Source organism: Chelon labrosus (genome assembly GCF_963514085.1).
Source record: "Chelon labrosus genome assembly, chromosome: 19".
NCBI lineage: Eukaryota > Metazoa > Chordata > Actinopteri > Mugiliformes > Mugilidae > Chelon > Chelon labrosus.
Window position 1 is genome coordinate 20,069,522 of NC_140352.1, and position 142,092 is coordinate 20,211,613.

The 142,092-nt window shown below is 41.7% G+C and overlaps 11 protein-coding genes across 14 annotated transcripts; 5 read left to right on the forward strand and 6 right to left on the reverse strand.

Moving 5' to 3' along the window:
- Positions 1-1,888: 1,888 nt before the first annotated feature.
- On the forward strand, positions 1,889-4,430 carry prr35 (proline rich 35). The gene is made up of 2 exons (XM_084567941.1): positions 1,889-3,365; positions 3,529-4,430. The coding sequence occupies exons 1-2, from the start codon at positions 1,969-1,971 to the stop codon at positions 4,343-4,345; spliced, it is 2,214 nt and encodes a 737-aa protein (XP_084424067.1). The 5' UTR covers positions 1,889-1,968; the 3' UTR covers positions 4,346-4,430.
- A 3,154-nt stretch (positions 4,431-7,584) lies between these two features.
- LOC311504876 (uncharacterized protein) lies at positions 7,585-11,178 on the forward strand (the record flags this gene model as incomplete). The annotated part of the gene is made up of 6 exons (XM_084568211.1): positions 7,585-8,518; positions 8,634-9,196; positions 9,270-9,417; positions 9,508-9,878; positions 10,264-10,357; positions 10,435-11,178. Exons 1-6 carry the CDS (start codon positions 7,697-7,699, stop codon positions 11,176-11,178), a joined length of 2,742 nt encoding a protein of 913 aa, XP_084424337.1. The 5' UTR covers positions 7,585-7,696.
- Positions 11,179-12,064: 886 nt separating this feature from the next.
- Positions 12,065-56,616, reverse strand: LOC311504185 (myosin phosphatase Rho interacting protein). Of its 3 annotated transcripts, XM_084567188.1 has the most exons (26): positions 55,231-56,616; positions 52,935-53,012; positions 51,075-51,140; positions 35,475-35,626; positions 34,127-34,211; positions 31,449-31,502; positions 30,433-30,658; positions 29,579-30,128; positions 28,218-28,365; positions 27,983-28,099; positions 26,372-26,428; positions 26,210-26,278; positions 26,018-26,107; positions 24,557-24,666; positions 24,360-24,398; positions 22,150-22,930; positions 21,424-21,540; positions 16,844-20,584; positions 15,949-16,096; positions 15,755-15,860; positions 15,362-15,521; positions 15,172-15,279; positions 15,002-15,088; positions 14,748-14,910; positions 14,466-14,551; positions 12,065-13,458 (listed from the first exon to the last, which is right to left on the reverse strand). In XM_084567188.1, the coding sequence occupies exons 1-26, from the start codon at positions 55,348-55,350 to the stop codon at positions 13,387-13,389; spliced, it is 7,530 nt and encodes a 2,509-aa protein (XP_084423314.1). In that variant the 5' UTR covers positions 55,351-56,616; the 3' UTR covers positions 12,065-13,386. The 3 variants fall into 3 exon arrangements, with proteins under 3 accessions (XP_084423314.1, XP_084423315.1, XP_084423316.1); XM_084567189.1 differs by lacking the exon at positions 16,844-20,584 and having other exon boundaries at positions 12,146-13,458; XM_084567190.1 differs by lacking the exons at positions 16,844-20,584; positions 31,449-31,502 and having other exon boundaries at positions 12,146-13,458.
- A 2,467-nt stretch (positions 56,617-59,083) lies between these two features.
- On the reverse strand, positions 59,084-80,700 carry LOC311504045 (actin-binding LIM protein 1-like). The gene is made up of 19 exons (XM_084566997.1): positions 80,117-80,700; positions 76,210-76,347; positions 68,823-69,006; positions 68,626-68,735; positions 67,860-67,986; positions 67,445-67,538; positions 66,741-66,828; positions 66,586-66,644; positions 65,058-65,135; positions 64,129-64,293; positions 63,280-63,309; positions 63,027-63,150; positions 61,432-61,482; positions 60,880-60,944; positions 60,603-60,648; positions 60,469-60,476; positions 60,142-60,216; positions 59,570-59,650; positions 59,084-59,310 (listed from the first exon to the last, which is right to left on the reverse strand). Exons 1-19 carry the CDS (start codon positions 80,421-80,423, stop codon positions 59,197-59,199), a joined length of 1,944 nt encoding a protein of 647 aa, XP_084423123.1. The 5' UTR covers positions 80,424-80,700; the 3' UTR covers positions 59,084-59,196.
- Positions 80,701-81,718: 1,018 nt separating this feature from the next.
- On the reverse strand, positions 81,719-86,813 carry mfsd1l (major facilitator superfamily domain containing 1-like). Its single transcript, XM_084568268.1, has 13 exons — positions 86,440-86,813; positions 85,648-85,748; positions 85,366-85,475; positions 85,215-85,270; positions 84,898-85,041; positions 84,647-84,805; positions 84,453-84,568; positions 84,237-84,337; positions 84,011-84,122; positions 83,767-83,904; positions 83,374-83,513; positions 83,145-83,256; positions 81,719-83,055 (listed from the first exon to the last, which is right to left on the reverse strand). The coding sequence occupies exons 1-13, from the start codon at positions 86,459-86,461 to the stop codon at positions 82,909-82,911; spliced, it is 1,458 nt and encodes a 485-aa protein (XP_084424394.1). The 5' UTR covers positions 86,462-86,813; the 3' UTR covers positions 81,719-82,908.
- A 338-nt stretch (positions 86,814-87,151) lies between these two features.
- On the forward strand, positions 87,152-90,649 carry eme2 (essential meiotic structure-specific endonuclease subunit 2). The gene is made up of 8 exons (XM_084568337.1): positions 87,152-88,040; positions 88,539-88,660; positions 88,814-88,909; positions 89,024-89,148; positions 89,296-89,347; positions 89,459-89,574; positions 89,709-89,898; positions 89,987-90,649. The coding sequence occupies exons 1-8, from the start codon at positions 87,584-87,586 to the stop codon at positions 90,140-90,142; spliced, it is 1,314 nt and encodes a 437-aa protein (XP_084424463.1). The 5' UTR covers positions 87,152-87,583; the 3' UTR covers positions 90,143-90,649.
- Positions 90,650-90,971: 322 nt separating this feature from the next.
- On the reverse strand, positions 90,972-95,503 carry spsb3b (splA/ryanodine receptor domain and SOCS box containing 3b; the record flags this gene model as incomplete). Its single annotated transcript, XM_084566830.1, has 7 exons — positions 95,321-95,503; positions 93,690-93,825; positions 92,784-92,964; positions 91,983-92,170; positions 91,795-91,897; positions 91,581-91,706; positions 90,972-91,501 (listed from the first exon to the last, which is right to left on the reverse strand). The coding sequence occupies exons 1-7, from the start codon at positions 95,377-95,379 to the stop codon at positions 90,972-90,974; spliced, it is 1,323 nt and encodes a 440-aa protein (XP_084422956.1). The 5' UTR covers positions 95,380-95,503.
- A 666-nt stretch (positions 95,504-96,169) lies between these two features.
- On the forward strand, positions 96,170-99,954 carry nubp2 (nucleotide binding protein 2 (MinD homolog, E. coli)). The gene is made up of 7 exons (XM_084567589.1): positions 96,170-96,241; positions 96,725-96,840; positions 96,924-97,122; positions 97,879-98,033; positions 98,554-98,664; positions 98,773-98,842; positions 99,268-99,954. The coding sequence occupies exons 1-7, from the start codon at positions 96,226-96,228 to the stop codon at positions 99,405-99,407; spliced, it is 807 nt and encodes a 268-aa protein (XP_084423715.1). The 5' UTR covers positions 96,170-96,225; the 3' UTR covers positions 99,408-99,954.
- Positions 99,955-100,932: 978 nt separating this feature from the next.
- atp6v0cb (ATPase H+ transporting V0 subunit cb) lies at positions 100,933-108,177 on the reverse strand. Its single transcript, XM_084567590.1, has 3 exons — positions 107,889-108,177; positions 102,882-103,065; positions 100,933-101,253 (listed from the first exon to the last, which is right to left on the reverse strand). The coding sequence occupies exons 1-3, from the start codon at positions 107,959-107,961 to the stop codon at positions 101,049-101,051; spliced, it is 462 nt and encodes a 153-aa protein (XP_084423716.1). The 5' UTR covers positions 107,962-108,177; the 3' UTR covers positions 100,933-101,048.
- A 3,264-nt stretch (positions 108,178-111,441) lies between these two features.
- Positions 111,442-120,579, reverse strand: tbc1d24 (TBC1 domain family, member 24). Of its 2 annotated transcripts, XM_084568068.1 has the most exons (7): positions 120,462-120,579; positions 116,850-117,957; positions 115,990-116,148; positions 115,838-115,901; positions 114,403-114,498; positions 112,944-113,190; positions 111,442-112,672 (listed from the first exon to the last, which is right to left on the reverse strand). In XM_084568068.1, the coding sequence occupies exons 2-7, from the start codon at positions 117,830-117,832 to the stop codon at positions 112,518-112,520; spliced, it is 1,704 nt and encodes a 567-aa protein (XP_084424194.1). In that variant the 5' UTR covers positions 117,833-117,957; positions 120,462-120,579; the 3' UTR covers positions 111,442-112,517. The 2 variants fall into 2 exon arrangements, with proteins under 2 accessions (XP_084424194.1, XP_084424195.1); XM_084568069.1 differs by lacking the exon at positions 120,462-120,579 and having other exon boundaries at positions 116,850-118,818.
- A 3,420-nt stretch (positions 120,580-123,999) lies between these two features.
- LOC311504046 (alpha-1,6-mannosylglycoprotein 6-beta-N-acetylglucosaminyltransferase B-like) lies at positions 124,000-139,701 on the forward strand (the record flags this gene model as incomplete). Its single annotated transcript, XM_084566998.1, has 17 exons — positions 124,000-124,031; positions 126,009-126,124; positions 129,700-129,829; positions 129,930-130,072; positions 132,297-132,361; positions 132,554-132,727; positions 132,835-133,002; positions 133,116-133,285; positions 133,428-133,559; positions 134,545-134,678; positions 136,072-136,214; positions 136,374-136,529; positions 138,286-138,432; positions 138,532-138,648; positions 138,780-138,854; positions 139,162-139,322; positions 139,460-139,701. The coding sequence occupies 17 exons, from the start codon at positions 124,000-124,002 to the stop codon at positions 139,629-139,631; spliced, it is 2,235 nt and encodes a 744-aa protein (XP_084423124.1). The 3' UTR covers positions 139,632-139,701.
- Positions 139,702-142,092: the final 2,391 nt, after the last annotated feature.

Below are 142,092 nucleotides of genomic sequence, written 5' to 3' on the forward strand. Positions count from 1 at the left end.
GCGGTTACTGTAACTTGTCAGAGCTTTTAGTGTGGTGAACCTCCTTAATTGCAACAATAGATGTTCAAGTGGTTAGACTTGTTTGATCATCATCCCTAAAAGCTTAAAACACGGCCGCAGGGTTTGGATATGGGGAGTGTGGGGCGCGGGGGGGGGGGCAAAGTGCACAGCCAGTGGAGAGAGGGGCAGATAGCAGTGGCCAGAAGAGAGGGAAAAAAGAACTGTAAAAATGATTTTTATTGATTTGCTCGTAGCAGCAGCTGTTAGACTCCATTATGAGCTCAAAGCTCAGGTCAGAGCCCCGGGGCTGACAAGTGAGCCAATCAAATGGTCAGCCACTAACAGGGCCAGTTCTGACGGTCCAGTCGGGAGAGCGGTTGGCGACCGCCTGCCATCCTGCGTTAGACTCAGTGTGTCTTTCATCCTCATCCTCCACGGGTTTATAGATGGGGTTGTCCTTTGACTCTCAATATATCACCTGCATTCGCTTCTCTGGACTTTATTTCAAAACTTTGAATCACTCTGTTTAAGAAAAAAAAAAAAAGAAATGAATATGAGTTGGTATTTTTATTTTACCTCTGCTTGGACCCTAAACTTCCATCAGACTTTCATCTCTGAATGACCTGAGGAAACAGGCAAAACAAAAGCCTGAAAGCAGAGTGTTTCAAACTGAGGAGCGCACTCCTCTTTACATCTTCCATCACTGCAGGCTTCACCCAACGGCTTGGCTCACAGTAGAAAAAGATCAAAAAGTCTCAGTAATTTATCAGGTTCAAAAAAATATATATATTTGAATTTATTTTAGGCGAATAGAGCCCGGGATATTAATTAAAGCGGTGTCTAAAACAACTAGGAGGAGCAGAAGTGTGAAGAGTTTTAAGTAAATCAAAAGAAGAAACTCTTTAATACCCACGTAACACTAAACTGCATGTATACAAGCTGACAGTAACATATTTTCCAGATAAAATAAACTAAAATTAATTTAGTTTTTGGGGTAAAATGACAATAAATGCGTGAAACAGAATTTTGCAGGTACAAAGGTTTTTGGCCTCTTTCAAGGACATAATTAGAAAAACAAATGTAAACTTCTGTCACAAAGTGTAAATCCTTAATAAATTGTATTTGAGCCAACTGTTCAACACTTTAAACCCATTAAATGTCACCTGTCGTAGCCCACGCTATCGTTACTTATCAAGTTGGGCCAGAGGTAGTACAATGAGACAGTACAGGAGAACAGTTGAACTTATGCGCCATGTCCTGACCCAGATCCCAGTCCTGGCACTAATGACGCCCTATAGGCATGACGCCAGGCTCTCATTAGGAATCAGGCCTCAAACCCCCAACTACTCTAACTTCCCTACCCTTCGCATGCAATCCTCAGCATTGGCGAGCCGTGCCTATAGCAGGCCTGCGAGGGTCCGTCCCCTAAACCCGAGCAGCCCTGTGACTGTTGCGAGACCCCTGCACAGGTGCACAGGGTCCCCCGTGACGGCCCTTTTTGCCCCCCGGCCGTGGGCCCGGTTAGAGCCCGGTACTGCACTGGAACTAATGAGTAGTGGCAGGTACAGTGAGAACAGAGCAGCGTGGGCCTCCCTGCAGTTAGGTTAGTGGCAAACCTAGGCTTAGGCAGACAACAAATGTGCTCTCGTAATACACATATGTGCATAATGATATGTACGACCCTTCATTCCACACACCACTTCACCTCTGGTATCTAGATTTCTTACAGAATTATGTGATAAATATTGGCAACGGATAAAATACAGAAATTCATAAAAGATTGTCTTCTTTGTTTCACAGGTACGACTGCACTTTTATCAGGAAGATGCTATTTGTCATCCACGTGTACCGACAACATTGAGGAAAAACTTGCATCAAATGAAATGCACCCCGGCTGAAAATATCTAAAAGTCTAGCTTAAATAATCAGAATTTAAATCGCGCAGTCTTGTTTTGAGAATCAAGAGTCATGTCCAAGGATGATGCTTGCAAAGTGACGTCCGCCAGCAAACACAAGGAACGAAAGCCCAAGAAGCCTCACTACATCCCACGACCATGGGGCAAGCCCTACAACTACAAATGCTTCCAGTGCCCCTTCACCTGCATGGAGAAGTCCCACCTGTACAACCACATGAAGTACAGTCTCTGCAAAAACTCCCTGTCGCTGCTCATTGAATCAGACTGGCCGTACAAAAAGGGCAACATCCTGCACCCAGAGCAGCTACGACCCTTCCAGCAAGCGCACGGCCTGCACGCTGCTGGGAAGGACGAGCTGGAACAGGTGATGCGCACTGAGGAGAGGCAGGCTCAACGGAGGTCTGTTGAGGAGGAAGGCGAGGGCAGGGAAACCCAGGGAGCGGAAGATGAGGAAGAAGGAGGAGAGGGAGTAGAGATCACCGGGCCGACCAAAGAAAGCTCCAGTAACAGCAGCAGAGGAGACACTACAGAGTGCGCTGCCAAGAAAACCAAACAGCCGGAGTCAGAGCTTCTGATGGCTGACATGCTCTCCCTTGAAGATCAGCTTTTACGAGCACGCTCGGTAGAGGTCGAGGCCCAGCTGAGACATTATAAACTATCAAAGACGTGTCTAACAGCTCCTGGGATTCTGTCGGAGCAGTGGAGGCTGCTGGCATCCAGCCACACTAAGACAAAGGCGGAAGGTGCTCAGCCTAGAGTGAGCAGCTCAATCCCCTGCTACCCTCCTCCGTCAAACCTGGTGGATTACCAGGACCCCACTGGGCTCAACCTGTCTGTGCTTGGGGTAGGTTACCCCATCAGTCCCAGCCTTTTCTCCTACATGAACTCAGCTATTCCCTCTGCGGCCTCCAGTGTCACAGCCCAGACTCACGCACAGCTCGCCCAGCTCCCCTTCCTGGCATCGGCCGCTCAGCTGATGCACCCGTCCTCCAGCACGCACACAGACAGAGCTCTCATCCCCCCTCGTCTCTACTACCCCTTCCTGTGCGAGCACGCATTCGGGCCGGCCTCCAGTCAGAGCGATGCCGGCAAATCTCTCAAGCCGTCCACAAACAGTCTAGAGGCAAACTCTTTGTCCGGCTACCAGCCTAAAGTCAGTCTGTGGAAAGTGCCTGCTTTGCGGCCAGGAAGCACTGCCTCCCCTGCCGGCTGGGTGTCACCTCAGAGAGACTCTCCGGACCACGGCTACAGGCCGGGGGATAAATTGCAGGCTGCAGCCAAGGAGGGCAAATCTAGCTGGGGTCTCAAGAGGACAGGAGCTGCACTGAGAAATCATGAGTCACCCGTGGAGAAGAAGCCTGCCATGGGCTTCACTTTGGACCTTCTGAAGAATATTCAAAATGCATCAACTCTTAGTGTGGCGGCAGACAAACTTCTCATCCAGAACAGGTAAAGACGACTTAAAATAATTATTGTGAGTAGTAAAAGTAGTAGAGATTTTAGTATCATAATCACTTTTGTCCTCATGTCCATACAACAGGATAGATCAAAGCTGTTTCATTTTGTTGTTTTGTAAAGGTTTGAAAAGCTATAACCTCCTTTCTATTCTTAGTCTACAGGATGCTCAGCTTCAGACACGCTCTGCTGAACTTTGGTACAACGATCGTCTCACCACTCCCAACAGTGAAACATCCTCTCCTTCAACCTTCGGAGGAACCAAAAGCCAAGACTCGACTGCTGCCAGGACGACTGGCGAGGGAGCCTCAGAGTCTGTGGCTGCCCTACTCAGTGACCTCTCCAAGGCACTGCAGGAGTACCAGGAGGCCGAACGCAAAATCTCCCACCTAGAAAAGGAGGACCTTCCCGCCCAGCGTCACCTCTGGGAGCACCTGAACAAAATCCGCAGCGAGCTCTCCCACATTCACCAGGCGCTGGAGCGGACGGCCCGGCAGAGCGACGGGCCTCTTGACCTGTCGGTTAAGAGGGACTCCACGGACTCGGCCGGAGACCAGAGCATGAGAGAGGACGGCAGCCTTAAAGGCAACACGACGGAGACAGAGGAGGAGGACGAGGAGCTGGAAGAGAGACGGGAGGAAGAGGAGGAGGAGAGCGAGAGGAAGGCGCTGAGGGCTTCACTAGAGAGTCGTAAGCAGTCGTTGGACATGCTAATCAAGATGAGTCAGGCGTCGGTGGTAAACACAGACGTTCTCTCTCCAGCCGGTCTCGGCTTGAGGCCTACTCCAGCCGAGGCGTTGTGGCCGAGCAGAACCACTAAGTGCGAGGCAGACTCCAGCGTCCTGCTCTGCCCCGACGGCCGGTCAGTCTTGTTCACCGACATCCCCTCCTCTGCCAAACCCCCAAAGCGGCCCCCGTCCATACAGAGACTGGAAGCTCAGTGTCCCCCAAGTCCGTTGACAGCCACTGACTGAAACAAGCTTCTGTTGTAATATAACTGATCCCAAGCTGACGTTCAGATGAAGCCTTCTCCATTGTTACTGGCATGCCTTTGATTTTCACTGGCTGGAAGAAGACTGTCACTCTTATTCTCAGTTTACTTTCACAAAAAGAGTTTGCACCTTATAAGAAGAAGAGAGAATGAATAGAAATGTGAAAGATAAGGATTTTTTTTTCTTAATATGCACTTAGGACATTGATTGTTACAACAAAGTCCTCGTTAAAATAAGTTTAAAATGTAACATCAGGATAATTTGATCACTTTAGTCCATGAAAATCACGCCGAGAGACAATCCTTTGAATGGATTTGTAAATACTGTAATGAAAATAAATGTAATTAATGTAAAATGTTTGAAAGGGTAATGTTTTTATATGGATGATGTCAATGATGAAAATAAAATGTATTATACACAAATAAATGTTGTAATTATTTTATGAAGGCGGGACAATAAGAGGAAAAAAGTGAACAGCGCAAGCACCAAGACACATATAAAATAATAAAACATAAAAATTTGAATTTGATCAAACTGTCTGAAGGAAAAGTAAGATTATTCTAAGAGTTTTTCAAGCATAAATGAATGCATAGTGAAATATCATGTGGCTTGATCGTATCACCACAGCTTTTACTATTTATCAAAGACATAAAACCTAAAGTGTCAGCACCACCTGATTTTCTTTCACACACGTAGCTGTGCTAAAGGTGAAGCACCTCCTTAAGCCACATCACCTTCAGCAGTTACCTGTGCCTCTGCTGCTAAATTCAGGACCATCTCCCCCCCTTGCAAAGGTCAGGGGCCCCAGGGCCAAGCTCCACATAGACTAAACTCAACACTACCTGTCTGCCCCAAGGACGGGTGCAGAGAGCGCAGGGCTGCCCCTCGTCCTCTGTCCCCTTCACCGCCGTCACACTCCAGACACAGCAGCAAAGGTCACCTGCCAGGACCAGAAGAGCCACCTCAGCCTGAAGAGGTCAAGATGACTGCCTGAACCTTCTCTACCGACTCAAATTCATGTTGATATTAGCTGATAATCTGAACTGGCGTAAAAAAATAAAATAAATAAATGTACAGGCGTTTTCAGTTCATGTTCTTATTTGCGAATGATTTGGATTGAAGTGAAGTTTAGCTTAAGTTCTAGGAAATATTGAACCATCGTAATGAAAATACATGAACCACGTAAAATATGTAATTTATTTTTTATTTTTTATTTATAGTTTATAACTGTAGAAAATCACATAATATAATGCGTAAAGAAATAAAACATATGCATATGTAGTAATATATAATTTGAAAAAATAAACTGTATAGAATAGAATAAAATAATAATATATGCATACATTTAATTAACATGATATTTAAATTTACAACTATATGTATCTATAATAATTCACAGGGGGCTGTATAATAAATAAGGATAAATATAATAATAAAAAATATCATGTAAAATATAAAATTAAAATCGATTTTCTCACTGAAGTAGAGCTATAAAAATTATTCTTGGTGTCATTAACACAGTGTCTATACATATGATTAAAAGAAAAGGTTTAATCTACTGCGTTGTGTGTCTAGTTTCAGATCACACACAGAGTCTTGCAGTATTTCACTCAGAATGTTGTAGTTAAATAATCTAAATGCATATTAGCAAAATGTCTGGTTGTGGGTTTTCTGGTGCATCTGGACATGTACTTGGCTCCGTACTGTAGCCTCAGCAGAGACACAGGCTGATGGCTCCCTCAAGTGGACAGAGCCAGGCGAGCTTTGCCATCAGCGTTGACACAGTGCACACAAGAAAAGAAAAAGAGAGAAAGGAACAGACGCTCTGACTTAGTACTGATGGCTACTTAGACTGTAGCCATCTGAAAGAGAGATAAAGCTGCGCTGACTTTAAACCTCATCACCACATCATGCACAAGTTATACCTAGCAGTGTGAATTTGGTCCTCCCTTCCTTCATTCGTGAAACTTGTGAATTCACAGAAGCAGTTAAATAGGAAGTAGAGTTGTGCAGTAAAGCAGCAAAAGAGGAGCATAAAACAGTAAGTCCTAATTTTGTATTTCCGTGCTTAACCCTGACTCATGTCTGTCTGCTTATTTTTGTGTGCATTGTCTCCCAAGAGTTTTGCACTGTCTGTATGATACTGTTGTCTTTGTACTGTCTCTTGTTCTTGCACTGTTCGTACTGTTTTGTGCTGTTTTGTGTTGTCTGCATAAGTTTGCACATGTGCACTTTATGCACAGTCCCTTGTATTGTACTTAGTCCTATGTCTTCATGTAGCTCCATGGTCCTGGAGGAGCGTCCTTTCATCATGTACTGCTCCTACTATATATGGTTGAAATGACAAAAAAACCTCTCTGACGTTTGACATTGCAGTCAAACATAACACTTATAGACAGCATTTACATGTCTAGATTTAATACATGACCTTAGTGTAATAAGTTACATAAGATGGGTGTGTGCCAATTTCTTGCAATGAGGTGGTAGAGAGGTTAAAGATTGTGGCACGTGGTTCAGTTATGACTGACTTGTAGTGTGGGTGACATTTTCAGTGCAGTAATGTTGTTTAATCAAGTATTTTTTTTACATTTATTGAAAATACATTAATACTGCATTTCAAAAATGAATTAAAAGACAGTTCAAGAAATTGTACGCTGATCAGGCATAACATTAAAACCAGTGACAGGAGAAGTTAATAACACTGACCATCTTGTGACAATCCAATGTTCTGCTGGGAAACTTTTGGACCTGGCATTCATGTGGATGTTACTTAGACATGTAGCACCCACCTAGACCAGACCAGACACCCCCACCCCATAGCAATGACACTCCTTGATGGCAGCAGCCACCCCCAGCAGGATGCAGCCTGACACTGGCCTCCAAATTCGCTAGATTCCAAACTGATCAAGCATCTGTGGGATGATCCACAGAGTCCCCTCCAATCAACCCATAGTGGCCCCCACTAACAACATTCTGCTGCCAGGTACCACAGGACACCCTCAGAAGACCCGTGTCCATTCTCTTATGAGTCACTGTTTTGGAAGCACAAGGGAGACCTACACAATATTAGGAAGGTGGTCATAATGTTATGCCTGATCAGTGTAATTACACAGACAAGTCAGTCATATGTCCATCAAAAAAACTGTAACTGAATGCTTTTATAGCTACATGTTGCTGGATTCATGCAACAGTCTGACCACGTGGATCCCCTGTTAATATTGTGGGTTGTATTACTTCTTTACTTAATCGCTCTAAACTTCCCCATACATGTATGACACATTTTATGTTTAGATTTTTCTGACCCGACTGCTGTGCAGGAGCCCTGGTGCAGAGATGGTGCGAGCTGCCCCACTTCTGCTTCTGCTCCACGCCTCGGCCTGCTGCGGTTTTGGTTTCAGGGGCTGCGCTCAAAACATCCCCAGGACGGACGTCATGTGGTGCTTCAACCAGAACATTGTCAACCTCTCCGCCGTCGTTAGCATGATACCAGAAAATACAACTGAAATCAACCTGTCCAAGAACAAGATTGGTGTCATCCCAGTGTGGTCGTTCAGTCGGTTGACTGGGCTGAAACAGCTAGACCTGAGCCAGAACGTGCTAGTTTCCCTAAAAGGTGGAGAATTTAGAGGTGCAAACCTCCTGGAATTTCTCAACCTCACTTGCAACAACATCTCACACATTACCTCAAATGCATTCGAAGGACTCACCATGCTACAAACACTTCTTCTGACCCACAACGCACTTGCAGGTATCCTACCAGCTATCTTTAATTTCCTCCCTGCGATTCAAGAAGTCAGCCTCTCTCTCAACTCACTCAAGTCTTTCAGCTGTGCAGAGTCTGGAAGCTCCTCCACTCTTAGGCATCTCGATCTTTGGGCAAATAGGATTCAGACGTTGAATGTGAGCTGTTACCCCGCTCTAGAGTACATCAGACTCTCCAACAACACCAAACTGGAGCTGCAGTCTGAGGCTTTTGCTTTCAACCCGAGGCTGACGACTCTGCTTCTTCAGGGGGTTGAAGCAAAACAGCTGTTGGGACTCTCTGCACAGACGAAGAGGAATCTCACTTGGGTGTCATTCTCTCTGTTTGTAGAGAAATCTCCATTGACTATCTGCGGATTGCTGAGAGGAATGGACCATCTTGAAACAGTAGAGGTATGTGTACTCCGTGTGACCTAGCATCTCTTTGCATTTGTAGCTTCAATTGCTTTATTTTGATCTATTTTCAAATGGATTTAAACTGATTTTGTGTGAATTGAATTGAACACAGGTTGACTTGAAAGGATCCAAGTTACCTCAAGGTAACTCCAGTCTACTGGACTGTCCAACTCCACCAACGGTCATCATTTTGGATGCACATTTTGGGAACGTAGCCCAACTGCCGCTGGGTAAAGGGAACACGAGGAGACTCAATCTAATCAACTGTGGCTTGGAGCAAATATCTCACACAACGTTCGAGGGTTACCAAAGACTGACAACACTGCAGCTAAATCAAAACAATGTCGTCATCGAGCCGGACGCATTCAAAGACCTGACTCACCTCACTTTCTTGAGCTTCGACAGGAACAAAATCCGTGACATCGACCCCAACTGGTTCGTCCCACTGAAGAAGCTGATCCGCCTGTCAATCCTAAAAAACCAAATCCCCGAGCTGAAACCAGGGGTGTTCAGCACCCTCACAAACCTTGAGCAGCTCTACCTACAGTTTAATCTGCTAAAGTACATCACCGGGAAGCCTTTCAGTAAGCTGCGGAGGCTAACAAAACTCAATCTCAGCTTAAACATCATTGATTTCATTGAAGAAGGCACTTTCCAGGACCTGACAAGTCTAAGGTATTTCTCCAGTTTTCTCCAAGTGTTCATTCATCTATGTCCATTTTATCTAATATATCCTTTAATCTCTTAGATACCTAGACCTAAGTGGGAACCGCATCAAGAGACTGACACCAGCAATTCTGTCTGGGCTTAGGAGTCTAAAAAGTTTTGTTCTGTACAACAACCGCCTTCATTTTACGTCCGCCGAAAGTCCTTTTATCAACCTTCCTTCTCTGGAGGTAAATGCATTTACTAGAGGAAGTTACACGAATGCTGATCACTAGAAGAATATATCTTTATTTTGTTGTTTATCTTTCATGCTCTTGTAGTTCATTGATATGAATTACCAGGGGCCCGGAGGTCGAGGCATCGGTGACATCGGGCCTCTCTTCTTCCAAGGCCCACATCATCTTAACTCTGTTGCCATCGGACACAGCATCAGGATGGACATACACCCTGACGCCTTTGCCCCCCTAGTTAATCTGACGTACCTGTACATCGCTGGAGTGGTTATGAAAGCGACCAACTTGACCGCGGTGTTGTCCCCTCTGAAAAGGCTGAAGAAGCTGAGCCTTTACCGGGCAGACCTTGATACTCTCCCTACAAGCCTGCTGCCCCCACAGAACATGCTAGAGACTCTCAAAGTGCAGTCAAACCACATCCACACTTTGAACAAAACAATGCTGGATGCTCTACCAAGGTAAACAAGTAAACATCTTGGAACTGTGGGAAATTTGTGCTTAGAGATGATTGACACTTTTGTGGCCTATGTTAGAGGGAGTAGTTATACACCTCTCGTTACATGCACCTATAGTACATGAGACTAAAATTCAATATCCAATATACCGACTATACACTTTACAACCACTGGGCTAATAGTGTTATTTAGGGGAGGACTTCGAAAATTCATTTTAAGCATATCATATTTAATTTCTCGCACAGATTCATGCTTACCTCTCAATAGGGGCTCCTATAAACAGTGACATCTATTCAACATAGTGATGTTTCTTCTTTCTGTGCCCACGTCACCTGTGTTGCTCTGTAGATATTTGGTATAAATTTGAATGTGATGCCTGCGTTTCCAGATTGCGAATATTGGACATCACGGAAAACCCACTGAGCTGCACCTGTGATACCGCCTGGTTCAAGACCTGGGCCATCAACAATGTTCACACACAGGTAAAAAACGCGGCAGACGCTGTGGCCAGAATCCATGTTTTAGATCTGGAAATGATGATGACATTTTTCTTGTTTAGGTGTCCTACCTGTACAATCTGAAGTGTGACAATGACAGGAGATCACCCTACCTGTGGCAGTTTGACGATAAGGCCTGTTCCTATGAACAGGCTTCATTCATTCTCTTCATCACCTGCTCTGTGTTGGACGTGTTGTTTGTATGTGTGTGTGTGACCTGGCACACACAAGGTCCTGCCCTGCGCTACCTGGTGCTCATTGTTAAAGCAAAACTTCGCGGACGTAAGGGGGCAGCGGGGGCTAAATTTAAGTATGATGCATTCATTTCCTACAGCTCTAAGGATGAGGCCTGGGTGATGAGAGAGCTGGTACCTAACCTAGAGAGGCCGGCTGCCGGCGCACCAGGGCTCAGACTGTGCCTCCACCACAGAGACTTCCGCCCCGGCAGTGCTGTTCTTGAGAACATCGAGGCAGCCATTTATAACTCTCGGCACACCATCTGCGTGGTCACATGGCACTATCTGCAGAGTGAGTGGTGCTCTATGGAGTTTCAGCTGGCCAGTCTGAGGCTGCTGTGTGACGGCAGTGATGTCCTGCTGCTGGTGTTCCTGGAGGAGATCCCTGAACACTGCCTGTCTCCATACACACGCCTACGCAAGATTGTCCACAGAAAGACCTACCTGCTGTGGCCCGAGGAACCACAAGAGCAAGATGCTTTCTGGGTCAGACTGATAGACGCTTTGAAAGACAAGGAGGAGGATGTAGGAGCGGGAGGGGAGGGGGAGTTGGCTCAGCTAATTGGCTAAATCAAATGCTAACTGGTGCTTCCTTTAAAGGGGAACTACTGTTTTTTTACAACCTGGACCTTATTTCTGGCATAAAATACGATCGTTTACTCGCCCATATAACTTTGGTGTAATTTGTAGTCGTTCTGGAGATATTTAGATCCGCATATATCCATAAAGTAGGAGTGACTGGGGCACTGCAACGCAGCCTCTAAATAACGCATTATCTGCTGCGAAACTTGTTCATTTCACCAATATTTTGTTATCATACGCTAGTGCTATGGTTCGTCCACAACCTCAGAATCGGAAAAATATTCAGCCATGTTGCAAAAAACTAGCAGTAGCAAATTACAGATAAACAAGCCGACAGTCGCGGGTGCAAATTACACAAAAGTTACATGGGTGAGTAAACGATCGTATTTTATGCCAGAAATAAGATCCAGGTTGAGAAAAACAGTAGTTCCCCTTTAATGCCAATAGTAAGAAAACAGCAAATGTCTTTGGCTTGTGCATTTAGTGTTTGCTTATGGGTGTTGCATTTATTTTGGATTTTAAGTTTCACAGTGGAGCCTTTCAGATTTAAGATTATTTACACATCTTCATTCAAGAAATGAATTTGATCTGGACTGCAACAGATTAGAGAAGATGAATGAGCATTCAGAAACGGAATATTGTTTTCATTACGGTATATGTATTTTTTCTGGTATAACTAGAGATGATTTGCCTTTTAGAATAAAAGCCTTTTTTGTTGGTGTGCAAGTTTTTGTAGGTTTTCATTCATTCCTGGAAAGAAAAGGGTAATCATTTTGTTGCAATCAGCCACAAGACACAGCCACTAGACTCCACTAAACCTTACACACTGGTCCGTTTAAAAGAAACTCAGTACTGACACACAAATTGAATCTAATCAATCAACTTGCTTAAGTATTAGATCTATGTATTATGTCAAGTTCTCCTTGTTTTTAGGGAGTCTCTGCATTCCTTTCAAAAGAAATAAAACTCAAAGATTTCCAAACACTTCATTTATTTGACGTTATACATTCAAATGAAAATAAAAAATATTCATATATATTTCATATAGAGCTAGTGAGCAAGGTACAAGTTTAAAACAAAACACAGAAGACTTCCGTGTGGTATGTATGTACAAGGCGTGGGTTGAATACTATACAGTGTGTATCCATAGCTGCACAGGTTTCATGGATGTTTATATTCTTCACTCAGTTGAGGCACGACTAGATTTCAGTGTGAGGTCAGGGACTGGGCCAAGTGCTTCAAGACTGCTGCTTACAGTAAAACAACTCAATCTAAACAGTAGGACTTGCAAAGCTTTTTAGAGTTAAGGGTTCCACACTAAAGCAAAAAGTAGGAAAATGAGGCAACAGGATCATTCTGCTATTCAAAGTATACTGTACAGTCATGCAAAGTCCTAAATAGTTATTTTATGAGATGATTTTCTCACACCAAAGTCAAAATTGAGCAAACACAAAGTCAGAATTTCAGAAATTTAAAAAAAGGAAAGAAAAAAAAGAATCCAGTATCACCATCGAGTCACGGTTGTTCACTAAATATAACCTAAGTCAGGATGTTTGGTTGCACTGCAATAATTGACTTGAATTCACTACACCAATTTGAGACAAATAAAAAGAAAGCTTCCTCAAGTAGTCAAGTGATAAGTGCAATCTCACCCCTGTTTTCCCCTCTTCACACAGACACACCGTTTTATAAAACTTTCATTCATAAGCGAGTTAAGCGTCACATTGTTTTTCACTATCAATCAAACCAGTTATAGTACAGCAGATGCCCCAACAAATCAATGGCAAACCATATTCTACACGTATCCAGTAGTTATGTACAAGAGAACTGGTGCAACATTAAACACATTAAAAATTCTTAGATATAGACACTGTTACAATAATAAAATACAGCAGATATTATTCATATTGAGAAATATATATATTATTCGTACTGTGTGTATTGCTGTCTTTTTTGGCATCCTGGAGGATCAAGATAAATGCTGTCATGATTCCCCTCAGCTTATTTGACACATCTCCAATTTGGCCAGATTATATGTTAAAGAAACCATACACAGGATTGATTCTCTAGGTCTTTCTTTCAACTCATGAGAAGAAAAAGAAATAAGAAATGAACCAGAGGCATAGAAGTGGAAGGTCCGGGCCTAGATTTCAATAGAAGCTGATGCTGGCACAGCTGTGAAAAAACTCCAGGTGTTCAAATCTTTCTGGAATCTTTTGCCTCAAAAAGCTTCATGCGCTCTTGCACGGTTAGTCCCTCTTTCAGGCTCTGTTAAAGAGAAGACAAAGTAATTTATTGTTAATGGATCATAATGCACATAAAGGCAGACGAGCATTTAACAGACACAGCAAAAAAGTCTTAGTGGGAAACTGGAAATCCCAGCTGTTTTATTTGTTTGAATGACACTGATTCAGGTCATAGTATAACATGTACAAGAAAAGTGAAGCAACATGGTCATGCCACACAAAAGAACTTCCTCTGGTGCATAAAAAATGTGTTAACAGTCGAAACTCTTCAGAATAAGGATCTGAGATCAGTTCAATAATCCACTGATGAGAAACAGTGTACATAGATCCGGGATCAACAAGATATAGTTTCAACTGAGAAGTGGACACGGCAATCAGCTAATGGTTGTGCACTGTGGGACAAAAAGAAGAGTTAGGGGGAGAGGGGAGGGAAGATCATGCAGGGTTAGGTAGGACATGCTTTGGTCTACATCATGCTATACCTACAGCACATCTTGGGGCGGGGGTTGGGGAGGAATCACCCCACAATGGGAGTGTCAGCTATCCCAAGAGACCTGTTCAATGACAGACTGATGGACAAAACAGACAGTTGACAAACTCGAAGGACAACAGGATGTCAGTAAAAACCTTTCTAACTAACTGACTCTGGAACCTGCTTTGGATGTACAGCATACGGCGACACACATTTAACATCTGCACGACAAAAACTTGAAACATCACGTCACAAAAGCAGTGTTGTAATAGAGTTTCTTAAAGGGTTTTGCATACCAAGTCTGTAATAACTTGCCAGAAACCGTAAAGTTTAAAAACATACACAGCCTCATGCTGTGCTAGTCATGATGAAATCTTTTAAGAGTTTGGACCTGGTTTAATTTTATGCATTTTTTTCCATCCAGTTTCCATCTTTCTAAATCATTTTGAGACAATGTGAAGAATATGGACATGAAGGATTTAAAGAACATTTGCGGTGGGTTGTTGCATAGCCAGACTCGATTGGTGTTCGGCTGGGTGTTTGAATGTGACACTCACCTTTGACCTTAAACCTCGTAACTGTCTGGAGGATGATGGTCGTTCCTTTTTCAGGAAATCTGGATTACTTTTTGATTTCATGATATCTAAAATTAAATTGAAGACATGTCATTATCTTGAATTGAATTTTAGCATCACAGTTGCAATTTCTGAGCTCTTAAAAAGACAAATACAGTACACAAACTACGATTACACTTTGTGGCAGACTTTATCATAAGAATCATCTTCAATCAATCAAGCAAATTGTTTAATCCAATTAAATACTATACATGTTCTACTTACCATATCCAGATGTAACAGTGCCATCCACATTCCTCTCCCCTAAAGCTTCTGTGGCAATGAGCAGCTTCTCCTTCAGTTTGCTGATGTCGCAGTCAGCCTTTGCTTTCACAATGCTGAGTTCTGTATAGATGCCCTTATATTTGTCTGTAGCATATTTCTTGTCCTAGTAAAATGATTGGTGATGAATGCACAGCCTCTTGCATGAAGAACTACAGGAACACGCCTTCAATAAACAGCAACTCATAAAGACTTACCCTCAAAGCAGACTGCAGCTCATCTTTCAAAGAGTGGATTTCCTGTTTAAGATACTGGATCTCTGACTCCTTTATACGCAGCAACACCTACAAAATAAAACAATTAGCTTGACGAGCGAATCGTTATGCGAGTGTGTGTTTGTGTGTGTGTGTGTGTTTAAACAACATACCTCCAGTTCATACACATCTTTGCCATGGGTAAGTGGGGACAGAGCTGTTTCACCACTGAAACATGAGCGCATCCGAGTGATCTCTGTGGTCAGTCGGTTATTTAATTCCTGTTGGAGGGATTAAGTTTTAACTTGTGGAAAAATTAAGTTGTTGTATGTAGAGTACATGTGCAGGTCTGTGGGTTCTAACCTGGTTGTGAGCATTTAGCTCCTGGTTCTCTCTCTGACACTGCCTGAGGGCCTGCCTCTCGGCCTCCAGCGCCTGGGCCAGGTGAGCGTTCTCCAGACATTTTTGAGAGTACTGCTCAGACAGCACCTCCAGTTCTCTGTGGATGGACTGCAGCTCCTCTCTAGACAGTTAGAGGATTACAATATCAACTTGAATTCTTGTCTGATGTTTGCCAAATGCATGTGCTTTTCCCAGCATAGAAGAGAGCAGATCCTTAGATAATGGTGATTTTCAAATTTCAGTTCCTCCAGTTTATACACATTTTTTTATATCAAAGGAAAGAGTCTGATAAATATATGGATTATTTTATAGGAAATATCATGTTTCTCAATCACAAAGATGTTGTAAACATACTCATATTCCAAGCGAAGTTCATCAATGTCGGAGTTCAGTCCACTCAGTTGGGAGCGCTGGTTCTTCTCCAGTTCCTCCTTGTGGGCATTCTTCATAGCTTCAATAGCTACGTTCAAGACAAATCACACAAATTGAATGACTGTTCAGTACTGCTTGTAGCATAGCATTAATGAGTGGTCAGATAGTTTATTTACCAGCAATTGTGGCAGCAGTCTCTTCAGCCAATAATCTCTCTCGCTCTTCCAAGAGTTTAGAGATCTCCCTCTGATGCTGCCTCTGGAGGTCTTCTACCACCTTCTGGTGAGTTTCTTCCATTGCGGCAAAGCCACGTTCACACGTAGCCTGGAGGAAGAGAGGGTCAATGATCTGTCATCATCACAATGATTTCAAGTTGCACATACAGATCAAGGACAATATCTATTAATAGTTTACTAGGCTACATGCAAGATCAGATACAGAAGCCATGCAAGTTTTTTATGACCAATAGCCCAGCTATGTTAGTAACAGAGAAAGTTAAAGCAGCAGAATTCTAGACCAGCAAAGCTGCATGTTTTACTGAAAGACTCCTATTCTGACGGACTATTTTATTCTGTAACTGGATGTGAGAAATGGTATGTTTATTGATGCCCAAAATGAAAGGGCAATATTGAAGACAAACATATTTGAGTAAAATTACATCTTTACACTTAAGTGTCAGGAATTACTCAAGTCTGCTTTGTTTACATCCACAGGATCACAGTTTTGTGAGAGAACCACAAAGCACATACCAGCCTGGGTGGTGATGACAAGTCATCAAAGGTATTTTAATGTACCATGGGTTGATAATGAACAGAGAAATCAAATCTAATCGCTTTTAAGACAATTAAATCAAGTATTTTAAAATATTCACCAGCTGGCTATACGCTACTATTACAATCGTACTATTTGTCTTCAGTCTAAACACACTATTTCCCAAAGTCCACTTTATCTGTCAATATTAGAAAAATAAAGCACCAAAGTAAACGTTATTTAACTATTTCACTATTCATCTATAATTCTCTCCTTTAAATAAACGTTTAATTCACTAAAGTAAAATGAAAGAGCAAAAACCTTAAGACTTTCAAAGTCTCTCTGGTATTTCTCTCTCAGGCTGGCCACGTCTCCTTCAAGGTGCTTGTTCTCCAGTTCGTCTCTCATGCTATTCATCTGAGTCTCCAGCTCCTGGATTCGGTCCTTCAGAACCAGCATGGAGTCCACTTCCGACGTGTTTTGTGCATCTTCCCCCTTCCCCTGCTCCTCCTCTTCCATTGGCGTAGAAACCTCGTCACAAAGAGGCAAGTCTGAAATCTCAGGGCTGGTTGTATCCGGTTGGCACTCTTTGGCACGCTGAATGTTTTCCACATACTGAGAATGTAACTTTTCGATCTCCTCTCTGTGGATGTGCTGGAGCTCACAGATTCTCTGTTCAAACTGTTCCTCCAGTTTCCTCACATGACTCTCGTGTTGTTCCTCCATGGAGTCCATGTCCACAAGTAGAACCTCTAGTTTTCTCTGACTGTCAGCTGCTGTCTCCATTAGGGCCAGCTCTGTCGAGGCACGGCCTTGCTCTACTTGGCTTAGCTCTTTTTTATGCCTTTGCTTCAGCTCTTCGGCCTCCTTCTGATAATGTTTCTCCAGGATGGCCACTTGCTCCTGCTGTTGGCAGAGCTGGCTCACCCGTTTGCTGATCTCACTCTTCAGGGTCTGATTTTCTCTCTGAAGAGAAGCCACTGTTTGTGTGAAGTTCAGGCGCTCCTCTTGTAAAGATGACTCGTATTTCTCTTGGATTGCTGCGACATTGTGAGCATGCTGCTGCACGAGAGCATCCATGTCCTGACTGGTCTGTTTACACCAGCCCAAATCTTGTTCATGCAGGGCCCGTAATCTGCATGCCACATACGCCACTTGAGCCTGGATGAGGGCTTCACGCATGCAAATAGAGGTGCTTGTGAAATTACGTGAAGTTTGGTGGCCTAAAAGAACATGGATCATTTTAGACAGTCCAGGGAGGTTTCCACAGTTTTCTATCTCTTGAGCATACTTATGGAGGACTGTTGCTTGTCTTTGAAGCTCAGTAGCAAGGTTATCATGTGCATTCTGCAGTGATTCAACAGAGTCAACACCACAAGAGGGCATTTCACCAGCCAGGTGTCTGTCTACGATTTCCTCAGCCAAGTCTCTAGCTTCTTCCATTTCGATTTGCTCCATGTAGGGAGCCAGTTCAGGTGGGTTAATGTCAGCCAACTTTTGTTTACCTAACCCCAAGTTATTTTTGACCTCTTTTATAACAGTTTTCAAATCCGGCCTTTTGGAAGCTTCGATAATTGCTTTAAGAGCCATTTCCCTTTGATGTAGGTTTTTATGGGCTTCAATCAACTCCCTTTTCAGTATTTTGAATTTCTCTTCATAGCCAAGTTTAAGGTTTTGAATCGAGTAGGCTAGTTCTGCTTTCATGAATGTGTTAAAGACAACTGCAGCATCCACATCTACATCAGCTAATACGCTACCTTCTTTGGATTTAGCAACATCTGTTTCAGCTTTCTCCAGTTCTTTCCAGAATGCACTCTCTAACATCAACTTCCTGGTTAAGACGTCAGCATAAACTACAGCCAAGCAATCTTTGTCACTCCTTTTAATGTGCTCTATGTCTTCCCATATCCCCGAAAGAGCTTCCAGCAGGTCAGACTTTGAAGTTTGGATTAACAACGCCATCTTGTTCAAAACTACTGCCTCAAAAGACAAGGTTTTGGCAAAAAGTTGCATCGCCTCTTTATCTATAGTCTCAGGGGTTTGATTTTGGGGCAACACTGGTGATTGCTCTTCCAACGACTTTTGTCCTTGTCGGATGTACAATGACGCATTGAACAAATCGTTCTCTATCTCTGACAGTGAGCGCAGCTGTGAATCAGCGGTATCATGAAAGCCACTGAGAACAGCCCTTACTTTGTCTCTGCTATTTTCCACACACTCTAAGGCCTTAGTATAGTGCTTAATGGCAGTACTACTCTCACTTCCACCACTAGTCTCTTTTTCTGGGCTAGGCGTCTTTTCTGTCATCTTTAGATCAATTTCGGGGATGTCCTCTGCTGGGGTGGATCGTTGCACCTCTAGATTCTGTGTGAGGTTTCTTAGCTTATCTTCAGTGGCTAGCAGTTTAGTTTCTAGAGCATGTATGATGGAAATAAACTTTTCTGGGTCATTAGTATGTGGGAATGTAATATCAGAGGGGACGTTTCCTTCAGTTACTTGGATGTCTTCATTTTCATCCTGTTTAAGTTTTTGTCCTTTGTCTATAAAAGTACCGCTCAAATGGCTAGTGTCCAGGCAGTCGAAAGTGATGTATTTTTGGCACTGAATACTGGAGAATCGTATCCTTGGTCTTTTAGCTTGTGACTCTTTATCATCTTGGGAGTTCTCCGTCTTGGATGTACTGTCAAGAGAAACCTCTGTGTTTGATGATGATGAGGATGATGTTTTAATGTTTCCCTTCTTGCTCTGTTCTGAGATTTGCTGCCTTTCCAAGCACAGGTCAGCATAGCCCAGCTGTAGAGCATTGAGGTGCTGCTCTAACTCCGCAATACGGTCCTCTGCGACCACAAGCTTGGCTTGCAGATCTTTCTCAGCATTACACGGCCCAACTTTATCTAAGAGGCTTTGACTCATTTGACAAAGAAGGTCCTCCTTAGCTTGCAGCTTCTGTTCAGTTTCCTCCAAGCTGTTGCCAAGTGCAGTCATTTTAACAAGGGCCTCTTTTAGGTCCTCTTCCTTGCGTTCCACCAGCCTCTCATACATCTCCTTGGTCTGTCGGATCTCTTCTTCTTTTTCTCTAAGGAACTGGCTCATTTTCTGAAACTCTTGAGTAGCCCTCTCATATGAGTGCTCCAGGGTGTAGTAATCAGCTTCTTCCGTTTCCAGACGACTGCGAAGCTTGTTCACCTCACGGTCTGCTTCTGCAATCTGGTTGATTAGCTCCTGACAGCGGCAAGTGAGATGGCATTTCTCTTCCTCTAGCCTACGCACACTTTCCCTCAGTGACTCAACCATGTCAGTCTTTTGGGCAAGCTGTTCTTGTAACTTCAGCATTTCATCCCTGCATTCTTTACCTCCTGAAGCCTGCCTCCCTCTCAGCAAGGCTTCCACCTGCTGCTCAGCCTCCAACAGTCTGTTCTCTATTTCTTTCCTAGCAGTTTCAGCCTCAGCTAATCTTCTACACAGATTCTGTCTTTCCCTCTCATGACTTTCTTGCATGCTATGCTGCTCGTTCCTCAGGCGCTCCTCCTTCAAAGCCTGACCCTCTTCAGTAGCAATTAGTCGAGCAGTCACTTCTTGCAACCTCTCCTGCAACCTCTGTATCTCTCTCATGTGGTCTCGTTGGAGGGCCTGCTGGCGCTCTAGTTGCCTAAGGGCCTGGTTTCTCTCCAAGAGGCTGGCTTCGACTTCACGGAGTCTATCTTCACTGTCCTTTAGTTGGGCTCGTAAGGTGGCCTCACTTCTGCCATATTCCTCTTCTTGTTCTTTCGAGCGCTCCTGCTCTAGCTTGAGTTCATTCCGCATTCGGGCCACAGCTTGTTCGCTAGCTAAGATTTCGGCCATTGCAGATGCAAGTTTAGTCTGCAGAGCTTGAATATCAGCTTCATGGCGGTCTACAGCATCCTGGGCTTCAGTGTAGCTTCTCTTTAGCGTCCGGATCTGCTGCTGAGCAAGGTCCTGCTTGCGTTTTTGGGACTCCAATTCGCCCTGTAAATCTTGATTAAGTTTGTGTAAGCGTTGCCATGGCACTTTGTGTGGCGAAGAGGAAGGGGTTGTTGCACTCTTGAAAAAGATTGATGGGACAGTTTCATTAATGACATCACTTTAGTTCCTTACCATATACGGAGAACCACATCTCGGAGGTTACCAGGAAAATAAGTTTTCTCCTTTCGTTTTGTCAATCTCTCTTTATGTAAAAATCTTTCCACAAGCTTCCACTGTGCTTTTTCAGAGGTCACTCGGAAAACCGAAAAGTTTTGGTGACTTCAACCCCACCCAAACAAAACAAACAAAAACTACAATGAGGGACTACACAGTGATTGTAAAAATTAAAACCAGACCAAACGTGATGAAATGTCGCTCTATAACTTAAAAGAACACAATGTAAAAAGAAACACAGAAACAAATCAATTAGTTAAAGCATGCAATTATGAAACACAAAGCATTCAGAAATCAAGCTGGGAAAGGACACACACATGAACAGAAAGAAAAAGCACAGCGCAAGGCTTCTTGATCAAGATTCTTACCTTAAGCATATCAGATCAAATCAGTTATTTTCCCAGGAGATGTGAAACTCCGTCAAAAACAGTTAGTGAAAACACATGCTAAGAACACCACAACCATGCGCATCAGTTTCAGAAAATAAGCACCCACACCTGTTAGTAGAATGTTTTAAAACAGACAGTAGCCACACTTAAATCTATTGAGGACCAGTAGCCTGCATACCAAAAACACAATCTAACCAGTACTATGTAGACGCACCAGATGTTTAACCAGTACATGTATAATGCTAACCTTAATAACATCTAGTTCAAGATATCTGTGTCAAAATGTAAGTAAATATTTGTACATGTTGTCTATTTAAACACCGACTAGACGGTGGGTGAGCGTGAGTGTAGTACCTGCAGCACATAGCCCTCTCTGGCACTTTGTTCTCTCCCTAGTGCATCCTCCAGTTGCTCTTTTAAAAGGTTGTTCTGCTTCTGTAGTTTGTCAAGCTCCCTCTGCTTCTGTCCCAACTGAACAAAGACAGAAAAAAAAATACATGAATGGAACAAGGCGGTCTGCGACCAGTAATGCATTGTATCCAGACTGCAAGTATTTGTACATTTATACATTTTTTTTTCTTCAAGTTCGCTGTTTTCAGTTTGAAATTATAAATTGATGTCTTAAATATAACCAATTTAACACATTTTAAGTTTTAAAGTAATGAATACATGGCTACTAAATGTTTCCTGGGCAGCCATGCTAGATCTTTAGCCTATTCCTAAATGTCCTGCACTTACATAGTCAGTAGCCTGGGGAGGAGTCGCTTTTCTGTTTTTCTTTACATATCATATGTACAGTGCACAATCAACACTGTATCATTTGCATTCTGTCTACCATAGTTGCTGACTACTTAATGATGTCCTTTCCATAGGTCTTAAAGGATCAAAGTGCAGATGTTCCTTTAGTGACTGCATCTACAGTGTTTGTGACTAAAGCTCCTGCTACCTGTGCCTTTACAGTAAAACCGTAATTTTCCTCTTGCTTCTTAAAACAAAATCTGAACCGGGTGACTGCAGGATTTTTATACATGCCACAGAAAATGATAACCTGCTTAACTGTATCATCCTGTGTAAACGCACCTCTTTGTCTAGCAGGGCAGCAAGTTCATGTGCAGACAATCTGTCAGAACTATTAGAGTTTCCTAAAGCTGTGGTGATGGGCACTTGCTTCTCTTCTCTTAATGGTGTTGTCTCCACCTGATGCCATCGCTGTTCAATCTCCTCTTGAACGTCTGAGGGTCTGCTGTCCTTCTTGTCTTCACTTGAAGGACACGTAGCACTGGGGTGGTCTACTTCCATCTTTCCTTGCTCTTGGCTTTCAGTTGTTGATGGTCGTACCGGTGGTGTAGCATTTAGCGTTGAAATTACAGTGACAGTAACAGTATTTGGCATGTGTGTTGCACTGGTTGTGCTGTGTGGAGGGATGCCCCTCCTAACATTCTCCTTTTCGGCTTCCTCTGTCATAGAAGGTGGGTGAGCACCTGATATAGATGAGGTTAGGAGGGAGGAGGTAGAGACAGGAGAGGATGCTAAGGAGGAGGGCGAAGAAGAGGGAGAGCAATAGGAGGAGGTTGTAGAGAAAGATGAGCTGAGGTCAACTGTGTCTGCTCGTTCTTTTGCAGGCTTCTCCGTCTGTTCCATTTTGAACTCAGACCAGTCAAATGTCTTCGAGCGGCCCTCTCGTCGGCGCTCACGAACTCTGCTCTTACGTGGCTCGGAGGAAGCGGCAGAGACGTGGTTGCCAGCTGGCTGTCTGTGGATGTCAGACTTAGGGACCTCAGGACCGGTGCTTGTCTCAGGGGCGGCCTGTGGACACGGCTCCAACACCACATGACCTTTTACCGTCTCATTGGGGACAGATCTGAACAAAGAAAAACATAAGAAATGAAAAGAGGTATACAGGCCGGCAAAATGTTTCTATTTACAGGAACTCAAGCTACAAATAAAGCTTTGCTGGACAAAACAATGAAGCTGCAATTGAGCATTTACAGGGTTTCTGCAGGGTTCAACAAGTTAAACTAAGACCATTAAAGAACTTTTTGATGACAATTAAATTAGTCTAATCTAGAACTGGATGAGCAACATACAACTGATGGATGGATGGATGGATGGATAGATTAATCAATGAAAAATTATCAATTCATTCAAGTCTTTGCTAAAAGTTAAAGTTGTCCAATGTGAGACAATGAGATCAAAGTTTCTGTAAGAACCGGTGGCATTGTATGCTGGACATGTGATGGTGCTGACTGAAAGGCCTGTTCTGTTGCATCCATCCCACTATCATGTCAAGTAAATTTTATCTTAGATCACAGATCACAAATCCCCTTTAGAAGAGGAAAAACATAGATTAGTAATCCTAATAAAAAATAAAACAAAAAAAGAAACAGCAGCAACATCTCCTGACTGCAAAAACTATAAAAAAAGAACTTCTTGAGGAAGTAGAATTATTAGTTGTTACTTTATAAGACCAGCAGACACCCTGATTTAATAACATCAGTGGAATGGATCCAAGTAAAAGCATTGACACAAAAACATTTAAAAGGCACACTATGCGGCTGTAAGCAGCTTGGGTGTTAATAGCCATGATCTGAGCTAAGCCTAATGGCAGACGCCTGCATTTAGCTGTCAATGCAATTTCTAACGTCGCCTATGTGCAGAATGCATTTAAACTGCTCACTGAAGTGCACTGGCACTCGTAGTGTTAAAGGACAGAGTGACCTGAGGGAATAATCCATGTTCACCATGCTGTACAGTACAGAGGTGTCAGGAAGTATGAGGGGAAAATAAGAAGGGACAGAGCTCAAGAATGAGAGAGAGGTGTCTGTAAGGTGTCTCTGCAGAAATACCAAAAATACCTTCGGAGGGAGGAGCCTAAGACGCAAACTGGCAAAGTAAACAATGTGACACGTGATAAGGTGTATGAGTTGCAATTCTCAGCTTTGTAGATAATAATAATACATATTTAGGCAGTTAAAGCATTCTCGGGTGAACTGCTATTTGGAGACGTTTCCAAAAAATTTCACAGTGTTCATTCACGTCTATTCAATCTTCTATCTATTCACTCAAGCCAGTGATCCAGTCGTTACTAGATGATTAACATCAGACGGTGGCACCGAGCAGATTATAATTCACTGATGTGAGTGTCACTACACGGCATAACTGACGGGGGAGACATTACTCAATAATCACATGACACATGGCAGGACGACAAACACGCCGGAGCGGACATTGCTGAGCCATTACATCACTGTTCGAGGAGGGGGAGATATTTAACACACAAGCACTCCAACCTGGGCTTCAGAACGGATAGTTTCAGAGAGATGTTTTTCCTGGAAGCAGGTTGAAAATACCAGTTGAAAGGAAAGAGAAAAAAGGAAAGGGAGGGTGAGGAGGAGACAGGAATTGAGATAAAAAAAAAAAAAAAAAAAGTGAGAAGAGCAGTGGTTATATCTGCCAATGGTTTGTGTTAATCCTTGCTGGGGATTACCGGGTGACGTCGGGGGCGATAGTGGGTCGCACGTTCTTCATGATTGCCTGAATCCAGTTGCGACGGATTCCAGAGGTCATAGCTGACAGGGTGCTTGCTCCCTCTTTACACTGAAAGCATACAGGCATTTAAATGACTGACAGGGTGACACAACATGTTGGTTAAAATAACTTTCTGACAAGGTAAAAAAAAAAAATGGGGTCAAGGAAGGACATCATTATTTACAAAGGTGAAGGCACAGACAATGCAAGACCTGTGGAAAATATTTAGGAACATATTTGCTCCCAAATCTAACACTTAGAAGTTAGAAAGACTAAGTGAATGACATAAAGAGTAGTTTCAATGAAGGATGCTTATATCTGTGAGGGACTTTTCAAATCACAGAAATGACACGTAACTTAATATCTTACAACACTTCTCATATTAATCTATAAAAGCCTCTGCAGATGTAACACATTAATGTATATAATTACACAGTATTACATTCTGATGAGACCTGCTTTCTTGATCCAGCAACTGAAATCTTTTTTCTACACATTGTTCGGCTTTTGAGGACACCGCAGTGAAACCAGGTACTTCATTCTTGGGATTTATAATCGGCTGAACGCGGCAGCAAAGCCAATGACAACAGCTCCATCCAGTCTGACCACGGTGCTCTGAGAGCAGATATAAATACTGGAGTTATTAATTTCTTGACATCAAACCCGTGTTGTTCTCAGCCAAAGAGACAAGGATCCTCCTCACTACTCTATTTCTGACTTCATCAGGAAAATGGCTGCAGGAGCAACTTCACACAAATGTAAACAAAAGAAGAGACCTTGTAGCCATCGCTCTCCTCATACAGGATTAGTGTGGTGAGCTTATATCTATATGCAGCAGGAACAAAAGCTCCACTGAAATCAAATAGGTTACACTGCAAGCAACTATATGTGTCCAGTAAATGTTTTGCCAACAACAAGAGCTAAAAATGTTTGATGGCCAATGGAAATGACAGGAATGATATGAATAAAGTATCTTGTTCACAACAGGATCTATGCAACCTTGGGTTATATATATAATATATGTAAATGTTTTTTTATACATATATGTATGTTACTGAGAATTTGTGGCCAAGGACGTGGCTTCTGAATGTGAGAGGTAAACATATAGTGCAGGATGAAGGTTACACGCATTCACAGAGAGAAGCAGGGACACCTAAGGGCTGGCAACGGCCGAAGCAGATTTAGACCACTATGATGTCAGTCTTTCACACAGAGATGACAAGTCAAGTGACATCCTTCATGACAAGCAAAGAATCATTTCGGAAAGAGAAATGGCAAAACCTGATACCCAAAGTTACACCCCAAGGCTGTTTATAGACTGGCAGGAGACCACATAACTAAACTGTGTAGACAATGAGTCTCATTTTTACTGGTGATTAATGATGCAGGGCAATCGCTGACATGAAGAATCAACACTCACCAGTATTTGGAAACCGTAATTCCGCTGGACTGGAAACTCTTTGACATCATAACATGTGGAAAGGTCAATCTCACCATCCATTTCTGAAGCCTAATAGAGAAAATCAAACAGAGCAGTAACAGTAATCTGTTCTTAATTGTCTTCTTATTCAAATTAACTAATTTAATCCACCCTCTGTACAACAAGCCTTACCTCCTCAGCTATTGAGTCCTTGTAGTACCTCAAATTTTGATCTGTCAGGACAAACCAGTGCTTCTTCCACTAAAAGGGGGCAAAAGAGACCAGTACTGTACAAAGTTCTTCAATTCAGTAGAAGCAGATAATCACTAAATCCTACAATTGAAAACAAATTACCATTCCATCTTCATATAGCTTTGTCATCCATCCTTTTTTGAAGTTCAGCAGATCTGGCTGCAATGAAGAGAGATCCAAGTGTAATAGTATGCACTGCAACTAGTTTAACTCATTAAGAAACAACAATATGAAACAGTAAAAGTATTGAAGAGGGAAAAGATCAAGTATATTCCGTTGAAATATTTCGGACTTATTTGTCAATAAAATTGAAGTCATCATTAGGTGAGTGTTTGTCCCTTATGCAGTCAGAATATAACAGACATCTTGCTACACACTGCTGCATTTACATGTATTTGTTTACATTTTGGTAACCCCTTCAGCAGAAGAAGGTTAAGTACCAATATGTGGCCCCAGCTATACAGACTGACTGGCGGGAGCTGGACTCTCCCTGTGAAACACAAACTGCTGCCCATCGAAACCAAGCTCAAGTCTGTTTATAGACTCTAAAGTAAACCATTTGTCCCAAACCTGGCTTCTCCTCACTCAGCAATACCTTGTTTTTGTTGAGCTTCATCAGGTGTGGTGTCATCGCCTGGCAGAGAGTCATTCTGATGGCTAACTGCCTTCACTTCATATGCTGACAATCTTTCTTTCAGTCTGCCCCGGGGACATACACACGACTGCGGCCGTCTCTCTGCTGGCTATTTATAATCATCGGTAGCGGAGGCGGCAGTGGTGTGTACATGTGTACGTGTGTGTTTGACTGGGTGGGGGGTTAGGCAGCTGCAGCTCCGTCGCAGAGAGACCAACCCCACGCTGACTGACTCAGCCACGCAACACTCTCTGAACTGACCAGAGATCAGACCTCAAGAAGATACAGCCTTAACATGAAGGCTACTTTAAAAGGGGCTCAACAAAATCTGACATGCATGATTTTCCTGGGGCCTGTAGTGCTGCACATCTAGATCGCTTTGGTGCAAGTTGCAGAAGTTCGGAGATATAGGCCATAGAGGGTTCCGTTTTGTCTCAAATGTCAGAGAACTGGGTGGCACGTAGCTTGTCAAAATCACAGCATTAAAAATCATACATTAAAATGTGGTTACATAAAAATCCAGTCTCATTTGTGAACCGTTTTATATCTATCTAAATACATTCATCAACCAAATCACAGCACAGAAGGGTGCATCTACCCACGTCATCACTTTTTGGCACCAGCCATAGCAACCCCCGCTTCCATGTGAGCTGGCCCTACTTCCATCTGGTACAATTCTTCTTCTGCATATTGTGATTCAAATGACTATGTTTGAGCAGCTCTTCCTTATAGTCTGACATTACCAGCTGCAGAAGTTAATTTCATACACAACAAACATTGCTGGCTCACGTAGCATCACAGAGCTAACTAAGGTCTCAGGTCAGCCAAGGAGGAAGTTTTTTACATCCTCCTCACTGTCACATGAAACGTTCTCACAGCATGCTTCTTATTGCACCATATAAAACACCAATGCAGTGAAATGGGTCACCAGTGCAGTGAAATGGTCACCAATGCAGTGAAATGAGTTAAATCTCAACTGCATTGCATCTGTTTTCTCTGCACCATCTTGAAGGAACTAGATGATTTTATAGTCCGCAGATTATCGTCATTTGCACTTCAGAAGTACTGTCAGCACTCACCGTCATTGAGGTTTCTGTGACTCTGCGGTCCAATGACTTGGCTCTTCGTAAGTTGACTAAACTGGAGCTAGACACATCAGGGACTGAACGGTCCTTTCCTGCATCCAGTGACGTATCCTACAAATATAAATCTAGCATTAGAAATGAAATTCATGTGGATTAAACTCTGTAAATTCTTAGAGGAAACATGTTACGTGGTTTAGTTTAGGAAGGATTAATGAAGAGAAGAGCATACATGTTTGTTAGCCAGATAGCGTCTCTCGCTGCGGCCTTGTCTCTGGATTAGCACTGTGTTAGCTGAGGGAGAGGGATCGTTGGAGCTGCTTGTGTCCATGCGCTCAACATACTGACCATCCTCAAACCGGCCGATGATTTGAGACCGCCTAGGAAACACAAAATGACCATTTTTTAATACATACCATATGTTTCACTATGCATTACAGGCTTATCAGACAATGACAAAATATCAAGATAATTCTTTGAAAACATGTACAGCATATCAAAAACATATTAAATATTCTTAAAAATAATGTAATGATGCAGCAGAGTCAGATAAAAAAGCATAAGAACAAGACCAGAGCATGGCATGAAAGCAAATCTGACTCATAATCAATTTCAAGAAGTCTGAGGTAACTGTGCGCAGACTGAATGCTTTGGACATCATTCTCCTCAAAGTCCTTTTCATAGTAAACAATAATCAAGACAAAGAAGAGTTAATACCCCCAAAGAGATACACCAAAGAATAAAGAGCAGTGTTATATGATGAAAGACTTTAGAAGAGAAGGAAAATGACTAGGATGATCGATTAAACACACTCTAGAAGTAAGCAGACATGGCAACACAGTCGGCGTTACCTTAAGACGCTGCACTTGTTAATGTGTATGTATTTGAGAAATGAGTAAAGTAGGAGACACTAAAATGTATGTATAACCAATCACCAGTATGTTCGAGTATGCTTCAGCAAATGAAGTCATTTATCATTAAACAGTGCATGTGTGCGCTCCCAGGCAGTGCAGAGATGAAATGATAGAAAGCAGGAATCAGCGGTGACCAGCAGGGAACAGCATTGGGACAGGGGTGGAAGGGCTGATTGGGCATTAGCTCTGAGAAGCTCTGTTCAGAAGCCCCTGGAAAAGATTGAAACAACAAAAACTAGCAAGGTAGCCAGGGTAAAAGGCATAGACCAGTAGAGAATAACGTAACACATGCACATAAATCGGCCAAATCATTAATGGCAAGCCACTGGTAAGCTTGGGTAGGCACTAGTTGCAAAAGACGCAAAACAGACAGGGCTGTTTCAGACAGCAGCCAGAAGGTGGTGCTAAAAATTACAATGCTGAATGCATAAGCTTCACATAATTACTTGGTATCTCTTACTTGCCATCTACAGGTTTTAAGGCTTTGCCAAGGGGTAACAACCAGTGGCTCATTAATGATTATTAATCATGTTGCCATCAATATCACCTGTGAAACTGCATTATGCTTCCCCTGCTATGTGTTTAGCACTGGTTTGGTCCATCAGAAAGCAAGTGCAAGAAACTTATATCTCTGCAAAATATTTTTTTTCGGCATGCTGAGCATTACAAGTATCCTCACCTGCGCTCCTCCCCAAAGAGCCGAGCCACCTCCTCTCTCCCAGGACTCCTTGTGCGTGCCCTCAGCTCTTGGCGCTTTTTCTCAGAGCGGAAAGCTTCGCGGTAGCTCAGTCTGCGAGCCCGTGGCACATCTGACAGGGATGTGTACTCCCTGCCACCCCGGCCAGCTCTGCCTCCACCACCACTGACGCTACTAGTGCTCCCTCCACCACCACCTCGTCCCTCCCAGGTGGGTGTAACCCCACTAGGCTCAGAGTCCAGCGAGCTCTGGGAGGAGCTGATGGTGGAGTAGCTTGGGGAAACAAGTGCACCTGGAGAGGGGATAGGGTCTTGGGAAAGTTGATTAGGGGAGGTTTGGGGTTCTGATTCAGAGCTGTACCTTGAACTGGGAGGTCCTAAAGAGGAGGATGATGCTGAAGAGGACAGGGGCAGATGTTGGGGAGGCTGTGGGTGATGTTCTGACTGTGGAGAAGGCTCCGACTTGGTCTTCTCCAGGGAAAAGTAACCGCTCTCCACGCGTACCTTCCGTCCAGTGCTCACAGTGCCACCATCTGAAATAAACACACACACCACCACAGATGTGAAACAACCTGTCTATGCATTGCATTATAAATGTTAACGTGATTTGTACTACAAAACTGAATAGTTAGATAGTTAATACTGGGAGTGCCTGAAAGAGCTCATGCTTAAGCCCAAGTCATTGCAGATTTTGTTTCAATGTTTGCTAAAACTATCACATGCCAAACAAATATGCTTTTATGTTAGCTGGGAAGACAGCGTCCTAAAATTGCCTGGATTTCTTTATCATATACACAGGAAGCTGAAGCAGCTGCACATCCTCTTCTTAGCCCTCACCATCTTGAGTAGTGATACTGGAGTCTGGTTGGCTCTGGCTCATCTGGCTGAGACAGGAGGCACTGCGGCTGCAGGGGATGGTGGCCCTGCTCCAGCGGCTCTCTTCCTGCCACAGAGTGGCGCGGCTCATCGGGACACGCTCGGCGCTGGCGATACTGCTGGGCAGGCATGGGATACTGCCTCCACTGCTGCTGCTGGTCACCGTTACCTTAGCAGGGCCAGGCTCCTGTGCAAGGGTTTGGGGTGGAAGGAGTGGATGAATAGAGGAAAGGACATAATGGGAGGTAAGGTCACAGAGAGACTACAAAAAGGAATATGAGAAGGAAAGAGATTAAAGAAAAGTTAAATGATAAATGTAAATGTGAGAACAAATGATGTGCATGTGCTCCATTGTATCCCCATCCAAAGCTATAGTGGGGTCCAATCATGGGCCAATGGAAATACCACTGTATCAGTATACAGTACACTTGTTAATCAGTGGCAAAAGATCTCTCATCTCTGGTTTGTTTTGTTTATGCTTTTTGGATTTTTCAGGGGAATCCAATATATATTATATAACAAAAGGAAATTGCCACTTAAGTTATTGGAAGAGAGAAAGAGGAAGCCTAAAAAGGAGAAACAGGTCGATAGTTTGACTAAGAACAAAGAGTTCATTCATAGCAAACAAGATTAAAACAAAAATAACATGTAGATCATCTTCAAAAGTTGTTCAAAGCTGGGTTGTCACCAGAACATATCAGAAAGTCCCTCCAGTGGTCAGCAGATCATTGAGGTACCAAGAGAGAGCAAGATTTCCAAAGCAAAGCGACCCTCAAACATTCACTTTTTCATCCAGTCTTCTCCAATCACCACAAACATGCTGAATCACTGAGAATGTTTCTGAGAATACATTTTTGTATTCACCCTTCACCGAGACTGATTGGGATAATGAATATAATTTATATTGGTGGGATTGAAAGTCTGGGATTTTTAAAGGTGAAGCAGGACAAAAAAAGTTTGGCCAAAGCTGAACTCACTGGGTGTCCATTCATGTCTTCAGTGGAAAAACACTGGCTTGGAGTGACTCCACCCTGCCAATCACAAAAAGCCTTTGGTGTTAATGTTTGCTGATTATAATCAGTGCTGGATGTATTTGTCTCATAATAACTTTAATATTTCTGTGTCATGTGAAACGGAGCATCATTATATTAAGCTTAAGATATCACACGTTTTATGGCTAACCATAAAAACTCAAAGGTGTTCAGTCACAATATGAGACACACATTGTTTCCTGTCACGTCATTATTTTACACTCAAGATCAGGTGCTTACATTAAAGGGCTCTACCCACAAGGCAAACATGTTACTGTGCTCAGATATGTGGTGCTGACAGAGTAAGGTGTGGAAAACGTGAGCCTCAATTATATGACTTGGCCTTGACACACGCACACAAATCCTAATCCACAGCATCAATGTGGTCCTCCATAAGTAGGATTGTTAAAGGCAGAGATGCAGATAAAATACAATCATAATTGTAAGCCATCTAAATGTTAGCAGAATTCTGTGCTGTGGAAAAAAGTAATGATTTAATTACTGTTCGTGACCTGTAGCCTCTACCAAAAAATAGGATGGGACACAACTCACTTCATCTTCAAATAAATCTTTGTGCCAAATATGGTCGTGGTGGAAACAAATATCAGAAGATATAAATTAATGATTAAATCTGTAGTTACACAGTAAATTAAGAGTAGTCTCTTGGCAGATTGGCACAGCTTATTTTCAAATATCTACTTGCTGGAAACACAAAAGCTCCTGAATCAGAACTAAATGTAGATTGACTTTGTTCTTTCTGGAAATCTGAGCTGAGGAACTTGATGTAATGCGATCAGCGGGTGGTTATATGTCAGACTCTGACAGAAACACTTAAATAGTAGTAGAGAGCGATACTTCTTTTACCTCACAAACAACCTTTGGGAGACTACATACGGCAGCTTGCAGAGAAACACAAACCGAACAACAGCCCAGTTTCATTTTGGCCTCTCATCAAGTTATGTCACGGAATTAATATTAGTTCGCGACAACTGACATGACCTGTTTGTCATTGTGACAGGCAACAGCAATGATCGGTGCCTGAGAAGAGTTTCGAGAGAGTCACTCGCGCAAGTAATTTTTCACATTCACACACTATAAATTTCACTCATGTATGAAAGTGAAACGATCACACTGTGGAGCAATCATGGTTGACATGCACATTTACAGAACAGTGGCTGAGTTCAGTTTCTATTCCTAGCAGCCGCTTCTCTTATCTAAACATGAATGCACAATGGATGAAGACCAAAATGATGGGGTCAGCTGGGACACAGTCAAAGTCATCACTGTTCCTCTCCAAATGAGCCTGTTTGTGTAAGCCCAGAAAGGTCACCGTCTGATTCAGGGCCCCGTCTTTAGAGGAAGCAGACAATGAACTTCAGACTGAATTTTGTGCGCACTCACCACAAATTTGGCCTGGCATCAAAAAGAAGGAAGGGGAGGAGGGGGGGGGGGGGCTCTAAATTCCACAGTGGGTGGTCTGTACAATATTATTTTATGTCATGCCTACATATTGTCTAATCAATGAAACCATTATTATCATAACAGAGTCTTATACAGTCATTTGTTTTATTGCTACCTACCAAGGAGAAGTCTGATTGAGCTTGCCATGCTTTTTATCCCCTATGGGTATTGTGGTTGAAGGTTTTGAACCCACATTTATTTTCTCTTTTTGTTTCTCGACTTTGTGTAAATATACTTATTATTCTCTCTTCTGCTGCCATTAATATTTCAGTTTTATTCTAAATGCTTCATTGTTCTCCAAAGAAAATTTCTCTTTCTGGCCCCCTCTACAAAACAGTAAATGTGAAGGATCGGCTAATAAGCTGCGCTACCAGGATTTACTGGCCAAGTTTGCATTTATGGGCTCACAGACTTAAACATGTTTTCTTCTTTAGACTGCAAGGGCTCAGCGCTGTTAAGTGTGAATCAAGACAATGTTTGTGGGATCCCTCATGGACGTTTTTTTTTTTTTTTTAATCCAGAATGAGACTTTTCTGCAGCCGCTGGACATGACAATGAAATTGTGTGCACCAGCAAATTCTCATGCAAGAGACACATGGTCATAGTAGCTGCCGAATGTTGTCATAGCAGGCGGTTGTCATCATTACCTTTGGCTGTTTGCTCGGGAACATTTTGATAGCTCAGTAATGTTTGCTTCCAACTAACTAAATAGCACTGCTCCATATCAATAAAACCAGATGAACAGAGTTGGAAGCGTGACCCAAGTTTTACTGCTCACCAACAATACCATCCACACGCACATTATAACTTTGTAGCTGCTTTATAACAGCGACAACTGATTAAGTTAGACAAGCATTAGTAATGTTGGGACAGACACATCATTTGACTAAAGGATGCAAATATAGACAGTATAAACTGTGGAACATGTTGCCGGCAGAAAAAAAATACATCTGTCTCCCTCCCTCTAGTAAGAAGTGTAGTTTGAGAGGCACTACATATACTACAATATACTGTGCATCTATATACGAATCCTTGGTTTTAAGTTTTCCAGGATAAGAGTGCAGCCACACACTACAGAAATGAGTAAAAACACAGCCTTCATCCTTGTTCAGTGTGAGAAGATCCAAACACTTCACAGTGGAAAGTGTGAGTAGGTGTAATACCTGATGAGTGGGTGGATCAACCTTGCGTTTTTTCTTCTGATTCTGCTTGTTGGTCCTGGGGTACACAGTCAGAGCCTCCTGCCATCTACAAATAATGAAAAACAGTCAGTGTTTCTGAAACTCTAAATACTGACGATCTTTCATCCGCGGTGGATCAATATGTGACAAAGTTCTTCGTGCCAGAGAACAAAACATGATGTTTGCCTGAAGTAAATTAACATTTTTTTTTCTGCATTGAAAAAGAAAAACACATCAATGCCTAATCTCTTAAGTAGCAAAACAAAAAAAATCTCATTTGCACTTTTTTTTTTTTAATTTTGAGAAGAATTCTCACATATAAATTCACTGATGACTCAAACTAATTATTTAGTAAGTTTAGAAAGAAAAACATGGTCAGTCTATAATAATGAAATGTCACCCTGCTTCTCAGTGTATTCAGTGTAATAGGCCTTGCTTCTACAGCTATTAGAACATTTAAGTCAGTGACTACAGTGCAGAACACGCAAGCATTGTCTTGATATTTTTCTAATCCACCCACTTTGTAAAGAGTGAAAGCCTTTGCTGTGGAGTCTCGCACCATAAACTGTCACAGATGCAAACATGTGACGCAGTTATAAATGAATGACTGCCCACACAGCACCGTTTTCATACTGTAATAATGAATCAAAAGAAATTTAACACAACCAGGATAAAACATACAATCTCTTGTCAGTTAACGACAACCATTCGAGGGCTAAGTTGGTAGTGTGATGGTCAAGAAGCAACACATGGAAGACAGATGAGAGGAGAGTGGGAGGTGATAGAGCAGGTAGCAAAATGAAGAGTGGGTGTTGTGAGTCACACTCCACCAAGAATAGCCATAATATGCAGTGTACAGCCAGGGAGGGAGAGAGCTGTGCAGGAATATGCTGCAAATGTGCAGCATCATAGAAGAGAAGCAAGAGATTAGAGAATTATGAAGATTAAACTTTGTGTATTTAGATCTGTTTTGTGGTTTATAGAAAGTCGTGAACACAGAGAGAGGGCTAGAGGAGCAAGGAGAGGAAACCGATCAAGAATGTGCACTGTCACTGCAGTGTGAATTACAACTCTCTAAAAGGCACAGCCCGAAGGAGACAGCAGGGGGCAGAGCAGTTCTGGCTGCCACAGCAGTTGCACACAACTATTCCTCTTTGTCACCATCATCCCTTCCAACTCAATCCAAAAAACAACACAAACGATACCCCACACCTAAAGTCAATCTTTGTAATATGTATACACAGAGCTAAATGCAAGATTTATATGTGTAAATCTTATGATAACACATCATTATAGTATATATGTTACATAGGAGATCATTATGTCTTACCCGTTGATGATTTCTTTACACTCAGCCCGTATGAAGTGCTCTTTCTCAGGGGTCAGGATGCACAGCGAGTTCTTCTGACCCGTCCTGGACTCACCATCGATGACGTCGGTGCACTGGTTCATGTTGATTGTACCCTGGGGTAGAGTGCTCGGCTGGAGGATCACATCAGAAGACACACACAGAGAAAGTGTTAAGTGGGGAAGTGAACAGACGTGCCTACAAGTCCCCCCCACATGGTCTGCTTTTTTCCTAATCCACCCGGGCATCAGTTGCAGTGCCAAGCTTGGCGCACCAAGCACTGATGTAACAGTCTGTGCAAAAGCAATGTTCTTGTTCGGATTCACTTTGATATATCTCTGACTTTTGATATGTGTTGCAGCATTTAAAATGTACAAGCTCCACTTAAAATAAAGGACTGTTGTAGACATAGTCATTTTAGAGAAGGAAATTAGCAGCTGACAACCTGACAACTATGATGGACTCAGCAGGAACATGTACTTAATGAGTAGCTGACAAGCTATCTATAATCAGCACAGTAATAACAATGTCTTCTGGTAGTTATGACTGAAGTAGACTATTTTTAAAAAAGGGTCTATGTAGGAGCAGATGCATAAAAAGACATTGCATCATTTATCAAATGAACTAGACTGTTTTGCTTAAAAAGGAGTCACATTGCATTCTTTTTGGATACAGTGTGTGTGTGTACATCACAATGTTGACTGTCCCAACCCTATCTCACACCCATGTTGTATAATGTACTACTAGGAAAAGAATGAAAGGACTGCCTGTTCTTTTTATAAACAGTGCGAGTTCATGAGTTCAGTATGCAGTTTTTAGTTTAATCTGTCTGATGCCTAGTTGCAACGTGCAAAGCCTGCTACACACTCTTGACGTGGATGCCAGCTGTCAGGAAAAAAATAACACAACCACAGGACTTCCTGAATAACACTACTTTGTGTACAATGACTTAGGCAGGTTTATGTGAGTACACAGTGGCTTTGAATGCGAGCACGGCTCATTTACGCTGAATGGGGGGGTCAAAGTGAACTTGGAACAGATAAAATAATCTAGTTGTAGTCTGTTGCGTTGCATTGCTCCAAGTGAACCTGCTGTGTTCTTTATACAGCTGTTGTAACATGATGGCTTTCTAACTGCATTAGTAAATAAAACACATGCAGATGCATTCTTACAAAGACCTAAAGAAAGCAAATAATTGCACCACAAACGTTACATGTTCAGAAAACTGACTTTCACCAAGTCTGACCTCCAAATGACTTGCAAAACCCTTGATAATCTAACACAGACTGAGGGATTTCTATTTGTTCAATGAAGTAACCAAGTACTGCATAACTAACCACACTGAAAACAGATAGATGTTTGAACAGCTTTTTTTTTTTTCTTTCATACTTTCACTGCACCAAATATACATATAGAATGATAGGCATCAAAATACCACAGTAGTTCTAAGCTTTAAACACCAAGCCACAGATGATAAATTACAGCCCTCAGCAAATCGGCATATATTAGGAGATAGAGCTGGAAACAAAATTAAAAGGTTAGCTAGTGACCAAATAAATCTGACTCAAGGACCTAATTTGCACAGCAATAACCATAGCCTGTCAGCAACGGAGCAATTTAAGCCCATGAATGCCCTCTAATGTGGACAGAGAAGTCAATAGTTAACAGTTTGTGGCAATCCCACCCTTAGATGAGAGTCCATGTTTACTCCGTCGCTGTTAAGTGACACTTTCGTTCTCATCTCCTCTACACTGAAACAAAGACCAGTGTAGAAATTTGGCACAGCAAACTGGAAGTAGGTTGTTCCAACTAGGCTAAAAGTAAGACAAAAATCTGACACATGCTTCCCTTGTACAGTAGAAAATACAAGCAGCCCACAAGCATTGTTTGATTCAACTTCTTAAATCTGTGGCTTTCAAAATGGACCAATACTGAAGGGCTCTTGACACTAAGGTGAGAGGCCAGGGCAACAGCCGGGCTTGACACACAGAACGACAAATAGACTGTAGGACAGCTGGGCGAGGACCTAGGCCTGCTTCAGACTGGGCAGAGAGACCGGCGTCAGCTTGACCTGAGAGCCCTGTCACTCTCAGGCAGGGAGAGAGGGAGAGTTTAAAGACAGAGAGACGAAAAGGTAGAGGGTGTGAGGAGGAAGATAAAGTCTAGAGCTGGTGGTCAAGGAGCCCACAGCAGTGGAGCAGAAAAAAAAAGGGGTTGTGTGGACTGTGACTTTAGACAGCGCGGCCATCTGTCTGTGTAAACAAATCCAGAGTCCACCGCACATGTGGGCTTGTCCTTGAGCTGGAGTCAGAAGAGGATAAACAGCAAAATATTTCAAATTCTGGGAACAGTTGTACAAGCAGCTTAAGCCCCCAGTTTATAATCACTGCATTTGATTCTGTGGGACAGAAAATAAATCAGAGACTGACAACAGCTTTGATTAAAAACCTATTTTCATAAAGCTGCTCACCTCTGACAGATTTGAGAGCTTATTTGAAGCAGGTGGTGGCAGAGTGGGAGTACGGTATATGTTTTGCACCCTTGAAACGCCAGCAATGTGTCAGCTGAGCACCGATACATGTCCTTACTTTGGGCCACCATGGCCCTAGCCCCCAGACCCAGGCCCCCCAAACCCATACCTCTCTGTCACCTAACCTAGACCCAGTCCACTCTCCCTGGGCTACCGCTCTCCACAATGGGTCCTTTGTGAAGCAGCACCAGTTCACACAATGTGGGATTGTCAGCCGCCGCAGTCCACAGAGCCACTCCTCCCGTTAACCCTCAACAAGGAAATAACTAAGAGACAAGAGGCCCAAACAAGTGTCTTTTGTGATCAGAGCATGGAAATTATGAAGCCAGCATAAACTTATTCTTGTCTCTGAAGTTGTTCAGACAATAGCATGAATACTGTCTCGATGGGAGTCACTGAATAGAGCCTCAGAGGAACACAAATCAGAGCAAGATTTGGTTTCTTTCCATTCTAGTCTGAGATAACTGAATGAGCAGCCACATGTGTTATTTTAACCCCAACCTCACTAACCATGTCTTAATACCGTTTATTGGAATGACGCACAGGAGGTGCAACCGATTATGAACATCGGAAAAAATAGTGAATAGGTTGTATATAAGCAAAGTTTTAATTCCATATTGCATAAAAATGCAGGTATGCTGCATAGTTGAGTCTTCTACTTAGCACACAACATTTGAACAGATGTATAGATTTTGTGTAGCAGCTTCAGGAATCAACACTTTGTTTACAATGGTAATTAGTGAGTTCCATGTATGCATGCATGTCCCTTGGCTTCCTTCACTCTTGGCCACTTTGCAGCTTAGAAAAACATCCCCTTCTTCCTCATGACACAGTGAAAGAAATATTTGCTTATTTTGGCAGCTGGCAAATGATTCGATTTTAGGTTGTGAAGCAAATTCTCTTCCTCTGCCATCAACATTTTTGTGTTTGACAGACGCATTTCTAGTCATGGAAAGTAAGAGTTCAGTTAATGTGGCTCACTTGAGAGCGTGGAATGAAATTGCATTTTACTATGTGACTGAGTCACAAATTGCAGTGTTTTTTTTTTTTTTTTTTTACAATGCATTCACACGTGGTTAGTTTCCCATGAGTAAGAATACACCTAAAATATTGCTCAATAACCAAGTTAGTTGCAAACACCTGTTTGTTAGTTAGAAACATCTGTTATCTCGTATTGGCTGCCAGTTTGTCTGCCAGCCTGTGTGGTGACAAATTTAAATGTTATGATTTCATTTGTCAAGTTACATTACTCTTTTTTTAAAACATGTACCAGCAAGACTCTCTCAGATTGTTTTGAAGTTATTCACTGAACATTTATTTGGCTTTGATCGTTAAAGATGCTGAAGCCAAAAGGAAAGCTGATGAACTGGCACCGCTTCATCCTGACTCATGAACATAGCCTAGAATCTGTTTTCTTCAGGGTCTGTCCTCTGCTCATTACCAATAGCAGCAATAAGGTAATAAATCTTTCCATAGCAACTAAGGATAACAGAGGTAAACACACATTTTCGATACCAGTGAGCATGCCAACAACCAGCTGCAGGGAAATATCCTCAGGTGCCAGATGGATAGAGTCACCTTTGGTTTTGCTGTAAAGACCTATCAAACCGCTGGTCTCTCCTTCCCAAATCCACAATAATCACACAAACATAGATATACATAGCAATCAGTCCAGGAAATGGAGCTGACAGACTCATGGACAAGATTACAATCATCACAGTCCCAGAGTCCTCACGCTCCTATAATTTTACCCCTATATTGAGATGACTTTAAGCCAGTACAATAGCACAGCTTCAGCTTTGACACCATCCCTAACCTCTGTCTGTACTTTAGATAAACATATAGCACTATAAAAATCAGTCTAAGCCATATGGTGGATATCTGACATCCCGCCGCAGGGCCAGGTACAGTCCTGCAAGCATTCTCAGATACACCTCACCCCACTGGTATGTATGCTCGATGGTTACAAAGCAACAGTGCTACAGCGATGGCTAACAAAAAGAGCAATGCTGAGCACTACGCTGAGCGAACACAAGAGGAACAAAAAATCAAAACATAACACATTTCACACATATTTGTACCAGGTATTTCAGAGAGGCTTGTGGGTGGCAGCAGTACTTCTCTTCTTATGGAGAATGGTGAGAGGATGTGGGTGGTTTAATGGTGTGTTAGAAGGCCAGCAGCCGGCAAATGCAGAGGAGGAGGAAGAGGAGGGTGAGTTAGATGATGAAGCCAGTTTTATCTGCTAGTACAGCAAGATTCTTTTCAAACGGAGGATAGGATTGTGTTTGGTCAATCAGGTGTAACTGTACCCCAGATATGTGACCAAGATTGTTGGCTGCCCACTATAAGGAAGAATAATTAAGTATTTTATTCTATGATACAGCATTGGTGTTGATGGTAATGGTATTAATGAAGTGTTAATGCAATACAAGAAAAGGCAGACAGGGCATGAGAAATCTGTCAGCGTATGTCTGGGTGGTGAGTAGATGGGCTGGCTGCAGAAACAGGTGCTACAGTCGAGTTGTGTCATGTTGCCTGGACTGCTCAGAGTCAGACTGTCTAAGAAGAGGTGTGCGTGTCTGTGTGGTTTTGTAGCTTTTTTTCCCTTTCTTTTCTATCCAGCTCCCTGTAATATTTGTCAAAGCTACCACTTCTGTCTCTGCACCTGAAAATGAAACCACTTGTATGTTTACTTGCTCTGCTTATCAGTTCAGTTTATAACCTTCACTCTAGATAGTACAGTCACTGCTAATTTCTGCATGTGTAGCAGTGTATTTGATTCTTTCTGCTATGCAACCAACCACTAAATAAAGTCAATCCGAAAAATTCAGTAAGGACATTAACTGCAATGTAAACGTTTTATTAAATACTCCTTTCAGACAAGCAGAATTAGAAGTAGGAGTATATGCAAATGCATGTCACACCGATACCACAGTGAAATACCACATAAAACACACTGATTTACACCAACGACAAGTACAAGCTGCTACTTTTACAAGTCCTATAATGATTGCTGGAAAGCCTGTGCATTGAACTGAATTTAATTTGCAACACTACTATTAAAAATTGTTGGTATCAGAGTATGTTAATATTCTCATTCACTGACTTCTAAAGCACTAAACCGTAAAGCTCCAGCTCTGATCAGCTTTTGGCTTTCACTGGAAATTAACTGTTCTTATAAAATCACAAGGTGCCTTGAAACAGCAGTGTCTCAACTGCTGCAGCATCCCATACGGCGCTCTGACACAGCAATTTGGAAAGTAGGCCAAGGTGAATAGGCACCCATTCTATGCTTTGTCTCTAATAAAGTTAGGGTTTCGAACAAAAGCAATCCTTATCGGAGTAGGGGCACATAAAAATCTGCAAAACAGTTGAAAAGAAACTAGTTTCAGCACCTCAGTCGACACCATGCGAAGAAATTACATAACACATGTAAAGGAGGCTTCAAATAACCCTTTGATAATAACAGCAAAGTCTGCCAAAGCCTCACTTAGTGAACGCAAATTAGCCCATCAGGCCAAAGGGAAAATGGAGGAGGGATAGGAAAGTGTTCCTTTGAGAACTCTGTTAATACCGCCACAGAGCTGAAGAACAGCTTTCTACAGGCCAAGGTGTGATGGTTGATCAGTTAATCTGACAGCTGATAACTATTCCAAAAGGAAGATTGATCAGGTAACAAAACTTCACAGATAAATTTGTTAAAACATTCCTATATGTGCTCTGTTTTTTTTAAAATGGACCCAACTAGACAAAATGAACTCCCTAAACACTAAAGTACAGTATTTAATTAATGAAACTATGGTAAACCAAAGTGCATCTTAACAATTATGAATTAAACAAAGCCAAAAACGATTTGGACTGCTACTGCCAATATTTGTAAATCCAGGAAAATTTGGGTCTTTTCTAATTAAGGTATGCAGATGAATTTCTATATTTGAGATATTCTGCTTATTAAAATGTATATTAGCTGAGCAAAATAAGTTGCATTGACAAACCGGTTGTTTTTACTTGGTTCTAACTCTTCTGTTTCAGATTTCATTATTTTTGTCTGGTTATGATAAAAAGCAAGCAATTATTTTACTGCAATACTTTGATATGTAATTAAATTAAATAAGTGGTCTGTTTTCAATTTAGTAGTTAAAATTTAAAAAGACAACAGTTAATTTAAGCAGATGGGGATTTTTTTGTTGTTGTTGCTTTTTCGTTAAAGCTGAGGGAAAGCACAGAGGAGAGAGCACTAAGCTGATTAGGGTGCTGAGGCTGGAGGCAGGCCAGGCCATAGCTGCTGGAAAAGGGAATTTTGGGCCAGGTCCTGGGAAAGCTGGAGTGGGTTATTTAAGAGAGAGTGGCTCACCCAACAACAATTAGCAACAAGCCAAAATACTTAAGTTGCAGGTAATGCAACATTTATAAGCAAGGGCAACTCATTAAATGAGGCCCAACAATTTTATAAAAGGATTGACTTGAAGATATTTTCACCTGTGAACCTACAAATCCCTACCATCACATGGATACAGTATGTTTTACCGTCACTACCGCAAAACCCAGCTCCAATGCTGCATTTTCTTTCTAAAGATATCTTGGCTGCAGAGGCCTGACCTTAACAGGTGGCTGGATTGGCTGGTCGTCAAGCCGAGGTAAAAGGTTAAAGGTCATCTAATACAACTGCACCTGTTCCAACCCTGAAAGACACTCAACTGCAGCTGTGTCTAATGTGTCTAGGCTATGATGGGCAACAGCTTGTTAGACATCCAATCTCAGGACTGGTTGCAACTGGACTTCATCCAAATGAGACGTCTGAATGTAATTATGCACATAATCAACTCAGCCATCCCTCTCTACAACCTACAAACTACACAGAGTTACTGTTTAAGGCAGGATTCCAGTTACGTTGAAATTTGTTATAGTAAAGAGCCATGTATCCAAAATGCATCTAGCCTAAATATAACTGGTAGAGCAAATATACTGGGGCAACAGTGGTGTGTGTGTGTGTGGGTGGTTCATGCACAAAAGCTGCATTTTCACTTTCAAAAATGGAAATTCCTCCCAGTGTTCCTACACCACCACCATTTCACATGCAGACACCTTTCCACCTACCCCGCTGTTTTATTAGCTTCTGTCTCAGCTGTCTAACCCCTCACCCTGATACTTTAAATGAAACCTTTTGTCAGTATCTTGGTCCAGTGTTTAGAACAAACTGAGCGAGCAGTCAGGGCCTGTTTGGCTTTATAGACAAGGGCGGGTTTGGTGGGGGGAAGAAGTTACACAATACTGGTGGTTGCGCTCTCCAACACAAATGATTTATTGGCCAGACAGGACCGGAATGGAAGAAGGAGATACAAGAGAGTGGCAGGATGAGTGAGAGGTAAAAAGACGGCAAAGTGAATTGGCCGAAGTAATAGAAAAGTGAAAGTGAGGACCTTGCAAGTGAGAGTGGATACTGGTTCAGCCAAAGCCTTCGGGAGCGAGCCTTTCTCTGGTTAATGAATGGTTGGAAATCATTAAAAAGAACGAGAAAATGTAGGAGGGTACACAGAGAAGGATGGTAAAAAGACATTCTGAAAAAGCCTTTAAAAGGACTTCTCACCATGGCACAGCAGTGGACCACAGTCAAGAATTTAGATCAACCCCACATGGCGATCATATTCACCAAGTTCACCATCAACCGGATTACCACATGAAAAGAAAACTCATACCACATAAGAAATTATTATTCCTTTGCTATAAGCAATAAAGTACTATTTTGGTCAAGGTGCTGATAGACCAAGTACTGTGTGTTAAATGATCCTGTCCACAGGCTTACGCAGCAGTGAACACCAAAATAATTATAGACCTTAGGGCTGAACAGGAGGACTGTCTCCACTAGCTCTACATTATTTGAAGCACAAAGTTTAAGTAACATCTCAGTGAGTGTTTACATTGTTATGGGAAAACATTGGCCTACTTTTTCCAATAATTTGTCAATTCGTATCCAGATAAATATACTTCAATACATTCTGCTTTTAATATGTCTCCTCTGTGTTTTATTAGCCCAGCTATCCTCCTCCACAACTTTTCTGCTTATCCAGTCAAAGAGGGCGATCATACTCAGTCTTTCTCTGTGTTTGAGCGAATATGGGGGGCAACAATGCTTTTTTTACAGACTGTAATTTGAATTTAACAAGAGTAATTTGAAAGCCATTATTTTTAGACTCATTAAGCTCTTTGGCACACATTCACAAACGGGGAAGTGGGGGTAAGGGAGGGGGAGGCCAGAGAGAAAACTTGGAAATGTATCTCTAAGACTTTAGAAGAAGAAAACCTCAATTAATTTTAGTTGTAAATCAGCTGGGATCATGTTTCTTGTTGGTTGTTCATGTGTATCTAATGTTCCTGCTAACGTAATGGCTTTGACTTTTTCTTCGAAAGATAAAGACAGTAAAAAAGACCAATGGTGGCGACATGTACAATAGTGTTTCACACCCAGGCTAACCTCAGGAGTTTTATGTTTAGAGAACATACTTGGTGCTGAGCCAGGCAGTTACCGTACTTCTGACTAAAGAAGTGGACTTATCTTAACAATGAGAAAGTAGAAGAGATAAGATTTTCATCTTAGCCACATCCGGGACAATGTGGTCACTAAGACAGAGGCAAAAACTAAGGAGCACAGATAAGAATACTCTTGGAGACAGCCTAGGAATTTATCAAGTGATAATACATCCTTGCCCAAATTTCATTGAGATATTTCAGTGTGCTCAGTTTAGTCTATACTCTCCTGTAATAGTAAACTTGTGTCCATGTCAACACACAGTTGGAATAGTGGACACATGTATCAGGTCAATCTGCGGACAGTAAGGACTCTGGTGAGTGATCAATGTGATTGGGTGATAAAGTACTTCTGCCTAAGCAGTAACATACGCAGCCTGCGAACCAGCTGGATTCTTTTGAGACTTCATGATCACAACTCACTATTCATAATCCATCTCGTCAGACTTTAAGCTATGAGTTTGTGGTCAAACCACAGTGGCTCAACCAATCAGCGCTCTCTAAGGCAAGCATGTTTTGTGTGTGTTGACAGTCTATAGTGACGCCAGCAAGGACTGACCGTTTATTCAAAAAAAAACACAATGCAGTGTAGCCTTAAAGCACATGGTTTCCTGATAAACACAGCAAGAAATTATCCATTGAGGTGCTAACCTCATAGAGTAGCTAGCAACACTAGCTTTCAAAGCTCCTCAGCCTGCATCTTGAGGAGTGATAGACAAATGGTTTGTCCAATAACTTACCAAGTATTATTTGAAAGTGCGATAATTTTTCCATCACAGCATCCATGGGCAACTTTCCCTTAAAGCAATTTCCCTTGTGGATTAAAGTCTATCTAAGTCTAAGTCTAAGACAGTTGGTGACAAACATTCACTTCTCTAGACGTTATAGACTAGTTTGTTATGTGCCATGCCAGGCCAATCGCTATTTATGGGCTTGAACTGAAATGACTTGGCATGGATAAGATAAGGAGCACCAGAAATAAATGACACTTAGTTAGGAAAGATAATACATATAAAACAATTAAATACAGTATTGTATCTTAAATTACAAGGTTACAAATGATAAACCACTATGTCTTGGTGGCAACACTCCCACTCCAAGCAGCTGGGTGTGCCATATTATTTTTACAACTTGTAGTCTTGTGAAATTACTTGACCACACTCGATCTTGTGCTCATGAGGTGTCCCTCACTGGACAGAGGTTCAGTTAGAGAATTGTCTAAAAAGCACCCCTCAACAAGGATTTTTGAGTATTTTTTTCCCCAGTTTATCCAAATTTAGAGTATTTGGTTCCCCATGCACCACAGTCCCAGTCACTGCCAAACTGATTATGAGTTAATTAGAGCAAGAATTTTGTTTGGTTGACCAAGACATGCAGAAGAATTTCACAGAATCTGCATTCATGGGTGGGGTAGACTACACTTTTAAGTACTACCTGTTGGTTATGACCCTTGTTGCTGAAGCTGTCAGTTTTCTTACTTCCTAGCCTACCTTAATGCTGGAGATACCCTTTTGTTTGTTTGCATTGGGGTTAAGGCTGAGTGAAATTGAAAATGAGGGTTTGTTATATACAGGGATACTACAGCTTTGGTATGTGGGGTTTCTATTGCATTGAATGGCAGTTACATTGTTGTAGACCCTGATTATTACATGCAGAATGACTGTTCCCATGGTTTTGTAGCTCTGTGCAATGGGTACAGTGACCCCACTGTAATCCATGAATGTTTACATTCCAGTAGATCAGTTCCTACTGGAACCATGGGGAAGGAAGGGCAGGGGTTAAAGAAGACTCTCACGCACCATATCTCTACAAAGCCAACACACATCTAACCCCAGACCCACACTTAGCAAACAATCCATAATGATCTTCAATGGGAGGCTCACACAGCCTTATACGCAAAGGCTCTGACCAACAACTCATTTATTTTTTACCCTTTTAATTAAGTATTTCCAATCTGCCTTTTAAATATAAACCATCCATAGTTCCATCCTGTATTGCAACACAAACTCATAAGTACACCAAGTTAAGTCGTCCTTCTTCTCTACTCAGTTTTTCATGGGTTGCTCTGAGTGGATGACTGGAGGCCCCCAGTAAGTAGTCCTAATTTGATGGGGTGGGGTGGTCAACCTCCACTTATTCCCAACACAGAGTGCCTGGAGGCAACAACACAACACAGAGGCCTTGCCCACTCATCTGTCCCCTAGAAAGCTCTCATTCCCAAACCAGTCAAGACAAAAGCACTTCAAAATTGGTTAAAAAAAATAGCCCTCGATTTCACATTTCACAGGTGTAGAGAAGGGAGAGCGTTTACACGTGTTTCAGCATGTCAAAAGGTCTTATAAGTCTGAAGGCAAACACAGGCTAGGGTTGTATATCCTCATGTCTGAAAGATTCAGGAGAAAGGCAGCAGGATTGTGTGTCTCAAGTTAAAAGAATGCACGAATGTGTGGGAAATGGAAGGAAGTTTGTCAAACCTCTCTCAGTTCTTGGACAGTGCTATGGGGCAGAGGTCCACTATTTGAATTCCAGTAAACACAGGAAATTAATTGAGCTAAGATGAAATGAGAATGACTTCAACGGCTGAAACGTCATGAGAACATCATGTTCTCATTGGAAAAACAGGGAATATGGCTGTGATACAGATAGTCAATTGCAGTCAGTGCAGTTTAAATGCAAAGAGTCCAATCCAAGTGTCTCTGAATGGACCTTTTGTGTACAGGAACTCAATAGGTTGCCTCACTTTATTAGCAGGTATACTGTGCTTGTTCAGTCTGGGCTAAAATATATTAACTCAACAGCATGAGAACACAAACTCCACCATCATTTCCCTGAAAAGTCTCCAAGCTAGGAGAGGAAATATTATACACAACCCACCTTCAACATTGATAGATAAATACAAAATCCTTGTGATTCAGTGTGAGCTCAGAAACCACAACAGAGATTGCGGCATTGCAGAGAAGACAATTTAGATCACGATGAGTCGTGTATGTCGGTAAGAATAGTTTAGACTTGGGTCAGAGCATGGTCAATAGGAGCTTGGTGTTGTGTGCTGGTATTTAGGGCTGCACAGTGACTCAGTAATTAGTGTGTGGGTGTTGATCTATTTAACTTCAATTGATGTCATCAAAGTAGCTTCACACCTACATAACTGTGCTCACCATGTAGTGATAATGGATTTGGGGTGTATGCTTGTGATTAAGAGTGATTTATTAGCAGTAATGGATTATTCATAACTATGCTTTCATTGTAAAATCACATATTACAACAAACTATTCTGTTTTTGTAAGCTTAGAATGAGCCCCTTACTATCTATGTAGGGAGTACTTCTTCACTCTAGTCTGCCATGTTGCTCTGGAGACAGAATCTTTCCTTTTTTCTTTACATTGAAATGTCTCCTACATGTCCGATAAGGAATGATTGGGTGCAACCTGCAACCTCACTGCTGATGCAACTAAATCCCACACACTGGTTCATTCACATAATGTTGAGATCTGCCATTTTTCCTTACATACGTCCAAGTCATTACTGGATTTATTAATCTGTATTATTAAAACCACATTCTCTCAACAGTGACAAGTTAACGGAGTTTCGCTGACAACGAATAGTTCAAACCTCAAAACACCTGTTCCTGACAAGGCTTCTCCAGTCGAGCACCATCTTTTCCAAGTGCATTCACTCACTAACATGCTTACTCACACCCACAGAAACATATGCAGCTCAGCATAAACCGTGCCTTTGTTCTGCCTTGCACATTTGTTTTGATGCTGCGTCTGATGTTTTTTGTCTACAGCTACTGTAGATAGGTTTGTTCACCATATGACTAAGCCTAGAGACAATCTCAGCCCACACATTTGTGCTTTGCCTCCAGAGTGTTCTGTCCTATATCGCTACAGTTAGTGTAGAGACAGCTAGAGCTCTCCACAAAATGGACAATCTGCTCCATGCTACACATACCATAGTCAACTGGACAAAGGGACAAAACATGTTGCCATGGCAACACTGCTCTGACATAACTGTGTTCCTCTGGGAAAATCTAGCTTGTACATTCAGCGAATAGAGCAATACTAAACTAGAAGTGGACCTTGTGGACCTTCCATATTTATATTGCTCATAATCAGCAATCTGACTTCGACACAACACATTCCAACTCCATTCTTTGGAGGACTATGCCAAGAACAATCCACTAAAAATGCAGTAACTCATTAGCCTTGCATGGCAGCACATGTTCTATGCAGGCCAGCATTTACAGCTATTCACCCTCTCCATCCTTCCCATCAGTGACTGAACACATTTCACTTTGGCTTACTCTTAGTGCAGCTACATTTTCATCATTTCACCACTTGTTTTATGCACATACCAGCTCTTCAAAGCCACCACCACTCCTAGCATAGGGTGGCAGCAGTGGTGTGTCATGTTGGGTGTTCACCGTAGGTGGGCAACCCCAAATCAATAATTCCCAAGTACTGTGATGTCTCCCAGGTTTTTGCTAAGCCATTCCTTTCCCCCAGAGCCATGCCACATCCTGTAGGTTGGAACCACAGCCCATCTGGGTTTGGTTAAGCCAAGACAGAAGAGCCATAAAACTAGGCTAAGAGGAAAACCGAGGGGCACCTCCTCATCTACAATCCTAACTAGTGCTCTCAGATGGGGGTTCTGATGTGGTCTGGAGGAAATTTATACTAGCAAAAGATGGCAACCTTTAGGTTTGACTTGATGTTATTCACAATACAGCTTTGAACTGGTCTTAATGATGATTGAGGCTACTTAAAGAGTTCTGCTCTGAACACCTAATTGTAATATGAATACTAACTAATTAAAAAAACAATATTAATTCCAGATATATATGCCAATTAACCAAGTTTGTGCAGCTGTTTATTCAACGCAAAACAATTATTCTAATGTGTCTTGTGAGACAAGTGAGGCTCTATATTTAGTGTCACTTGATATTTCCAGCTTCAGACCCTTTCTACCCCCTCTCCTTTTGATCCTTCATTCAGAAAGGAGATGAAAAGATGAAGAGTGACATCCAGAGAGAACGATGAAAGGAAGGAGGACATTCGCCTCGTTCTTTTGTCTCTCACTGTAAACACATCATCCGTCTTTCAGTGCCATCAGCCTCCACCAGCTACTCTCAGTTTTAAGATATTAAGGCCAGTACAGTAGCCTTTTCCTTGTTCAGCACAATTACCCCGATGGTTAACAAAACTCCTGTGCTTGTATTTGTATAATCTTTTCAAATATAGGTAAGCCATTTGACAGGTAGAGTGGGAAAAAAAAAACACTGCACCCCAGCCCCTGCTGCTTTGTGTTTGTTGCGTAAAACCTCTCAGTAGCTCTCTGCCTTACTAGAGAATAGCACATGCAAAATGAAAGGGTCAAAAGCAATAAAGCATGTGCTGTTTCAACTACCTCTGCTTTCACCTCATTTCAAAGCACATCCCACATCCAGAAAAAAGCAGCCGAGGACTGCTTTGGGTCAATCAATATTCAGCTTGCCCACAGGGTGCAGTGCCTCTAAAACAACAAACTATATGGTACTGAAACAAGGGGTCTTCAGAGATATAAAATCAGCAGTGTACATATTAACTTTACAATTACTATGCATATATACACATTTCTGCTGTACACATGACCACTGACACCAAGAGACATCACTCAAAAGGTATTTATCTTCCTGGCATCAGGTCGTTTTTCCAGTTTTTCTTTCTGAAGAGGAAGTCGCCACAGGGTTCTTGCACAATAAGTGTGCACAGTGTTAGCCACTTAAACAAACACACACACCTCGGCACATGACTTCAAGTATCAACACCCGGCGGAGTCACTTCATTCCCTTTGACACTTCTGTGCTGGTTAGCTTAATGTTTAGCAGGTTTACTGGTGTTAACAGCGTGGTGACTGCCTGGTCATTTGGCAGCGAGCTTGTTATACTCTCCAAGTACGCCTCAGAATGAAAACAGTAGCAATAGATAACTGCATTTACAATTTTCCTTGGTTTTATGGAACATCATCATAGAAAAATTATAGTTAAATACTAAAGTAAATGATTAAATAGGGGTCAGTGCCTTTGTTTAACTCAGCAGAAAAGTGCCCCATCCGTTTATCAGTTTTGTCTTGTGATATGTGATCTGTTCCTCTTTTAGTGTTATTTTGCAGTTGGGGCTGTTTGCTGGTAATGCAAACTCCACACTCCAATGAGAGACATGGCAAAATCAAAATGACTTCCTTTGGTATACAATACACTTTCATTTCCAGTAACAGCAGGAGAAATGCCATCTGAAGAAACGATATCTTAAGTTTAGTGGGTGAAAACTAAGACCAGGATACAGCTGAGTAAGTATACACAATACTATGGAATACATGTATGTAAAATGCATTTTTTTAGCTTGCCACCAGCCAATATTAAATGCAGGCCATCTTTGAAATATCTGCTTTTATTTTAGAATGTGTTATTATTTGGATATTTTTACTCAAGCCAACAAAAATCAATCAAATCAGCATCAGACAGGCAGAAAGCTTGAACTCACCATTTCGTCCAGAGCATAGCGAAGTAAGCCATGCTCGTAGAGGATAAAGAACCTTCTCTGCCATTTCTGTAAAAGGCAAAAAAATAAATTCTTGGATTACTGACATGGTCACATGAGCGATATCAGCCTCAATCCCTGCACCAAATCATAATTTTATAAAAGGATAAAGCACAATAAGAACATGTTCAAATATTTATTAGATGTTTGGAAGCTGTTCTTTATTATGTATTTTAGACAGGCCATTTTAATAAATGCATTTTAATGTGTGGAGGGATTTTTCATTTATGAAGCCAAAGATTTGTTTTATTGGATCTGTAAATGTTCTGCTCAAAATCTTGGATTTATGTTCATCTCAGGTTGTAAAGACTTAGCAGTGCACACATACAAACAGACAATACACACGAGCATGCATGCCTTTGGGAGACAGTTGCCACGCAGGGGCAACCAAGATCGTTGACACACTCCCTGCATAAACCACATCACAGGGCTTTCAGGCAAGCTCAGAATGTTATCAACATGCCTGACATGCTTCAGATCGTCTAGTTTTCTGATTGTTTCTATGAGGGAAAAAGTCCTGATCAGAAATTAGAGGTTTTTACATCCCAGCTTAACACAGCAGGTATAATGACAACAAAGACAGTAGGGGTAAACACTTCCACAGGATTACACTTCTGATAGCATTAACCGTGACCAGATCTACAGGATATACATGACGAAGGCAACTGATATCTGACAGTGTCATGCCATTCTGCGCAATGTGAATGGAAACCAGCTATTGACAAGGATGAAGCTTCTCATATTTCTGAAAAGGACCAGTTCAAATTTAACACACAGGGGAGTCCATTTTGGCCCTTGTTTATAATGGTAATTCTGTCCATTTTTGTGCAAATGATATCGTGATATTTTACATTGATCTCCATTTCGGCTCAATAAGCTCTCCATTGTCACTCTCTTATCCTAATGCACCGTTTTGTCTCAGTGTTAAATTTCCTGGGGTCCTATTGCAACTGAGCCTGATCCATGAAATATTGAGAGCGGTTCTGTAACCTAAAAGGGGCACTGGAAGGCCTCAGCGGGGGTGAAGAGATGACAAAGAGGTGACGTTAAAGTAACATAGGAGTCATAACCAACGGTGCTGGTAAAAAAAAAAATAAGACACATGTGACCTACAAGGGACAAAACTGAGCCAAAGCCACAGACCCAGAACCTGTTAAACTAAGAAGCCCTCAAACATGACTCATCCAACAAGTCAGCACTTTTTCCTCTGTTATTTGTTTGTCAGTCTAAACCTTACCAATGTGCTCACCTCAGCACTGTGTAAAAGCCACCAATTATAGCCCCACACAGTGAAAAGCTGACAGTAAGAATACGACGAACGTATCAGTGATGATGTCAAAGCAGCAGCAGACTGCTGATAGTAGATTCAGAGGTGCTTTTCCCGAAACCCATATGGAAGCCATCAGTGTGGCTGTGAGAACTGGGACCTTCCTTCTCCTCCCCCACATTCTCCCTAGTCCTCTTTTTGGGATGCACCACCACAGTATAATCTGGGAGCTGATAAAGGAAGGCTCCCATTACATGACGCTAGGGCGGCGCGAATCATGAAATAAAGTCAATATTAGGCTCATTACTGCCTGACAATGACGCCCTCTCTGATAGAGCACCAAGCCTCCCACAGGAATCTGCTGATTACCTGAAGCAGCTACTGCAGCCACAACAGCAAGACCTCTTGTTTATCTTGGGTGGACAACCAAATTAAAGGTTGGGCTAGTCATGCCATTTTTTTTTCCCACTTACCTCTGAGCGCAACTGATATACTTTAAAAAACCTTTCCCTTTAAACGCTTGTGAAAACACTTACCCGAGATCTGTGTAGGGGATTGTCAAAATTAGTTCCCTCGGGTGCCAGGAGCAACCATCCTCCATAGATAGGTTTTGCCTAGTGAGACGAAAACACAATTACAGTGTTGAAAGCAAACATTAAGATATTGATTAGCTGTTTAATTATGCACATTTTAATTTGCTGCAGATATGACTGCAGGCTACTACTTTGGGCTACATTGTACTGTATAACACTAACACCCACACACACATTTTAGTTAAACTACAGACGGTGCGTATTAGTCACTAGCTGCCATGAGTTGACTGTAGGCTACATTCTCCAGTTGGCTTTATTCCAGAGAACCATGCTGGCCTGGAAAAAAAAAAAAAGGAAAGGCTAACACACATGATTTTCCCTGTGATCCTCTAAGTGGGTGGACTGGTGGGTGGAGGGGGAAGCAAGAGGCAGAATTTAGCAAGAAAAACAGTGGATGAGAAGCAGAAGAGGGTAGTAGCGCAGACCTTGGGAGGATCTTTTGTTTCTAGAGATTTGCAATGCAAACTTGTACGGAGAAATGCAAGTTGGCCGGGCAGCGTTTCTTAAATTGCTCTGGTACATACTTGAAATGTGGCCACGCTAGTAGTCAGCACTTGTCTGCCGAGCCAAAAAAACCCTGCATAACCACTGCAGCGTTGTGTGGCGTACGGGAGAACAGTTTTACTTCATGCTTACACTCAAACTCATTCCTACACCTTAAGAGCTTAACAAATTAAGTGCCTTACATAATTTACTTGCACTCCCCAGTCTGTGAAACAGTAGCCTACAAATCAATTGGAAAAGCTCTGACATTTACAGCCGCCTGACACCTCTGCGCCTCTCTATCAGGGGTTTTGATTACAGTCATAACTTCATCCTATGCAAGGCCAAGTATAATCCACCATAAAATCCTCTTTCGCTTTGATTGCATGAGGCACGCCGCATTTCTCAGCTGAGCGACTCTGTAAACAAAATGACATAACAGGGGTTTTCAGTCATAAGTCCAAATCATAACTTTGGAGTTTCGAAAGACTTTCACGTTCTGGAGGACTGAAGGAAAGTTTGTAATACTGGGATACTTGCTGTATTAATGCCTGTGCAGAAAGTTTTTAAAGGAGACCCACAGGCTGAAAACTGCTGAGAATAATGTCCCATCTCTCCTCACATGACCTGATAGAGGCCCGAATGGCAAGTTCCCCCTTGAGACAGAAAAATAAGCGAGGTGAATCTAGGTAATTTTTTACCCTTCAATGGTTCCGTGGTTAAACGGAGTCATTTGAGTGTGTTCATTTCGCAATGCCCCCCCACCACCAACCTCTTATTCCCTCCGATAATAAAGGACGAATGTAATTCTGCACCGACTGCATGGGCCTTTACGGAGAGCTGAATTAGTGGGGAGGCAAAAGGAATGACAGAATGAGTTCTAGCTGAAAATATGCACAGAATGAGAGTCCCAGGCCTTCTGTAACTACTTGTAGTGGGACTGCTCGACAATGATTTACATGACCGGCCTGTGTCAGGTCCTCAGCCCATGATGAAAAAACGCTAATCTTTGACAGGGTACGGTCATGAAAGGAGGGTGGTCAAAAAGTAGGGAGCGGGTCAAAAAGTCTCAAACTTCTGGAAACACAATACCCATCCCAATATTAAAGCCACCGGTCACCACTGAGAACGATGCGCGTGCCTCGGCCGCAGAGGGAGCATTAAAGTCAGCCACAAAAGGATCATTCATTGAAGTGTCAACCTAAATACAGGTAAACCTTTCCCAATAAACAGCTTACCTACGGGAGCGATCACATACAGGTCAACAGAGTTAAGCACGCTGCCATTCACAAGCTGCACTCCATGCAGTTCACCATGAAATACAATGCACTAATTTCACACTTGCGATATCATTTTGAACTGATCTGCACACAATCTTAGCCCTTTAAGTGTTTACTTTTGTCATTTTTTTTACTTGATCACAAGGGAGTTGACAGCCAAGAGCAACCCTGAAGGAATTATTATTGGGTGAATATCAAAGAAATAAATGAATGATTCAAGCACAGCAGCTGATTGTAGGCTACAGTGCTGCAAGGCATGGGGCAGGGTGGAGGCCTGTATCTGCATGAATTAAGGTCAATATGCGCCCTTGGGCTGGAAACTAATTATGTCCAATTAACCTAACCTTTGCACTTCACGGTCTATTGACACATGTCAAGCCGTCTGAAACGCACACATCAAACGGCCATGCAACAACAAGGCTTATCCTTTTCACAACGCAGCATCTCAAGTACAACTTTGAAGGCGTTTTGCTCACCTGATTCAAGTCTTCGTCGTTCAGCAAATGTGACTCCCTGGGCTTAAAGCAGTTCTGGCATTTACTTTTGTTGAAAATGTTGGCTTGGAATTTCCGACAAGGATTCTCTTTGAATGACATGATTATTTATTTTTTTAAGGCGACAAGTGATGAGAAAAAAATAGTCTTTTTTTTTTTATATGAAAAAAAAAATAAAAAATCAGTTCTCGCAGTGAGATGGTTTGGAGACAACTTGCTGATGCATATGTTCTAAAACAGACCGAAGAAAGATGTCCGCTGGCCAGTGGGTCCGTCGCTCACCTGTCCTAAGTTACCGGAGGCGTTACAGACCTCCTTAAGTCATACCTATGATGGTCATGTTGCGCGCGGGGTCGCCTCCTGCGGCTAACGTTGACCTGCTAACTTTTCTTTTCGCGTGCAAGCTAACTAAAAAAAAAAAAGTTGTCAAAGAATTCGTCGAAACCGCAAACAGCTGCTCGCGTTTTTTGTTTCAGCAATTACGTCCTGCGGCGAGGTGTCGACGTTTCACAGGTGACATTCCGGGCCTGGAGCTCACTGCAAAGGTCCCGTCAGCCTCCATCGGGCGGAACGGTTCTACCGAGGGAGGGAGTCCACTCTGGCCCCTCTCTCTCCGTCTCTCTATCTAACAAGTGATCCCGCAGTCATCGCCGTCAGAATCTAAACAGAGCGTCTAACGTCTCCCTTCAAGGCCGAACAATGTTGTCCAACTTTAAAATCGCCATCGACGTGGCTGTCATGCCGCTGGGTCCATTGCGTCGGGTCCCGTTCGTCGTCGCACCGTTCCCGCTGGCACTGAAACGCAGTCTGCGGTTGATGTTTTCGTGAAAATCCTCGTTCGGGCCGAACACCCAGTCGGTGGAGGGAGAGGGAGGGGCTTAGGAGAGTGGTGCTTTGATTGACAGCTATATTAACCAATCGCATGTGTCGACACGCCCGCAATCGACGCCGTCTCTTTAAGCGTCCAATAGAAAGCCTCTAAAATGCTCTACATTTTTCCTCAAGCTTGGTGGGTTTTAAAGAGCCCATGATAACAAAAACAACTTCCATGGAAAAATGTGATGTTATTAAAATTACCCTGAGGTAATATTATTTTTTCCTCCTTTGAGCTGATACATTGTGGGCTACATTTACTCCTATCATTATTAGATTATTTCTTTATCTGGTAATGTTTGACTTGTATTTGGGATGCTGATCTTCAGAAACCACAAAAATAGGACAAGAAAGTAAGAAACCCCAATCTGTCAACACAATATTAACTTTAAACCTACATGGAAAATAATTGGCTGGATTGGCTTGGTTTGACTTTTAACAGAGAGAGTGTCTGAATGCCAAAGTCTAAAACCACACAAACAAAAATTGAGTCTAGACTACTTAAAGGGCATTTAATCTTTTGCATATCATATGCACTCCTTTGCCACTTGAGAGGATGCTGAAAATATTATTGGAACCCATCATTTAGTCAAGCAACACAGTAAAGCACAATTCTAATTTATTTCACTGTATTCTGATTTAACATGTTCACGATATCTACAAAGGAAGGGACATCGAGGAAGGAACACCCTGGTGGTTATTTTCACTGCTACTATTGCCAGTTTATTGTGTTTTGAAAGACAAAAGTAAAGAGATTTCGCAAATACAATTTGATGTCCGTCTGTTGTTTTTCTTTTAAACATAGGGAGCAATCTTGAAGGGCTCTTTTAATTGTAGGCCCCAGAGCACCATCTATTGGTCTTAAATTTCAGATGGCTGGATCCGGCAGGTACAGATGCATTCACTTGCCAGTTCATCGGGTACACTAGTGAATGCATCCTTATGTAACAGTCAGTCACTAAAGCTTAGCTTCATGAACGTTCTGATATTCAGCATATCAGTTTAAAATAACTGGACGAACTGTTGATTCAAAAGAGTTTTCCTTTTGGAGGTTGTGGTTTGTAGTATTATTGAATTGTATTGTGTTGTACAGACACTTTTCTGTTATTTTGACAACCCCATTGTAGTAAGTGGGCAAGGCTAAATAACTGTTTTGTGTCAATACAGCTTTAAAGCACCACAAACCGCCTCCTACAAAATTATCATCCTGTTGAATTATCACATTCCTGACATTGTTTCAACATAAACTTTATTTATATCAGTCACGAAGGAGGATTTAGTACAGGATTGTTACCTAATGTGTTGGCAAGTTAGAGTTTGCTAGAGCCACAGAAAAATTAGATAGACAGCAGCAGGTGAAGTCAGGGAATTTTGCTCCTCTGCAGACATGTAGCTGAAAAGATTAGGTGTTTGTTTGTGCTTTTGTGTGATGAAAAAGCTGCCATTCCTTGTAACATGCTGGTACTAAATTGGACTCAAATTAGAAAATTACAATTACAACAGTCAGCTTTGATTACCCCACACAGAAATTTTGTGTAAACAATGATGGATTCGGTTTGTTTTTTGCTTGGAGTTTAAATTAAGCTTGGCTTAGTATCTATTGATTTTAACAGGGAGACAGATAGTAAGTAAAATGCTGATATTAAAGACATGCCCACTTTACAATAGGATAGAAACCATGAAGTTATCTGTGAAAATCTGTGCAGAGCAGAGAAAACCAGCACAAGGATCTCTGTCATTATCAGCAGGCTCTTTGAAGTGGCCTTTAAAGTGACATTCTTTTCAGATTCCAAGACTGTGAGAAAACTAGAAATACATGCAGGGGGGGAAGTGTGCTCTATTTGTCCTGTCAATACAAAAATCCATCTATTTACTCAGCTTGTAGGAGGTGTAAGGTTTTATTCGGGGCGCTTGAGGTGGACAGCAAAGTCAAGGTGGCAAATACAGTAACATTTACAACAGCTGAGCATGGGTGAAACATGAAAACATAAATGGGTGTTAAACCTTCTTAATTAGTCCTGCAGCAACACACTGAAGCACATTTCAGTGACAATTTATTGACACGGAAGAAACTTCAATATTATCTCAATCAAAGTCAATTGATTAACAAAGTATTTAATAACGTATTCGGTGATAATGGCACCCGGTCCTGTAGTAGATCATTTAACATCTTGTCCCTCCCAGAACTACGTGTTAATGAAGTGTATGTCCAGGTATCCAAAAACTACACTGTGCACCAAGTATGATGTGGACTATTATCTAGAAAAGCCAGAGTCTTTGTGAGCTACAAAGGCTCACTTATACATTGCTGACAGCGCCAGTGCTGTCAGCAATTCTCTATCATCAGAAGGGAAACAGAAGAATATAGTGATGACTCTGTGGTTTTAGTTATGGTTGTGTAGTGTGTGTTCTGGGTGCATAACCTTACCCCAAATCTCATAGTAAATGAACATAAGCAAGTAATATAAGGTAAAGTGAAAACATACATTTTTGGGTAAGCAACAAAAATCCCTTAGCTACGGTTAAACTGATCAGCGTAAGGCGAGGGAAAGGCTGTCTTCACTGTTACGACATGTCAGCTTCACACAGGATGCAGAGCCTCAAAGAGCACGCTGCTTTCTCCATGCGTTATTTATAGGCCGTGGCTCAGATGGTACAGAAGGTTGTCCACTAATTGTAGGGCTGACATTCAATCCCTGCCCATCGTGTCCTCGGGCAATACACTGGCAGGTGAGAACCTTGCCTGACAGCTTCTGCCATTGGTGTGTGAGCGTGAGTGTGAATGGATGTGAATCAGTACCGCTAAGGCAGAAAAGTGCGATTTGAGTGCAGACCACATGCAATTTGCTTTCCACTAACCTACATAAGAATCACAGCATGTGTCATAAATGTCCTCATCTACCACCAAAGCTAAGGTGATGTTCGTGTTTTCAGGTGTAAGGTTATAATTTTAACCAGCATACAGAGACTAATAAGGAAAGAGTAGTGTCTGTGGAAAGTTATGACCTGTCCTCTACTTCAAATTTGCCGTGTACTGCTTGTTAGCAAAGTGTTCGACCGTGCATCAGGCAGCGTTTAGAAGAGATTGACCTTCTTTTTCATGTCATTGCGTTTCCAAAGCGGGAGTCTGTCAAATTGTTGAATCTCCATGCCAAAGATCTTGAAGAATGAATCCGGGGATAGGTGATGCTGTAAAAGGAGAGTAGCAGAGGATAAAGCTGCAGAGTTAATCGGCTTCACATTGTCTTGCTCTGAGATGAAACTCACGCTGTAGATTTGACTCAAGCTAAATATTGTCCTTGTTTTTAAGGAAACAATTACCTTTTGGTTCAAATTTCAGTATTTGTGCAGTGAACGGTCATTTTTTTCTCATCAGCGTGTACTGGATGATCGTACAATACATAATCAAACACTGTGTCACATTTTATGACTGCTTTTCATTCTATACCTCAAGTCTTGTTCTGTCGACGTCCCTGGGAAGCTTGACTCGCCCTCCGTGAGTCACCGTGAGCATTTCATATGGGTAGACCTTGACAGAACAAAAGCCGGTTGAGAACGTTTTATAATCTTAACAATAGCCCTTACTGATGGAGCACGTTTCTAATCCCATGTCATGAAGTGATTCACACAAGCATCAGAGTCAAAAGAAGCAGATCTTAAGATCTCATGCACCTAAACACAATCTCTTGCAAAAGCTAGCGAACGCAGAGTGCATCTATTGTGAAAGCAAGGCACAGCTAGCATGGATAGATGAAGTCTGCAGTGTACGGCCTGTACCAGGGAGGAAGATAATGAAATCGTCCTTGAAACCTCAGGTGTCAGTGCACAGTTTATATTTGAAATCTATCCTAAGATCCGGTGAAGATTTCTGTCTTTGCTGTTCTTACGTTCAATCTTTTAAGCCTGTATGTCCAGATTATGCAGCCTTTGCTGCGAAAAAATGCTCTGCATCGTTGTAGGTTCTGCAGATAACTAAATAAGGGAATTGAAAAAGAAGACAAATACACAAACAGTACTTGCTTTTGGTTCCAGCAAATTAGGCATAGACACTCCTCTGTCCATTCGTGCAAATGGAGGTGGACTGTCATGGATGAGCTAAAGAAAGAGGCAGACACATGCAATCGGAAGATATCATGGCGGGATTAATGGCTTGGAGATTACTTGGAGATTACAGCAATCAAGTAAAGTATAACATGTGAAAGTCAGTTATGTAATATGTACAATGTATAAGGCTGTATTAAAATAAAGCTCAGAGCAGGCAGCAAGGTCAGATTAATCTTTTGGAAATGCAATCAATCAAACGGGGAAATTGTAGTGAGCTCCATCCATTAAGTTGCTCTCACTTACCTTGAAATCTGAAAGGCAACAGGGTAAACACACACACAAAACATAGTTACTTTTATGGTAGTATCAGTTGGTGAATAATACATAGTAATAATTCAGATCATTTAGGTAAATAATAGGAGTGTTGGCATACTAACCTCTGAATCTGTTGCCGTTGTAGTGTGAGAAATCAGCTGACTGAGGCTTAAAGAGAAGAAAACAAAAGAGAAGTCACCACAAATACTTTCTATATTGTTTTCAGAGCAATCCAATAAAACATAAACCAATTAAACAGTTAAGACCCTTTGATTTAGTTGAACTGAAAATGTGTATTTGCACAAAACTCCTTGAATCACCTAATCAGATTAGTGTTACTTAATAGCCTTATACAATATTTCTAAAGAGAGAATTAGGTATTAGTTACGTTCCTCTTACCGGATTATGTCCATTGTGACCATATCCAGGCAGAGAGGATGTCTGGGATGTGGAGGAATTTGGATCTATGTAAGTGAAACAGCAGACAGATAAGCTTGCCGTGAGACGATTTACAGTCAGACTCAGCTCGCTGCCCAATATAGACTAGACTTACTGAGAGAAAAATACCTTTCCAGGTTCTTATCTTGACCTTTTGACTGATTGTTCTGCAAAATTGATTTTCCAAGTACTATTCTATTTTCAAATTTTACATTCTCCGTAAGAGATTTGTTGCATTTCTATGTTCGCCAACGAGTTAGTGTTTGGATTAAACCAGATTATCCTCAAATCAGTTTGTTTACCACTTATTCCAGTGTGTTGTATTTATGATGATTTCTGTTTTAGTGGTTAACTTGGTGTAAAGTTTGATTGAGAAGAACTAGAATTAAAGTTCTAACAAAGAGAGTCAGTCATCTGTGTTCAGATTAAACCATACAACAACAGATAATACATTAGATTATTACAATTATTATTCGTTTAACTGAAATTTGAACGGTTGCATGAGTACTGTACCTTGCTGTTTATAAATTGGAGGCCTCCTGTACATGTTGAAGCCTTCATCTGCTGATAAAGAAGAATTCAAGGTTAGCAGATGGTTACTTCTAAAAATTTCATACAGTCAAATCAAATACCAGTAATGTTGTTGTGTCTCTCTAGCAGATGGTTGCCAGTCACTCTTTTTCTTTCAGTATTCAAAAGAAAGCTTTCAAATTTGGTAGGATATTTAAACTCTAGTTGTAGTGCTACTAGCATTTAAGAAACGAGACATTTAAAATGTAATTTAATTTCACATAATTTCTCAGACATTCCAAAAAGTCCATATCAATTACGGACTAGATCCCTCTAGTTGCACCACTCTCTCTGCACTTCTGTCTGCATGAATCAAGGCTGCGTGGGTTGTAAGTGGTTTGTGAGAGATATTCAGCTCCCACTAAAGACGTGCCAGAGATTACCGTTCAAAGCTCGTTATATCTCATCCACGCACGATAAAAGGGGCTTTGAAGAAAAGGAGAGTCACAGAGAGTTGCTGCTATAAATAGGGATGTGTGAGTGAAGTTGGTAGGAGGCACAGAAATATTTATTTATCTAATCAATCAAACCACATTTATAAATAGTGGAGTACAGTGTGCAGGATGGGAGAAGAAAGCGTGCCGTCTCTTGCGGTAAATAGGTGCGGCTGACAGGCCCGCTGAACTTTGACCACTAGATGGCTCATGTTTCCACTATTTCAAAGTGCTATGCAGACATTATTCTTCCAGCATGCCACTAACCACACTCCCTTGTAGTTTAGAGTAAAAAATAACAGCTTATATATATTTACCGATCAGCCACAACATTAAAACCAATGACAGGTGAGGGGAATGGCTGCAATGCAATTGTTCCGCTGAGAAATCCTGGCATTCATAGATGTTATTTAGACACGTACCGCCCACATAACATTGTTGCTGACCAGGCACCCCCACCACATTGCAACAACACTCCCTAATGGCAGCAGCCATGCCCAGCAGGATAATGTGGTCTTCCACACCATGAAAACTGCTTAAGAACAACTCAAAAAAAAAACAACAACAACAGTTAACTCGGCTTCCCCAAACTGACCAAGTATCTGTGGGATGCTCTGGAACAAGCCTGATCCACAGAGGCCCCTCCCATCGACCCATAGGACCCAAAGACTCCCCTATCAACGTCCTGGTGCCTGACACCACTGGACACCCTTAGAGGGCCTCTGTCCATTTCTCGATGCACCAGAACTTTGTGGGAGGCTCAAAGGAAACTAAACAATATTAGGCAATAATACTGAGGCTGATACATAGTAAAATAGGTGAAGGCTAAATACGAGCAGAGAAAAGTAGCAGAGCAACGGGGAGTCTTACCTTTCCTGGGAGAAAGAGAGTAACATAAAGGAGAAGTGGGGCAGGTGTATTTGGTGCCAGAAAATAAAGAGGGAGAAGGGATCAGCCCTGGTTATTCCAAGAAGGTGGAGGGAGGAGGAGGAAGAGGAGGAGGAGGAGTTGTGGTGGTAAAAGGTAAGCAGAAGATACATTTTTTTAATAACGTTAAAAGGGAGCTCAGAGAATTGAGACATTTCTTACGCGTGCTCTTCTCACCTGGCCTGTGGAAGTGTCGCGGTGACCTGGACGGAGTGAAGCTGTGACGATTGTAGCCTGCATGAACGCCAAAAGACCCGTGACTGGTAGATTTCGGTATGCTGGTTCTCATTTCAAAACTCTCCTGGAAAGAGAGAGAGAGAAAAAAACGTAAAGCCGATGTAAAATGGAGAACAAAGTAAATACTTAAGATTTGAAGATTTGAACAGTAAATGGTGTGTCACTCTGAACAACAAGCTGAACAACCATTTACCTCTGTGGATTCAGATACGTTTCCTGGTGACTGAATCAAACAGACAGAAAAATAAAAATAATAATCAGTAATGCATTCATTTAGTGTTTACTAGAAGGTAACAAACAGTGACTCCAGGTGAAAATCTCAAAACAGCCTCGTCCCAACGACAATGCAGCTTCTTCACAAGAGGAAGATATCAATCATTAGTCAGTCAGCTAAATTTGAAAAATCCCTAAGCTTGGATATCGCTGTAAAGATGCTCAATCATTCAGGTCATGATATATTTAAAACAAGACTAAAACAAGTAATCCTGAAGTCGTTTCGTCACTCGTCCAAGTGGCTTCTCCCTTCCTTGAAAACCGGTGGGGAGTCGAGATTTTATTTGCGAACACCTGCACTCACCTGAGTTAGAGGATCTTACTCAGATTAACCTGTGCGACATTTTCTTAGTACAGATTTGCTTACCTAATAACGGCCAGAAATGTAAGCCTTGTTTTGGACACTAAATAAAGGAGTTGTGAGGTTTTCACATGAGGACAAACACATGGAAGGTAGGAAACAAAAAGGATTTGATCACAAAGCTACTTTTGTTTCGAGTAGAAGGAATAACCACCTTTGACTTTTATCACTTTGACTCCATGTTACCATAAGCAAGCAAACATCCACTGACTCTAAATTGCAAGTAGAAAGTAAATACCCTATACTTTGGCTATTAAGGATATTTTAATTTAAGATATAAACACTTTCAAAATAATCTGAGCCAAAACACAGTTACATACGAGAACAACCAAACAAGACTTCACTTGGTTTGTTGAGTCAAACCAAGAAAAACAAACATGTCACTGGATATAACTTGGATGGAGTTACCTCTGCAGGGCTTTGTCTGTCCTGTCTGTAGCCTTTTTCGTCCAAAGCAGGAGAGCGGTCGGACTTATAGGATATCATATCAGGGTGCTCTATATCGTATATAGCCTTGACTCTGGGAATTGCTGCTAAGTCTCTGTAATCAATGATCTCATTATCTACTTTTGCCTGGGACCAGGACAGGGAAGAGAGAGGGGAGGAGGCAGTGGTAAGGAGAAGGGCACAGAGGGTGGGAGAAAGAAGGAGCACACAGTTACAGGTTAGGTCAGGAGAAAGGTCCTTATTACATCACTCGAGGGAGGAACAAAACTTTAATCCCACAGCATCACGAATTTGGTCTGAATTTGGCACATGATGTGAATAATTCAGACATTAAAAAAAAAAAAAAGTGAATTGTTTTTGGTTTATTATTGAGGTGTTTTAAAATGGGAGTAAAGTTTTGATCCATTTCACGAACCGGCAGGGTGATCGTGGATGACGCAGGAAGCAAAACACCAAAAGCATTGTTTGTTTTTTGCCATCAAACTCAGTCTGAATGAAACTGATTGAGCAAATAAACTCTTCAATATGTGGTTGCCTCTTTTACTAATGAACTACTGAAGATAATGGGGATTATGCCTCTCTTTGTCATTCAACCACAATTGAATCGCCCAACACAAGCAACATGAAACTAGTTCCAAACAGTCAAGGTAGAGTTGAAATATTCAAAAATAAATAAAGCCAGCATATTTACAGAATAATGTCACTGATTTTGTTATTCTGTTATTTTCCTAGTCGTTCGTCTGTCAAACAGAAAGATCTTGCAAGAGAGACAATTTGTCCATGCGACTGCCCTGTGTAAATGAAGGGATAAATGAAACACCGATCAACCCACATGGGAACTGTGCACACCAGGTGAAGATGCTGGGCAGACGTCGGCATCAGAAACTTACACAGATCGTCCTGCCGGGGCTCCCTGGGGTGCATGAGCCGGGTCTGGAGCAGGAGCTTTCAGATGATGATCTGGTGGCCTGGTGGATTTGAAAAAATAATAATAATAACGGAATTAGTTTGATACTCTCTCAAATCTCTTTACATCTACTCACAACTTAGTGCACACATCTGGACTGGTTTGTACAGTACAGATCTGGCACAAGCATACAGCATGTGTATTACTCTGTGTTGTAACTGAACAACAATTAGTTTAGTGAATAGGACTGAAAAAAACAAGAGCAAGCATGCAACACTGTCAAGTTCCTTTTAAAGGGGAATTATCATTTTTTACAACCTGGACCTTATTTCTGGCATAAAATACGATCGTTTACTCACCCATATAACTTTGGTGTCATTTGGAGTCGTTCGGAAGATATTTAGATCCAGCGGAGCTCCCCGAAATATCCATATAGTGGGAGTGACTGGGGCACCGAAACGCAGCCTCTAAATAACGCATTATCTGCCGTGAAACTCGTTCATTTCACCAATATTTTGTTATGATATGCTAGTGCTATTCCCCATTGAATCCAGAGTTACCTGTTATCTATTCGCGGATGTGCAGCGCTATGTTGTTCTTCGGCCAGCTGTTCCTCTCTCTGCCTCCACATCCTCCTTTCAACAAGCTCCTCATCCGTATACTCTGGCTCAAAACGGTAAGTACGTCCATCATAAACAAAGTCGTCATCCTCAACCTCAGAGTCGGAAAAATATCCAGCCGTGTTGCAAAGAAATAGCAGTAGCATAATACAGGTAAACAAGCCGACCGTTGTGGGAGTGAGCGGCACTCGGAAATGACATCATCCAGGTCAGACGTTATTGGGTCAATCTACAGACCCCGGATGATGATAACAGGTAACTCCGGACTCAACGGGGAATAGCACTAGCTTATCATAACAAAATATTGGTGAAATGAACGAGTTTCGTGGCAGATAATACGTTATTTAGAGGCTGCGTTTCGGTGCCCCAGTCACTCCCACTATATGGATATACACGGCGCTCCGCTGGATCTAAATAAAATCTGAACGACTCCAAATGACACCAGAGTTATATGGGTGAGTAAATTATCTTATTTTATACCAGAAATATGGTCCAGGTTGTAAAAAACGGTAATTCCCCTTTAATTATCTTGGTCTGCAAACCCAAAGCCATTATGTCTTTATTTTTTGATACTTTGAATTGGCACACAGCATCTGATTCGTCAACCCGGTGAGAAAAAAAGGTGTCTATCCTATTATTATAAGTACGGTTAATCTCAAACACTGAAATCCCATTCTGCTCACTCAAAACATCTGTAAGTGCAAACGACATGCCAGGTCGCAATATTAACCTTCAGATCATTTACTGGGAAATAGAAATCAAGACAGGGTGTTTTTGGTCTGCTGACCTAGGACCAAAGTGTAAAGAAAATACAGAAGTTGAAGAAATAAGCACACGATAAATCACACCAACATGGAGATAAAGCGGAACGTTAGGTTAGTGATGTCTTACCCTGTAACTTTCCTCGGTTCGGCTGTTGTCTCTGCATTCTGGGTGCCAAACTGTTGACCCTATATTAGCAGAAAAAAATAAATAAAACTGCATCCTCACTAATAACAGATATACCGCATATTCGCTGAATGGTTACAGTTTAATCCCGAACTGACCTTGCAGATACATTTCTTCTCCCTCTGTGAACATTTTGTCACATCGGCTGCATCTCGCACAGCTGGGGTGATAGTGCTTGTCTCCGGCCTACAGTGCAGCAGATAAAGAGTGAGGCAAAAGTTGTAGACAGACTGCGTATGGACGAGAATTACATGTGCCTGTTTGGAAATTACACCACAGCTTGTGGGCTTCTTTTTTTTAAACTTGAAATTGATTTGTTTAAAAGTTGCACAAGCCACTTTGGACATCTGCACGTCACATGGCGCACAACTATTTGTACAGTTTTTGCAAATATATCTATGATATCTTTCACTATATGAATCTGTGGCAATTTTATCTTTAGCACTGTCAACAGTAGCCATTTTAGCAAACATAATAGTCATTCTGTATGTATGACAATGAGGATGTGCACTCTAGTTAAATTCTTGTACCAATTAGCCTCTACAGTTGTATTTATCATTAACAGTATTCATTCATTCACTCATTCATTGTATAGGCTGCTTTTGTAAATTTAATCCAAGCTGCATGTTTGAAAAATATATGTATCAGCATTAGCAGTAAATTAGCAGTAGTTATTTTTATTTACTGAAATAAAGTAAGTTGATTTACAGTGGTTAAAAATAAATCTGAAAAGCTGTGTCACAAAATGTATTCTAATAACAGGAGAAACCTGATAAAAGCCTCAGACTCAACCCCATCTCACCTCGAGGACTTTTCCTGTTATGAACTTCTGACATGCTTCACATTTGACCCCAAACTGAATCTGGTAGTCTCTCTCACAGTAGGGAACGCCATCCCTGAAAGAAACACATCCGTGTGTTAGTTGTAATCCCGCACTTTGCAGTTATTATCTCTTTATGCTGGACCATTTGATCTGAAATTGAGCCACAGTGACACTGTTTTTTAATTTTTTATATTATTTTTTGGACAACAAAATTTGAGACACATGCAAATGTGGAAAAATTTTAGATCCCATGCATTGCTTATTTTATTTATTGACCATTTTAGATGTTCGTGTATTGTGATTAGTATCATTAGTAAGGCATAAGGCAGACAGTTATTTTTGACATTTCCTGACATTGCTTAAGAATGAAGAGGAAGAAGAGACTTGTATTTACTTGCTGATATATTCTCCAATCAGCACTTTCCTGCAGGTTTTACACTTGAAGCAGCCGAGGTGCCACTGGCCACCCAGGGCCAACAGAGCCTGGCCATTCTTGATGTCTCGACCGCAGCCAGTGCAATCTGATAAAACACACACACACACATTCTGGATATTCTGTACACTGCATGTGTAAACTGAACAAAGTTTGTCTGACATCACACCAGTACAAAATCACTTTCTATACCGTCCTACTAAGAGCTCCTCTTAATCCCGTAGCTTTGCGAGTCTGGATCCTCAATCGATTTACAACATATCCAGTCGCAAGGTGAACAAGGTCAAGCCGAGGTGGAGAGGTGACTTCTAAGTACTGAGCCATTGGCTTGGCAGGGACTCAAGCGAGTGACTGGATATGTAAGGTAAAGTCGACTCATGGTGTTGTAAAACAGTCCAGTGCCTCAGGAAGAGGTTAGACTGGAACTAGTGACACCGTTTATGAAAACGACTATGCAGACATCACAAGTAATCTCCTGTTTGAAATTTGAAGATGATTATGATTGTGTTTCCCTGCATGCAGACAGATGTGGAGCTGACTTTGAATGACTGTGGAGCACAGGGGAGCACTAAATAAAGAGGCAGATGGCATAGGAAGCACAGCTGGCCAATGCTCAGTTCGACGTCTTTTTGGTAGTGCAGGGGATCAAAGCTGTGATCTAGTTCTGATATGAACATTGGATCAAATGTTCTTTCTGGAGGAGTTTATTAAACAAGAATGCACTCACTGCTGGAAGTGCGAATGTCATCGGCAGCAGGAGACACAGGTTCCATACAGCGCTGACAGAGGCATTCTTTTCCATTGAAGGTGACGCGGTCCCCGGCAGGAAAGGGCTGTCTGAAAAGCAAGAGGTACACCACAGGTATTATTTCCTGCGAAACATGCTGACATATCTAAAGCTCATGAAAATGTTTTGACAGTTACTTGCAAAGGGTGCAAACGAAGCAGGCCGGGTGGTAGGTCTTCCCCAGGACCGTGACCACCTCTCCCTCCACAAAGTCCCCACATCGGTTGCAAAGGGTGCCGTGAAGTCGCTGGAAGTCCACCGGGCAGAGGTAGTCCCCGTTCTTCATGAAGAAGCCACTCTGCCCCAAGTCACAGCCACACACTACACAAAGACATGCACAGAGAAACGGATGACACATTGCGTTGTGTTATATATTGCATTGCTTTATATTAACTTTACATCAGTGGACTAGAGAGAGACAGAGGCAGGGAGTTAGTAACATGCAGCAGTCTCATATAAATGCACTGACCATGAAAAAGAGTAAAGAAGAAGTCCCCCAACAACCTAGGCCTATAGCAACATGGACAAGAGATGGTTTAGTCTCACCAGAGGCGGTCCTAATATAAGCTCGATCAAAAATGAAAATTTTAAGTCTAACCTCAAAAATACACATTGCTCTCAAAGTGCCGGCTTTGTTCATTGTGAGCAACATGTTCTATTGATGAAATGTGATTTCTTTAAGATAAGTAAGAGGTTGGTCATGAAGGGCCTTGTATGCGAAGAGAAGAATTTTAAATTCTATTCTGGATTTGTGATCTCTCTTGGCGATTCTTGTCAATGCTCTCAAAGCAGTATTCTGAATGAGCTGGAGGCTTTTTAGATAGCTATAAGGACATCCTGATAATTAGGACTTTCCAAACAAATGCATGGACTACATTTTTAGTAACAGCTGACAAATCTCCAGAGAATCAGCAGCAGCTCTGCAGCTCAAAACAGCCCGACAGAGGTTTTTAACTTCTGTATCGTGTTGACTGATTATCTGCTCCACGTGTCTGTTTTCTCTTTACCCCGAAACACCTCGTATAGACCCACTGTTCATTGCCTGACCACCACCAAATGGCTGGAAGACGGACAAGATTAACAACGAGCTTGTGAATTGATGCAGCTGGTCAACTGCTGCAGCTTTTGTTGTTGTTGTTGTTGTTTTTGTTCATGTTTTCTACAACTTTATAAAAATACTAATTTGTGTGCTGTGTTTGTTGATCATTTCTGGCCAGAGAGGAAAATAGCTCAACTAATAGTAGGCGCTACAAAAAAAAAGTCAAAACAAGTAATCGCACCAAACAGCAATGAGTTACTGATTAAAGGTTTAACCTCGTGGACCCTCTACACGACACTATAACCAGGCAGAGAAGACAGACTGCTGTCCCAATCGTTTGTCCCTCAGGACATATGACTCTGTATATTTTATATACAGCATTACATAGTAATATCTTATATATTTCACTACTTGCAGTACACAGTATCTATATATCTGTATTACCACCTATCTGCATATCCATATTTATTGCAAATTATATTGCAAAAAGTATTATCATATATATATATATATATATATTAGTATATTGTATATTATATACTGTACCTTTGTATATTTTTGATTTACACCTTTGGATATTTTAGGTATTGTTTATTGTTTATTGTTTATAGGATCCCCATTAGCTGGGGCTTACGTCCCAGCTATTCTTCCTGGGGTCCGACAATACAGACAGATAATAAATAATTTTAAAATTCATTACATCACATCAACAAACCTTAGATTGGCAAGACTCCATACGTATACAGAATCTCACACACACACACACACACACACACACACACGCACATGCACACACACACACGTATACATATTCACCTACACAAGATATATACACACAAAAAAAAAAAAAACCTTCTCTTACATATATACCCCCTACTGCTCAGATCATAGCTGTTATGTATGATTGACTAAGGTGTTTTTTCATATGTTTTTTGAACGCATGTTTTTTATCTATTTTAGTTAAAAAAGCTGGCAACTTGTTCCATGCTGCAATTGCTCTATATCTGACTGTGCGTTGAAAGGAGTTGGAATTAGCCTTAGGTACAGTAAAACGCCCCGCAGCTGCATACCTTGTGTTATGATTATGGGTATTAGAACTTTTGCAGAACAGATTATATTGACTCAATGGTGTTTTGTTGTTTAAGATTGTCCAGGTTGATGTTAATATGGATGCATTCAGCCTATCTTCAACTTTCAACCAGTTTAAGTGTGAGTGCATGTAGTTAATATTTGTCTTGTATGGACATCTAAGAACAAGTCGTGCTGCTTTGTTCTGGACCCGCTGAAGTTTAGCTAGATGTTCTTTGGTGGCATTTGACCATATAATACTGCAATATTCCATCTGAGAAAGAACCAATGTCTCTGTAACCTTCTTTTTTAAATCTGTTGTTAGGAATGTGCTACTGCGTCTAAGTAAGGCTATTCCACTACTCATTTTTTTCACTGTCTGGTCAATTTGTTTAGACCAGGACAGTCTACTGTCTAGGATGACACCTAGTAGCTTAACTTCCTTTACCTGTTCTATTGGTGTTTTGTTAATAGAGAGATTAAGCACTGGCTCAAGACTTAAGGAATGATTAGAACCAAATACAATACTTTTTGTTTTTGCTATATTTAGGACCAGTCTATTTTGTTTTACCCAACCCTCTATGATTCCTAACACCCTATTTAAGGAGTTTGCCAGGTCTGCAGGTGTTTTTGCAGCTGTATACACAGTTGTATCATCTGCATACATTACTACCCTCGTATTGTGTAGAGCTAAAGGTAAATCATTAGTAAAGATTGAGAACATTAGTGGGCCCAAGCAGCTTCCTTGTGGTACACCACACTCAACACTTACACTGTCTGAAAAACTACCATTGAAAAATACTTTTTGTGACCTTAATGTCAGATAGCTCTTCAACCAGTCAATTGCTGGGGGTTGAAAACCATAGCTTTCCAGCTTTTGAAGAAGTAGGCCATGGTCAATTACATCAAATGCTGCAGTAAAATCTAATAGGACAGCACCACAGATGTTTTGATGGTCAATTTCTGTCAGCCACTCATCTGTCATCTGAGTAAGAGCAGTACATGTAGAATGTCCTTTCCTGTATGCGTGTTGGAACTCAGTTATCAGGTTATTTGCAGAGAAGTAATGTTGCATTTGATCAAATACCAACTTCTCAAAGATTTTACTAAGCGCTGATAGCAAGCTAATGGGTCTACTATTTGATGTTGTAAAACTTTTTTTCTTATCCTTTAATAGTGGGATGATTTTAGCCACCTTCCATTCTTTGGGAAAGGTACATTTCTCCAAGCTAGTATTAAAAATATGACAGACGGGGGCAGAGACATAACCAACCACCATTCTGAGCAATTTTCCATCTATACAATCAATGCCTGCTTCTTGATCTTTGCAACATGACTTAATTATTTTGCTCACTATATCTTCCTTCACTTTATTAAACTGAAAGGAACATGAATAATTTTTCATTAGCTGTTGTATATTAACAATGGAACCATTGTTTCCCCCTGATACCTGCTCCCTTCTCAAATTATCCACTTTTTTAATGAAGTATTCATTGAGATAGTTGGCAATGTCCCTTGATTTAGTGATGAAAGTCCCGTCATTTTCAATATAGCTTGGTTGTAAAGATGTTTTTCTCCCCATGATGTTGTTTAGTATCCTCCATAGCTTTTTCCCATCATTGCTAAATTTACTCAACTGTGCAGTCAAATATGCTTTCTTTTTCTTCAAATTAAGTTTGGTAACAAAATTCCTCAGCTTACAATAATTCTTTCTGTCAGTTTCACTCCCAGTCTTGTTTGCTCTAGTCTTTGCCTCATTCCTCTTGCACATATGTTGTTTCAATTCATCATCAACCCATGGAGCTCCAAAAGTTTTAACTGTCATTTTCCTCACAGGGGCATGTGAATCAATCACTGGTACAAACTCAGACAGAAATGCTTGTAGTGCCGCATCTGGTTCATCTTCCCTGAAAACATTTGACCAGTTTATTTTACTTATATCCTCCACAAAGGCCTCCTCAGAGAACCTTTTATAAGATCTTGTCAGAATAACTCTAGGCTTAACTTTTGGTATACTACCCTTCCTTGCAATGACTACAACATTATGATCACTAAAGCCTATAGGGACTGATACTGCTTTTGAGTAAGACCCAGTTCTGTTTATGTAGATGTGATCAATGCAAGAGGATGTAATACCTTTATTGTTAAAACCTACTCTGGTCGGCTGATTTACCATTTGTTGTAGACCACATATATTGGTTATGTTCATGAGCCTCTGCTTTAAGGGACAGTTGGATAATAGCCAATCTACATTAAGGTCACCTGTCAGAATGACCTCCATGTTTAAGTCGCATACTTTGTCAATCATGTCACTTATATCTTCAATGTAGCTGATGTTTACGTTTGGAGGTCTGTAACAACAGCCTACCAGTATATCTTTTTGATGTGGTAATTTGACTTGCAGCCACAGTACTTCAATTTCATTTGGCATAATATCTTCCCTTATTTTTGCTGGAATATGATCTTGAACATAAAAAGCTACTCCACCACCATGACAATTTCTGTCTCTTCGATATATGTTAAACCCAGACATTAACACAGTTCCATTACTAAAAGTATCGTCAAGATGTGTCTCAGAAATGGCAATAATGTGAACAGAGTTAGCAGTTACAAAATCATACAGGTCGTTAATTTTGTTTCTCAAACTACAAATATTCAAGTGTGCCACCTTCAAGCTTTTCTTTGGTAACCCTGCAGTAGATAACATCAATGAAATGTAAAAAGCAAAATCAAAATATTTTGTGTCCATGCATATCAGTCTGTAGATGCTCTTCTTTCTCCTTTCCGAATGATAAGTTTGTCATATCGCAGATAGGCAATGTCTCCCCTCTCTCTGGCTTCTCTCATTTTAGGCAGGAGTTCTTTCCTTTTCTGTCGCACAGCCTCAGGATAGTCCTCATTAATAAAGACCCTTGTCCCCTTCAGCTTTCTGGCATTCCTTAAAACCATGTCTCTGTCCCTTGCTCGGTGGAATCTCACAATAATCGGACGTGGTCTGCCTTGATTGCTTTCTCCCGAGTTGTTCATCTTTCCAGCCCGCATGGCATATTCGACTCCAATTGTCTTAGGGTCCAAGTCTAATTTATCCTTGAAAAGTGTCAGGACTTTTTCCTCAGAGACAACGTTGTTTTCATTTTCTGTCTCAACAATGCCATCGATGATTACATTATTTCGCCTTGCCTGGCCGTCAAGGAAGTCAGCTTTTGAGTCCAATACCAGCATGGATTCTGCCAGTCGGTCTATGTCTGATTCTTGTGATTTGTAGTTTAGCTGAATTCCCTTGTTGATGGCTTTAAGGTCATCCACCTCCTTTTGTGTGAATTGCAGGCTTGTCCGTAATTCCTGCTGTTCTTTTAACAAATCATCAATTCTTTTATTGGCTGTGTCCATAATGGTGAAAACACAAACTTTAAAATTGCTCTCTTGCTGCTGTAGAAGTTCTTTATAAAAAGCCTTTTGTTGTTCCAGGAGTTCATGCACTTGTGTCATTGATACAATTTGCTCATTGTCTTTGTCTCTCCCCCTACCACCAGCCATTATGTCTTAGGCCTAGGCCCAACAACAAACACAAGTCCCAAAAAGAGTCCCAAACCTTTCAATGTTACTCTTGCAAAATTTTCTTCCACTTGTTTTTAAGTTCAAGTGAGCTTTTGGCATGAAATGTAAAAGGATTGCCGAGATATTTGCAGATTTGAGTTACCTAGTTCAGCAGACCAACAGCAGATCAAACATTTGATATTCTTTGTAAACTGTTTATATATACATCTATTTGCAGTTCAAGACAATATATTATGATGATACACCTGTGTTGTGTTTTCATTTGTTTCCTTTTTTTCTGAAGTGTCACCTTCTCTCAGGCCCAGTAGTGAGTTATCTCATCAAAGAGATGAGATAAATGCTATTCTGGCTGTCCGACCTTCTGATTCTGCCAGGCTTTCTAAAGCGTTTATGTGTGCGTACTAAGTGCGATCGGCTCAGTGACAGGTTATTGACAGGATGTCGTGTTTTCTCTCAGCTTGTTGGGAGTCATTCGACACCACCAAATCCACTCTGTCCCTCTGAGCCAAGCACAACAGAATGCACCGAGATGCCAAGGACAGGTTTGTGCTGCTCTATTCCTGTCCCACTGTGACTCACAACATCACACAAGTCACATTGTAAATAATGCTATTTTTAAGTTTGCATGAGACATGCACAGATATATTTCTATATTGTCAAGGTACAGAAAGTATCTCCTTGATTTACTTATATAATGATGATAATGATGATAATAGCTAAAGTTGCACTGTGTAGCTTTTCTTCATCACCTTTTGTGACAATACAATTCTGATTCATTCCCACTGTGCCAACACTGTAAGCCTCCCTTCTCTAAAAGTTTCTTTGTCGTCTCTGTGTTGTAAACATCGTCACAAAGAGATGAAAGGGAGCCAACATGAGAAGCTTGTCAGCGCCGATTAGTGAGGACAATAGCTAGATGAGGAAATATGTTTCCATGAAGCTGAGTGACTCGGATGAATGACCCAGGACGTTCTCACAACCGCCTGTTGTACACATAGAATGTTTTGTGAAACTTATGTCATCCGTACTTGAACTGAATTTAACAAAACTGCTGAAAATAAGGTATTTGAATAGAACCTAAAAGGTCAAATGTGTTACTGTTTAAATGTAAAATGCATGTTAATACATATTTTGATTTTGGCTGACTCACTTTGGTTATGTTCCCAATCCAGCACAAGGTTTAGTACTGGGACCACTTCTGTTATTTTAAATATTAATAATGTTGATCAAAATGTTTCTTATGCAAGTTAACTCTATGCAGATGATACCGTAATATACTGCTCTGTCTCTACACCACCTCAGGCTTTTTGTCGACTACAATTAGCTTTTAATATTGGACAACAAAGCTTTGAATAATGACAAAACATCTGGATACTGTCTAGGTACCATCCAGGGAGTGTGGATAATTATTATTATACAAATTTATAATATATGTCAAGGTTGTATCATCTGTATTGTATACCTGTACACTTAAGCATAGGTATATTCTTGCTCTGCTTCTATCTTGCCAAAGGATCCACACCCTTCCATTCTGAATTGGGACAAATGGTTTTCAAGTGTGCTGCTCTCTCTGCAGTGGATGCTGTTCTCACTAAAAAGATATAAAGTCATTTTTGGAAGCATGTTGGACATCACTGTTGGAATCTTGTTATGAACATTTTAATGTTCTTGCGATTCTGTTATTTCCATGGAAATTGTCAACCTTGATATTTGTGCTGCTGCTTATCTAGTCCAGGTTGTACCCACCCCCTTTGTTGGCCACATTACTTTAGACTGTACATTTAGTCACCACTTTGTTTGATGTCAAATATGACAAATAATCAATGACAAAAAAGTTAAAACCTACTGATGGCACTCACCTTTGCAGGAAAAGCACTTTATGTGGAAGTAGCTGTTCTGGACTCGCAGCACCTCTCCTTTGCATGACTCCCCACATCTGAAGCACTCTATGACCTGCTTCTCTGGACATGGATTGCAACCGTCCTGGGTCTGCAGCACTATAGGGGCAGAAGACATTAAGAATCAATTAAGTCTTAAGCAGTTTTTTTTCTATTACATAAATTTTTTTCTTTTGGTCACCGATGCACATTCTGCAGTGGCTCAACCACTGATCAAGACCAAAGTGACTACAGCTAAGTTGCTTGCGTAGTTAAAACACTTTATTAAGTTGGGAAAAGACAAGAAAGACTTTAGGGCAACAATCTTCTTTCACAGGTTCAGGTTCATCCTTTTTATTCCTGAGCACTTCATAACAATATATTAGTAGCTCAGCAGTGTCTTTACTTTTACTTAACTGCATAACTGCAAGTTTCTAGTCCATGTGAATAGTACCTACAAGCGAAAAACAAGAGCTCACAAATAATTTGCTGCAGAGTTAAAAATTAATTAATCTCTCATCAACACTATTAGTAAATATACTCAACATGAGCCAAACCTTGTTGTATAGTGTATTTAGCTTAGAATTAATTAGAATTAAAACTAACTAAATCTTTCTGCCTCTTTCATGTCTATGTCGCAACAGAAGCACAGGATGCCTGTTCAATCTAATCACAGCCCACTTTAAAAGTCCTCAATGTGATTAGCAGAGGAGAGAGGGGAAAGAATGTGGCTCTTTCACAGCGCTCTGTCTTCCAATGTGTGGACACACTGCACACCAACGGATAAACAGACTCATGAACTTTATCTCATTTCGTACACTGTTGCTGCAGAAAAGTCTGCAGTCCTCCCCTGAAATGCACTCACACAAATCGCCCCGCAGATCCTCTGCTCCACTAACATGAATTAGGTGTTTTAAGCTTATTCAACCCAAACAGAAATCTGCACACTTGGAGTGTGAAGCTGAAATGCTTTTGTGCTGACCTGAGTGCCAGGAGCAGTCTTGTGGACGCTTAAAAAAAATGAGTCAAGCACCATCGGTATGTGGCCTCAAGTCTGCCCCACAACAGGAGAGATTTGTTACTACGGCAACAAGCATGTAGGACTAACTGGATTAAGAGACCATGTCCCCTAATGGTTAATGCAATGTTTACTGTACAGATTGCACAGTTTAATAGATATGATTTATGTGAACAGCGCTGCAGTGATTTTAAACCTCCACTATGGGTTTGTTGCCGCAATAAAGACGGATTAGAAATCATACAATACAGCCTTAGAGCAACTATAGCTTTGGAGCAAGTACAGCTACAGCTGCAAAGTTTTTAACTTAAACCTAAAACAGCTTTGTAAATGTGACAGATTTTAAGAGTATTTCCACACGAACAGAACGTCCAGAGAAAGAAGAAAAAAGCAGGCTAAAAAAAACAACTTACAAATGTAAGCATTACCAGTGCCAAACTTAACAAAATCCCAGTGAGAATGTAACCCATCAGTTTGGCCACAGCCCTCCAACAATTACTAAAAATCCAGCCAAACTGGCGCGAGTCCCAGAACGCCTCAGATATTTGTTAATGACAGAGCTGTGCCGGCCATTCATGCTGCTCGTTTGTGTTGAGGAAATGTACAAATTCACTGCCACAGGTCAGACATGTTTTTTTTTTTTTTTTTTTTTTATTGCTGTTGTAAATTGACCGGTGAACAATGACGGACTAATCTGTACTCTTCTGCTCCGTGTAAATAATCCAGCCTATGGGCGCGGTATTATCCGGTACATAAAGTATTGTGCGCTTTTAGTCCAAACTGCCTCCCACTCTTTCTTGATCTCTCCCAGAATGTGAAGCTGATATGGTGTCAAGTATTAGCAAATGTTAGATTTAGAAAGACAGCAAATGGAGAGAAACCCGAGACGGGGCAGCTAATCACACGGCCCGCTATCTAGTGAGGGGGAATCTATTTAAAGTATTCAGTTTTTTAATGCAGATGTTTAACAAAGCTGTATTCTTACTTTTGCTGTGAGACCAGACTAGTTTAACTTGTTTAAACTTGTTAAATTAGGGATATTTGAAGAAGCAGAGTACGGGCACATTTTTGGCACAAATTCACGTACTTTCGAGATGGATGGAGACGTCAAGAAGACTTCAGCGACAGTTTTACCTTGAAGACCGTCTTTATTATCAGACAAATGTCTTCCAGCTTTCATCACATCAGCATGACGCTGACACCTGGCATGAAAGTTTATTTTTATATACCAAATTGTCTCCACTGTGTCTCCATTAAATATCTGCCTCTATTGTGGATGGTCAGTGACGCATGACTAGAGGTGATAAATTATTAAGCACCTATATTTTGGCGGGAACATAATGGAACATGAGTGACGTCTTTCAATCCCTGAAAATGATCTTGTACGGCTTCATTTATTTTATTTTTTTCCATCTGAATCACTTGATTGGACCATGGATTATTTGGAACAGCATCGAAGGCCCCTTTGATTAAGAATTACAGTTTAAAAAAGTTTAATAACTTTTTTTGAGATGCAAAATTAGAGCTCAGACCAACCCCTGTTGACATCGACAACCGCTAGCCTGGCATTGTGAGAGGTGTTACTTATTTCTGCGGATGACTGACATTTTAGTGCCAACAGAGCATCTGCCTGTTCGCTGTGGCTGCATAATAGGGTAATCAAGCTTAATTCAGAAGTATTTCGAAAATCACATGCTGGTCTTACCCAAGCATGATGTTGTGTGATTAGCTCTAACAGCTGTGCTCGCACTTTTCCCCACTTGGCATTCTTATTGTCTACCTCAAGTCTAGTTTCCAGATCTGGGGAAGGAGTGTAGTATAAAACAATGTCATTTTGTCTTTAAGGTCCACACAGCAGAGCTTTTACATTGAACCTCCCAGACAAATTAAAATCAATGTAGAGTTGAATTGACATGTAGACGACACAAGACGACAGAACACACGTTACTTGTTCTGAAGTTTAAACCAATCAACTGGCCCCTCTGCTGTGTCATTACAAGGAAAGCAAAATTAAACACAAAATACAATTACGAGTTGAAACACAAGAGTGTAAAGCCAAATAATAAGTCACATCTTTTAAAAACTGGCCCTGTCATGGAAAAAAAAATGTAAACAAGTGTGCACACACAGAGCACAAACACACACACACACACTCTCTCTCTCTTGTCTACCTTTCGCTTTCATGACAGCCGGCCCCTGCTCGCCTGTGGTGTGAGTTCCCTGCAGCGGATCAGAGTGAAGGGAGGAACTAACTGGACGGCTGGTCCAAGAGAAAAGGGGGTGGTCCCAAAACACGGAGGGCAGGAGTGTGTGTGTGTGTGTGTGTGTGCTTGTTTGTGTGTGTGCTCTGAAAGAGGACCACAGGAGTCCAGTGAAAAGTTCCCGATCCGTGCCCTCCTCATATACTGACAGGGAGAGTGTTTAAATCTGAGCAGCAGTTAATTTTATAAGGGAGGGAAGCATCTAAAATATAGAATATTTGATGCAAGGAATGAATCTCTGCGGTGATAAACAGTAAAACTAAATGACTAGCTGGCACCATATTACATGTGTGCAACATTATGCAGAGTCTAGTGAGTACATTAAGTCATTTGAAATAAAAATGAAGCCTTTATCAATATAAAACAGTGTTCAAACGTTCAGCTTTCCTACAAGATTTTGATTCTTTTCTCTTGAAATGGTGAAATACAAAAATATTTGTAATATTTAGCTAATTCTGTGGCATCTAATTGTTACTGAGCATTTCTCGCTTATAAATCAATCATTTGTCATCTATGTGGCCTCCTCTAACTACTTAAATTATAAAAAAAAATGTGACATGTCATTAATATAAACTTCTATCAATGGAAACTAAACCAAACTGTTCATTACCTGACATGTCAGGTACGCCTTCCAACTTTTCACACAGGATGTAGTCGTTGGGGTTGAGGAACGGCAGCTGCTCCATCATGGACTGCTTCGGAATGAGGTAGAGGACCTCTGCTATCTCCCCATCTTCAATTATTGACATGCGTCTGACGGAGTTCTTCCTCTTCACCCGGTCCAGAACCACCACTTCATTGCTGGAGCCGCAGAGCTTCCCCAGGCTGCTGAGGTTGAGGAGGTTCGCCATGGTCGTGTTGTCCAGACTTTCAGCCAAACAGTTCAGGCTGCACACCGACCCCAATTTAGACACCATACAGCAAGTGTTGACCGTCAAGAATTAAGTTGCTCTCAGAGACGTTGTGACTGACTCAGCGTGTGTTTGTTATCCATCTGGCAGTCAAAGACTAACTCCTGCCACACGCCCCTTAAGAAGATTAAGTAAGGTATATTTTTAGAGTTTATTCAGGGCAAACAGAGGGTCTGAGCTCTAGGAAAGCTCTATCAGGTAAACTTCATCCCTCCGTTCCAGTGACTTTGACTTATCTAAGCTAATGATTAATGCACCTTTTTAATAAGATTACGGGCCACCCCTGTATCATCCAGCTAAGCACAGAGGTAAAATCATATTATTCAAAGCTTCATTAAATGTCCACCATCTGTTTGATTGTTGGTTGATATAAACACATGGACTGCTGGGAACAAAATCATTAGTATTCAAATATCTGATAATCTCGGCAAAGTCAGTCAGTTGGATGAATTAGACCAAAGAACCTGCTGCATTTAGCTGCACAGCGTCAGGGAAAAAGGGGCTGGCACCCTGAAATAAGTACTTGACTTCTACAAGAGTATTTTTACTGAATTTCAGAGGCAGAAATACATTGTAATACTGTATCGTGTAGCATATTCTATAAAAATACACCAGTCTAAAACTTTTCCTTTCATCCTTCAGGTTCACACGAATGTTAAAATACATGTTTCTATCAGTAGCATTTGATGTATTTTAATGTAATGAATAAAAGAAACTGCACTCTAATGTCATCAAACTGATGGTCTCGATTTTGAAGGAGAATTATAAAAACTATTCTGGAAACGTGTTTTCACACATGGCGTTGTGGGTTGTTGAATGTTAATTTATGAGAACAGGTTCTTATTGCATTCATTCATTCATTCATTCATTTTTCTTCTGTGACTGCTTGTCTTGTGAAGGGGTGTGGGGGGGCTGGAGCCTATTCTACGGTTGTGACATGAAGAAGTACCGTTACCTTGACTACCTACAATCGCTTATCAGTTGACAACAAATGTGTAAAGAGCTCCACCTACTGGCTATTGTGTACATTACCTGAGCTGAGCAGAGGAATATTAGCTGGTTCCCGCCATTATTATTATACATTTATAATTCAAATATATTACACTTATGCTAACAGGACAGTGTTTGTTACATTAATAGAAAAACATTTAAATCTGCAAGAAGTATTTCAAAGTCATTTGAGGGCAGCAGAAAAACTAGTTGTGACCATAACATCGTCAAGTTATTTTCTTTTAAGGTGATGACATTAGCAAACTGGTGCTCTTTTTGTTGATCAAGCAATTAAAGATCTTCAGGAGTCGTGTCTCTAGTCCCCTAATATATGCAAGTTCAGTATTTCCTCTTTCATCTTTGTTTTTATTTAACACCAACCTCTTTTTTTTGGTTGCTAAATCCTGCACTGTGTTCACCATCTAGTCACATACTATGTCTGTCTGATTTTCGTGCTGTGCGTATAGTGTTCACAGCTTTGTCCAATTTGTCAAGAAAAAAAATAAAATAAAAAAAAAGGTGCTTGCCACGTCCCAAAATGATGATACATTAGAGAGTGGAAGAGAGTTTGCACAATATTTACTGTGACATTGGACAGACAATCATCCAACATGTTTTTTTTTTTTTTTTTTTACACAACATTGAAATGATTTCATAACCTCAGTAAGGTTCACACAGTCAGTTATGGCAGTAGAGTCAATAAGTTGTGACATTTCACTTTTTCCCTACGTACCCGTATCATAAAAAAAAACACTTGTATATAATCTCTAGTGTATAGTCACTTCAGAAATTATACAGAAGCTTCAACTTTTGGCACACCTTAATGTGCTAAATGATTAAGAGTAAAAAAAACTCGTCTGTCTCGTTAAGAAAATGACATCTCTCTGATTTAAGCGCAGTCCGCCTGTGAAAATCTGAAAAGACTGAACACAAACACCTGCATATATAAAACTCACACTACATCGACAGAAGCCTCTCACGAGAAAAAGGCTCATGATAGTCCACTGGGCCGCTCGCCACCTGGATAATACTGTCACTTCAGTGAAACACGGTGGTAGCAGCATCATGTTTCTATAAAGTGCTGAAGAGAGAAGCTCGTGGTTTTGAGCTTGCTTTTTTTGTGTGGAGCGACATCTTGACTTTGCACCCAGCTGTCCAAACTGATTAATAACACACCTGCAAATTAAAGAGCTGTCGATTTGAGTTGGATTAGAGGTCTGGAGGTCTGTGTTTGGAGAAATATGGTAGGGAATTTGCGGTGTGATTTTTACCTTACAATTTCGGACATAGTCGATTTGCATGGGATTAAAATCACAGAAGACCTATGACATAATTGATAATTACTAGAGGTCCCCAGGTTATGCTTGTCCCGTGTGAATGGGGCTTTAGTCATCATCATCTTAAATTGTAATGACAATTACTATAAAAAGGGTGTTTGACGACACGACTAAATATAAAATATAGTAAAAAAGAGAGAGCATTTATCAGATACAGGGAAAGCTCATGAGTTGACAGAATGAGACCGGACAGCATCATCATCATCATCGTCATCCTCGTTTGGTTCTTCCTCCCCCTGGTTGAGCGGCTCTCTGTCTGAGTCTCTCGCTGCCTGCCCTGACCTCTTTGTTGTCTTGTTCAGGGTCCCGCCCTGCAGAAGAGCAAATATTTAATTAGCAGTCTGTTTGCCGTGTACAGCTCGCGAACGGAGAACATGCCTGTTCATTAGAGATGTCTGACCTGTCTGTGATCGACGATATTAAGCAACACTGAGGTCACGATGCAGCTGACGGTATTAGCCAACATGAAGATCATCATCTTCTGCCAACGCCACAACGGAATCTTAGTTTCGCTGAACAACAAAGAGAAACCATACGGATGAGTCAAAGTACAGCATGGACCATAAGTGCACCACAGTGGCCTAATGTGAAATATGTACTATACGAAAATACGAGTAACGATTTACTACCTAGACTTGGTCCCCAGTATCTGGCCAACAACAAGATTGGAGATTCCAATCCCGATCATCTGGACGGAGGTGGCCAAGCCCATGGCTGTTCCCAAAGTCGCCTGAGGTACTACGAGGGGAATAGATGGCCACATGCTAGCCTGGAAGACAGCACAGACAGGAAAAGGTTTGACACATCACACACTGGCAAAGCAACTGAAAATATGGTAAAAAAGTTGTCTTATGTTGAAATTGGCTAAATTAATCTAAAATCTACAAATCTAAAAGTTGTTATATTGTTTCTATTATTATAGAAACAATATAACAACAATAACAGAATATACCATATAATAAATATAATAATAATGTCAGTGACTGGATTGGAGGCAGGATAGACGTTTGGGGCAAACTCACAGCAGCAAAGGAGTAGGTGACTCCCAGCCATATGGTGGAGACCAGCGGAGGGACAAAGGTGAAAGCCAGGAGTCCAAACACAGGCAGCGTGAGGAAGGCACAGGCAACTGCAAAAACGCCCCGCAGACCTACATAATCCTGATACACACAAAAGATACTGTCACTTTTCTTACACTAGCAGAAAGGCCAAGGCAGTGAGTTTTGAACAGATTAGAAACTTGAAGTATGTTGACAGTATACTTACTATGAGAATGCCCACGCTGGCTGAGAGGACCAGAGAGCTGTCATAAACCGCCCCTGCGATATAGGCTGCTTGCTTTTGGCTGTAGTCGTTGTATTTATCCTGAATGAATTTGCTAGAAAGGAAAACACATGAATGTATGTCAAAATGTGTTTACTTATGAAGTACTTATTTGACATAAATACAAATCTGCTGATGCATACACAGTCAAAATGTATTAAAAGAATACCTGGCGTCTGCGATGAAGGGAAAGATGCCGTTGTAAAAGAACATGATGGTAAGAACCAGCAGCCAGTATCTTAGCGACAGGAGCTTCACATCTTGAATCCTCTACGGACACAGAAGCAAATAATGTATAATAATCACTACAGAGCAACTTGTGTACACACAATTTGCAAAGTGAATGTTTAAATAAAACACAAGTCTGAAAGGATAATATTCATACCACTTTGCGGGACTCCTCTTGAATGGCTCCATCGAGACCCAGCTGCTTCATTCCAACCTTGTCTAAGGCGCTGACGATGACAGCAGAAACAAAGCCCAGCACACACAGCAGTGCTCCTACAAACAAACAACATGCCGTACGGTATCAGAAACTCTTCCTTAAACAGGAATCAGGAAACAGAATATCTGACCTACCGCCCCAGAGTGTCCACTGCATGCCATAGTTTTCTTCGAACCGCTGGGTGAAGAAGAAGTTTAGGACTGAGCCCAGGCGAGAGAAGGCCAGGGTCACACCGAAAGCCAAGGCCAGCTCCTTCCCTTTGAACCAGAAGGCCGTGATGCGGTTCTGAACAACTGATGAGGAGGAGGAGGAGGAGGAGGAGAGAGCAGTTCAGGAGCATTCTATAGAGATGACATCTTAAAGATCATATGTAGCATGGCCTTACTGGTCAGAGATCCGTTGCCTGAACCAAACAGAAGACGACCTGTGAGCATTAGCGGCAGGAGATAGGGAGTTCCTCTGAAGTGGGAACCTAGTGCAAACAGGCTGGAGCCCAAAACACACAGAAAAGAGAACAGGAACACCCCAACTGCAAAGAGAAAGCAATTTAAAATCACTTTATTTTGTCTCTTGTTGGGAAAGACGCACTGATTTAAAGGCCGTACATCTATATCGGCCAGTATTTGATTTGTTGATGCCTTCTGTCCATTGGTAGACAATGGTTTATAGCAATCCAACTGTTTTTCATTTATGTAGACTTACAGCGATTTCCTAATTTGTCAATCAGGAAACCAGCCATGATCACCACTACTGCATTCCTGTTGATAAGAGAGGGAAGCATCAATTGTAACACGTCCTTGATAATACATTTATCAGCATATGCAGAGTAAACTGAATGTGAAAATGTGCTTACGTCCACGCGTAGATGGCATAGAGGAGATTGTACTCCTGAGGGCTCATCCCCAGCCCAACCACACAGTTCACGGTCCCATTGATCACTGTCGCATTGGGACATGTCAGGTTCTGTCAGATGAGGACAAACCAGAGGTAAAAAACATTGTCTATGTAGCCACAAACGCAGGCCAGACTTTGGAAGTTTGACACCAAACTACAGTAATCACGTTCGCTCATGTGGAAAGATCCCGTAACACTGATCTGATTTTTAGGCCGGCCTGCTCTGCCGCCTCTTACTCACCCCTTGAAACTGATCCTGCAAGACACTGGGGATGTCAAAGCAGAAGTAGGAGCCGAACGTCAGCAGGCAGTTAAAGAAGAGCACCACAAAGCGATAATATGCTGGAACAACGACACAGAGAATGAATTCAGTGATTGGAAGAGAACATCACAAACACACTTCAGCATTCAGCATAGAGACATTTTAGCACGCTGGTTTATGTTGAAACAGAAACCTCAACTATATACACACACACATACACCGATCAGGCAGATAATTATGACCACCTGCCTAATGTTGTGTAGGTCTCCCTTGTGCCTCCAAAACAGTTGTGACTCATCAGAGAATGGACATGGGCAACTGGCTAAAACTAAAATAAATACATTTGATTCTTCTTGTTCTTCTCAATTAAGGTTAAAACTTAAGTGGCAAAATATAGTTTAAGAAACACCTACAGTGATTTAGTATTTTAGTCCAATGAGAAGTTTCATGTTGACCTTAAAACATGTACAGCTTGTGTAACAAAAAAAATAGCTGAATTAGCTTGGAGGTGGCAAAAATGAAATAGACCGGGTGTGACTTTCTTCGTAATAAATCAGACAAGAAACCATAAGGCAACTTCCTTCTTGAGTCACATGAGCTTTTTTTTAAGAATAAAATGCTGGGCTGGTCATTCAGTGTCCCAGTTTCTTTTCCCTTTTTCAGGGAAGTGTGTTTTTTTTGTAGAGCTACGAGCTTTGCAGAGGTTTGCTGTTTAGGTCAGCAAAAAAACGTAGACCGAGAAAAGAGAAACAACATTATAGTCAGGCCTACCTTTCTCCGCCGGCTGCACCATAGTGAGGAAACGGTGTTAGCTATGAAATAAAACTTCCAATTCACATCCTTTGTTGTTGTTGTTTACGTGAACGGGCTGGTGTAGCAGGGTTAGCAAGGTACGTTGAGGTGCACTACTTCTCTTCTGCTGGTAACGTCCGCAAACCGCAGCTCTCAAAGCCACATGGATAGACCTGTTGCCATAGATATATATACGTAGTGACGTAGCGTATAGTTTACAGATCTGCGCAGACCCGGAAATGCCGTACTTTGCTTTAGCTGTCCTCACGGAAAACTTTATTGACAAACATTTTATAGTTATGGACAAAGTAATATTTAACAACAGCATCCATTTCCAAATTACATTAGACGGAAAAACATATACAATAGAAATACAGTTTTTGATCAACTTTCTAGTTTTTTAAACTATAGGATTATTATTCATATATAACACCAGTATATGTATGAAAAGAAAAAAAATATAAGCTTAACTGTAATTTCAGTAAATCAAATTGATTTATGGACATTCCAATTAAATGATTAAATATATTAAACAAATTTGTTATATTTCAATTATGTGGGAAGAATGCAGATCGCTTGTTATTAAAACCATAAAGCAATTTTCACTTAAATTATATTTTTAATGTTTCACACGTATTAACACAGATTAAATGTTCCGCTGATATTAATGTAAGCAAAGGATTATTAAAAACATTAACTGGATTAAAATAATTTATACTAATGACGTTGCGCTCGTACTACCATTTACTTCAAGTTTGTATATTTTAATCAAAATAGCACTCACAAAAATCTTGTAAACTTGATGTCGATAGATATGATGTCGAATGCATCGAAAATTTCCTGTAACAAAAGACTGTTAATCTACGCTTTGGCGGGCTTCTTTATTTAAAAAAAATAAAAAATAAATAAAAAAATAACAAATAAGGTATTAAAACAAAACTGTGAAGGATTTCTGTGATGAAAACAAGAGAATATATGCAGCGCGTTTTGAACTATTTGTTCCTCCGCGGACACCATCGCGCCGACACAAACAATGCCGCTGATCTACTCCACATTTTTAAGATTTGCTTGCGATTTATAAATCACACATTAAGTGCATCTGATCATCTCGTAAACATGTGAAATGATGTCTGTTTTGCGTCGAGCAAAAACGTGGGAAGTATCTGAGTCTGAGGACAGCGATGCTGAAAGAAAGGCTGATTTAAATGGCGACAGGATCGGTCCAACTTTAGTGTCAGTCGGCGCAGAATTAAAAGAGGACCAGAGTGCAGAGGAGAAGTGCAAAAGTCTCCCTTCGTCAGCGACAAAGAGGGAGTCAGGTCAGACTTTGTCTCCTCCGCGTCCAGGTGGCTCCGGCACGCCGAGTCCTGCAAGAAAACGCCGCAGCAAGGAGGAAATAGAGGCGGACAGACAGAAAGCCAAGGAGAAGAAGGAGGAGAGGGAGAGACAGAGAGCAGCCAGAGCAAAGGAGAAGGAGGAGAGGAGGCAGGAGCAGCAGAGGAGGAGAGAAGCTGCCGAGAACCTCAAGAGACTCCGACCAGAGAACTGCCTCAAGAGTTTGACCGTCTGCATAGATCCAGGTTAACCATGTTGCCTTCATGCGCAGTCGGAAATCTTGAAACCGTACACCAACCAGATACACATGGCAAACAATAACAAATGGGCCATTGATCACACTATATACATTTATGATACAATTTTGATATAGTGTGAAAATTCTTCATAATCTGCCATTTTTTAAATCCTAAAGTTGACTTTGTTTATTTGTGGTAACCCCTAAACATTCAATTTTGCAAGACATCGCTCAAAACTGTCTGGGCTAAGCACAAAGTTGAAGTAACTTTTCAAAATCAGCAGCAGAACTACTGAGGCTCCTGCTCAGATTTATTTTAGTCATCTGATCAAACCTGAATATGTGGCTGTTTGTGTTTACAGCCTAGAAGGTATGAGCTACCATTTAGAAGCATCATCTGACCTGTTTATGACCTGCCACAACGAGGAACTATGACTGAAATGATGCATCGACATTTGCTGATTTGTTAATCTTTAATCCCGTGTGTGTCCGTGCGTGTCGTTAGCTCTCCTGCAACAGGGTGGCTCAGACATCTTGTTGGACACGCTGGCCGCCCTTGAGTGGAGGTTTAGCATCGAGAGTCAGCTGCTCGCTCACAGCGTCACCTGGACCAGAGATTTACCTGAGGTATGCAGCTGTCACTTCTGAAATGCAGACTTTTAAATGTGCCAACTGCACCTGTAAAACAACTATATTTAACGTGCATGTTATATGTTTGCATTCATCTGCGTTTATTAAAAGGCTGTACTTCTACTGTTGCATTCGGAATTGACATTTTAGCAGGGAGAAGATGGAAAGCTCTCTGTGGAGGAGGAGCAGGTGGTTCTGGTCTTGGGATTGGCGGATTTCATGGACATTGTAATCTCAGTAAAAAAGGTAAGCAACTTTGTTAGTCATAAAACCAACACGGTAGGCTCTTGGGAGACTAAGGCTGCCTAGTTACAGTATGTGTGTCCTATAGTTGTTGGACTGACCTTCTCTGCTCTGCAGATGTTGGACACTGAAGGGGAGGAGGCAGAGACCGGGTCTTTCCTTAATCCTCTTTTGGAGTGTCTCAACCGTGATGCCAAGAAGGTGGTAAATCTCTTGGTGATGGACTCTGAGCCAGATTACAGGTCAGTGTGTATCTGTCTATATGTCAGATGGACATAGAGCACTCACTTACTTTTCCAGTTATAGCTTTATTTACCAAATGTATTATTCTAATAAATCTCTGTAGTGATTTATTCACTTTCATGTAAGAATTTCATGATTCATAACAGTGGCGACATGGTACAATCCAAACTGGGGATGCAGAATCTGGACGTTGAGGAGGTCAGTTTCCATCAATCTTATGTGATCATTTTGTAGACATTTCAGAAGATTGATACATACATATTTCCATGTTAGTAAAGTTTTAACAACTGCAAACTAATTTCCTCCCAGGTTCTTGTGTACCTTCAGCTCTACAAAAATATCTCCCTGGTCTTCCTGGATGGCTGGGAGGACGTCACCGACCATGTGTGTGCTGTCACCAAGGCTTTGTCGAAACGCCCTTTCAAGTATGCACGCACAAAGTCATTCCCTCCACAAATCTCATCACCTGTAAAGCCAGTAGTGGTTTTTAAACTTTAAAGTCAGAGAATTAGACAAAATAGAATGCCTTCCCTCACAAATAAAGCATCCCTCCTTGCAGACTCCTGACAGAGCGGGCAGAGCTGCCGTTTTGTGTGGACGGTTCGTGGGCCAGCGGTGTTCGGGTGGAGAGAGACGGCTCCGGGCTACGTGAGGTCTGGAGCAGGCAGATCCAACAGCTGAATAGAGTTAGCCCCGCCGTGGCCTCCACCGTGACCGCATCCTACCCGTCTCCTCAGCTGCTGCTGCAGGTACACCTGCAGAGTGTGTCCTCTGTAGCTTGTGTGCAGAATCATTCACAGAAAAGAAACAGCTCGTAAAACACACATTTGCTTTTAGGCTTATCAGAGCTTGGAGTCGGAGGAGGAGAAGAAAGGGCTGCTGGCTGGCCTCTTAGTGAAAAGCAGAGGCAAAGAGAGACGAATAGGACCGGAGATATCAGCCCGAGTCTACCGCTGCTTCACAGCCCAGAACGCCCAACTGGTCCTGGACTAATGTGCCCTCTAGATGGATGGATGCCAGCCAGCGAGGATGACTCTGGTTTCTACGTGGCTGCTTATGTGCTACTGTTGATGTTTACAAGTTAAAAATACGCTTCAGATACTGTATCATGTTCACTTTCCTGTAGAGCTCAATTAATACTAACCCAAGCTGAAACAGAAGGAAGGAATATAATATATTACTATATAATATATTTAGTAAAATAAGGAACTTTAAGAGTTTTGTATATAGTATTAGTTATGTATAAATATGATACTCTCAGTTGTGTGATAGGTTTTTGTATGAACTTGTGTATAAAAATGAGCTGCATACGAACATTTTTGGTTTTATTTTATAGAATCGCCTGAGTAAGAAAGTTCATAAACAAAAGCATAAATGTAAATAGAAAAAAACAAAAAACACTCCTGCTCAGTGTTAAATCCTCTTATAAGCAACAACTCAACACACTGCTCGTATTAATTTCAAATGCTGATCGCAAAAGACGTTTACAGAAAGTTTCACAGTATCAAAAAGCAGCTCCTGTCCTCCTGGAGTCTGTCCCTGAGATAAACTATTACAATCTTTCCAGTGTTCTTCTGTCTAACCTGCCTGGACAGTAGTAGGCCTTGCAAAGACGGTGACACTGTGTTAGCTGAGTGATGGAGATTGGCTAAAATGAGAATACACACATTCAACCCTTTTTTGCTAAAAAAAGAGAAAAGCAATAATCCCCTCAAATATTGGGTGAAAGATAAAATTGCTTGTTCCTCCATGCGTTACAAGAGGAGACATCGATGGCAATGGTAAAGTAGCTGTATGCCAAACAACCCAATCACGTGAATTACTAAGTCCAGCGGCATCTTTTGCACTGATGATCCTCCGGCTCAGAGCAGCAGCTATCATAGTCGCTGCTGGGAGGGGTTGGAGGACAGTGACAAGCACTGGAATGAGTTAGAGGCAACGTCTGACAGGGGCAGTGGTGACAGGCTGTGTCAGGAAACGGACTGGTGCGGGGGCTGGGGGAGGCGCAGGCACTCGGGGTGGATACCAGGCTTGGGATGGGGCTGGGGCTGGGGCTGGGGCTTGAAGGCAGGCTCATCTCCTCGTGCAAATCCTCTGAGGTTTCAGGGCTGCTGTTGAGGTTGAAGACCCAGCCTAGCTGTGCGTGGAGGATGGTGCGTAGGCCCGGGGGCAGCTCCAGGACGTTGAGTACGTTTGGGCAGCAGGGCAACATTTGGCGCAGCCGGGTACAGCAGAGGTACTGGAGGGAGGTGGGTGTATAGCAGGCACGGATCACCTTCATACTGCTCTTGGCTGCTGTGGAGCAAACCATGGGGTAGAACTTCTTGTTCTGGAGCCTGGTAGCAGCTACACCTGTTAGCAGGAGAGGTGATAGCCATCACTAAAGTGAATTTTATAACGCTAATAGCTTAGGTTGTAGGAAAACACAAACCTATGCAGTGTCGGTTCTTGTAGAAGGTCAGGGTACCGTGCCATGTATCCAGGTGCAAACCTATGATCGAGCCTTGACCAAACCGAGAAGAGAATTTCACTTTGTCCCCTTTATTCTGGAGCAGACCTTTAAACACACAGATGAGAGTTATTTCTAGAACTGTAGATCAGGTCAAACAGTCAAAATCTCACAGATTTGTCTGATAAGCTCTAACCTGTGTAAGACAGCCCCCAGCTGTCTTCATCGTGGCCCAGCAGGCTGCCAAAGCTGTACTTGAACTTCTCTAGGTTCACCTCTGCCGTCCCAATTCCCACCATCTACACAGAGAAAATGAGGTTACAACCTTCTCTGATCCCTTCCAATATAACTTCAGCATTAGTCAAGAGGCTGCTGTATACGCACCATATCGGTTCCATAGACAGGAGACGTCATCTTGACCTCCCAGTAGTGTTGGCCATCTGCGAGCTCCTTGGTGCCGCGGATGGCAGCGGTGCCGCAGCTGTAGTCTGAGTGAAAGCTCACCTTCCTGTTGTCGCAGCTGAGGAAGGCTCCAGAGGACCTGCAGTGCTCATCCCACACCCAGTCGAAACCTGAAAGCACACCATACGTGAACAGATGGATCATCTGCTAGCTGCAGGCCACTCAGTCCACCACTATCATCCAAACTTAACAACTACCTGGCTGGATTGCCACAATGTTTGGTGAAAACATCCATCATCTAACCACAACACAATACACAATATACTCCTAATACTTTCAAGTCACACAGATCAGCCACAACATTTTTCCTAATATTGTGTAGGTCTCCCTTGCTACTCCAAAACAGTTGTGACTCATGGACATGGGCCTTCTCAGGGTGTCCTACGGCCTTTGGGTCCTGTGGATTGAGGGGAGGGGTCTCTGTTGATCATCCCACAGATACTTGATCAGTTTGGGAGATAGGGAATGTCATTGCTATGGGGTGAGGGTGCCTGGTCTGGTCTAGGTGGGTGCTACATGTCTGAGTAACATCCACATGAATGCCAGGTCCAAAAGTTTCCCAGCAGAACATTGTATGGTCACAAGATGGTCAATGTTATTCACTTCCTCTGTCAGTGGTTTTAATGTTGTGGCTAATTTGTGTATATTGTTAAATAAGCACTCACAACACTAAACTTGTGCCCATCTATGGTGTATTCCTGTAATTCATCAGCTTTTGCTCACCCTGATCCTCCTCCCCACAGAGACAATCACTGATGACACTGAGACCAGGGTTGAGCTCTTCCTCTCGGTCACAGCGGCAGAACGACTCCCCCGTCACTGGTACTGTGCTGGGCAAGGCCACCACCTCGCAGACCGTCTGGGAATTGGCCAGATGGTCCACCTCAGACTCCAAGTCGCTCATCTGATTGAAAACAAAAAGTACAAGTAGCTGTGGCTCAGTAGGTCCATGAGGGTTAGCGGTTAGATCCCCAGAACGTGCCCCACGCCGAAGTGTCCTTGAGCAAAACAATGAACCCCCAGTTCCACCCAATGCTTGGCACTGGTGTGTGAATGTGTGTGCGCTTTGAGTACCAATAGGCAGAAAGGTGCTACATAAAAACAAGACCATTTACCAATCAGCATCTTGTAAGTCAATGGTCCAGGGTGGCTTTGCTGCAGGGAGTTCCAATGGAGGATTGTATTTAAGGTTTTTGCAGTACCTCTTGCAGCCATGAAGGCTTTTTGACTGGGATAGCGGCAAGCAAAAAGCATCAAGTCTGTACGGAAAAATCACAATTCGGCAACGCTGCACTCCACAAGCTACAGCGGCAAATGAGAACCAATATGTCATGTTTCAAAGACTTGTTAACATAACTTTTTCCCTAAAAGGCTTGTGAGTATTACTGGTGAGACAAGTCATGTGCGTCTGTAAAAGTAAAATGAGAAGCCTTCCAAAAATACTGGACCTCCTGTCCTTGCCTTTGGAGACCTGATCATGTCTACCACACGGACAGAGGGCAGTGGATAACTACTAGCACCCAGGTAGACATACTATCTTCCACAAAAATAAGGGATTTAAACACTTTTCAATGTCTAACCATCTCCTTTTTCAACATTTGTTGTACCCTACAAACCCCAATATCTCACCTGTGTTGTCATCTGGCCTTCCCACTCTTTCCTGTCCGATGTCTGGATCACTGCCGTGGCATCTGGCCCTTGCCGTATCTCGCTCCAGGGCAAATGGCGAGCCCGGCCATTTCTGCCTCTTCTCAGCATGGCAGCTCTGTGGACAGCCAAACCAACACCTGATGACCACCTGTCATTATGTTTACGAGGCCATGCAGTTTATATTTACGTCAAGTAAGGTCAGCGCTGGTGGGGGGAATGAGAAATTAGTGCAGTGTTTAATTTTTTAACATTGGTAAGTTTTGCAGCTTGTTTGAGGATATTTAGAATTTTTATTTTCCTAAAATACCACACATTAAAAATCCTTTTATTCCCACTTTACTGTAAAATGCTTCGAAGAGATGTGAACCACCTCACCATCTGACAAACTTCTTGGATGGCTGAAACTAGGTCAGTCAGAGCTGTGAACAGCACTTCACTCACTGTAGGCATTTTGCCAGTGCAGCAGTCTGTTCACTGACCTTAAAAGCAGCGCATACTGCTGCAAAACATCCTTGTGAGGAAACGTCTCTGGTCACCTGCAGGCCGGTCTTTGTGTGCTAGCTTGCCTATTTTCATCTGCCCCATATGCCCCGCAGTTGGCAGCACGTAGTGTTTCCACGCACATGCTCAGCCTTTAAACCCAACCCTCTACTTTGCCACTAGGACAGCATGCCTGTCAGCACATAGACACAGCTAGATTCACCTGACCCAGTAACCACAGTGTGTACCAGAAATCAGATTCCAAGTTTTAGTGTTCTATCTTCTATCGTACTTTCTGTGGATTTCTCATCCTAACAGCTTTAATGTCTGAGTCCAAAAACAGGTCTGACGTAGATGTTTGCTTTAAAAAAAATCATTCTTGTTTGAGCTGTTTACCACTTTCAGACAGTAATCAATAACAATCAAGTGCGTCATTAGTGATGTCTGATATGCATTGTTGTTTACAATGAACCGTTTATGAAAATCACTCCAAGAAAACTGTTCTTCTGAATAACAAAGTATTTCTTTACTCTCTATTTCAGTATGTATTATATACCATTATAACAGAAAGTTGTTGGAGTTCTTTGTTGACTCCCCGTGCCTCGACCTGATAGCATAATTCAGCTTAATGCCAGCACTGAACACAGCAGCTGGTTACTGCGTCGCAAACAGGTGCAGGACCCAACTGCCATTAATTTAGATTAGCTAGTGTGGAGTTAGTCTCGTTTTAATTTGGCCTTGGCCTACATAATGTAAAGGCATCATCTGGAGGACCGAGTCAGTCAAGCTGCTGTACCTTTGACAGGAATGCAGCCACCACTGGACTGTGACAGCAGTATGAGTTAAGTGTGAGATACAAAAGTATTGAAAATAAAGTTTTATTTACCTTCAATTCTCATGCATCAGTATCTCACCTTCTCATGACAAGACAAGCCAGTGCAAACTGTGAGACTGTAATTCTCAATGTAAGTCACTCTTAAGACACTATTATCAGCTGAATTCATAAATCTCTCAACAAATACCATTGGTATGTTAAACATATAACATAAACTCCACTACAGTCTGCTCTGTTAGTGATCTACCTTAAAACCCCTAGCATAACAGTAGCATAATAATAGTTATGCTCTTACCTTACAGTAGTCTTCCTGTACCCTGTCTTGCAGTGGCTCATTTGATTGCCAGTGTGCATCTATATCCGACTGTGTGACAGGTGCAGTTTGCACTCTGTCCCACTTCTCAGCCCTTGGAGGTAAACATTACTTCTCCACGCCCTCGCCTTGTGCTTATTGGATAAGACATATGTGGAGGAGGAGTATGTTAACCCTCCTGTTAAGTTCGTTTCTAAGGAACAGCACTGATTCCTGATTCCTGTGAAGGGGAGCATTAGTGTATGTTGATTACACCAATTAAGCCAAGCAGGAGAAGTTTAAAATCTCTCACTATTTTTAATTTTTAATTTATTTTTTTGATCTTTTAAACTTTAAAATGAGCCAGTTTGACCTGCAAACATTACAGGGGGAGTATACCTTATCTAGCTGGGGTAAATGTGACAATGACATTTCAGGTCTGCTGACTTGATAAAACAAGAAGGCAAATAACCATCATGTGCTTTAGTATTTTTTTTTTCTATTTTCTTAACCCCTTAACCTAATTCTACTTACTATATTGAAGTACACTCTAAATGTTTTGTATCAAGATTTAAAGATAATCAGTCAAATTAAAATAATATTTAAAAAAATAAAAAAATAAAAAACTTTTTCCACTTTTGTCTAAAAGTACAAACCGATCATTGGTGTTCCGTTATCTCGGGCTCTTATCATTGTTGTCCAGCAGTCAACGCACTCAAACACTATGCTCGACCCTATGTGGTGCTCTTGAATGCACCATGATGCGCCCCGGCTGTCTATTGGCTGTTTTCTAAGAGAGGCGGGGCTTAAATTCATCATGCGCTGTGTGATTGCACCGTCGGCCAGTGACGACCCCGGAACTAGTCGACTCCAATACTGTGTGCTTCTCTGAACCCTAAATCCAAACTATGGAACAAATTAATGGTAGGTCGAAGTTACCGGTCAACAAAACGTGTACGGAGGAATTCGTATACGTTATTTTGAGCGTGTTCATTCATACACTTGTATTTCCACCCTTAGACACGGCAGCTGACAGTTAACTTAGCTTACCGGTTAGCAGCAGCTAAATAAAAATCGGCTTAAGTTTCACGTCCAACTCTTTCAGATGCTAAAACATTGGAGAGATGCAACTTTTGTTCTTACCAAACCCTTTTGTTTCATATCCCATAGATGTTACAGTAATAAACATATATTACATAGTTAGAACGTTATGTATTGTAACATCCATGTGCTGAACTGAAGTGATGTAACATCTCTAACTGCGACATTAAGCTCTGAAACTGGATTCAAATCACTTTGACAGTTCAGTGCCATGCTATCGAGTCAACTTTAAACTTACTGAACAAGCTTCTATTAATATGCTGATGTCATGGTGACATATGTATTTTTTTCTCCTTGTCATGTAAGATGGCAGCTTGTCGCAGGTCCGGCATGTTGTGTTGATTCTGTCAGGGAAGGGAGGTGTGGGAAAGAGCACCATCACCACAGAGTTAGCCCTGGCCCTCAGGCATGCTGGCAAGAAGGTGAGTCGCTGCTGCTGCTGTCAAGCATTCATGACAAGAAAGGAGCTGCGTGCGTTTTGTTTACAACACTCTGTGTTCCTCAGGTTGGCATCCTGGACGTCGACCTTTGTGGCCCCAGTATCCCCCGCATGCTGAGTGTGGGCCGGCCCGACGTGCACCAGTGTGACTCCGGTTGGGTGCCGGTTTACACTGATGCCCAGAAGAGCCTGGCCCTTATGTCCATTGGCTTCCTAATGGAGGATCCGGATGAAGCAGTGGTGTGGAGGGGGCCCAAGAAAACAGGCATGTTATTCTCCACTTAAATAAATAGTACACAACATAGTCCCATAGGACAGTTCTGTGCTGGTACAGCCTGATGAGCCTAAAACTGTTATGAACACCACTGCCTCTCGTGTTTAATAAGCAGCCAAAACAACTCCCAACCATCCAGGTATGGACTATAAGAGACTGAAGTTTCTCTGTAGCATCAAGACCATCTCAGTAAAACCTTTTAGTCCTATAAACTGTGAGATGGAACTAAACAGATCCTGAGCTGCACACAATGCTTGCTGTTTCAGAGATGGTCCATATTAATTTGGCCCTTGCCTTCATAATAAAAGTCAACTAGTAGTTTGCCAGTCGAATGCTCTTAATGTGAAATGCCGGCAATCTCTGAACCCCGTGGATATCGTGGTATGATGATTTAGCTTTCTGCATTCATATCCCTGCATTCATATCCGTTTATAGAGATTACATTGGCATTAACTTATTATAAGTTAATATACTTATTACAATTTTTTCCAGGAATGTTGCCACAGCCACTCAGTTCATAATAATGCAAATATATAGGTAATGCAAGGCTGTCTCCAGTGGGCAATAGGCAAATCATGATCTATTGTTTCCAGATAATCAAAGTTACTCCCTCGTCTGTGCGAGGTCATAATGTTCTGGCTCTTCTGTCTATCGCCACGATTGTTTTGGAATCGCACATTCATAAGTTAATCAAATCAAACTGCACATTTCCTTATGTTTTCTGCGCCTGAACTTCCCGTCCCGCAGCTTTGATTGGCCAGTTTGTGTCCGACGTGGCGTGGGGGGAGCTGGACGTGCTGCTGGTGGACACGCCGCCGGGGACGTCCGACGAGCATTTGGCTGTGCTGGAAAACCTTAAAAAGCACAGAGTGGACGGGGCCATTTTGGTCACCACACCACAGGTACACATTACCCAGATGTACATACTGTAGGCGGAGCAAAGAGACTAAATAAAGCATGTTTACGGTGACAGGTAAGCTCGTGATGTAGGCTTGCGCTCATTACCCTTTTTGCCATCTGTGCAGTAAGGCAAGATGATGTAATGTCCTGTAATTTTCCACATTTTACAATGACTGAATGTACAGTGGATATAAAAAGTCTCTGTTGAAACTGTTAAAACTGCAAAGGTGTCCTCCAAGGTCAGCTGGGATTAATCAGTCACTTCAGATGAAGAAAGTTGTGTTGTACATAAGCTTGACACGTGGCCGTATACCCCATTATAAAAGCGTGTGCATGCTTTTAGAGTTATTCTGCATTCTTATTATGAATTGTGTCACATAGTTTTCAATTCCGTTGCATTGTTTTTATGCAATAATCACAGAACGCTCTGTCTTCTTGGCCTGAGAGACTTTTTATATTCCCTGTATATTCCATAACAAGAATGGGTGACACTGAGTAAAAATGGATCTTGTGTTGCTGCAGGCGGTGTCAACAGGAGATGTGAGAAGAGAGATCACCTTCTGCAAGAAGACGGGCGTACGCATCCTGGGCATTGTGGAGAACATGAGCGGCTTTGTTTGCCCCCACTGCTCTGTGAGTGTCATCCTTTTTACACAACTGTGTTGACATTACAGACGTTGCTGTATGTTTGTCAAAAGCCTGACAGCACTGTATGAATGAGTAAATGCTCCTCTTTCACAGGAATGCAGCAACATATTCTCAAAGGGGGGCGGTGAGGAGCTGGCCAAACTGACCGGATCCCCGTTCCTCGGTGAGCAGTCTATTATCTGTAATGTCAGCTTGCAGCCACACGGTGGCACTGCGAGCGCACCGCCACTCCCCGATCCACCATTCATGATTTTTGAGGCATGTGCGTCACAGCCATGCTGCTAAAATGGTCGATCCGCAACACAATACACGTTAATCAATACTTCTTGGTCAGATGAATAGATTATTTAACCGTTTCTCTCGGTGGCTATCAGCTCTGTGAGTAGATCAATCTGGTGAGTAATGATGCAGCTAATGCAGCTTACCCTGTGGGAGAGAGAAGCCAGCTGTACCCCACAGTGCTGCAGGGGTCCGAATGGAAGTGTTTGATAGATCAGTGCTCCTGAACTGATTATCACTACCCGTAGAGAGCTGAGAACAGCAGCAAGTGTGTGCCAATGATTGTTCATCTTTGCCTTCTCATTTCAGGCTCCGTGCCCTTGGATCCTCTTCTCAGCGCTAGCATAGAGGAGGGCAAAGACTTCATCCAGGCCTTCCCTGACAGTGCCACCTTCAGTGCCATTAGCAGTATTTCCCAGACTCTGCTGGACAGCCTCCAAGCAGCTTGAGCCACGAGTTCATTTGCATAAAATCGTTGCTCTGTTAAATGTAAATCACCATCATGGAGAATTGTCATTTTTTTTTTTAGATGTATTTTTCCATACATTTTTTTTTTGTTATTTAAATTGATCCATACATATTTACAATGCAGGCTTTGTGTTCTGTTGTCATATAAGCGCTGCAGTTGCAGTTCTTGGGGTGTGAGGATTATCAGCTAACGCCCCAAAGTAAAAAGGAAGAGATGAACGCTGTTAAAAAAAGGTCACAGAGCTAACTCCGTTTTGTACATACGTTTGTAATAAAATGGTAACTCATGCTACCCGTACGTCTGTCACAGTGAACTGAAATCACTACATTTCGTGTGTCTGGAAGCCAGTCAGATCTAAGTTGGAATCTTCTTTAATTCAATTGTGAAAACATTCACGTCGACACATCAGGATAACTTCAATACAGGATTGTAGATTGGCGCTTCAGTAAAACGCGTCAGCAGCAGTACAACTTTCAGGAAATCGACTCCAGATCAACATGGACCAGTCCTCATTAAACTAGGCCAAACTTGCACACTAATCTCGCTGAATTCTTGTAAACTTCTTGGATTTTTTCCTTTTTGGAGGACATATACGTGAAACTCTCTGATCTGGATTAGATCTTCTGAAACTAGCCCGCTCGTCAGGTTCATATTCCAACAGCAACAAAACACTGAAACCCATGCAGGATTTTAATGTCTGGAATGTGGAAGAGATGAGGAACAGCCACAGATGAAAGGGGGAGGAAAGGGGAGGGGGTGAATAAGATGAGGAGAGATGAAATGTGGAAATTACACTTGTGAGACCCAACACGGGGCACACACACCTTTAATGCAAACAGCAGTACTACAGGAAAAACACTGATGTTTGAGAATGTCTGCGTAATGATTAGAATACAGCTACACACAAAACTCCCACTCCACCAGCAACATACTAAAGGCAATCTTAATTATTAAACCAAGAATTACATCCAGAGGAATTCCAACCACTTATCACAATTAACCCACAGTGCATTAAATCTATCTATATAGATATTTATATGTCTGTATATATATATTTATATGTATATATCCTGGGGAATTAAAGACTTTTGCTGCATTATACAGTTTAATGAACAATTTCTTATAAATAAGATCAGTGGAAAAAAAATCTTTAGTCCATACACATTTCTCTTTACAAATAGATCCTCAAGATTAATGTGGACATTGTGTCAACTCCCAAGTCAGTGGGAGGAGAAAAAGCTGTGTGGCCCTTTGGTCAGCTCTCTAAGACCAGAGACCAAGCTGCCTCAGCTGGCCTCAAAGCCTGAAATAAGTGGAGGGAAAAAGGAATCTTCATCATACATTTGTTTTTATACACACATACGCACACACACACGAGACAGACAAATCACTACATTGCGCATTTACAAGTTGACTATCAAATTGGGACGACTGTACACATTGTTGAGATAAGACCATATTTATGGAGCCATTTTTAATTCATTTTTTTTTCCCCCAGCCATCACTTCTCTCATCTTGCGCGGAAACAAAACTTTTCAATTTTCTTCCCCCCCCCCGTTTTACACGTTTTCCTCCAGCAGCAACATAAAGGACATATCTTGTAGTGGAGATGTTTGGGTGTTTATTTTGTGGAGAGAATGAGGGCGACAATGAGACCGTAGAGACCCAAGACCTCGGCGAAGATCAAGATGAGGATCATGCCCACAAAAAGCCTCGGCTGTTGAGCCGTTCCCCTCACGCCTGCGTCGCCCACGATGCCGATCGCAAAGCCTGCTGCCAGCCCACTCAGGCCTACGCTCAGCCCAGCTCCGAGGTGGAGGAAAGCCCTGCACACACACACACAGTTGCCGTTAGTATATTCATGATCACATGTTCACAAAATCTGGGTCAACAATTTATGTTGAATTGAAGATTAGAACAATGTGGATGTCAGGATGAATGGATTCTACTGAACTGTATGGAGAAACTATTCTGATGGGACTTCGTTTTACAGTTCCTAACTAGAAATATTTTAAACTGATCCAACAACGTCAGGACAGAATACGTTAGCATAGACATGTTTGTTATTATATAAGTGGGGCTTTATGGTCTTAAAGGACGGGGCTGGTGTTACATCTTTTATGGCCGAGACATAAAACGTCATAAAGTCACATGACTGCATTATGAGACAAGTTCCCTCACTAGAAGGAGACACCTCTCCAACATGTAGGACAAGAGTGACACCACATTTGCAGACTCATGAGAAAACTACACTGATTAGTTCACAAGGATGACTCATAGTTCGTAGCAGTGAACCTATAATACATGAGGATATTGATTTGAACAATTTTAAGTGTTCACATCGTTTTTGTTTTTTAACAATTCTCAATTTAGACGATTAGATTAAGGATTGTGGTCCAAACGGATCACATGCTTATTTTATTTTAAATGCCAACATTTCATGGTTTAAGCCTCATAAAAAAGAATAAGGATCTGGGGGTTTTACCTTTACTTGTCATTTTTGAATACTTCTGGGGTTTGAACTATCTGGTTGGACAAAAGCATTGTGAAAATGTCACTTTGGACTCTGGGTAAATATTTTCACAATTGTTAGATTAACTTAAAATAATAAGCACCTTAATGTTTAACATCAATCTTGTTGTTAAAGATTACAGCTCTATAAAAACTAAGAGCTCATCTAATGCTCCCTCTGGAGAGAGGAGAAGCTGCTTCTCCTTTCAGGAATGTGGCCTTGTGGGTAACTTGTGTATCTATTGCAAGAAGTGAATCTCTCCCAGTGTGTCGGAGTAGAACCGGCACAATGCTGCACATGGTATAAGAAGTTGTTCTGTTACTTTAGCCAGTGTAACATGTCTTGACAAGCAGAACAGTTACTGAAAGGCTATGTTTAATATTGGCAGTCACAGAAGAGACATTAAAAATTCTCTGTTTATGCCGTTTAGCATGGCGTGCTCCTTTATTCTTAACAGAAGAAGGGTAGAAACACAGAGCTAGCATATCTAGCTGCACAGACAGACAGCAACATCCTACTACACGGTAGGCGTTTGCAGTGCACCTTTCATTTAGCCGTTTTTGTTTTTTTGTGCATTGAACCCTGCAACAGTGAACTTTTGTTAAGATTACTGAGTGAAGATGCAAATAGTTGATACAGTTGACCGAGCAGCCCATCTAGGACTTAAAACTAATTTATTAATGATGCCTCTGAAAACAGAATTTCTGGATGCCCTCTCGATGTCCAACCCTAAAATTTCTGTAGGTTAAATTTGTCAGTTTTAGAGTATTTTTTGATCAAATGTCAAATATTCACATCTGTGCAATTATTGCCCAAAACACAAGGCCATATCAACGCTGCTTAGAACCGACTACATGAGGTTCTCCTCAGTTAACTTCAGTTGACAAAATGCAAGGCATACAACACAAATGTGTGAAAATGTGACTCGTCAGCTGAACTCACTTGTAAAGGCTAAGTCCATCTGTGATTTGGTTGGCAATCAGCACCGCTACTACCAGACCGTAGATGGCTATAATACCCGCCATGACCACGGGGATGATTGACTTCATGATGAGCTCCGGCCTCATCACAGACATGGCAGCAATACCTGTACCGCTCTTAGATGTGCCATAGGCCGCTCCCAAGGCTGGAAGGAAAGATGGAGAAAATGATTAGTTAAATAAACAAGACAGCACACTGGAGTACACATACTAGTAGCTAGTTACAAGAGGCTAGCAGCCTGATGAGACAAAGCTGATTAACAAAGCAGAAGTGAAATAAGAGATGAAGCAACAATACAACACAACTGCCACAGTTTCTGTTCCCTCTGAAAACCTAACATGGCTCCACTTGGGGAATTCTCTTCGCGTTCAAAAGGAAAGAACAGGTCACGATCCTTTGTACTCATGCAGGCAATGTCACTGAAAATGTGTATTTTAAGACTATATCTCGTCTCACACTAATGTAGCATTTGCGATGTCAGAATTAACTCTTGCCAGGCTGCTACAGAAATGTAAATCACTCAGATTGAAACAAACGTCATTAGGTTTCTGTCACTGAAAGAAGCAGAAGGCTGAAGACAGTCCCCAGAGACTATACCAGTACAGGATGGGTACCAGAGAGACTAGCAGTTCACACTCCTGTCACATCTGCTGTGTGCTATCTCTAGCCCACACTAGTTTCTGGCCAACATCACTGTAATATAATGGAGGAGGAGGAGAACAGAAAGCTCCATCAGCAAGTTCAGCTCCATCGGCCTGTGACACTGAGGAGAAAGCACAGTGCCACTTACGTCACACACAACCAAGTCTGGATGCAGGAGCAGCGTAGAAGAGAAAAATCAATTGCTCCAAAATTAGAAACCATAATACAAACAGCATATAGGACAACAACTGCTTATAAATCAGATCGACAACAAAGAATTGAACAACTTGCAGGTGAGATGAGGGAGTATTTTGCAATATCCAACAAAGCCTGTCAAAGCAGTGGACTTTGTCATGTGCCAGAGATAGGCTGGTTCAACGACATTGTCAGAGGCGTGTGTAAGCACTTGTGTGTTAATGTGAGCATGTTTGTTTCCTCATCCACAGCAAAAGTAAGAGAAAGCGAAAGCTCTGATGTGACTGCGGCATCAACATCTGTGCATACGTGCTTACTACGCTTTACAGCAGCATTTAACAAATATTTATGCTTAATTTATTCTACAAGAGCTGAAGAGGTTACTTTAATGCTAAATATAACCACTGTCCTCTACTGTATTTGTTAATAGGTCACTCATGAGCGATGTCAAAATGGCTACATAACAAACCAGTATACCCAATAAAACTGAATGCTACACAACTACCTCAAAAAAAACAAAAATCTGTCCTTGCTATGTACGGTCACGATCCGATGCACATCTTGTAATATTACTGGTGTTCAAACAAGGGCCTGGCAATGTCATTTTCTCAGCTGTTCATAGCCAACATACTGATGATGATTAAATCCGAAAAATCTCTTGGGAGGCAGTCTTGTGCATACAGCCCGAGGTTGCACCGTTTTCTCATTTTCGTGTACAAGAAGCCGGAAGGTAGTCCTAGTCAACTCCAAGACTAGCTGTGAGGCTTTCTGGCAAATGGATCTGGAGGCAGACAAGATGAGGGCCAATCTTCAAATGCACACATGGCAGCTAGCCACGCTGCAAAGCTACATGCACTGATTCATCATCAGAATGATGCAGTCAGCCGAGGTTAAATCACTCCTGCCCATCTACAGAGATGTGTCCGAGCAAAACTGGGCACCGTTTTTGCAAACCCAAACAAAAGCAAAAGGGACGATTTGTCTTACTTTACATTTTGACAAATTATACCAGATGCAGCTGTTCAATTTAAAAACTGATCAAAATGGCAGACTTATTACATTTTTCCCCAAAACGTACTTTACTATATCCAGGTTGCAGATACAAAATGAAGGACACTGTGATTGAAACACCTTTCCTCTGCCTGTTCTTTTATTCTTTCATCAATCTATCCAAAAGCACAGGTAATAAAGTCCTGTCAGTAATGTTATTCTTTCCCACATCGAGGTGTGACAGGTGAGGATCGATACCGAAACACTAGAATCCTTAAATACTGTCACTCCGCCCAGACGATTAATGATCTGATGTGTAGCGGAGCAGGTTCTGTAGTGGTGTGGAAGCACAACCTCTGGGTTTTAATCCTAATCCCCTGAGCTTAGGTAAAGAGCTTTTGCCCCTTTTCTTTTTTCCTCCCTGCAGAATATTTGATATATGGGATGCCCTTGTGACGTCTTGCAACGTCAGAGCAGGAGGTGCCTCCAGCTGGGGATGATCTTGCATGCAAAATGCCCACGTAACAGACAGCAGATTGGTCCGCTCTGAACACAGGCTGAATGAGGAAGTGCATGTTTTAAGGAACCAATGTCAATATCAGTTTGTCTATGCTGGTAAACCGTTTACCCATCTTACAAAACTGCACGGTTGCTGTACTATGTGTTAAGACATTTGCGGAAATTATTACACCCCTCTACTAAAGAGTGAGAAAGACGATGTGAAATAAAGTTCAAATAACTAAAAAGCACAAATTAATAGTAAGATAAAATTTGTTAGGCTATCCTATTAGAAGTATAGATATCAAAGAAAACTGGCACTCATTGCAGAGTGAAACCACATATATCTTAACTCGCTTTCAGCACCACTATGAATATGTTTATCAATCATGTACATTTATACCCTGAACATTTCTAAGTATTCTGGCAGAGGAAAATGTTAAAACGTATTGGTTAACATAATGAAAATGGGTGGGAAAACAGAACAGCAGCAAAAAAAAACTACCATGGGAGGAGTGCTACTATTCCCACAGATAATGACACCTTGTGAGTGTCACCTGTTCTGAGCCAGGAAGTCCTCACAACATCACCAGACCACTAAAACAATGCAACATCATCTGACACCTTAAGTCCCAATTACTTACAGCTTCTTCCGTAACACTGCATTACTGTAAATTTGCTTTCCTTTTCTCTCTCTTTATATCACAATAAGTGAGACTTGGGAATGTGAATTTGTAACTTTCAATATGCGACAAAGATGTTCGATCAACCTCAGCGTGTTAATACTACAGTGGACTGTCATCACAAAACCATGAACTACAATTTCAAGTCAGTGACTCGACAGCACACTTCAAGCTGAAGCCTGAATCATCAAGAATCCCCGTTCATCCCAGCACCAACACATCCCTTCTTTGCACCAGCATGATCCCCTCCGTACTAGCTAATTCCCCAGCTGTCACTTCTTCACCATCACAGACTAGTGCTACTGCAAGCCTCGTGGGCCACCAACATGCAGCCTTTCCTATTGTTACTTATTAAACTAGATCCAGCATAAGAGGGCTGGTTTTGGCTTCAAGTTGCTTCTCATTTCCAGGTAAGGGTGAAAAACATTTTAAAAAATAAAATTAAAAAAAAAGTACACAGGAGATTTTGTATTTTTTGTTTTTTCTTAAATGGCAACAATATGTCATCGTTCTCTGAAACATGTACAAAGTACCTGAGATCCGTTGAGTTGGGCTTTAAAAATTTCCTACAGATTAAGGCTTTAAATTATAACAACTAACTTGCCTCTTACTAAATATGGCTTATTACACACACATATACAATAATAAGCCAGTTCTGCCAAAGACAGTTGTTGTAACTCAAGTAACTTGATTGTTGTAACACAATTAGTAGCTTGCTGATAACCCATAGAAGATTCACCAATCACGGAAGATATTTTTTGTCAGCATACAATTTGATCAAAGTAAGTCAAATAGAAAACTTCCATAAATCCATACTAGAGCAAGCAATTATAAACCGTCGGTGCCACTTCCTGCTTTGTATCCCACAAAGCTAACAAGGGTGTAAACCCTCAGATCTTTATAGATTTTTTTTCCCCCCCCTTTTCAATTTTGTCACTTGACTAATTTACTAGCAATTTGTTAAAATCAGAGTTTACATTAACATTTCATTCGATCAGTACGTTGGCAACCCCAAGTCAGAAGTCTCATCATGTGATAATCATGTGACCTTGTATCATTCCTTTGAGCAATAAGGAAGTTAACCAGCTGATCCTGGTTTCCAATTGTCATTTAAGTAGCAAGAAAAAGCAGCTTTCAACTAAAGCTAACTTGCATTAAATTAGCTACCCTACCATCGATTTGACAGATGCAGTTTACGTAGAACGACGTAATAATTAATTATTTAAGGTAATGTCGTTGGTTCATGATCTCCACTTTCAAGGATTGCACTATTTAGTATACAATTTAACACATATTATTCAACACCACTAAACCCTTGGTGCAGTAGTGTGGTATTTAATAATAATTTTTTTTTTGTAGATAAGATGGCAATTAATCTAACCTGCCTCCTGCTACATACAGCACACTAAAAAGCTGACTGGGGAACGAATGAAATACTTTCAGATATTATAAGACTTAATATTTTCAAAAAATAGCATTTATTTAATCTGGCGTTCCCATATCGTGGTAGGTTAGGATCACTTCCTGTGTTGCACCTTTACTTCAGATAAAGCTCATAAATTAACCGAACGAGGCTAACGTCAAAGCTAACTTATGTAGTCGTCATCGGCTAGCTAACTAGTTCCGACTAGTCTACATTGAAACAGCCACTCCAGCATGAATAATTATTAATTGTCAAACAACAACTAAATACTGTAATGAATGTTAAGAATAAACCAAAGTCCCCGTATGCCCCAGGTAAAGCTAAATAAATGACAGCTCAAGATTAGCATTGAGACGTTAACGTTAGCAGCGCTAGCGAGTGGCTTTTACCAGTGAGCCTTAAGAGAAGCACTGTGGCTGATATTTTAAAGCACCTTGTTGGGAACTACGTCTATGCAAAAACAACAACAAAAAATGTTAGCAGTAGAAGAAAACATTTTAACGAATTTTAAATATGAAGTGATCGTGTGATAATTACCGCTGAACACCATAGCCGCAGAGGCACCCATCACCGAGAAGAACGGAGCGTACTGGGGGTTTTGGGCCGACATTCTTCCTCACACAATAACTTATAAAAATAAACTAAATATACAAAATCAATTATCGCTGGTGAGTCAAAAAAATCGCACTTCACGAAATCTGTCGAAGGCCACGGGCTAGTAATGCAGAACCGAGTACAGCAGGAACCGTCTGACCAACTAACTAGCAGTGTAAACGGAACAGTCACGACTCTTCTGATAAATACCCGGCGCAGCAGCACAAAATGGCGAAGCGGAAAATATCACCTGACTGGCCGTACGGATAAAACCTATCATTGGCTTGGTGTGGGGGGCGCAGTTAAACAGAATTTGTTAATGAAACACCATGCCACACAAAGCATTTACAAAACTAGAAATGGGCGGTTATACGCTCAATTGTTTATTCAGTGGAAAGCCAATGTTTTAAAATTTAGTTTAGTTTTTTTATATTTTGTATAGATCCACCCCTGCGAGGCATCTACTTGGTGTAGTCCGCGCTGCAGGCTTTCCCTTTGATATCTACGCATTCACCCTTCAGAAGGAGGATGAAATGATGGGGATGAGCAAGAGGGTGTGGAAAAAAATATACATATGTAAAAATAAATATATATTTGACCATCTAGCCATCCATAAAAAAGGTCATGAAAAGCTTAAAGTTCTTTTAAATGTCCAAACAAATTATGATATAAAACCGACTATATGCAATTTAAATGTCATGCTTCCACATTTGCCTTGTTACCTCTCCAAATACTGACATTTCTATTACTGCATAAGCTGAAACATATTTCAGCTCCTTGCACCAGGACTCCACCATGCAACAGAAGGTGGTTTACAGTCAGCTGTGACATGCAGCGATGTGGCATGTGAGAATTTGAGGCAGAGTGTGCATGGTTGAGTGTGTCTGAGGTGGGGGGAGGGAATCGAGAATCCCATTTTCACTGTATAGCTCCTGGCAAGCGAGGGAGTCATGAGAGCTGGGACCCCAATAGGAGAGATGAAAAATGTCAGTGCGTGTGACTCAGAGAAGACTTGTGCAGCGCCCATGCCTTCTCCTCCTCCTGCTCCTCTTTTTCTTCTATCCATCCCTCCATCCTGCTCCCTGCATTGCCTAGTCAAGTCAGCACCACAGGACCCCTCCCCCAGTATCTCTGTAAAGCCCCGTCAGGCCTGATGCTCCATCACAGGCCTCCATCCTTTCAACCGCTTTACTCTGCTAACGTATTGCTCTGGCTGCCAGCGCTATATTTTATGAAGAAAAATGGGTTTGGTTTCTCTTTCGTTGGTGACCGACTGAACACAGTTAACCCTTCTCTTGAGACTGGCTCATAGTTTCCCTATTGTTGTTATGTTCTCGGCAGTCATTTGTAACCCGCAACATGCAAGTAATATGATCGTATCTAGGTTATCTACCCATCATTGTTTCCTGTTTGTTTTGGGTGAATCCTCTTGTCGCTGAGTGGCATTAATCAATGGCTCGTAATGAGAAAAGAATACACCATGCTCTGAAGGCTGGTCTTTGTGCTACAGTTTAAGGAAGGGAAAGGGGGAACTATGAGAAATTCTCACAAGGTCATGATTTAATCAAGATACTGTCCACTGGCCACTTAAAAGCATTTTGCACCAACAGCATACAGTGGTTCTTAAGCAAAATCCTTAATTTTTTTTACCTGTTCTGGTACTGTATACTGTACATGATCAGGCAAGGATACATTTCTACATAGAGTACTTGTCAGTGGTTTGTGTAGTATGTCAATAAAGGAAGTCTCTGAGTTAAGCTACTCTCAGAATTGCTAATTTTCTCGTGTGTGTGTATGACCACAGCCAGAATCCAGTCATTAATTCTCCGTGGGATGAGTTTCATTTTCAAAATCAAACAGCACTGAAAACTGCCTCTCGTTTGACGTTTACCTGAAAAATTAAAATTAAAAATTCTCACTCCAAATAACCACATTGCAATATTCAGTCTTTGAATCAAAACATTATTTGCTGGGACCACCTTAGTCTGCCTTTTAATCCCCTGTCCTTTACCCCTTGTTAACTGTGGGGCGGGGGTGGTAAGGGAGACACCCATCTCAGTGTACAGTTAAACACTTAAGCATCTTACTCCTTGAGGCTGGAAAGCATGGTTTTCAGGAGAAGCGCCAGACCAACACCCAAAGGAGAGGCTAAATATAGAAGTGTGCGATTAGCAGAGTGTGAATCCTGAATGAAGAGCGCAGCCTCGGATAGATGGAGTCTATTCCACTTACTGTAAAGAAGGAATTACTCCACCGCCTTGCCATTAAAGATACTGCACTTCTCCAGATGCACCAGGCTGAAGCGCAGCCCCTGCAAATTAATTGACCATACATTTCTACAATGCCAAAATATACTGACATCGATTGATATGAAATGCTTTCCTACTTCCAGGTTTGATAAAACGTCAGATAGAAATATCTAAGCATATTAGTTTCTACGTTCCCCAGTCACTGAATCTGTTGTACACCCAGCTCCTGTGAGGCAGGTTCAGATGTTCTGTTGGTATTTGACTGTGACTTCAATGAACTGCAACACAACTGACTATTAGGGCAGAAAGCCAATACAGATATATTTGTACATATATCTGAGTCATTTCTGTTAAATATTTTCCAGTCATGCTGTTAGCTGTCAGCTTCCACAAAGGGGAGACATCCACAAGACATCCAAATAAAAATAGACGGCGTGCACGAAGAAGCAGGTCTGAGGAACTTAATAGTCAAATCGTTTTTGCAGTTTACACCCCCACCCATACTGTAGAGGTTTCTAATGTCATATACACTGATCAGGCATAACATTAAAACCACCGACAGGAGAAGCAAATAACATTGACCATCTTGTGACAATACAATGTTCTGCTGGGAAACTTTTGGACCTGGCATTCATGTGGATGTTACTTAGATGTGTACCACCCACCTAGACCAGACCAGGCACCCCCACCCCATAGCAATGACACTCCAAACTGATCAAATATCTGTGGAATGATCCACAGAGGTCCCTCCCCTCAACCCATAGGATCCAAAGGCCCCCACTAACAACAATATGTTGCCAGACACCACAGGACACCCTCAGAAGGCCCGTGTCCATTCTCTGATAAGTCAGTTTTGGAGGCACAAGGGGAGACCTACACAAGGTGGTCATAATGTTATGCCTGATCAGCGTATTTACTCAAAGCAGTAACAGGTTTTGATTATGACGTCATCCATGACACTTACTATTTTAATATTGCAGCTTTGTGAAAGTTTTTCTTGTAAGAGTTTATATAAGAAACATACCATTTATACTGGTACTAAACATGTGCACAAGAGCCATAAATATTGTTGTGTTGCTTGACATGACTTTTAAGGAAAAACAGAAACGGAAAGGTCACTTTGGGCACAGATAAACTTAAAAGAAATACTATGAGAAAAAGCAAAGCACAAGAACACAGGGATTAGGGAGTTAAATTCACAGTCAGCTGACTTTAAAAAGGCATCTGGCACTCTTCTGTGACACTAAAGAATTTTAACCCTCTCTTGGCAGGAACAGAGGCGTGACAGACAGAAACAAAAGTAAGTAGTAAGGAAACAACAAAGACAAGAGTGACTACTGAAAACGTATTGCTGTATTTTCACATGTAGAATACATTTGCACTTACTCAATTGACACTGGAGCACATATTTGAACGTACAAGCAAGATGCGGTAACCCGACAACACCATATTGAACTTTTTTTCTTTTTTACTATCTCCTTATTTGGAAGGACGGAAGGAACAGGAAAGTGGAAGAGAGGAGGATAAGGGTGAACAAACTGCATTTATCTCCATTACCTTTATACCACAATCAGCTTTACCATTTACTTTAAAAGGTTTAGTTATTTACACGAATACCCTTATACTATACAGGAAACTGCCACGGCCTCAAAAAGAAAGCTTTGATATAAGTGCAAAATGGCAACACTCAAAATCGCTATTAATATTCACACACATATACTCCATTAATTCATTTATCAGTTCTTTTACCTACAGTAATTCAAAAGTAACTTCCTGGTACAACTTTACCACATCACATACTTTCAACATTTACCACAATATGACTTCACTCATGTTGATGTGAACCTCAGTTTATGACCTGACAAATCATTTTTATTAGGACTGCAAAGCTATCTATACACTGAATTTGGCAGATTGACATGAACCACAGAGCATGAAATACTGAACTTACATTCAGAAATTACGTTATGTTTAAGCTCAGCAGGAACACAAACGTCAACATAATATACCATAACACAAGTCTGTCAATACAACAGAATAAACAGAAAACAAACAAAAGCATCACATTATCATTCAAAATACTGAAATTTGGGTAAACTGCATTAATAAATAAAAATAGTCAATCACAACTCAATTTGTAGGACGGACATTGTTCTGTTTGCATATCTAAGTTTTCCACCTACAATATTTTAAGACTTGATTCCACACATGTGACATAAACGTCTGCTTTTATAGGTTTTAAATGTTAAAAATGTGTGTGCATAATATGCCTACGTGTCTGTAGTATGTGTGGATGTGCATGTGTAAACAAGTGCTATTAGCATTATGAGGCCATGGTGTCCTGGAAGCCCCACACTTCTAGCAGTGAAACCTGGAAGCTCTCTGCACACAGGGGCGGGTTGTCAAAGGTGGCACACCTGCCGGTACGCCCGTGGTTCAGCTCAGAGTCAATGTACAGAGCATTGCCTTCTCCACCACCTGATCAGACAGAAGATTACAGAGTTTTTGTATGAATTACAAGTTACCAAAGACAAAAACTACGATGCACACGTTAACATGCAGTGTTAAATGTTGTAAAAAGACAAGAATTTAATGTTTACATTGCATTGTTGTTTGTTTTACATGCAATCCGAAAAACTAACATTTACAGAGTGTATGTAACTCAAAATCGTCTTTCACATGTTCCCAGAATGGGAACAAAAAAAAACAGGAACTACACCACAATAGTATCCGGTTAAAATTCACTCACCCACTATGATGGAGTCAAAGTTTCCAGCCATGAACATTGAAGTGTTCTTGGAGTTGAGGTTGAAGTGGCGGGCAGCGAGAAATGGTGACAGATCTCCAGCAGGTTTCTCTGGCTGCTCCAAGCTGTTGCCGTCTGCGTTCTGGACCACGGAGGACGCCGTGTCCTCCTGACCCTGGGTCTTAATGGAAGAAGCTAATTCAGGGTGGCGGATCACCACCCACTCAAAGCGCTCCATCTCTGGCTTCATCTAGCAAGGAAAAACAAAAGTAGTGACCGCTACTGAAAGGCATACAGACGCAATTACACAATAGGGCATTCCACATTAAATTGGACAGTACTCCAAAAATAGTCATATCTTACTAGTAAAAGTATTTAAAATTCCAATAACATTATGGACATTAAAACTAGACATATCCGTGTTTTTTGGCATAAGTAAAAGGGAGAGTTGCATATTTTTCTGTTCCTCAAGCTCAGTCGCTTTTCTCGTCATCTGCATAAGCCGCCGTCACACCCAAAACACGCTTTTAGCTGCCAGTAGTCCCTCACACGGTGCTGATTGGTTGAACCACTGTGGTTCTGCCACAAGCGCATAATTTAAAAGCCTGGTGGGATGGATTACAGTCTGAAACATCCTGGAGAGCATTCTTGACTTGCTACATAACAAAGCCCAATATTGATACTCTCCATGTACAAGCCATGTATCATCACTGACATGACACACAATAACTTGTTCAATGACCCTCAAACAAATTAAATTTGAACACCACGTGTTAAAAATTATGTATCTCCTACACAGTTTAACACCAATATTAACCTTGTCAGTGTAGTATCTATTAGTTTATTTCAAATTGAATATACTGAAGCACAAACCCTACAGAGCAAAAGTCTGGACTGTATGCCAGCATTCCTTCCTCTCTCTCTGTCTCCAGCTGACTGTCTCTTATGTGTCTCAGGTGTGGTGTCAGGTGTGGGCCTGGTCAGATACTACTGGATCAGGTTACAGGAGTTTCCGATGTTTGTGTGCTTAAGTATGAGTGTTTGAGATGAGTGTGTTTGCGGGTGTGTTGACCTAGCCAGCCGACAGCCACACATGAACACAGACAGTCCTGTAAATAATTCATAGAAGGCATTAGCAACCCAGTCTTGATTTCTATTTCTAGCTCAGGTGATGCTGCCCCGTTGCCACCAGAACAATATAATGTGTAGGTGTGAAGACGCTGCAGTGTCTAATAAATTGTTATTAGGCAAGTGTTTCCAAATGGGGGAAAATGGCATGACAACTAGAGCCAGTAAGATCTAGCACGTATGAAATCAGGGTGGATGGTGCCCTCTGGTGGCTATACAGCGGTACTGCTTAATGTAAAGCCATTCCTCTTTTAAATGATCCCCTAGAAAATACTAAGACCCTAAATTATGTTTAAAAGAAGAACAAAAGTCAATACACTGTAAATAAACTTACCCTGAATACAAAACACTCCCCTGTGCCAAAGAAGCTCAGCTTATTGCCTCCTCTCTTCCGTTCTTCCCAGTCTGTAGACAGAAAGGCTCCACATACCTAAAGAAAGAAAGAAATTCAATGAATGGGATTAATCTGGTTGATTTTCTCACATGTATTGGATATATTCTGTAGAATATTAAAATAATAATAACAATAATAATAATGTTCCAATGTGCCAATGTTCATGCTGGGATCACTTTGTAGCAACATAATCCAATCATCCAACACCTCTGTAGTCATGACCTTTGACCCCAACTCACATGGCCCAGCAATTAAATAAATCAAAGTCCATTTTGAAATGCACTAGGCCACCGTGAAACTCCTCAGAGAAAATAAATCATTGACTAATCAGATGCCATGTAGATCTATGGTCACGAAGTCCCTGGACCAGAAACTGTTGTTGGCCCGCCTGAAGGACCTGCTGCACTCTCTGCAGTTTGCCAGTGGATGAAACAGCCTGGCATTCAATACAATCATTTCACAAACTGCTTCCTCCATCTCCCTGTATACCACACTACCTGGAGATTCCTGGTAGGCAGGAAACAACAGCTGTAACTGGGTCAAGTCACTTGTGGCATAAAGACTGTAAGCACTGGTGCTCCCCAGGGATGTATCCTCTCCCCACTGCTCTTCTCCTTCAACACCAACAACTCTACCTCCAAAGAAACAGCTGTTAACCTCCTGAAGTTTGAAGGTGATGGATCTATGGATCTGCGTATCAGCAGGAGGTTCAACAGCTGGGGCTCTGGTGCAATCAGAACAGCCTGTAGCTGAACATGCTTAATGAGATGACTGTGGACTTTAGGAGATAACACAACAGGATACAACCCTGTGAGTCCTTCAAAATTCTGGGAATTACAGACGTGGGCCACTAACATCCACCCCATCCTTAAAAAAGCCCTGCAATGGATGTACTCTACAGCCATCCATCCTGTGCACAACTATCACGTTCTTTGAAGCAGCCACAAAACAGACTACAGCAAGAGCAGCAGAAAACGAAACACTGGCGCACCCCTGGTCACCCACCAGGACATGTGCTCTACTTTTCAAGGGCCAGGAAATGGGCTGGGATAATTATTCCAGATCCCTTACACCCTGGACATTTTTCAACTGCTCATTTTTTCCCCCAACTATTTTGACTGGAGGTCACTACAAGTAAAAGAAGTCACCACATGAAAGTTAGGCTAGGATGGCTTTTACTAGCCAAACACGACTACAGTTGCAGTCACCACAAAAGTAATCCTCTCCCAACTAGTCTAAGGACAGATACAATTTCATATTATAACAAATATTATAATATTTAATAATCCACTTGGCTATCCATGATAAAAAACAAAAAAACAAAACAAAAAAACAAAACATTTTAATGCAAAAATGTCTGGGGTGTGTCGCTTACATCGCCATCTGTGGTCCGGATAAGGAGCAGAGTTGGTTCATAGCCTTCACAATGTGAGTAGAATCTGGAGGAAAATGCAAAATTGCGCATTTCTTAGGAACACTGAAACACTGAAAGGATTCATGTATTGTGGTGAGCATGGTAAATCGTACCTGTTCAAGCTGCAGCCATGGGTGGAGGTGGTAAAGAGGAGTTGTGGCTGGCACAGGGCAAAGCGCTCAGGGATCCACGACCAAATGTCACGCATCTCCTTGGCACTGACGATCTCGGATGAGAAGGTGTCTGGGTTGAGTGCCAGCTGCACGTTCCGCCTAGGAATGCCCCGCAGAGATGGACGCAAGAAGAGGTGGAGAAATTCAGAATGAGAGGCTCATTCAGCAAAGGGGAGATCACACAGCTGGTCACACATGAACATCAAATGGAATGGAGAAAGTGTAGCATAGAGAAGAGAACCCACCTAGAACTGTAAAAGAACCAGTGCGGTAAACACAGGAGTGGAGGAGACAGAAGATGGTGTATGGAAAATCGAGGCACAAACCAAACAAAAAGGAAACAGACAGTGAGAAAAGGATGTGAAAAAGTATTGAACTATTCTCCAGATCAGAATATAAAAGCATAAAAGAATAGGACACTGTAGCCAATGAAACAAATTAAAGTGATAAGAAATGATTAGATTGCAATCTATCATAAAATACCGCATCCACACTAATTTGTATTTAAGGAAAGTCTAAACTCGTCCTGTACTTTTTAACACTGCATGCCACTCATTCTCTGCATACCAGTGTGATTTGATTTAAAGTCCTGGAACTTGGTCTCATTTTCAGTCCTGTTAAAGAAGACACATTCGAAGTGGTGCGGTGCATTTTTAAAAAAATATTAGATAATGCTACGTCCTCGATAACAAAGATGCGTGGAGGCAAGTACACCTACTAGAAGTGTAGCCTAGATTCTGAATGGAAATGACCAAAAACATGCTCACAATTTACCCATTAAAATATATTATTGGCATTACCGCTTCTGCTTGACAGTGATTCCTTTCTGCTGCAGGGACTTTTCATTTGTGAGCTGCAGCAGGGTGATGTCCTTACGGCTAAACAGACGGATGGAGAAGGCCTTCTCTAGCAGCTTGTCAGGTGTGACGATGGAGGCAATGCCCTCGACGAATGCCTGAATGTCTGCCTTGATTTTGCCTGAATCCTGCTGCTGCTGCTGGTTTGCCTGCCCCCCTGCTTTATGCTTGCGATAGAACTTGAGCAAGGCTATAGCCACACGAAAGAGAATCTTGTAGCCCTCTACTAGATACACATCAAGGACCCTGACCATATGACTGAAGGGCAGGTCACCCAGCACCCAGCGCTGCCAGTCTGAGTACACCTCCAACACATCCTGGGCCGTGGCCACGATCAGTTTATGAGCGGCTGCGCAGTACTTGTTGGCCAGGTCACCAAAAGTCATGCAGCTGGACTCGTAGGCCAGAAAAGTCTGGTCCAGCAGTCGTTTCCCTGGCTCGTTGCAGGCCAGTATGCGGCTGACATGCTCGAAACATTGAGCTTCGTCTACGCTGAAGTGCAGGAGCAATGAAGTAACAGCCGGAAGTGATGGGCAGTGGGAGATATCTGGAAACTGTCCAGCCAGGCAGTTAATAATCCGATGGGCTGAGGTTACTGCCTCCGTCTTCAGGCAGTACCGTGGCACTGGATTTCCATCCACAAACTCTGGAAGTGGGATATTGGAAGAGGGCTTCTTCGTAGCTGCATTTCCCATAATGTCACGATACACTTCCGCGTCTGGGGTAACTGTGCGACAGGGAATGGCTTTGATGAGCTGCTGGTACACTTGTGCTCGTAGTTTGTGATTCTTGGCCCAGTAGCCTTGTCGGGCCATCTGCTTGAACTCCTTCAGGTCTTTACAGTCCACCTTGGTCGGCCCACTGCTGTTGGCCAGGTCCCCCATCTGTTTCCAGTCCACAAAGGTGCCATAGTCTTCTTCAGCCATGGTGCTGGAGACCCGCAGGACAGCCCAAGTATAAAGAGAGGACCTACGCTCTGAGGTATTACTAAGCTTCTGTCGTTCACACAGCAGACAGCAAGCGTATTCTTATTAACTGCCCATTGTGGTCACTGGAAAACACAAAAAGGAGAGATTAATGTTTTCATCGTCATATAGATAAATATAGAAACATATAATCAAACACTCAGTATCAGCACCACAGCATAATCAAACTCACAGTCCTCACTATTACAGAGTAGATTATCAAATTAAGAACATGTTCCTAAATCTACTGGACCTCTCAAGAGACTTAGTGAACGGTTTCTCTGTAATTAGCAAATACCTATATTACCATTACTTCAGGATAACACATGGACTTGGGTCTGTTTCCATAGGAGAATATTTGTAGTATCTATTATATAGTGGCCATAGCACATTTATAAAACAATTAGCCAGTTTCACTGATCAAATTAATGCTCTGGTAAAGATCTCTGCATGGAAAAGCCTCACGCAGTTCATATATCTGTGTTGACGTAAATCCATATCATCAACGGAATGCAGTGAAATGCCATCTTACTGAAATGGCAGCTTCTTCAGATGACCTTTAACGCACAAACATCTCTTAAAAAGATTTATTTGACTTCTGGAATCTGCCGTGTTGAGGGAAATAAAAACACTAAAAATTCAGCAGCAGTATATATTTTCTTTTGCCGTTACTCCAGTGCTTACCCACAAGTCACATGAAGATTTGCAGCTAACCACCGTTTAATATAATATATATTTTTTGCTGAGAATGGTTGATAATCAGCAGATCATACTGTGCTGTTTTTCAGCAAGTCACATGGAGACGCATGTCCGAAGATCATTTGACATATACTGGAAATGACGGTCATAAAATCCTCAGTTCATTTCTAAGTCACAAGGAGGCAGACGCAAGACCACATGTAAAACTAGAAGCATTTATGATGAATCTGCAGACATGAATCCATGAATGAATGAATGAATGAATGAATGAATGAATAAGGGTGTCAGTCAATTTTCTGTGAACACTAGCGCCTCTAGCCTTGCAGTAAATCATGCAAAGGCTTTAGCATTTAAGCTAAAATCATAAAATCACTTAAAATGCTTACGATTAGGTTTCAAACCCAAGCAGTTAAGCTGGCATTTAGTTTAAATGGCCTGTTCTCAAACCTTAGCTTAAATTCTGACAATGTGTATAAGTTTACATGGCAAGCTACTGTTTGTGACCTGCTGAAAATTTAAAGCAAAATTGTTCCCATTGTCAGGGTTAGAAGAGATTGGATTTAAATGTTTTTAAAAAATATTTAAATCTACATAATAATTAACATCCTCATTCATAAGTCGTCCATTTAAAAAAACACATCCTAATTATTTTGATAATACCATTTTCTGTTTAACACTATTTAAGTCCTAGACCAATAGCCTTCAATGGATGTCTGTAATGAATCCTGTTTTAGTTTCCAAAGCTTTCTTGAATTCCAGCAATTACTCTAATTCACTTCACTTTAACATGATAAAATATGATAAGATAGACCTTATTATCTGAGTGGGGAATTTGCCTTGGAGCACACAGTGTCCGCAGTATTTGTAAAAAATTGACCATGTTTCTGTACGTTCAGCAACATTACAGCCAATCAGTGTAGATGAGAAATGACAGTGGACTGGAAGCCACATTACAGATACTCTAATATTTTTGCACTGAATGCTCTCTAGCTGCATTATCGGTATGTTTTAATCGCATGCATCTGAAAAATGTGCTTCCGTATTTTGGACGCATTGTGCTTAATATGCTAAGATGACTACCTCAAATCCAAGGGCTAACACTTAAGGCAGGACATGGAACAGGAAGCTCACTGTTAGCCTTGAGTGAAAGTGTACTGGAGATTTAACTGCACCTCATCTGAACTGGACAGACAGGGTTAGCTTCAATCGCTGCAGGCAAACCAAGGCTTTCTGTTTTATCCTAGGGGCTTAGCAAATGCAGAGACGGTGCTATGTTAACATAACAGTAGTGAAAGGACGCACAGATGTGTCAACACACACTGAACTGACAGTGGCACTTAAACTGGTCATGTTTTTCAAATTGTATCGGCTATCGCCGTCAGCTGGTCTGCTAGAAGGTCACAGTTAAAGACGAGGTGGACACGGGGTCACAGCATATTTAACATTACCGCCAGAGTCAATCTGGTACACCCTTTTCCATTCACACTTGCCAAGTTAGCATTGCTAGCATTAGCTACCCGCAAGCTGCTCCAGTCTCTGCGTTTCAGCTGCTAACGAAGCCTTAACCAGACACACGGAACTAAACGCCCGACACAACACCCAAGACAGAAAGCGCGTGGAAATACGAACCGGCACAAAAAAAAAAAAACAAGCTGGCAAAACATTACACTCTAACGTTGCTGCAGCTGCTAGCGCGAATACCGCAGTAAATTAATTTGGTCCACAGGATGTCTTGGAGTTTTAGGATGTTAAAGAGCTTCCAGCATGAATTTCTGCAAAAAGCGGTTCGTTCACGCGAAGCCGGCGAAATGAATGTCTCCACTGGACAAGACCGACGACAGGTGAACGAACGATAAATCGGTGACAAGGAATAAGCGGCTGCTATCCTTACCTGGATGTGAGATGTCTTGAGACGTGAGGGAGCTTTCATATTAAGTTGTCTCGAGCATGCGCAGTGTCTCCGAGCCTGGCTGTAGCTACAGAGGGCTACAGAGAGGAGCTCAGGTGGGTTGGTTAAATATACACTGTTTACGACCACTCCTCTCTGGGGCTATTTCACACGAGTAGAATATTTTTTATTTTATTTTATTTATTTTTTTCTCAGGAGACTGTCAGGATTTTAACATAATAAATAAAAAATAAAAACAAATACAACACTAATGCATCCGTTATGGACTTTACGAATCAATCCCAACTACTTATATCACATACAAATATCTATGCAATTAAAAACTATGTATTGTAAGAATACCACAATATATTATTATTATTATTGCCCAAGTGTGATAATGTCCCCTTGGGCATAAAAAAGTAACTTAGCCCATAGTCCTTACCTTAAGAATGCACACTTCTGTGACCATTGGGAGATTTTGTTACGCCAGACCCCTGTATTTGATTTGCCTTGTTTACTTGCAGACTTGGTCTGTAAAATGAGTGATGACTCAGACACAGGACAGGAAGTGCAGTTGCAAGGCCATCAACAACCCCTGCCTTTGTCCAGGACTCAAAGCAACCACCAAAACACAACCAGCCAACACATGACAGTTATTACTGATAATTTAATTGTAGAGCCATCATTGCACTCCAGAGTAACCCAGAGCAAAAAAATGTTGTTTGGCTCTTGCCTCGTCGCTCCGGTACAGCTGATGTTTTTCATGTCTTCATTCTGATGAATGTGTTTGCCGGTGGTGAAAAAGGAGGGCCGCGTTAGTGACATCTGAAATTTTTCTGGTGCAATTTAATCATATCACACCTCCTGCTCTTATTCGCTTAAACCATTCTGCTGGAACGAGAAGTAAATCCTCAAATGAGATTTTCTCATACTTTTTTTTGAAAATCAATCATGTTCTAGCCTCAGTAAAGATTTAGCCACACAAAATCCATTCCAGGTCCCATTACATTGCCCAGTTGACATTGATATCCCACTGCGGGATAAATTAAAGGATTATCTATCTCTTAAAGTTGTGGACTTTCCTCAAAGTCAAAGTGGTGCCGTGGCTAAGTGGCACGGATCAATCTGGCCTGGAAGTGTGCTGAAAGGAAAAGAGCCACCATGTCACATGAGCTAGGCGGAGAGTCCTAATTTGCAGGAACACCGCGCCATTATGACAATCTATGTTTGGAGGCGCAGTTTGAAACGTCTGGCTTAGACTGGAAGACATTGTGTTGGTCACGTGTTCATTGCTTGCACAGTGCATGTGCGTGTGTCTGATTGTGATATTAAAAGCAGTGGAGGAAAAATTACAAAACCAGTACGTGGGCACGATATGATATTTGTATTGGTGCTTGTGTGAGTGAGTTAGAGAGAGAGGCAAACAGATGGGTGTAAAGCCAGTAAGCCTTTAGGTCCAAGCTTATGGAGGTTTATACTCATCAAATCCTTCCGCTTGCACACACTGAATGACATCACTCTAACACCGCCCCATCCTCCTGTTCCCTCCTACTGCGGCCTGCCTCACACGGCACGTAAATGTACACACTAGTGCAAACATGTACAGGGGCAAATGTGGGAAGGCAAAATTAACGTTTTGTTCTAATTCCCGTCAGCTATTGCCCCTGGGCTTGACAATAAACCAGTTAGATTTCTCAAAAACTGGTAATTTTGCTATTTCATCCCTCATTTAAGGCTGATGATTACTTCATTATTAATTATACTGATAAAATGAATAGTTAATAAAAAATAATTTTAAGGTAGAGTTCTAGTCATAGGCCCCTCTCTGTGCATATCAGATGAGTTAATATCTAATTGCAGCTGGACAGAATGACTTCCTGTAGCGTTTGTGGTCCAGTGATCAGTGTTTGACGCAGTCATTTCACCTGGCGCCCTCACTGGACAACCTCTACTCAGTAGGTTTACTTCATCTGCCATGGAGGAGTCTCCTGTTCGGCTCTTCTCTCTGTCTGCAGCATCAGTCTAAGTCAAAATCCTTTTCTAAGTGACTTGTGTGCCCGATCTGTCTTGTTCCAAATATTGTTAATTAGTTAAGTGGTGTGGAAACTTTTGACATCCTGTGTGCTTTTGGTCTCTGTAGCCCTCCTGTCGCTTCTTCGCTCTCAGAGGCTAACTTTAAATAGACCACAATACCATAGCGGAGTTCATGTGCTTCGAATCATGCCTGAAATTACCAAAGGAGCCCGTCTTGACAGGAATGTTAGCTGTTCTCATCTGTATTTGTCTGCATGTGACACACGCTGTGTCGTGCCAAGGCAAACATGCAAAAGCATGCTAGAGGCTACTATTAAAAATGTTTTGCTTATTGAGAATTGAGAACGGGTTATCTCTTTTAAACATGAACTAGCACTTTGAGTTTGTCAGTGCTGTAAGAACCCATTTGTGGTTAAACTGTTACTCCTATCTTGCGTTCCAGGACAGGATTTGGACGTCAAGAACATTACTTGGCAGTTATAAGTAACCTGACAAAAATATTTATTACAGAGGCTTGATGTAACATGCTTTCATTCCTTTTAATAGGCATAACATTTACATCTGATAAAGTTATTTGACAACTGCAACACAGTAAGCTGGAATTACAGTATGTTCTGTAATTGTTATTAATGCACTTTCCACCGTGTGTTGCCTTTGTTCTTACTGTCATTAAGTTTCTTCCACCTTGTGTCCGTATTATTCCATTCAGTGCCATAGTTTTGAACCATTTGAGCAATTTAAATGAGCTCTCAGCCCAAGTATCAATTCACAACTAAGGCTTAAGTCCAGCTGAAAGAAGCTGTCACCCAATAGCGTGGGCTCCATTGTATATGTGAAAGGCCTAAGCAGCACTCTGGGTATTGTTTTCTTTAAAGGGGAGTCAGGTTACCGTGACAACCACAGGATGCCTACCCATAGGCCCTGAGACAGAGAAAAGGCCGGGCCAGAGAAGGAGGGAAAGAGAGCGCAAAAGACATAAAAAAAAAAGAGGCAAGATACTCTCCAGCCCCGGCTTTATTTCCTTTTATTCTTTAAAAAAAAAAAGTTTGTGTGTTTTGGAAACAAGCCTGATGTTTGGCAGTGGGCTGGGATGAAGACCCAAGGAGGTGAGGATGTGTGTGTGTGTGTGTATTTGTCCGTGCGCGCTGGCTTGTTTTGTTTGCTGAACTGCTGGGGCATCTCTGATGAACATGAGCACAAATGCAAGAAGACCAGAAGCTGAGAGGGCTTTCACAGCAAGTCGGGCTGGCAAAAGCATCGCTCTGCTTGTAAATGTTACTGATGCAGGTCACGTGGATAGTGTGACTATTCATATTTGAAATTCGACGAGAACCAGAATTAACCTTAAACTAAAATAAAGGAACTGGACGTGTAATTGTAAGAATGACTGATGAGAAAAAGATGATTACTTAATTTTTCCTGCGGGATAAATGTAATATCTGTCTATCTACTGATATTTTTAATGTTTTTGTTTTGACAGTGAGATCCTACACCTTGTAAACAGATGGCCATGCGTGTTGCGTTGCGGCCTCGCAGGTAAGACTCAGCCTCACTGAAGGAGTAAGGAATTAGTAAAAATGTTGTAGAAAGTGACTGATATACTTCTCTTAAAGTAAGAAGAAAGGAGCATTAACTATTATAACTATCTATCTATTATTTTAGACTCTCAACTAATATTTCACAAACGCATTATCACTGCCAGATATTAATTACCATTTCATATGTTAGGATTTCTCATGCTTAACATGAGGCGCTCAGACGTAGGAGTTCAAACCAGTTGCATTCCTTTATAATCAAGTTATGAAGGTTATGGCCAAAAGGCTGCAAGGATTTCACTGTTGTGATATTTTTGAAAAGTATAATTTCTCACTTTTGACAGGTTTCCACCATCCAGCTCCACTGATTTTTAAAACTTTCATAACTGGACTTCAGCCTATTGCTGTTAACACCTGGAATACACTGCAGGGAAACTCCAGAATTAGATGCTATAAGACGTCCTTTGCACAAACCTTCTGTTCAAGACAGGCCATAAATGCAACCATAAGCAAACAATTAGTCATTATTCGTGCGTATAAGCTCATGCTGGATATGTTTTAAAGTCAGTCTGAATTATTTGTTTCTTGGTTTCGTACAGGCTGCAGCTATGGCTTTTAAGTCACAGTCACAACCTTGATTATAATGTATTATATGTGTCTTAATGGCTGCTTACTGACGCCCATCAACAGAGTTGGAAATCATCTTTGACTATACAGATGTGTGCAGAAAATCAGACACTGTTTTTGCAACTGTCAATATTTTTCTGTATTTTTCCCTTATAAAATGTATCTTTAAAAAAAAAAAAAAAAGAACTCCTCCATTCCTGCAACTGCAGTGTGCCCAACATTTAGCTTTACTTAGTTTAGCTGCCATATATTGTGATTATCACAAAGCTAGCTGACAGCCTGTTGATTAAGCGCAACATAATGTGCGACTGAAAAGTTTCTTTCTTTCTCATGGCTCTGGATTTCCTCCGACATGTGACTTCAACAGCAGACATCAGGCTTAATATCACATAGCTTCCTGCTAACATGATTTCGTACAGCTATGCTGCTTTTCCATACTGTTTAAGCTCTCAGTCGAGGACTTGAGAAGCTGCGATGAGAGCCCTGACAACTCTGACGAATTGCAGACTAATACAAGTGAAAGAAAATAATTTCATTTGGATCTGAATCTGGGGCTTTACGGGCAGTAGGAGATCCTTAAAAGTGTTAGTGCATGTACTCGAGCCTGGCTGTGCTGTGTTTCTTTGTGTAAGGGTGGATGGGTTTACAGGCCTGATGAAAGTGAGAAATGATGGCTCTCTCTGCCCCAGTAAAAATGAAGCTGAGAGCCCACGTGAGCAGGGAGCATGATGTGCTATTCTATAATGGCACATCAGATACTCGTTTTGCGACAAGGCTGCTGTTAAAATCAAAAGTATGAAGTCAATAGAAGATTTAACTGAGGTGCAAATGACTGAAAACTGGCTTTTTATGTCATGCCCAACACATGGCCATTTAGAAAATATAACCATCATATATCACGAGTCGTTGGCTTTATTGCAAAAAGTGCTGTGTCTACGTATAAAACTTTGCTTGGTCTTCCATTTTTACCACAGCAATTTGCAACCAGGGAAGGTCTGTCTGGAACCCTCTGCATTTGTTAGAATATGCATGGAGAGACTGTACTCAGCCCATTTGCGGAGTAGAAATTATAAATTATATTATGATGCTAAAATATAATTCTAAGCCAACAATACAAATGGCAAGCTGAAACTGTTGGCTCAGAATGCTCCAACAAGCTATATATGCCCACTTTAGTGTAAAAGATAATGCTGAATACCTCTTTGTTTCAACTAGACACAGTTGGTACACAACAGGTGGTGTCACTGGGAACTGTAGTCCATCTGGCAGGGCTGTTGGTGTCCATCAGACTGAGGAGATGTTGCATTATGCCGATTCTAGCAGGGATTTCTCTGTGTATTGTGCCCTCTAGTGGTTGCCTGGTGCTATGTCTGTGCCTGTCTGTGGTCACCCTGCTGCTGCAGAGCCTCTGGGTGCCGCTTGAGGGGACCAGGGATGAACCTGTTGGCAGATCACCCGAGGAGCAGGGTAAACTACACACACACACACACACACACGATTTGCCATTCAAACTTTTTTTAAAGAATTTATTTATATACACTAACTTTATCATTGATTCTGGAAACACTGATGTAATGAAGTGAATCAAACTGAAATACACAAGGAAATAAAATCAAGCAAGTGATGAAATAAAACAGAAATGGACTTTGCGTCCGGGGATTAAGACTCGATCCGATCGCACATTAGGTGAACGTTTGTACACAATTCGCGGTGGGTCCTCTCATGTGTCTGAGTTGTGGGTTTGGGGCCTAGATATACCAGAGCTCATTAATCTGTCTCAACTGTTTCTCTGGAGGAGAGCACTTCAGTGGGAGTGGACCGGGTTGTTTGGACAAAAATCTTTCTTTGTGGTTTACAGGGAAGAGACACATGTTGTCAATGGTCTCCTCTGCAGTGTGTTTATTTGTAAAATGAGCTGTGTGTTTTATGCACCAGATGAATAAATGTGGATATTCTGGCAGTGTGCCTGTCCTGTTTGGAAACAGACTCAGCAGGCTCTAGTCAGACTCTAATTGGTATTCATCAGCCTGTTTTCAATAGTCTGGATGTGGTATTTGAAGCTTAATCAAATCTGATACAAATGTTGATTCATGATGTTTTGGAAGTTTCTTGATTCATTTCAGTTGTAAACTGTATGAAGCCGGGTGATGCCATTTTAAAGGACCCTTTTATGCAAAACATGTGTAAAAATAACTGGAGCAATAATGAGATCCATGCTTTTAGCTTAGGACAGAGCGGACTCACATGTTTTGTGAAGGACAATAGGGTTTACCAGGGAATCCGTTTGAGCATCTAATCACAGAGGATGATATATTAGCTAAACATCCCAGTCCTTTTCTTCTCAAATTCTAGGAAGTTTTTCTTTTGTAACCCACTGGCTCATCCTGGCTACGACCACAGTCAGCCACAATTGCTTTGTACTGTGAGGGACCCACCACAAGTTGTGTACAAAAAGCCACTTAGCAGTGGTCATGCTGGGAAACATACCACATGGGAGTAGAGGTTGGCGATCTCTCACTGAACACTTAATTTTCAGTCCATATTCATGAAAATCTTCAGATTCAGATCTATCTATCTGTCCTTAGACATTCTTTTGAGATTCTTTTGAGAAGGTTTCTTCTTATAATGCGAAATCGAGTTATTTGAACCCAGCTTCACAAATTTTAGATTTTTTACGGTATCTATAAATTTCAAGTAAATGCTGCTCCCACATATACACACAATTCTATAACCTGCACATTCTCAACTTTGCAATCTTTGGAATAGTACAGTCATATAGTTATCCCACATAAGTTATTACAAGATCCCACCTCTTCTGTCCCATTATTCTTTCACTGCCTCTGTGGTATTACTGATATGTTCAGAGTCAGCTGAGCAAACAGAGGTGATGGGGGTTTTACTGTGTATCACATGTTAAAGGCCTGTCTCCAGGGACGTCATGATTCTGACAGTGTTCATTATAACACTCAGTATTCCTCACTCACTAACCCGTTAACAGGCACCGCTTCTCACACAGATGTCTCAGTCAAGAAATCCTCAACCTGCTTTGTTAAAATAAACCCTGCAAGCCTCAGCGGCGGACTTTAAAAACTAAAAAAGCGGTTACAGTACATACAGCAGGTGGATGACGGAGGTCTTGACCTCTTCTGCTGCTGTGGGTGAGCCACATACTTCACGCTTGGGCCAATGATAACAATAGACGGCCCCTGAAATCAACCTCTTAGGCCTTGATAGCAAGACGTATGTGTTTAAAGAGGTTCTTGTGAATGTTTGAAGTCTCCATTAAACGTTCAAACATGATGTAGCAGGTGTTTCCAATTTAACATAAATCTGGAAGGTAAACCGTTATGAAGGAAAATATTTCTGTTACATGAAAATAAAGATGGAAAATGTACATTTACTCTACTACTTAAGATTCCCATTTTATGGGAAATATTATACATTCTACTCCACTGTACACCTATCAGCCACAACATTAAAACCACTGACCTCTTTCATTTTCGACATCTGTGTGAATACAGAGAGCACTTGTATGTTGTTTATGTTTTGTTCGATAAAAATCAATAAAATCTATTTAAAAAAAAAAAAAAAAAACACTGACAGGAGAGGTAAATAGCATTGACCATCTTGTGACAATTCAATGTTCTGCTGGGAAACTTTTGGACCTGGCATTCATGTGGATGTTACTTAGACAACACAAGGTGGCCTCCAAATTCACTAGATCCCAAACTGATCAAGTATCTGTGGGATGATCCACAGAGGCCCCTCCCCTCAACCCATAGGACCAAAAGGCCCCCACTAATCAGTGTATTTATTTGACAGCCTCAGTAGTTTTGAGATAAAGATTTTGCACAATGGATAATATCACAAGTTATTAAAAGATTAAATCAGTGATTTCCAACCTCTCTGATGGAATTGGAATTTTTGGAAATTACAAAAGAGTCTTTTGTCAGGGTCTCATTTTGGTATTTGTGAATTGTTAAGAGCTCCAACAGAGATGTTTTCTCCCTCTGAAATGTTTGTTGCGAAAATGTACAGGGAAAAAGTCAAAAATATGAAAACAGATTAGTGAATCAGAACTTTTCCTCTTTCCTGCTCTCCTTTTATATAAAACAGCAGCTACAGTAGTGACGTGCTGCTTTGATTACAGTATGCTACATGTATTAGTACTGATATCATCTGTGATAATATTTCAGTCAAATGGACCAAGCTTTAGCCTCCACATTGTCCTCCCGGTCATAGCTAACTATTTTTATATCACAACATTTTATATAAATGTGATCTACTGCCCATGAAAATGTGTAACACAGAATTAAGTGATACATTAGGCTTTATAAATAGTCAAACATACCGCGTCACTTTCAGTCCGGGAGGGCAAAAGTTGAATGGTTGACGAGAGGACAATATGAAGATTAAATGCAATTTGCTTACTTATCTAATTTTACTCAGGTTGGATTTTCAGGCAGAACTTTTGCTTTACTAAATAAAGAATCTGAATACCTCTTCCACCGCTGCATGACATTATGTTATGTCTTTATAAAAGAGGAGACAAACCGTAAGGAGACACATTGCTTTCATTTGTCATGTTTGTCACATGCCAAAGTGAATGAAAACCACTGAGTAAATAGATGCAAAACAACCAACTAAGATCCATCGAAATGTGCTGCCTGTGAATAGCTTCACTTCATTTTGGAGCGGAGGCTGAAATATGACCTTAACATGACATTTTCACTGCATATAAGGGCAGCATTTTGAGCCATTACCTCCAGCCACGAAGACAGAAACATTCAAAAAATATGCAAACAGTTTGTCTATATGAGTGTGTGTGGGACCTCTCTGAAACCACAAAGCAATGTGAGACGACTGCAAAGGTCCAGTCACGTTCATAAATACGCGGATGTCAGCAGTTGTTGTTCAGGGCAAAATCCACTTCTGAAGAACTAATCACATTAAGGAAATGATGATACACACAAAGGTTTTGTGTTGTGACACGCAGTATTACTACTTAAACACGCCATGCTGTGTATAATTTTACATCACAGGTCAGCGTGGTCTTGGCTTCCGCAGGCTGTCTCTACGCTTCGAGGCTTTGAGTACTCAGGTAGAGAGGCTCAGCAGGGAGAGAGATGTCTCCCAGCTCACCAGAAACGATCTGAGTTTGCTACTACAGAGGTATTCACTGGTTATTATTTTTACATATGTGGATATTTGTGAAGACAGACATGTTTTGGAGAGAGTGTGGGCACATGTGGGTTTTCTGTTTGCTTTCCAGCTTCAGACAGGACCAGCAGAGCTTGGCCCACTTGGTGGAGAGGGAGATGAAGAGAGTGTCCCAGAGGCTTGATCAGCTCAGCAGTCACAACCATCACCACGAGGCTACACCAACGCCACATGCTGACCGTGGACCACACACAGGTAAGTCAAATCTGCAGATTGACTGTCTGTGAAGCTTCTCAATCACCCAGGTCATGTTATCTCTCGAAAAACAATTGGGTTTCTTGAAGACTTTTCACCCCTCATCCAAATGGATTCTTCAGCTTTCAGTTCATAAATGACTGGTGGGGAGTTAAGGTTTTGAATGGCAGCTGGTTGTCAAGACAAGACCCAGAAGCAAAAGAAAACATCCAGATCTGACTGCATGTCTTCTGGGTAGAATGGTAAAGCAAACCCCCACATGATTGGAAAGCAGTTGCGGGAAGTGGAGACAGGAGTGGCCGATCAGTGTTCCACAAATGAAAGATGAGGAAACCTTACCTTCAACCTCATCATGAAAGTTCACACCCGAAGAATCATCTGGATAAACCATTTGGCGACAAGTATTGTGGACAAATACAATTCATTTTGGACAAAGGGAAGGGTATGGTTAAAAAAATACCATGATGACTGTTTATGTTGGTGCAAGCCAGGACCCAGAAAAACACGACTACATCAAGACATGCTAGGGAATGGCCAGTACAGCTCCTAGACATGAACACACAAAATCTACGTGGACATATTCAACAGGGTGCTTGTACAAGAAGACAACCTAAAATATCTTATATCTAGCAGCAAATTTCAAAATCAGGAATTGAAAGATGCTTAACTAGCTACAAAAACAACTGACTTAGCATGAGAATATGCTTCCTGTTCGTATCTGGCCTTGTCAACAAGGCCGACGCAGGCCTTTTTCCGGTTCCTGTTCCACAGCATGGCACATTAACCTAAAGTCTCAAAAATCAGTCCCAGTTTGTTACATTTATGCACATTTTGGACTATTCTTTCATACTGTCTTCAAAAATAATACATTTTCAGGAGGGAAACAAACAAAAAAAAGCCTAATTTGATTTCAGCAAAGTCTGATGGGACTGTGATGCAATTTCTATAGATAGGGCAGGTGTAATTAGGGCATTACATAGAACAACACACACAGTTTAGCTTTAATTTTACAATGTGCAAGTTAAACATACTTTCAGTCTATTATGCGCCTTCGGATACCAATTATATTCACTCTCTCCTTCCTGCATGTTTCTAGCTTCAGTAATTGAAGGGTTGCAAACTTCTCTGTGGTTGCCCACAGTCAAAGTGTGATACTCTGAGCCAAATGCATGGTTCATAGCCTTGGTAAAGGTTAACCACACAGTGAAATTAACAAGCTGTGATAACAGACGGTGTGAATGTGGGGGGTTAAAGTGCAGCGGGTGCAGGTGGTTATGGGGGATGAAGTCCTTGAATAGAAGTTTTACAAGTCCCACAGAGCCGGTGCCAATCAACTGGCCGTGGGGAGGGAAAAAGCTAACATCTACACTGCGACCCTCCAGCGAGGTGTCAGGTGAGAATCTGGTTACGCACACCGGTCGGCACGCGAAGGGGTGTTGTGTGTGTGTGTGTGGGCGGTGGGGATGAGTGGGCACACACTCACTTTCCTGTTTAAAGAAGGGAATTCATAAAGCTTGGGCCACAGACATCATGCCATGCATGTGTGCATATACACACTCGCAGACATGCATACACATACAGTGTGCGCACACAAGCCACCCGCATGCACACAAACACACACTCCCCCATCACCAGCCTGTCGCCCCCGCTCCCTCTTCCTCTCACATTACCTCACACTCATAAAATACGACCGTATTACCCAGGAGTCCTTTCACCAACTTGTCTACTCATACTCTTGTTTTTCCTAAAGAGGGAACGTTTTTTTTCCTTTCTTTTCGCTGTGCTCCTATATCACATCACCTATACTCTGCCTGCAGGTTTACTTATCTTTTTTTCTCCTTTTCCATTTTTACTAGGTTGTTTTACACAGTTAAGGACTGTATATTTTGGCAAGGGCTGGCATTGTAAACGGGATTGTTTGGTGGGAGGCAGGTGGGTCAGGTGTGGGTTCGTGTGCGTGTTCATTCCAGTTGATTGACATTGGCTTCAGATGGTGGGGGGGCTTACGGGAAAGGGCCTCTGCGCTGCATGCATGCACTCGAATGCCTCTTACAGGCATGGCAGCTCAATACATTGGAAGTTGTTGTCCTCTCAGTTCATTACCCACATTGAGGTACCTCTGCAGTGTAGTTTTTGTGCCTGAAGCTGAGACTGTAGAATAATGGTGTATTCAAAAAGGGCCGCGAGAATAAAAACAGTGTGACTGCAAAATTCTCACCCGTAGGGTCCAGTGAGAAGTGTGAGGTGCCATTAGATCCAGCATATCCAGTGTGTGCGGAAAAGGTGGAGGTGAGAAAGTGAAAATGAGATATTTATTTCTCTGCATGTGCACTCTGCTATAGTTTCATTCAAGTACTTGCTTTGACTTTAAAATTTAATATTCATTTCCAAGTATATAAGTAAGTCTGAGCCGAATATGGAAATGTGTTTCTGAAATAGCAAATAGCTGTTATAATAATTCAACACCCGTCTCTGTGGCAGTTCCTGCGTGTCCGCTGGCAATCAGACCCCTGTTATGCTTTTTACGGAGTGGATGGTACCACTTGCTCCATTTTGACTTACCTCAGCCAAATAGAGGACTTTTGCCCCCCTCCTCTTGGAAGGAACCACTCTGCGCTGCCATGGCATCAGAAACCTCATTCCTATACAGAGAAGGTATCTTCTTCTTCTTCTTGTCATTGTGTGTTGAGTGCGTGACATGCAAATGACTCTTATCAATGATATATAATGCCTTTGCACTGTCACATTATGATCATGCACAGGCTGAGATACGTAAAACTCTGAGCCCACTGTATGAGGTGATCAGCAACAACAGCAGCCCAGCCATTAAGTTCATCCGGTCCAGAGTGGAAAGAATGTCTGAACGATGGATACAGGCTGGTCTGAGGATGAGGCAGAGAAGCAACAAGACTGTCTCAGGCCAGAAGAGGGTAAATTTAATTTAAACTCACAACTTTAATAAACACAGATATTAAATTATACCGTATTCTGCCCCCCTCTGTCATTGCGTTAACCTGTTGTACTTACACCTCCTGTCCTCCAGGTGCTGCTTTACCCCGGTGCCCTTGCTGGGAGCGTCGGACAGCGTTTTGAAGCCATGGTGGAGAGAGGTGGTCCTCTGGGAGAGCTGGTGCAGTGGGCCGACCTCAGTGCCTGCCTGACCATCCTGGGCCACAACTTGACTTTCAGCACCTCACAGAGCCAACTCCACAGGTCACTACCACTATCTCAAAAAGTTATTTTCTATTTCAGTCAATATTCTGTTAGCTTTTACAGTTTTTTAGTAGTTAACTGGTTTGAGTGGGATTGTATGTTGGCATCTCCAGTTATTAAAAGGTTTTTTTTATCAACCCAGCTTCATAGGCGCAGCTCCAGGCCAGGGCAGTTGTCCGATCCAAAGGCCCCTCACCTTTGACCTCATCTATACCGACTACCATGGCCTTGCTCACCTCCAAGGAGCCATGGGACTGGCTTTCCAACATTACAAGTATGAGCACACTTTTCTAAATACATAACAATATATCCCCCAGTGACAGTCGGAAAGTAGGAATTTTTACAAACTAGACACGTAGAATGTTAATCAATGGCAGCGCTTGCAAAGTTATTTTTTTAAATGCAGTTATCTGAAAATCACAAGTTCATTATTTTGTTATCTCAAGATAACAAATCCTTTTTTGTGTTTTTTTTAATTTTTTATTCGTCTTGTGATCTTTAGATCAGAAACCTTGATTTTCCCAAGTTAATTATCAGAAAAACAAACAGTTGTTTCCTCAGGCAGGTGCAGTAGCGTAAAGAGTGACAAAAGCCGCGTTTCCTCAGCAACTACTTTCCCCACAGCTTAGGACAATTAAGTTTGAGTTACTTTTGTTTACACCGCAGGGACCAGGTTCTAAAATTGTAAAACTCCCGGGAAATTATTTAATTCTACAAGCGGGTGGTTGTACTGCTCAAAAGTACAGAAGATGGGGGGCTTGCAGCTGTGAATATATCTGATCAGTTGGGTGAAAAACCTTTTTTTTTTTTTTTGTGGAGCAGTTTGGTTTGCTTTAGTATCCAGATCCACCTGGTTAAATTTAGAAACAGATCATCGTCTAGTTAATAATTCCTTTCACTTCAAGGCTTCAACTGTTCAGTTACTGAGCCTTTGTGACAGTCATGCCACCACTCTTGAATGCTGAAATCTAGAAACTCTCTGCAAACATCTCATCAATTTGAGAATACCAAACTTGTTTATTTGCGAGGAAATAATCTTGTTGTCTCGATAAAGTGGCCTTCTGTTCAAGGTGAATTAAATGTATCTTTATGAAAATTTGAGATAACGAAACAATAAGGTCATGATCTCAAGGTACGTAAAGTTGAGACTCTTTTTGGCTTCCATACATGATGATAGCAGCTTTACACACCATATATCGTGATTATTGCCCTATTGATAAACTTGTCATTAATGTTAAAGGCTTTTCCTTACATTTCAGGTGTCGCTTCAGAATCCTGGATTCCTTCGGCACCGAGCCGGCCTTTAACTTGGCGAGTTATGCACGTAGCCATGGATACAAAACACTGTGGGGCAGCTGGGGTCTCCAACCCCTGCAGTACATGACCATGTTCCGTAAGTCTCTGTGTGCATTTATATATGCATCTACTTGTGTTTGTGTTTGTGGACATGCGGTTATAATGTATGAGACAAAAATGATCCAAAACTGTACTCCATAAATACACTGTTGCCCTTAAAGTTGGAATCATTTAGTTTTCAGACACATTCCTCTTTTTATTCCTATTTCTATGAATCACATTGCCACAATCATTTCATGAGAAGAGGTAAAACACATTTTATTCCAACTTCATGGGCAGTATATATATACAATATAGTGTACAAATCCTTCACATATAACCGTCTAGGTGTCCTCACAGCGAGAGGATTAATAGCTGAGGTTAAATAAACTCGGTGCCAAGACAGAGCTTTCATTCCAACACCTCTCCCTGTCATCTTTCCCACCCTGCCGGGAGATGGAGGCAAGCTGGAAGCACTGGGCCGCGAGCCACTCTTCATCCCTCAGCCTGGAGCACTGTTTATTTGTCCTGCAGATGTGGGAGGGAGGCGGCTGTTAGCTGAGGATGTGAGGACCGAACGAGAGAAAGAAAACAAAACAGGGGAGAGACAAGAAGAAGAAAACAGAAAGGAAAGAAGCTCGAGGAGAGAAGTGTTTGTGCTTCTGTTTTGCTGAGGCAGATAGTCAGCTGAAGGATTTAACTCAACACACACTTAAACCGAGAATCCAAACTACACGTCATCTGTTCACGGCTCATCTCAAAAAACACCCATGTGCTGCTTGATCGCATCAGTTCTGTGTATCGCTGCTAATGATTTGCTTGCAGTGTGTATGTGGAAATAGGTTAAACTATAGAGCCGCTGGAGACAAGTGGGGACCAGAGGGAGCCAGAGGGGGAATTCTGACACGTGTGAACGAGGGGAGATTTGGCAAAGGCCTTTTAAACAAGTATACCTCGAGACAGAAGAGGACGTCACATACACGTACAAAATGCTTCAGAAGTCAAACCTCGAGCGCACACCTTTGCCGGCACATTCCTAGTAGTGTAAATACTCATCTCTCACACCTTGGTCAGTGTGTCAGAGGGCAGCAGGGTGGCAGCTGCCTATCCAAACACCTAACGCTCTCATGTGTGTAGTTCTCATTTCCTCCGACGGATGATTTATGCTGCGCAGCATGTTTCTCCTCTCTTGCAGATTTTAATATAAACTGTTATTCACCTGTAGTCTTGGTATGCGTTGTTCTTTTCTTTTTGATCAAACTGTCTGCAATCAGCTTTAGTAAAGATCTGTGTTGACCATCTTTGTTGAGGTTTTAGCAAAACGAGCATAGATCATGTGTTCTAAGAGACATAAACTCACCTTCCACTTCAATTTAATCCCTCCAAGTGAATCCAAATTTCAGATTTATATTTACACATCAGCTAATGTTTCTATACTTTGTCTTCTCCAGCTCATACTCCTGATAATTCCTTCCTGGGCTTTGCGAGTGAAGGGGCAGCGAGGAAGGAGGTGAGGGAGGATGAGCTTCAGCCAGAGAGCTTCAGGAAAGACAGGATAGCAGTCGTCTATGGAAAACAGGACTACATGTGGCAGGTATTAAGACCCACATTTTATGTGAGTGGAAAGACTGTGACTTCATAAAAATAAATCGTGACAAAAACCCAGCTACTGCAAGGTTATACAAGAACATTGTTTTTGTACATGAGTCCATATTGTCAGTGCCGTGTAAGTGTTTGTCTCTGTGCATATCAGGGTAAATCTGAATATGTGGAGGTGATCAGTGAGGAGCTGGAGACTCATGCCACAGTCTACCAACCTCCAGGACACGTCTTGAATCTGCCCAGATTCGTCAGAAACCACGGGCTGCTGACTCAGGAGCACTTTCTGCGTCTTCTGCGCAGAGCCAAGGTCAGATAAGAGCTTATCACAGAACAACCCAATCGAGTTAGAGTAAGTGCACCGGCTGCATCTCCAGTGGATGTAAAGAAGTCTAGAGATCCCTGTTAAAACAGCAGCGTTTTGTGACGTGTGCTTATACAACTCGTGCAATGCCATTGAAACTAACATGAAAAAATAAAAAGATTCAAAGTAAACTGTACAGATATAATGTAAACACTCTTAAAATATATAAATAAAATAAAATATATAAAACGCAGCCTCAACACATGATGCTGTGACCACCATGCTTCTCCACTGTGATGGGGTTCCGCATTGATGTGATACATTTTTACAGTTTTCAGCGCGAAAACACGCTGACTATTCTATTCTTCGTCTTCTCATCCGTTTTGGAGAGACGTCCTGTACTTTGTAACGTCCCTGCCATGCCATGTTTTCTGCACTTTTCGATGACTGTCTTCGCTGTGTTCCATGGAGCCCTCATCTGAGCAATGATCTTTTATTAACGTGCAATCAAGAAGATGTAAAAAACATCCCACAAGAACAGTTGAGGTGTATTTGGAGTCACTTCATGGGAAATGTATCACATGGTTTTTTAATGGTTGCATAAGCTGTACCTTTTTTTTTTTTTTTTAACATCACAAAATGTACAGCGTAAACTAAGATATCAGAGAACTTCAGTGGCGGGCTGTGCATTGTCCACCTAGGCCTTCAACGCCCTCCAACCTTTTTCAAAACACCTCTTAATATGATCGTTATGATGCCCCTGCTATAGAAACCATCAACAACATAGAATATGTAATAAAACAGGATGTTGCATCGTATCTCATATGAATGCCAATGCTAAAGCAAGAAACTCACTTAAAACAGTTCAATACGTTTCCTCTCACTCACTGCAGCCACCGCTGCGCTGGAGCTGCGCACCAACGACACATATGTCAAATCCAGCAGAAACATCAATGTCGACCGAATAAAATGGCAAAATTATAGATAAAATTTGTAAATATAATTCATTTTACTCACCAGAACTTAAGAAACAATTTAGAGTTCTCCTTGGAGCCTGTCAACAAAGGGTTGCGCTCATTGTCCTGAAAGTTTTCCCAGCTGGGTCAGGCTAGCTAGCTCAAGGATTGGGTGGCCTTTCCTCACAACATCCAGCTTTTCCTTCAAAGAAGATTTGCAACCAAATCGATAGCTTCTCCTCTTTGCGCCATCGTGGGTTCAAAAAACAGCTCGAAAACATTAACAGGAGCAGCTCGCAAGAGATGAGCGTGAACCACTAGCTTGGCTTAAACGGAGCTGACCCTCCTATCAGAGGACCCGAAAACACAGATGCTAGGCCACAGAGAAGGCCTAAGAATACAAACTTGAAATGTGATTAAAGTTAAAGGTTTCAATTTACAGCGTCATTACATTGAGTTTCAAGCTTCAGCTGCCTGCAGTTTTAATTGTGAAGGCCCAGGCAGATTACCTTTGACTCTGGCAACACGTGACGGCTGAAATATGACTGGATAAAAGCTCTAATGCAAAGTTACACTGCAGGAATCACCACAGCTGAGAGACAGACATAAAATGGAAAAAATAGGCTATTGGGAAATATTTAATTAAGATGAAAATATTAAAATGCAAGTCAGTGATTTTGATAGTTTAGGCCAGCAGAGAAGGTTTTGCTGGCTCTGACGGCCCACCACTGGAGAACACTGTTGTATGGTGTGATGATCCTGCATTACAGAAATAATGTGTCTTTTCTGTGCCGCTTGCCCTGCAGGTGTTTGTAGGCCTCGGGTTCCCCTATGAGGGTCCGGCTCCTGTCGAGGCGATAGCTCTGGGCTGTGTCTTCATCCAGCCTCGATTTGACCCTCCACACTCATCCGACAATAATGACTTCTATAAGGGCAAGCCTACCACAAGACAGGTAGTTGGCACCTCAAGCTGAAAAACAAACAAACTTAAATTGAAAATTTGTATTGTGTATAACTCATTTTCTGATTCACTGCTATGCTTTGGAGCTTAGATTTCCTCCCAGCACCCTTATGCCGAAGAATTCATTGGTAAACCCTATGTGTGGACTGTGGATGTGACCAACAGGACTGACATACGAGAGGCAGTCAAAGCTATTCTGAGCACCGAGGTGCCTTCCACTGAACAAACAGAATTACAGTTCCACTTTATGCACATATACACACACAGACAAACATCTTATTTTCCCCAGATTCCAGTTTCAGTAGCGCTGAATAAAAGTGTTTGTGTGTGTTTTTGCAGGTGAAGCCTTTCACTCCTCAAGAGTTCACTTGTGCGGGAATGTTGGAGCGGGTTCATGGTTACATCACTCACCAGGTACAGAGATATAGCGAGAGCTGGCATAATATTATTGGGTGCTGCCCCACCAGTTTTATGCAATCTGGTAAGAAATGTGAATGGAGATAATTTTCAAACTGTTGATTTTTATTTCAAAAATCTAACATTTTGTCTACCCTATTAACAGAATTAACAATGACCAGTTCCTGTCTCTTTATTCCATAGTCTGGCATTAGATGGCTGGTTCAAGATTGTTTCCAATGGCATTTACACTAATTTCGTCCTCATTTCAAACTCTAATCATTGTCAGTTTTCTCTCTCTACTTGTTTTTATAAATCCTTCAAGAATTTCTGCAGTAAATCTGCCCCAACATGGCTGCCAGAAAGCGCTCTAAGGGTGCTCCTGGGCCCGCTGGGTCAGTCATGTGTAAGTGTGTGTCGACGGTCCTCCCTCTTGTGTGAGCCTGTTCTGTTTCACCGCCTCAACACCCCTAACACGTTTACCAGGTGAGAAATCAGCAATCAGTTTTCAGATTTTACACAATAAACATATTTGGATACAGGAGCCTGTGGTTCTAGAAGAAACACTCTAACGTACTGATAGAAATACAAAAAAAGCATATAATTTTTTACCATTTTTGTAGGCTTGGACTCGGTTGCTCCAGCACGGTGCAGGAAGCCAACCACCTGTTTCCTTCCTATAGCCCATGGGGCCGTCACTGTGGCCTTCAGCAAAACCCTCTGCTGTTCAGTTGTGCCGGCTTTGACCCTTCATACCGTAGACTGTGTCCCTGCAGAGCTCTCTTACCTGGATAGATGGCGCCGTGCCCTGATTGCTTCTAAGCAACGCAGCGAAATGACTCAGGAAAAAACAGGGAGACAAGAGGAAAAGAGCCATCTGCAATGCATCCTCCGCAGGTAAAGAAGCTGTCCCGGCAAAACCAGTGAAATCTATGTATTTTTGTTTTTTGGACATATTTTATTTCTATTTACACAAAGAAACGAGAAAATCTGGAAGAAATTACTGATAAATGAACAACGCAGTCAGTGCCCCTGTCATTTAGTTAATTATTTAGTTGGCAGATTTTTCTAGAGCAACTGTTTGGACAATGGTTTTTATGTTTTATTTTGTAATGACACTCATTACTCAGGAAGCAACGATGAATGATTGTCAGTTCATGAGCACTTGAAGCGCTGAAGGGTGATGAATTCAAGGCCTCGTGTCTCATTAAGCCAAATAAAATCCTGCTTGTTTCTGTAGCTTTTTGGTAATCCCATAAGAAAATAGTATTTAAGCATTTTTTGTTTGGCAAATCTGTTTAGAGGTATTTAAATTAAGTGGGAAATGGCGCCAGTGAGTTATATATATTTATCTTGTAGGACTCCAGATTACACAGAGTACTGTACACTTCAGTATTAAGCTAAATAAGTATCTAATCATTCACTCGCTTACATTAATGTATCACACTGGTCAGCGTTGCATGGGATTAGTGGTCGTGGAGCCCCTCAATGCTTCGCTGGTTGCAAATATTAGCCGGGGCCTCAAAGGAGAGAGGGTGACAGCGTAAGTGATGAGGCTCATTATCTGAGTGAATCATGGATAACCTCTGAATGCCTTTGGGAGGTCACAGCCATATGACCATGATTATACTGTCATATAAACCATTGGTTCCCAACTGTCTTTGACTTAGGAAACCCCCTCAGCTCTCTTTAAATCCATGCCCCCCGCCAGTAGAGGCAGAACCTCATTGTTTGTCTTTTAAACACACATTTTGAATCACTTACCCAAGGAAAAGTCACAGAAGAGGGGATTAATTATGTTATTTTTTTGTTTTTTTTTGTTTATATTTTAGTAGAAATTATACCCCAAAATGATTTTGATCATAATGAATGACTAATTTTGCCCAGAGTTCCTGTGTTTGTATTATTCCCTGTTTGCGAACTACAGGTTTTCACAGTCCCCCCAGGGGACAGTACAGTACATGTGAGTGAGAGGTTTTATATATGAGCGTTTCCATTTTTGGAAGCCTCAAAGAGTCACGCAGGCTTATCTCATCACCCCTTCCTGCGAAACAACATGTGAAAGAAACAAATGATAACAACTAAAGGCCAAACCACAGCCCACATCAGTGATGTCAGTGATGGGGTGCTATACTTACATGGCACAGCTGTTAGCAAAGATGGCTCCAGCAATGGCAACAAGCTGCTATTTTGAACTTGATTGATGTCAGGGTTTTTCTTGGAAACGACACACTGATGAATGTTAACTGGCAGGAAAAAGACCTTTTCTGCCTCAGTACACTCCATGTGACCAGAACTTGTTGTCACTCAGGGATCCGACTGCTCAGGGCTGTGACCACAAGACTGGTCCAAAATGTGATTGACTAGTAAATGGCTGTGAAATGGTGCATGAAAACAACATCTGATACGAATTTGGTAGATTTTGGTGAATTCTTTTGCCTCCGCTAAATGTGACCTTTTGTGTTAATTAGCTGAATGGTTCAAAGACGATGGAGATTAACATGTGCTTATGTCAAGAGGATATTTGTAATGAAGGAAAAATAAAAGTCAGGGGGACATCTCTGAAATGCATTTTTGGAAAATGATGCGTCGCCTCAGGGTGAGTCACATTTATTCATATCACTTACATGCGTTGTAGCATATAAAAGCTGTCACTCACTTCCCAGGGGGCTGATAGCAGAGGGTTCAAACTAAGGGTTCAAAAACAGTATCGAGCATATATGGAGCAAATGTGTAAATGTGGACAAAGGTTTTAGTGTTCCACACGATGCCTACTGACCTCATGCTAAATGGGCTGTATATGAATACAAGACTGACAAGTTCCATATGTTTGCCAGGAACCCACTGGATAGTGATAGGCAGCGTGATATGCTTTAAGATGACATTGATTTGGATCATCTAGCGAATGTTAGTCATTTTGAGGTCTGTGGCTATTGCTGCAAATTGTTTTTATGCAATAAGTTTGACTTTAAGGATATATTAAAATGATTCTTTGCTTGCTGTAATTCAACAAACCACAAACCACGTTGAATGTTGTCAGGCCTCGACTATATTTATTACATCTAGAGAGTTGTGTGAAAGACTTAATTAAATGAAAACCACGACAAGTGGGTTTGGGATTCTCTGCTGTGGCTGTGGGGTGTTTTGAGCTAAACGCTAACGCTAGCTTTAACAAAAAGTTCAGCTTAAGCAAACCTCAAACCACAAGAGGCCAGCCCCCCCCCCCCCCCCCCCCGCGACAATAGCCAAATGCGGT

What these genes read in the sequence shown, in the direction of transcription:
- nubp2 (XM_084567589.1), top strand. An exon ending in TCAGGCATGCTGGCAAGAAG is followed by an intron (nt 96,841 to 96,923) that starts GTGAGTCGCTGC and finishes TGTGTTCCTCAG; the next exon opens with GTTGGCATCCTGGACGTCGA. An exon ending in TTGTTTGCCCCCACTGCTCT is followed by an intron (nt 98,665 to 98,772) that starts GTGAGTGTCATC and finishes CCTCTTTCACAG; the next exon opens with GAATGCAGCAACATATTCTC.
- atp6v0cb (XM_084567590.1), bottom strand. Translation starts at nt 107,961, where the DNA reads ATGTCGGCCCAAAACCCCCAGTACGCTCCGTTCTTCTCGGTGATGGGT. An exon ending in TGCGGCTATGGTGTTCAGCG is followed by an intron (nt 103,066 to 107,888) that starts GTAATTATCACA and finishes CTTTCCTTCCAG; the next exon opens with CCTTGGGAGCGGCCTATGGC. An exon ending in GATGGACTTAGCCTTTACAA is followed by an intron (nt 101,254 to 102,881) that starts GTGAGTTCAGCT and finishes GTGTGTGTGCAG; the next exon opens with GGCTTTCCTCCACCTCGGAG.
- tbc1d24 (XM_084568068.1), bottom strand. Translation starts at nt 117,832, where the DNA reads ATGGCTGAAGAAGACTATGGCACCTTTGTGGACTGGAAACAGATGGGG. An exon ending in GGGAGTGTTTTGTATTCAGG is followed by an intron (nt 113,191 to 114,402) that starts GTAAGTTTATTT and finishes TTTCCTTGCTAG; the next exon opens with ATGAAGCCAGAGATGGAGCG. An exon ending in CTTTGACTCCATCATAGTGG is followed by an intron (nt 112,673 to 112,943) that starts GTGAGTGAATTT and finishes CTGTCTGATCAG; the next exon opens with GTGGTGGAGAAGGCAATGCT.
- LOC311504045 (XM_084566997.1), bottom strand. Translation starts at nt 80,423, where the DNA reads ATGGTGTCTAAATTGGGGTCGGTGTGCAGCCTGAACTGTTTGGCTGAA. An exon ending in AGAAGAAATGTATCTGCAAG is followed by an intron (nt 66,645 to 66,740) that starts GTCAGTTCGGGA and finishes CTGCTAATATAG; the next exon opens with GGTCAACAGTTTGGCACCCA. An exon ending in GCGACACTTCCACAGGCCAG is followed by an intron (nt 61,483 to 63,026) that starts GTGAGAAGAGCA and finishes CTTCTTTATCAG; the next exon opens with CAGATGAAGGCTTCAACATG.
- mfsd1l (XM_084568268.1), bottom strand. Translation starts at nt 86,461, where the DNA reads ATGGTGCAGCCGGCGGAGAAAG. An exon ending in TGACAAATTAGGAAATCGCT is followed by an intron (nt 85,042 to 85,214) that starts GTAAGTCTACAT and finishes TTCTCTTTGCAG; the next exon opens with TTGGGGTGTTCCTGTTCTCT. An exon ending in ATACTGGGGACCAAGTCTAG is followed by an intron (nt 83,257 to 83,373) that starts GTAGTAAATCGT and finishes TTTGTTGTTCAG; the next exon opens with CGAAACTAAGATTCCGTTGT.
- eme2 (XM_084568337.1), top strand. Translation starts at nt 87,584, where the DNA reads ATGATGTCTGTTTTGCGTCGAGCAAAAACGTGGGAAGTATCTGAGTCT. An exon ending in TTGTAATCTCAGTAAAAAAG is followed by an intron (nt 88,910 to 89,023) that starts GTAAGCAACTTT and finishes TCTGCTCTGCAG; the next exon opens with ATGTTGGACACTGAAGGGGA. An exon ending in AGAATCTGGACGTTGAGGAG is followed by an intron (nt 89,348 to 89,458) that starts GTCAGTTTCCAT and finishes ATTTCCTCCCAG; the next exon opens with GTTCTTGTGTACCTTCAGCT.
- LOC311504185 (XM_084567188.1), bottom strand. Translation starts at nt 55,350, where the DNA reads ATGTCATTCAAAGAGAATCCTTGTCGGAAATTCCAAGCCAACATTTTC. An exon ending in CTCTTTGGGGAGGAGCGCAG is followed by an intron (nt 28,366 to 29,578) that starts GTGAGGATACTT and finishes TGTGTTTCCTAG; the next exon opens with GCGGTCTCAAATCATCGGCC. An exon ending in AGCTAAATGCTCACAACCAG is followed by an intron (nt 15,280 to 15,361) that starts GTTAGAACCCAC and finishes TCCCTCCAACAG; the next exon opens with GAATTAAATAACCGACTGAC.
- prr35 (XM_084567941.1), top strand. Translation starts at nt 1,969, where the DNA reads ATGTCCAAGGATGATGCTTGCAAAGTGACGTCCGCCAGCAAACACAAG. An exon ending in AAACTTCTCATCCAGAACAG is followed by an intron (nt 3,366 to 3,528) that starts GTAAAGACGACT and finishes TTCTATTCTTAG; the next exon opens with TCTACAGGATGCTCAGCTTC.